The sequence below is a fragment of the Asterias rubens genome, chromosome 9 (genome assembly GCF_902459465.1).
Source record: "Asterias rubens chromosome 9, eAstRub1.3, whole genome shotgun sequence".
Classification (NCBI taxonomy): Eukaryota; Metazoa; Echinodermata; class Asteroidea; order Forcipulatida; family Asteriidae; genus Asterias; species Asterias rubens.
In genome coordinates, this window is record NC_047070.1 from 7841085 (window position 1) to 7985263 (window position 144179).

A 144179-nucleotide genomic window follows, 5' to 3' on the forward strand; every position below is an offset into this window, starting at 1 on the left:
AAAAATTTGATAAATACACAAGGCTATCGGCTTGTGTATTTTAGGGCAAAATTGGATTAATTTTAGGGGGAAAATTTGATAAATACACAAGGCTATAGGCTTGGGCATTTTAGGGCAAATTTGATAAATACACAAGGCTTGTGCATTTTAGGGCAAAATTTGATAAATACACAAGGCTATAGGCTTGTGCATTTTAGGGCAAACCTGATAAATTGTAGGGCAAAACTTGATAAATACGATAGGCTGTAGGCTTGCATTGCGTTTTAGGGCAAAAATTGATAACTTGTGGGGCAAAATTTGATAATTGGTAAGGCAAAATTTGATAAAAACACAAGGCTTAGGCTTGTGTATTTTAGGGCAAAGTCTTGTGTATTATAGGGCAAAATTTGATAAATACACAAGGCTATAGGCTTGTGTATTTTAAGGCAAAATTTGATAAATACACAAGTTTTAGGGCAAAATTTGGTAAAAACAAGGCTATAGGCTTGTGTATTTAAGGGCAAAACTTGATCAAATTTAGGGAAAATATGATAAAAACATATATAAGGCATTTTAGGGCAAAATTTGAAAAATACACAAGGCTATATAGGCTTTTGTATTTTAAGGGCAAAACTTGATAAATTTTAGGGTAAAATTTGATAAATACACCAGGCATTTTAGGGCAAAATTTGATAAATACACAAGGCTATATAGAGCAAAATTTAATAAATACACAAGGCTTATATAGGCTTGTGCATTTTAGAGAAAAATTTGATAAATACACAAGGCTATAGGCTTGTGCATTTTAAAGCAAAATTGGATTAATTTTAGGGGGAAAATTTGATAAATACACAAGGCTATAGGCTTGGGCATTTTAGGGCAAATTTGATAAATACACGAGGCTTGTGCATTTTAGAGCAAAATTTGATAAATACAAAAGGCTATAGGCTTGTGCATTTTAGAGCAAAATTTGATAAATACACAAGGCTATAGGCTTGTGCATTTTAGAGCAAAATTTGATAAATACACAAGGCTATAGGCTTGTGCATTTTAGGGCAAAATTTGATAAAAACACAAGGCTATAGGCTTGTGTATTTTAGGGCAAAGTCTTGTGTATTTTAGGGCAAAATTTGATAAATACACAAGGCTATAGTCTTGTGCATTTTAAGGGCAAAATTTGATAAAAACACAAGGCTATATAGGCTTGTGCATTTTAGAGCAAAATTTGATAAATACACAAGGCTTATATAGGCTTGTGCATTTTATAGCAAAATTTGATAAATACACAAGGCTATAGGCTTGTGCATTTTAAAGCAAAATTTGATAAATACACAAGGCTATAGGCTTGTGCATTTTAGGGCAAAATTTGATAATACACAAGGCTTATATAGGCTTGTGCATTTTAAAGCAAAATTTGATAAATACACAAGGCTATAGGCTTGTGCATTTTAGGGCAAAATTTGATAAAAACACAAGGCTATAGGCTTGTGTATTTTAGGGCAAAGTCTTGTGTATTTTAGGGCAAAATTTGATAAATACACAAGGCTATAGTCTTGTGCATTTTAAGGCAAAATTTGATAATACACAAGGCTTATATAGGCTTGTGCATTTTAGAGCAAAATTTGATAAATACACAAGGCTATAGGCTTGTGCATTTTAAAGCAAAATTTGATAAATACACAAGGCTATAGGCTTGTGCATTTAAGGGCAAAATTTGATAAATACACAAGGCTATAGGCTTGTGTATTTTAGGGCAAAGTCTTGTGTATTTTAGGGCAAATTTGATAAATACACAAGGGCTATAGTCTTGTGCATTTTAAGCAAATTTGATTAAATACACAAGGCTATAGGCTTGTGCATTTTAGGCAAAATTTGATAAATACACAAGGCTATAGGCTTGTGCATTTTAGGGCAAAATTTGATAATACACAAGTTTTAGGGCAAAATTTGAAAAATACACAAGGCTATAGTCTTGTGCATTTTAGGGCAAAGTCTTGTGTATTATAGGGCAAAATTTGAAAAATACACAAGGCTATAGTCTTGTGCATTTTAGGGCAAATTGAAAAAAAGTCTTAGGTTGTGCATTTAGGGCAAATTTGAAAAATACACAATGCATAGGCTTGTGCATTTTAGGGCAAAGTCCTATGTATTAAGGGCAAAATTGAAAATCCACAAGGCTATCGGCTGTGCATTTTAGAGCAAAATTTGATAAATACACAAGGCTATAGGCTTGTGCATTTAAGGGCAAAATTTGATAAATACACAAGGCTATAGGCTTGTGTATTTTAGGGCAAAGTCTTGTGTATTTTAGGGCAAAATTTGATAAATACACAAGGCTACAGTCTTGTGCATTTTAAGGCAAAATTTGATAATACACAAGGCTTATATAGGCTTGTGCATTTTAGGGCAAAATTTGATAAAAACACAAGGCTATAGGCTTGTGTATTTTAGGGCAAAGTCTTGTGTATTTTAGGGCAAAATTTGATAAAAACACAAGGCTATAGGCTTGTGTATTTTAGGGCAAAGTCTTGTGTATTATAGGGCAAAATTTGAAAAATACACAAGGCTATAGGCTTGTGCATTTTAGGGCAAAATTTGATAAACACACAAGGCTATAGGTTTGTGCATTTAAGGGCAAAATTTGATAAAAACATATAGGCCTGTGTATTTTAGGGCAAAGTCTTGTGTATTTTAGGGCAAAATTTGATAAATACACAAGGCTATAGTCTTGTGCATTTTAGAGCAAAATTTGATAAATACACAAGGCTATAGGCTTGTGCATTTAAGGGCAAAATTTGATAAAAACACAAGGCTATAGGCTTGTGTATTTTAGGGCAAAGTCTTGTGCATTTTAAGGGCAAAATTTGATAATAAACAAGTTTTAGGGCAAAATTTTATAAATACACAAGGCTATATATGCATTTAAGGCAAAATTGTATAGCCTGTTGCATTTAAAAAATTTAATTTTATAAACACACTTGTGCAATTTAGGACAAAATCTGATAAAAAAAGTAATTACAAAAATCTCAATTTTTGCCTAAATTTGATATAAATAAGTTGTAAAATTTTGACAGAACATTAACACAGAAAAAAGACCAAGGGAGGCATTATTTTCTCATTTTAGATTCATGGTTTTCTTCTCCTTCAGTTAACAATTTTATAGTAATAAGCTCTAGCAAGCCAAGCCATGCATACAGATATTTTAAATTTTTTATCTCTGATAAAATAGGGTGCATGTATTCACATGTCTTAGACTGTACATAGCTGTTGTTTTTTGTTTTAGGATGGAGGGTCCAACACTTAACGTTGGTGCCCTCCATCCACACACCCTATATTATAAGCATGACTTCTTAATTTGTCTTTCATATAAAAATAACACTATATGACATATATACAGCACAGCTACATGTGTATTTATGGAGTTTTAACACTCATCACATCACCCAGAATGCCCTGCACTCCTCACAAGATTCAAGGTGAAAAGATGCACATTTCTAGTCTCAGGAATTAAACCCTACATGTACAGAAACACTATTAAAAGGCAAACTCACTCCCTTCGTTTACACCAATCTCATTCACACATTGAAAACAGAAAGAAACCACCGGTTATCAAACAATAATCTGATGTCATCAAACTAGTCTACCATTGTCATTTTTTGTCTTCTTTCTCAAAATGCACAACGGCAATATTTAGTTATGTACAAATTGTTATCCCTCACTAAAAAAGTATTAAAAACAATTTACATACGTACACACTACACACGTTTTGTTTTTTAATTATATACAGTATTTGTACATATAGACATTCCTCCAAAGGTCACTTGACTTAAATGTCTTTTAATTTCTTTCTTTGTATTTAATTTTTTTTAATTCATGATGTTCTACCGTCGTAATTACAAAACCAGACCTTGCTTCATTCAAACTACTGTACTGAATCTCTTTGACATAATCTAATGACTTGGAATTCCCCTATAAATTTGTACATCAATCACTTTTCCCTCAAACTACCATGAAAAACAAACTGCTTGAAAGAACGTTTCAACGGGATAAAACAATAAAAATTATCAGGATAAATAGTATTGACATATGGCCTTTGAATCCCATTACTATTACATAAAACTTGCATTGTGTTTTTAACAGGGTGCTCCTCGCGACAACAACAAAATAACACAACAGAAAACAAAACTCACAAGGTTCCCTGTCAAATCAAAACTAGTGCAATTGAAAAGTCTATGTCATTAAACAAAATATTCCTCCGCAGAAACATCTTTTACACTTCATATGGTATGAACATCTTGCTCGAATCAGAAAAGTATACGGTGTCTGCGAAATCCAATCTTAGACGACGGTGAAAACTTGCCACCGGAAATAGTGCACAAACAGGGTGCCTATAAATTATGGCACACAAAATCAATTGGAAACGTAAAACAAAACAACAACAAATGATATTGGTTAAATTGATTGTAGACGATCGTTTAACACTTAACACAAGAAAATGGAATGTCAGATTATGTGTTAATTGCTGTAGCCTCATCACACAATTACATTGAACATCAAAGCCATTGATTATTGGCGTTAAGATATTTTTAACATTTATGTTTTGTTCTTTTAAATGAAGGAACAGTACATGTAGTTCTGTAGCTTACCACAAAAAAATACAAGGAGTCTGGATCTGGAATAACATTCTCATCGCTCGGATACGAGCCAAACGAGAAGAGATGATGATGAAGTAGTTTCAGTTCTAGATGTGGGAGGAAAACCCCAGAGAATTATTCCAGGGAACACCCACGCAGTCAAGTAAGGACTGAAAACCCAATCCGACCCCAGTGGGACTCGAACTTGGGTCCCAGAGGTGGAAGGCGAGATTACACCTCTACACTAACCTGCCTTAATAGATGATAATTTTTACCCTTATACACTGATGGTCTCGTGGTTAGATATCTACTCTAGCAATGCAAAGGTCTTTCCCCGGCCAAAACAAAGGTTTGAAAAATGCCCTCACATCAATTTTCATAACATCAGAAAGTTACTCTTGAAAAGAATGAAACATTGCTGATATAAATAGGCCCGGAGAGGAAGAGGGCAACACAAAAATCGAAAAACACAAACACACTTAAACTCCGTTTATACAAAATTCACTACAGAGATTTCTTAACATGAATTCAGCTAGCTAAACCCTTTGGCCACAACATTATTTTGTGTACTCATCAAAAGATTTATAACAAAACAAAAAGTAAAAAACTAATGAAAAACAACAATATAAAGGCAACTTAACGGTAGCACTGAAAGATCCACAATATCTTAAGATCAAGACATCAAATACTGTCAAAACAAAAATGAAACTGGATTCATGTGGCCAACTAATTACTCCCCTTTCTTGCACTCAATTCTTTTCGACTGCCAAACAATATTCAACTTAAATCCCCCCCCCCACCCCCCAAGAGTGAAGCCATTCCATCTACAGACTTATTTTGACGCAGAGTCATTTCAGTATGAGTTTTGTCGCAACACAACTTTCCATTTCTGAGAAGGAAAATTTCTTGGTATCAAAATGTTGTCATGTACGAAAAATTAAGTTACTCTCATTTCACATCGTGTACCTTTCTACTGCTGCATCATAATGTGCACCTTCTTTGCACAGGGTGAGAGACTGCCTTCAATGAAGACAATTCTCTCATACTGATCAACCAGGATGTAGAATCCATCATCTACCCTGTGCAGCACCAATATCACAATCATGCAAACCAACTCTTATAGTATTTCGTCTTCGATAATAATCTCTAAACCCTCAATTCATTATCTCCTATCAAAATCAAAGTCCACTGTTCTACAAGTCTGGTACCCCTAAACCACCCTCAATAGGAATGCAAATTCTGCTGGTTTTTGTCAGTTAGTCTGGACCCACAAATTCTCATCTGTGTTTTTCATGTCAAGCTGTATCCGCATAGGCAGCTTCAGCATTAATGGCTGAATAGCTTTTATCGTCGATGTTGTCGATGCTGCCTACAGCCATACCAGTAGCCGAAGACACTCATTTCAGATGCGTGGTTTACCTCACATCGTAAGCGTCCCCTCTCGGCGGGTCTGCTAGAACAATCCTACAACTCTAAGCAATGGTGGTTATACCAGTAGCCGAAGACACCCATCTCAGATGCGTGGTTTACCTCACATCGTAAGCGTCCCCTCTCGGCGGGTTTGCTAGAACAATCCTACAACTCTAAGCAATGGTGGTTATACCAGTAGCCGAAGACACCCATCTCAGATGCGTGGTTTACCTCACATCGTAAGCGTCCCCTCTCGGCGGGTCTGCTAGAACAATCCTACAACTCTAAGCAATGGTGGTTATACCAGTAGCCGAAGACACCCATCTCAGATGCGTGGTTTACCTCACATCGTAAGCGTCCCCTCTCGGCGGGTCTGCTAGAACAATCCTACAACTCTAAGCAATGGTGGTTATACCAGTAGCCGAAGACACCCATCTCAGATGCGTGGTTTACCTCACATCGTAAGCGTCCCCTCTCGGCGGGTCTGCTAGAACAATCCTACAACTCTAAGCAATGGTGGTTATACCAGTAGCCGAAGACACCCATCTCAGATGCGTGGTTTACCTCACATCGTAAGCGTCCCCTCTCGGCGGGTCTGCTAGAACAATCCTACAACTCTAAGCAATGATGGTTACTACCATTCCTCTCTTGTCACCGTGGTGACCCATTACTCGGTTGCTGCTTCTCCTGGTTCATCAAGACCCCGACGGCGTCCTTAACGGCGTGGAAGATGATATTTTTGATTTGTAGTTTGTCCTCGTGGTTGGAGTGGGCGTTACTGAGTCGACGGAACTCATGGGTGAGCTGGAAGCAGTTGGAGATGTGCTCCGGGGACACAAAGTCCTCTGCTACTTTGATGCAGGAGTGAAGGTTCCTCACCTGATAAAGAGGACAAAATAATGCTTTTTGTTTTAAAAGTGTCTTATTTGAGATAAAACTTAGAGTAAAACCCGGTTCATACTCCTAGCAAATGCGAAACGAAATTTGTATCGCATTTGTTGGAAGTATGAACGGGGCTTCATTCTGATGCCTATATTTAATTAAATTGCGTCATGTTTTTATTTACAGTAAGCAGTCAGTATTTAGTCAGTCAGTAAGCCATGGTCCAGTGGTTATGACTGCGGGACTTATAATTACAAGGTTGTGGGTCGAATTTCACATTGTCTAGAATAAGTATTGTGGTGTAGTTGCTGAATCACCATTTCTTGATTTGTGCACTTCATTATTGTAGACGTTAAATTGAGAGAGATTGGTTGTTGGCAGTAGGCGTTTATATCCCCTTGTTGGAGTTTGCCGAGTTCCCTTGATGGTAAGATCCTCTAAACGGAGTAGGAGTAAGCTGTAAAACCCAGGGGTTTCTTGAAACATGCAAGTGGAACCCATGGAATAGGGACACAGTGTGAAAAAGCATTTGGGTTAAACCGTGGGGTAAACAAAAAGTTTCTGGACAAGGGACAATCATCAAACAAGGGCTATCATGATAATGTCAGCATTTGACTCTTACCTGATGGGGAGCCCCAGCTGGGATGAAGACTGCATCTCCCATGCACTGTAGTATTGGCCAGCCCTGTACGCCAAACTCTCTGAACAGACGATCCAACAGGTCCTCATCCAGATACCAGCTCTGGTCGTGGATCGGATCGTGGTCATCGGGGACGTCCTGTCCCTGCTCCTTCGCCACTTTGGTCAACAGCTCCCTGATCTTATCGGCGTCGTCGGCGCGGAACAGATGCCAGATGGCGCCGGGCCTTTCGTTGTTCTCTCGGACACGTTGCTTGGTCTGCTCGTCGTTACACACCTCATCAATGGCATCCAGGATGTCTTGAGAGATCTCGCTGGCCACCTTGCCGTTCTGAATGTTCTTGTTGTCGCCGACGTACACCATGACGTTGACCGCGTCGGAGATGTCCAAGTGCAGGTTAGTAGTGCCTTCCTTTGGACGTGTAGCGAGACCTTCACAAAACAAAAATGATCAAGCTTATAAACTCTACCCATATGTACTCAAATTCCAGGTATAAAACAGCAGCAATAAAATATCATAAAATAGGAACAGCGAAGACTGCTTAGCAAATATAGTTAATGGCCTGGCGCTTTGACCCTAGGTAGCAGAGTCTTTGACAAAGGCTAAATTGAAAGACTCTGGTAGGGTTTCTTGGAGAAACAAAGAGTTATTCAACTTGAGAATGTGAACAAAATCCATAAATGAAAAACGACAAACATAACTGGTTAAATAATGACTAACCCATTTTGTGGTTAAAAACACTCTGGGGGAAAAACACAAAATATAGGCCAAATAGTCTTCCTGCAAAAAGAAGGCGTTAGAGCTAATGGGTTTTAGTTAACTTTGGGAGTAACTACAGGAAGATACTTAGTTTGTAAGCAAAACAAAACACGATTTCTTAGCACAAAAAAAACTGTTTTCTTTTTAGCAAGAATAGGTTACCAGCCAGAACATCATACAGTTTATAGCTGTGACTGGTACCTTGATCATTTCTTGCTTAGCCAAGCGATTCTTTAAGCAGTATTTTCTGCTTAACAGCATCATGAAACTGGACCCTGGCATCGTAAGACTAATTTATCGCACATACACATTAACACAGCTTGATGAACTCACCGTATGCATTATACATCTTGGGTCCCAAGTCCGGTTTGACGAAGAAATCTGGCAGCCTAGATGAGATATTAAGACGTCCGTCTCGTCTGGTGTATTCAGGCAGTGGTAGATTCCTCATCAGATCCTGGAAGTGGTCTGGCAATAACTCTGCAAAGTCTTCGGCCGGCGGCCAATCTTTCAGCTTCAGGATGAACGGTTTGCCGTGTTTGGTCTCCAGACGATCTGCAACCACAAACATTCAATCATTGCTTTTAAAACTTATGAATGTCTTAAACTGGCAAAGTTGATCTTTTGAAAACAGTAGGACAAAGTAGAGCAAACAAGACATGCAGGGTTTGTAGCTCAAAACTGTTACTGGACCAGAGAATTTGTCAACAGATCAGAGAGAAAAAAACGAGAAGAACACAATCTACACGATTTCACATTCACATGAACTGTTTTTGGCACAAGCTCAATAGAATTGAAAGATATTTGGTCATAAATTACTGGCCCGACGCTTAAACCTCTGGCCTGCGGTCCAGTGTTAAATTCGAGCCTTGGTAAAGGGACAAACGAAATCAATCCGGTTATCTGCAATTGTTTCCAACCCTATGCAATTATTGACACCTGTTCAAGGCCTTAAAGGATTTGAGTACCTTTTCAAAATGTCCATAGATTTACATTAAACTTACAGGGTTTGAAGATAATGATAGTGGAAAGCTTCCCTTCAAGTTTTACTTACTGAGGTGCTGTAGTTTTTGAGAAATGAGTAAAACAATGTCATGAAAATACCTTTGTAAAAAATGATTAAAATAGTTTTCGTCTCATGATACGAAAATTATTTTCATGACATTGTTTTACTCATTTTCCAAAAACTCCAGCACCTCAGCAAGTAATATTTTCAGGGAAGCTTTCTACTATCATTATCTTCAAACTGTGTAAGTTTAGTGTAAATCTGTGGACATTGTGTTTTATGTCCTACAAAAGTTACATAGACCCTTTAAATTATGGAGCGCTAATCTACTCCGAGGCAACTGACAACTTTCTAAATGTTACTCACTGTGTACGTCTTCAAAGCCGTCCCAGAAATCCTTCATGGGTGCTCCCTGGATGACATTGCCCGTGTGACAATCGATCAGGTCATTCGTGAGCTCTCCAAACTTTGTATTGAAGAACGTTGGATGCCACAGTTGCTCATCGAGTAGTTTACGGACCCCACTCACAAGGACAGGCTGTGCGGATAAAAACAGTTTTAAATTACTTAGGAATGTCTTAAACTGGCGTGGTATTTGATCTTTGGAAAACAGTAGGACAAAGTAGAGACTGCAGGGCTTTGTGGCTCAAAACTTTTACTGGACCAGAGAATTTGTTACAAGACCGGATTAGAAGAACATTATCTACACAATTTCAAGTTTTAAAACTACAGCACCTCAGCACGTAATAATTTCAGGGAAGCTTTCTACTATCATTATCTTCAAACTGTGTAAGTTAAGTGTAAATCTGTTTTTTGTCCTACAAAAAGTACAAACGCCATTTAACATGCTGTCTTCAAATAAGATGTTTGTTATTAATACTATTGAATCCCTAAAAAATGAGTTTTTTTTTTGGCAAAAGCTCAGTAGAATTGAAAGATAGTTGTATCAAAACATGAAATGGTCTCAACCTGTTGCAACATTTTCGTTCTGCAGATCTGACACTTATGAAAAACCCGTTTTGAAAAATGTAGTCTTGTTGCAAGACGGTAGTAATTTGCGCTGTGAGGAGGGAGCGAGCGGGGGGATGGTGATAGTTGAGTGATAGTGTGGTTAACGCGTTTTTGCACCAAGACAACATTTTTTTAAAGTTATTACCAGAGGCAATTTTCTGTGCCCCTCCAAGAGCTAAGTTCAAAGCCTGCAGAAAAATGAACAAGAAGACAAGAGAATGGACTTACCACGCCTCTTCTCCACTGCTCCTGGAAGATCCTGAGGTTGCCTTTATGAGAGGAATCATGTAGCCTGAGCAGACGGCCATCACAGAGCCAAGAATGAGGCACATCTGGGTATTCCACGCTAGACTCCGTCAATGTCTGTCTACCCTGAGGTAGAATGGTAGCCTCACCAGCAGCGGTGGTGGCGTTCACCGCGACAACACCAACAGGAGGAGACTCTGGCTTCAGGGGTGGATTGGTGGAGTAGATGGTCTGAGGGAGCTCCACTGGGATCGTCTGCTGACTGGCTGGTCGGGTTGGCATCTTGATCTGGCCGCGATCGTGTTTGTTCAGCGCCGGCGCCGAAATATTCTGCTCCACCACGGTTGCGATGATATCATTAAAGGTGCTGGTCATAGTCCTGGTAGACTTCTTGTTAATTGTGTCCCCTCTAGGGAGGAATGCGGTCATGAGGTAGGCGGATCCATCCATTCCTCCAGTCGGACGTCCAAGTTTACCAGCAGTCTTCGTCAAGAGCTCACGTAACGTGGAGCAGGCTTCTGCCTTGTTAGACTCGGCATCCGTCCGCGATACTTTGTCGGTGGTCGGCATTGAGGCCTTGGTGTCTGTTTGCGACTGCTCGTACGACGTGGGGGAGGAGTTTGTGAAGCGTTTGGTGCTCTCCGACTGGGCTGATGTAGCCACGTTGGCCAAGACGTCCAGCGGAGAGGCAGATGGGAAGGTAGTTAGCTTAGGTGCTTTGGGACTCCTGGAGTTGCTGTGAATCGGAGTGGAGTTACCGGAATCACTGGGTTCGCTCTTACTGGATTCACTTGGTGTTTTATTATTCAACACAACCTGAAACAAACAACAATACACGGTACATAAATGTACTGTATAAATGACATAATAAACAATGTGCTTTATCTTCCTTCAGGTACAGTTCCTCTTAGAAGTTTGGAGACTCTCGAGTAATGTCGAACAATGTGCAGTGCAAAGGGTGCGGGAACGCGTAAGTAGTGATGAACTGGGTGATGACGGGGTGCGAGTAAAAACAAAAAAGAGATAGATCACAATAAAGACAACAAGGATTCTAGTCAGCCGCGCCACTGCGGTCCAATGGTCCAGTTGTTAGACTACACGACTTGCAATCACGAGATTGTGGGTTCAAATCCTACCAAGCTAACAGCTGATTTCACAACGACAAGAATGACGTCTAGTTCCTGCGTCACAATTTCTTGATTTGTGCCATTCAAAATCGTAGACGCTAAACCAATATTTGTATGAGGGAGATTGGTTGTTGCCAGCTTGATGTTTATATCCCCTTGTGGGATTTGTTAAGTTCTCCTGACAGAAAGATCATCTAAACAAACGACCAAACAACCAGGCCTGTATGCTTTGTTTTTGAAAGGGTAGGGGCACCAGGGCATTTTCTTCTTGGTAAAGGGCACCCTATGAGGAAAATGGTAAATTTCTACTGGGGCATTTCAATGGCACCATGGCAATGACCATGGGGCATGGAGGCAATCGCATTTGTTGCCTCCGTAAAGTATCAGGCCTGATTAAAAAAACAAATAAAGAAACAAACAGACAGACACGACAACTCACCGGTGAGACACCATTAATGGCAGGCACTTTGTCGGGTGAGTTGACCTCTCTTGACCTCTTGCTACAAGGACAGGAGGCAGCGATGTTCCACTTATTTCGCATCTGATGAACAAGCATCCCGACGTCCCAAAGAGCTGCAAGAAAAATCAATATACCTTTAAAATAATACATTCACATCTTAATTTCAACAGGAGTATTTATAAGAATGCAGCCTCTCTGGATTCTAAATGTCGGAAAAACCCCAAAGCAACAGTGTACCTTCTGAAGTTTACAGCTGGGATCAAATTTCTTGGCTCTGCTTACCGCATAGATCTGCATTTCAGGGCCCAATTTCATAGAGCTGTTTAAGCACAAAATACTGCTTAAAATATCAACCCACTTAGAGATAATGAGCAGCTCTATGGAATTGGGCCCTGGTGCCCCTGTAAAACAAATGGACCATAAGCTAAGAAATCCCCTGTAAGCATGGCCATATAGCTGCTTTTAAGCAGACAAATTTATTGCTTAGCAACAATTTGCAGGATACCAGTCAGAAATGGTGCATGAGTAGGCTGGTAATTTTATTCTGGTAAGCATTATTTTGTTGTGCTTAGCTAATGTCTGTGCTTAAGCAGCACTATGAAACAGGGCCCCGGTTATGATCAGTGGTTTAACAAGCAATGAGAGACAACATTGACAGGGGGCCAGGACCAGTCGAGATAGGGTAGGATTGAAGGTTAATGATGACAATAGGGAGGTTTACCTGCACGTTACGCAAGCAAACACGTGAACATCAGAAAATTGTGTTGTTTAAAGCAATTATACACTTTCGGAACAGATGTCATGACACGGCGAAATGTGCAAAAACAAGAGTGTGTTTTCCCGTTATTTTCTCCAGACTCCGATGACCGATTGAGCCTAAATTTTCACAGGTTTGTTATTTTATATATAAGTTGTGATACACGAAGTGTGGGCCTTTGAACAATACTGTTTACCGAAAGTGTCCAATGGCTTTAAATCTCAAGTTTTTAGCATACGTGAAGTAACCATTTTTCACGTCAGTTACGTACATGCAGACGTCAAACGTGAGCATGAAACCCTAAATGGTGACGTCTCCTACAAACAACACAATTTGTTGACGTTTACTTTCATGTGTTTGCTCGCGTAACGTGCAGCTGAACCCCCATTAATATGAGGGGAAATTGGTAAGGTTCTGGTTCTAAAGAATTACTGCACAATCTCCACATATCGGGATGTACACGTGCAGGTGACTGAGCAGCAATGATTTACATGAAGTGAGCCCCCCCCCCCCCCCTGATGATGTTAGCCATATCCATAGCTTGAAGTTTACTCTTAAAAATACTAATAGTAAGAAAGAGAGCAAGGAGTAATAGTCTTACCAGAGCCGGGGATGATCTGGGTTAGGATGAGGCTGTCCAGCTGATGAGGTTGATCCTTGATGCATTTCAGCCACACCAGGCTTGGTCTCGCTTTACCCTTGGCTGGAAAAACAAATCAAAAAATCAAAGGGCTGACAAATGACACTGCTTATAGAGGCTAAGCTGGGCCGTAGCACCTTTAGAATTCATTAACCTCTCTTTCTGTATTAATGTATATACTAAGTGCCTTGAGTACCTTGTTGTTAGATACATGCGCTATGTAAGACTTCGATATCACAGCCTAAGCCAACTTGGTGTGCATTGTGGCGCCTGTAACCAATTATACAGACGCCACAATGCAACAGGTTGACCTGTTTCGATAGTTGGCCAGTGATTATCCAATGGCCAATTCAACTGAAATAGTTTTGGTTATGACTGCCAAAACGTACCCTTGATGTCTTGTCATTTTGAACCCCCAAAGCCCAAAACACAGTGCTACAGAAGTAAATAAAAAAAAACATGACTTATAACATCTAGAGAAAAGCTATTTTGTTTTCCAGTCCGACTTGAAAAATTCTTAATTCAGAAAAAAACCAAGTCTGAAATTTTGGGGGTAAACTTACCTTTGGTGACGGGGTTCTTCTTTTGCTTGTAGCAATCTAAACACACCACAAAGCCACACTTTGGACAGGTCCAATGAATGTTGAATAACGTCGTGTCGCACGTATCGCACATCTCCCTTACACCTGTCACGGCTCTCTTCCACGCTATCTTGTCTGTAGATTAAATAAATACAAAACATTTCAGGCAAAGGTTACAGACAAGTCTTTGTTTCTCTCTTAACTTTTAGACCCTTTAGATGTAATTTTACTTCCAACATGGCAAGCAAGCAGACATCAGCTATGTGTGACCTTGGAGCCAGGGGGTCAATACCAAACTGGACCTCAATTGAACAACAATCTCTCTTAACAGTAGTCCGCTGGCCAAATTTCAGTTAAAACACGAGAGGACTAGTCAAAAGTTGTGTGCTTTCACACGCTTGATTTCGAGACCTCAAATTCTAATTCTGAGGTCTCGAAATCAAATTCGTGGAAAATTACTTTTTTCTCGAAAACTACTTTACTTCAGAGGGAGCCAGTTCTGTCAATGTTTTATACTGTCAACCTCTCCCCATTACTCGTCACCAAGAAAGGTTTTATGATAATAATTATTTTGAGTAATTACCAATAGTGTCCACTGCCTTTAAATGATTAGTAAACTGATCCAGCTGGCCAGTCAATAAACAGGTAGTGGTGAACCCCGATGAACCCATGATGCTTCGACTTAAAAAAAAAAAAGACTGACCTGGTGTTGAGCTCCAAGACTGGGCCTGATGCTCTTGCTCCACAAGCTCACAGAACTGATCCCCGACCTTCTTCAAGATGTACTTGGACGTCTCGATGTCTAGTTGGCAATCAGCATCGGGGCAAGGCAACCATGGGGTCAGATCTTCCGGTTGACAATGGCTCGGCTCCGAGAAACCAGCTATAGTCAGGTTACCGTTCTTGGAATATCGCAATCTGTAAGGACAAGAAACGAGAAAAATATTTATAAAGAGAAGTCACTTCGATTCACTAAAGCTTAAGTAGTTTATGAAAAATGAGTGAAACAAGTCACACAAATAAGTTTTGTCTCACTGAGAGGAAAAATACTTTAGCATGTAAAACAGAATTACCAGTTATGGTAATATACCATCTGCTGAATACGCTTTACATGCTAAAATGGAGACGAAAATTAATTTTGTGACATTGTTTTACTCATTTTTCATAAACTACAGCACCTCAGCAAGTAATATTTTAAGGTAAGCTTACTTCTATCCTTATCTTTGAATGATTTAAGTTTAATGTGAATCTGTGGACATTGTGCTTTGTGCTACATAAAGTACCCAAATACTTTAAAATTGAATATATTTAAATTCAAAAATATCTTACCTTCTAAATGCATAGAACCGGCAGAAAATATTCATCTTGGACTGTTTAGAGCTGGGTTTCATGCGACACTCCCTGCACTTCATCAGGCTGGGCGTTACGGCGCAGCAGGCCCCATCCTGCAAGAACGGCTCGCCAGATTTCTTCAGCTTGGCGATGGAGGGTTTGATAAGGGCACGGGACACGTTGAGGGCTGTGGGTTGGCAAGAGGAATCATAGCATGAGTTGAATTGAACTTAATTTTATTAAAATTTACAATCTTCATGACCAGAATCTCCAGGAACTTTTGAGGCTCAGTGGTGGTGGAAGATTTATCATAAACAAAATTTAATACAAAATATGCAGCCAGTAGGTACAGGTTTAAGATTAACACAAATAAAACAACAGCAGTGTTCTCCCTTAACAGTGGTTCAAATGCCAGTTAAAGGCAGAGGACACTATTGGTAATTACTCAAAATAGTTATTAGCCTAAAACCCTACTTGGTAACGAGTAATGGGGAGCTGTTGATAGTGTAATAAAACATTGTGAGAAACGGCTCCCTCTGAAGTAATGTAGTTTTCAAGAGTAATTTTTTCCACGAATTTGATTTAGAGACCTCAGATTTAGAACCCGAAATCAAGCATCTGAAAGCACACAACTGCTTGTGACAAGGGTGTTTTTTCTTCCATTATTATAACTCGCAACTTCGACGACCAATTGAGTTAAAATTTTCACAGGTTTGTTACTTTATGCATATGTTGTGATACAGCAAGTGAGAAGACTGGTCTTTGACAATTACCAATAGTGTCCAGTGTCTTTAAAACAACTTTTTGGTCCAGCTGGCTTGCTCTGTGTTGAAAAGCATCCCTATTTCATTTTAAATATTGACAAGTAAAACTGCTGCCAGCTAAAAATAATACAGGTCTGAAAACAAAAACAAAAACTAGACTATTTCAAAAATTCGGGATAATACATCAATGGTTTCTGGAAGAGTAGAATCATTAAAAAAAAAAAAAATAGCTCAATTATTAACAATCGATGAGCTTTCGGACAAAGTTTATTTTTTACAACAATCAACAATCCAGATGAAGTTATTAAATGAATAAATTTTTTTTATTATTTTATTTTCAATGATCACTGTCCACCTTTCAATGCACTGTAGCGTGTACCCATAATAAATACATGCGCATACATACAATGGCCTTGTTATCAAATCGAATTTTCAATACAAGCGTACCGCAGAGGGAGAGACAGTTGTTGTTTGTAATGATTTACAGGGTTGATCAAGCCAATACATGACAAATGTAGGCCACGAGACAGTCCCGTTACTGCCCTAATGAGTTGCATAGATCAGAATGACCTTGTACGGTATTCAGCATGCTCCACGCATCTCTCTGGCCTTAAAGGCACTGGACACCATTGGTAATTGTCAACGACACAGTGTTCTCACTTGGTGTATCCCAACATATGCATAAATAATAAACCTGTAAAAATTTTGGCACAAATGGTCATTGAAGTTGCAAGAGCCTAATGAAAGAAAAAACTCCCTTGTTGCATAAGTTTGTGTGATTTCAGATGCTTAAGAACATGCTTTAGCTGAAATCCTTTAAAAATATTTTAGTGACAAAATACCTCTTTCTCAAAAACTATGTTACTTCAGAGGGCGCAGTTTCTCACAATATTTTATAGTATCAACAGCTCTCTATTGCTCATTACCAAGTAAGTTTTTATGCTAATATATATTTTAAGTATTTACTGAACACGTACAGTGCCTTTAAACCTATGTTAGCCCTAAACACAACTGATTGTATTGGTTTTTGCGGATAGGTTCTTTTGGTTGTTTTACCCACCGTCAAATTTGTCCTTCTCCTTGCGTGCTCTCGTTACGATGCGCTTCTTAGGGGCTTGAATAAAACGGTCCATTATTGCTGGTAGCTGGAAGTGGAAGACAAAGCACAGATATTAATGCATTAAGAACAATGGTTAATCTAAGGTAATGGAAAAGGGCAAGAGTATTCAGCCATAAATCATGAGGAAAAGCTCCTATAACTGTCAGTTAAAGTTATTTCAAGATCAAGCATTTTACTTTGAAATATTTCACTACTTAACAAAGGTTTACAGAGCAGAATCTTTAGATTCCAGTCGATATTAAAAAACTAATCTGTTCTCTTCTAGCCCATAAATTTCCCACTTTGTCGCATTCTTTAGTGGCGCATTGTGTAATTGAAAAATATTAGTATCAGATACTTATTTTTTCACTGCATGGATTGTTCCAGTGAAATATAAAAAAATAAATTGAAACATTAAAAAAAAAAAGTGCGTTGTATCAGGGAATATTTACAACAACCTTTAAACAAAATTATTTTGATTTGAGTGTTGGAACTCTCTATTACTCAAATGTATTCAGGGAGCAATAGATTAATTTCAACAGTTAAAGAGGTGTGTTATAAAAATGACAAATTAATCAATAATAAATGATATGGAGAAGGAAATAAAACAAAACAAAACAACATAATTTTGGTCGAAAACTCTGCGTTACTTTTTCACTGCCATGCTATGTAAACAGGTGAGGTTCAGAAATGAACTCACTTGAAACTTGACCTAGAAATGTTGAAAATAGAAACAATTTACAGTATTCCAGGACAGTTGTCTTGATTGCCTGAATCCCAAGCCGACATAAAAAGTCTCTAGGTTTGGGGGGGTGAAAACATCAGTTTAATAGCAGCGCAGGTAAAAAGAAAACAGAGATCACCATCTGTTACACCACATCATCCCAAACCAAAGTTGATTTACTCCAATTTCAATCCCGCATTCACTACACATCAATCACATTACTACAACATCAACATAAAGGATGAAGGTTGACAAAATAACCCGGCATATATAATCATGAGCGCAACCACCACCCCCCCCCCCCAACCCCTCTCCTAATAAAAAATCAGCAACCTGAAAACCTGCTCAACAAGAAGTAGGTCAAACAGAGACTTGATTAAATTCTTGACCCAGTATTTGTAGATGGAGAGTAGAAGTCTCCAGTGCTTTCCCCAATAGCTGGGACACATCATGACATCACCTGAGAGGGGAAAAAAGAACCTCACAGGGTCCGCATTGGCCTCAACGTTGACAGATAAGTCTGATGGTTCAATCTAACCCCTTAGAATAGAGAGAGAGGAGAGGGTGGAGGAGGGGGGGTGTTCTAGTCACATGCCGAGCTCCCTAATTAAATAATTTACCGAATGACCTGACGACAACTTTCGCTTCACAATGGCGTGACCACCAGCATGAAATGAAGGTATTGTGCTGGAAAGAGCCCTTTGTGCCTTTGTTCACTTTTTTTTTTTTTTTTTTTTTTTTTTTTGCAAGCATGGACGGAGACCACTTGCTATTCCGAGTGGTGGTGTGTGTGCATGTAAACATCCGGCTTAGAGGAATATTGGATAAATTGACCTACAACCAGCCTCCCTGTGTAAGCGTGCGTGGTCTTGCTTCTCATTGGAATTTCAATCTGGGCTTTACGACACACGACCCATTTTTTCATGGTGGGATGAATAATTTCTTTCTTTTTTCCCCCCCTTTTTTAATGAAAATTTTCAAGCTCGAATTAATAGTTCACTGATTTTATCACGCACACAAAATTGATTGAATAATATTTTTTCGTTCGTTTTTTCTTGTCACTTGGTGGCATGAACAGAGACACGATATGTGCTTGATTAGGTAACCCTTCAGATATTTATTATCAATGTGACATGCACTTCTCTGTTGAGGAAATTAATTTTTGTTGGGGGTAGATTTGACGGACTTTAATGGTGACTAAAAGACGGTGGGTGCAAGAAAAACAGGGGGAGTGGTAAATGTAGAAAATGGTTATATTTAATAATGAGCCATGTTGGATTTGATAAAATGCCCTTCTTCAGTCACAATCTAATTTTAAATTACTCGTAGTGAAGCAGAAATTGCCATGTCATATGGTTCCGAGGCAAGCTTTTGCATCCTACCCTCCAGATCGACAAAGTCTAATATAAATATCCCTTGTGCAGAGCATTTCTTTGAGGTTTATGTCTGGGTATTCGTCAACTCTAAATGTAAGTGAGAAAAAGCAAAGCATAACTGGATGTACTCTCAGGCCTGTATGCTTTGTTTTTGAAATGGCAAAGGCATTCTCTCCTTAGTAAAGACGAATTTCAAATCCAACCTCAAATCCGACCTATTTCAACTTTTGCATTCTCTTGTTCTGTGTAATTTTCAGGTTTAAAGCATATCGAGATTTCTTGCAGTTATGTTTTGCACTACGTAAGATCATCATTATTGTTAACAATCGCCTGTTTCCGAAGAAGGAATTGAACCAGACTTCATTCTAATGTAACGTGCAAATGGCTCACTGCTGAGCTTGGAACAAATAGGCCTGGAATTTTACAGAGGCCTCGGCCTACATTGCCCTGGTCTTGGCCTTGGTGCCCCTTCAAAAGTTTCCCATAGACTTTACAATGGAAATGCCCTTTTCAAAATAAAAATGGCCTTGCCCCCTCAAAGATGAAATTCCAGGCCTGAATTCAGCGGAACTAGGATTCTTACCTTTAATTCATTAGTCCTCTCTCCCTCCGGTATCATGCCAAAGTTCTTGAAGCCATCGTAGTCGTTTTCCTCTTCCTTGTCCAACAGAGCATTGCCTCTCCCCTTGTTATGGTCCTTACTGCTGTCGTTGTTGTGTTTACTCTTGCGCTCGCCGGCTCCGCAGTGCTTCTTGCGTTCCCGGTGCTTCTTGACATGCTTGGACTCTCTACTCCGCTTGGCCCGACCTTTAGAGGTAGTGGAGCTGTCAGAGCAGGTGGACGAGTTGTCAAAGTCATAGACGTGATCGGGGACGCTGCTCTTTGGAATGTCTGCAAGGGTGACGGCACTGAGGGGCTTGTTGTCGCCAGTCCGATTGTTCAGGAAGCCGGCCTGTTGCATATGGCCATTGGGTATGGACTGGGCTACTCTCTCCTTGGTCTGGGAGTCGAGCATTTTAAGAGAGTCACTGTTGGGTGTTTTAACACCAAGCTCGTACAGTTTGCGCTCTGTTAGAGTACTGGTAGTGCCGCTGGACGGGATGAATGTAGAGGTATGACTGTCCTCTGAATGACGCTGTAGCCAAGCCTTCTTCAGATTCACATGGCCTCCTGATCGGTTGGGCGAGGCCGTTTTGACGCTCCGACCGTCGGAGGACTCACTGCCTGTTGCCTTAGGGGAGCATGATCTGGTACTATCACTGTCTGACATAGCTCCATTATTAAACCTATCACCTAGAAATGGCATAGGGGCGTTGGGATCCAGACCCAGGCGGTACTGATCTACCTTCTCAATTTTGAGTTCGACATTTTCATTGTTCCTGGCAGCCTCGCGACTCTGAGCTTCAGCAGCTGAGCCTCCCGTTATCTGACTGTTGCGCGCGTCCATGACAAAAGTTTTGTAATAATCGCCAAAGTAGGCTCCACTCTGTTTTTGCTCCTCTGTGTTCGAGTTCAAAGCTGTACTTGCTTCCTCTCCGGCTTCGGGTTTGCCTTTGACTTTGGGACGCTTACGGTTCGCATTCCCGCCTGATCCACCGGATTTGCGTTTTCCAGCGGGCGTCTCCGCATTTCTGGCTCCATCCGGTGACTGCTGGTAATCGCCCTGGCGGTTGACATCATTGGGTCTTAAGGCAGACATTAAGAGTGAGGTCTGTCCGGTTGGCACGGTGTAAGGGGAATGGGTTGTTGTCGACTGAGGGTAACCCGACGGGGACTTGCCGGATTTCTGCAATTCAATTGGCTGTAGAGCAGCAGCAGAGAGTTGCTGCGGAGTTTGCACGCGCAGCGGGGATTGGGGTTGTAGGCCACTGTTCCGATTCGAATTCGCCATACTTTGACCCGGCTGACCGTGCAGAGGAGGTGGCTTCCCTATTGAGCTATGAGTGATGACCGGCACATTGTGGGCGTTATCGCCAACTCGTAGATCCATACCCTCCTTGGCATACACCGGTTTGCCTGCCTGGGAGGCTGGATGCTGACTGGAACCTCCGGCAACCGTGTACATTGGTGGACGCCCTGAATAATCTCTAGCCTGAATAACACTCGTTATATGGGGTCCTGCTTCTCCGCCTTTGATGGGGTCCGGGTCTCTCCTCAGAGGCGGGGGTGTGGGGATATCCTTCCTGGATGCAGCTGCTGCTTTGACGGGCAACCCAGAGGTTATGCTCCCCGTCCGCAGCGGGTCTGCAGTTCTCGTTAAATACGCAATGTTTTGCTTGCTATCAAGCGGCGATTTATCCCCTTCCAGTCCAGTCTTTTCTGCATTACTACCGCTAGTCATAGCATGCCTGAACGGTTGGTACCCGACCAGAGATTCACTCTTGACATGGAAGGCAGGAATGTGCTTGGACTGCTCAGTTCTTATCGGTACTCCTGAACGGGAGTCCTCGTACCTTACGGGCGCCGTCCCGTAGTACGGCACCTGGCCCTCTTGCTTGGGTGTGGGCTGGTAGACCTTAAACCCGTGGCCTTCTCTGCCACGACTCTCGTCTGTTTTCATTTTCAGGTCGATAGCTGTGTTGTGGTCCTTCTCCAGTCTCTGCAGTCTCTCACTCTCCGAGGTGCGGGCGAGGTAAGCCTTGTGGTAGAGTTGGTCCTCATGGAGGCGGGCTTGGCTATCCGATGAGTGCATCTTCAAGTAGCGGTCTCTCTCCATCTGACTCAGCGAGTGCTGGAAAACCAAAAGTAGAAACAAGATGTCATTTATAAAATAGTTCTACACTGGCTTGCCATTCATACTTCTCAAACGGTTTTAACAAATGAACATTTTAAGCGAGTCAGCACCCACTGTGCTTGTGAATTAATCAGCAATCTCCAAAAATGCAAAACTCTCATTTCTACATGGCTGGCTAACCCGCTGATGGGTACACACTTATTAACATATTAAACAATACAAATGCCTTCAAAATTTCGGCCCTGCCAAAAAACAATCAACAAATTAGACTGAGGAAACTCAGGAAACTGATGCATACACAGTTAACATTTACAAAATTACGAACATTTATTTGATAAAATTGGCAACTGTAAAATCAAAATTCCAAGGAAACACTACACTACTCTAGAAATGCATTCCACTGTACTTCCTTCCCGCCCGTCACTTCATGTTTTTCCTTCAGAAGAACTATATGTAAATGGAACAGCTTTAAACAAAATCCTGACAGCACATAATTATTCCTGAACGGATTTGTCTGTTTGATTTGTCGGTCGTGGAACCACCGTGAGTTCCCCATGATTCAGACCGGGCCTGCGAGGCAAGCCGGGGCATACAACATGTAAGATGAGAGCGCCTGGCAGTGCTCCCTTAAGCTCCAACTCTAAATCACAGCATGGCGGATTACCGATGTCATGGGGTAATGAGATGGTAACATGATCACAATGCTGGTATCAAATCACACTAGGTCTTCAGGACACAGGGGAATGAATGCATAGGGGCAATACGAGGGTGAGAGAGAACACGTGATTCTGAGTCCGCTTGGTGGAGCAGCTCGACTGACTAAACACCGCTCAACTTCTCACCACAAAACCCTCTGCAAAGTGAGTGGGATTTGAAACTTTGCATGGTGAAAATACACCGCTCAACTTCTCACCACAAAACCCTCTGCAAAGTGAGTGGGATTTGAAACTTTGCATGGTGAAAATACAACGCTCAACTTCTCACCACAAAACCCGCTGCAAAGTGAGTGGGATTTGAAACTTTGCATGGTGAAAATACAACGCTCAACTTCTCACCACAAAACCCGCTGCAAAGTGAGTGGGATTTGAAACTTTGCATGGGGAAAATACGATATATAGAAAGGTTTGCGGTAGCAACATGTAATGCTAATCTCTAAATGAGTACGGGTGGTTCTGCATAGTGGTTTTTTAAAACATTTTTTCTTTAAGGATTTTGTTGATGAGAAACATCCCCTTATCAAATTAGTTTTGCAGCTGGCAAATTGATGTTTGTTATTTTTTATCTCCTGAAAACATGAAGGAGTGTTTTGAAAATGAGGTGAAGGTTAACAAATGACAGTTAGCAATAATCAGTCTCTATATACAAAATTTATGAAGGTCTATACGTTACAGGGCCCAATTTCATAAAGCCTGTAAGCACAAAAACTTGCTAAGCACAAAAACAGTCTTGCTCAGAAGCGACAGTTTACCAGCCAAAATTACAATAAGTGTGCATTTGGTGACTGATGCCCCACTTAATACTTTTTGAAATTTGTATTATCTGCTTAACAGCTTTACAAAATGTTGCTTATAGCATAGGAAGGTACAACTTTGGTCTCAACTAGCACAAGATTCACTTTCTATAAAAAGATAATTCACGCAAGATTCTGTAGTGCTTGCCAGATAAAAAGTGGGCGGAGGAGGAAAAAAATAAAAAAAAAGGGTCGAGTATGTTTTTTCTGTGACAATCCAATCCACAAGTATTGATTCATCTCTCTCACAAGGCGTCAGTGTGAACAGAGTTTACACCGTAAAGGGTGTTTATCCTGGCCACTGACAGCTGCAAGAAAACCCCCTCACATCTCCAACATCCTCCAAACCCCCTCGTACACACAATGAATGAAATCCCAGCAGGAAGGCAAAGAGAGACTCCTTGTTGAATAGTGTTAAAGGCACTGCTGTCGATTTCGCAAAACTCTTCCGAACTTAGGATTAATCTTGGGACTTACGACGAGTTAAGTTCTGTATCCATAGACGTTAGGGAGTATTTTACCCATCCCAAGTAAAGAAGAGTTAGTCGTCCTAACTGGACGATAGGATTAATCTCAGCATTTTGTCAAATCGGCTGCTGGACATGGTTGGTAAGTACTCAAACTATATATTAGCGTAAGAACATGTTTGGTAGTGAGCAACGGAGAGCTGTTGATAGTATAAAACATTGTCAGAAACAACTCCCTCTGAAGTAATGTAGTTTTTGAGAAAGGGGTGATTTCTCACTAAAAAATTTAAAGACTTCCGTGAAGCCTTTTAATATGCATCTGAAAGCACAAAACTTTGTGCAACAAGGGTGTTTTTTTTTTCTTTTTTTTTTTCTTCATAATTTACTTGCAACTTCGATGACCGATTGAGCCCAAATTTTCACAGGTTTGTTAATTTTATGCAGATAATGGTATACACCAAGTGAGCATACTGGTCTTTGACAATTACCTAACGTGTCCAGCCGTCGATTTCACCAAACTCTTCCTAATTTATGATTAAGTTAAGTTCGGTATCCATAGACGTTAGGACGCATGGAACCCATCCTTAGTTTTCTCCTGACTCGAGATACGATTAATCTTAGCGTTTCGTGAAATCAGCTGCAGTGCCTTTAAAGGCTGAAATACAAAGTGGTTGAAGGAATTGCTGAACATCAAGCCCCCCCCCCCCTTCATTGTCGTTTAGAGTCGCAGAGTGCTACACACCTCAGATAAGGCGGCAGACTGTCTGTGGCCGCCTCTCAAAAAACAAAACACTCGTTGTATTCACAGATCCATTAGTTACACAAAAATGTCCGTGCTCACCAGTGAGAAAAACTTCATAGAGAAAACAAACAGGTATTCAATTTCAGTTTTTTCTTTTTCTGAAGAAGAAAAAAATAAGAGGATTGGGCTTTGAATTTAAACTTCTTCTTTTCTTTATTGGGGGGGGGGGGGGGGGGGGAGGGGTCGGCGGTCACCACAGAGAGGAAAATTTCAGGAAGCAAATCATTACAAAAAGTCTGGTAATCATAATTTGGTTATGCTTAGCTATTTTTTGTGCTTAATTAATCAGCCCTGAGCCCAGTTTCACAGAGCTGCTAAACAGCCGATTTTGTGCTTACTGCTTACCGTAAGCACACGGAAAAGGCATGCTAACCTTGTGGTGCTTTCTGCACGAAATGAGTAACATCACAATGCAAATCCATGGTGAACGCACAAGACAGTCGCCTAATTTTCTTGCTAACTTGTGAAATACGCTTACACCTTCATTTCTGCTACAGTATAAGCGTGAAAATTTGCTTACTGTTAAGCACCGCTATGAAATCAGGCCCTGATGGGATTGGATCAAACAAACCCACATGACAAAATGTCTTTATCTCATCATAAATGCAAACCACATCCCCCCCCCCCTGCCCAAAACCCCCTGGAGTAAACCTAGCACAGACAGTGAAGCACCTAAGCCGTAACCCCCCATGGCATTCTAAGCACTTAAAAGATGTTGTCTTATCTGCTTGTCAGTGCTGTGCGGAGAGGCTTTCTTATTTTAGTCAAGGAGGTTTTGAGCATGGCAAGGTAAGTATGAGAAATCATAATCAAATCTACATAGCTAATCAGGACTGGAAGCTGTGCCAGACAAACCTATAAGAGGGGTGGTGCATTCAATATATTAACAGGCCTATAATTTCATGGAGGCCACAGCCTCTGTTGCTTTTGTCATGGCATTGAAAATTGTTTCAAATGGAAGTTCCCGCTAACCCGTGAAATACGCTTGCCGTAAGCACGGAATTCCCTGCTTACCGTAAGCGCCGATTCTGTGCTTACGGTAAGCAGAGCCATGAGATTGGGCCCTATATGCTCACTTGGTGTATCTCAACATATGCATAAAACAACATCTGTAAAATTTGAAAACCCGGTCTACAATCCAGAAGACACTCATAAGCACACGGATCTAAATGCTGACAATGTTTGGACAGATTCCGTCTACGGTCCTGCCCTTCCCCAAGTGACCACATTGCCCAATCAAGTCAACTGCCCTCACCATGTGACCAACCAATCAAATCCCCTCCCCTCCACCGTGACCAACATCACCCAATCAAGTCTCCTGCCCTCCCCCATGTGACCAACATCACCCAATCAAGTCTGAGATTGCTAGCAATGAACCGAAGCCTCCTATAAACATGGGGGACATGAGACCTTTTTCTCATCCATCACCATGAAGCAATTGATCTAGTCTCCATTGATTTCCATGTGATCCTGCCCTCATTCCCTCCTTAGGTTGTCTCTTTGTCCAGTGGCAGTAGAAGCTACTACTACTCTAGTAGACGACAGATCAACATGTCACTTGCCAACCCCCAGAGTCCCTGGGCCAATACGCACAAATACTAAAAGCACTGCCCACCAGTATCGACTTCTTAAAGGCTGTGTGCCATACTATCTTGTTAATGTCATATAAAAGTTTGTAATTAACAAATAACAAATAAACTGAAAATATACTTTATGTCTGCAGATGTTCACAATAAAACCAAGAAAACATCAAAAACTTCTATTTAAAAGGTGGTTGCACATTGCAAGGTGGTTGCATGTCAATGCAGGAAGAATGATCCTAAATGGGAAAGCTCAATCTAATGCATTACCCGGTAGCACTTCTCCGATTCAAATTTGTGGGCATAAAACTGTTATCTTTTGACATAACCTCATTACCTTGAAGTGAAACTTTCTCAAAATGCTTTATACTATCAAAAGCTGATTTATGCCTCTAACCAAAGATTTCTATTGCCATTTGTTTATAGAGTGATTAACACACTGTGTACATTCCCTTTCAGTAAAACTATTCAACAGGCTGCCACCATATTTGTCATGTTCCAAATGTTCAATTAGCAATATGGACTAGTGATTCTCCTCATACCAACAATGGGATCTGACTATTATGTTGCCCAATGGAAGCCTCATATTAGGTGAAAATTATTTAAAGGGGGGGGGGGGGAGGGGATAAAAACAAGATGACTGCACTGTGATGAAAGTCTACTGGGGATTTTTTTTAACCAATAAACAAAAGCAGTCAAATAATTCAGAATTATTTTACATAACCACATTATTTTAAATTAAACTTTTTTGTCTTATTTTGTTTCTTTTAAAGTAGGCCACACTATACATCCTAAATAATTATACCATAGAGAAAGATTATACCCAGGATGGGAGAAGAAGAAACTCGCTCCAGACAGACAGACAGACGCACAGCACGGCAGATGAGAAACGGTTCCTTCCGTCTATTGTATCCCCTTAGCCACCCGGGGAATCCTTAGCCGGAAATAATGAAGTCGCGAGGGATTTGGGCAAGAGTGCAGGAGACGGCATTATCACCATCTCTTTACAAATAAAAGCGAATTGATCACAACTCATCAATTCAGCGTCAACATGTTGTCGCGGATTCTGATCCCCCTTTTTTCCCTTTTTTTTTCCAAACTTAAAATCTCACCGGCCATTGTCTAGTCTTCCCTCAAAGCAAAGCTGACATTTAAAGGACTTTTTCAGATATTTTTGTATGTGTATAACCTTTACGGAACAAAAGAACTTGGAGAGAAAGGCGGGCACTGTCTACAGGGGGGGAAAGACGGATGAAGTTAAACAAACATTTATAGAAATATTAAAAACATCTTGTGAATTTTGTTCACCATTATAGACATCGATGACAATCATGTTGAAGAAGAGAAAAAAAATCCATCAACACTCTAACCACATTAGGATGTTCTCTCACACCCACCCTCCCCCCCCCCCAATCATTCTTCAAGGTTAGGGTTTGGGTACTTATGGTTCCAAACAACACAAAAACCTCCGCAGATTTACATAAAACAGACATGGTTTAAAGATAATGATGGTAGAAAGCTTGTCTTAAAATATTACTTGCTGAGGTGCTGTAGTTTTTGAGAATTGATACGAAAACTATTTTAGCATGTACAACGATTTTACATGACTCTCCTGAAAACATTGCTCTGAGATTTTTATATATTTTTTTTTCTTCGAAATATTGACGACTAATGAAGCTGCAACTTCTACAGGCAAATTAAATTACATAGGCCTACATCTTCATTCTCAGTGACTAGGGATTCATGTCACTCCCAAAAAATTTATCTACAAAAAGTATTCAAAACCCTTTAAAACTCACACTTTGTATTTTGTGCTTTTATGTCTGCCATGAGGACTTCAAGTGTTAATAAAACAGCATTGTCAAGTGCCCCCAAGAGTGTAGAGCAAGCACAACAACACAACCACCAGGTAAGTTACCACCAGGCAAGGGTACCCCCATCTCTCCAACATGAGATTAACACCAGGGATCGATAAATCGATCCCGAAACCCCCCACACCCCCTCCTCCTCCTCCCAGCACCCACCCCCTTAAGAAATATGTCTCCAATGTCATGGGAAGGTTGAGTTATAAAGCTTGAATCATGCATCATGTTTTGAAGGAGCTTGTGTGCGGCAGCGAGGTCTGATCGCATTTCAGACCAGCCCTCTCAATATTTAGGCCAATCTATTAGGCCTAGTACAAAATAAATAATGTTTAGCGTCCCCGTCCGCTTCCTTTTGTGAGGCAGCCTCTCTATTTCTCGTTTATTTTATGGGAAAACAACATTTCCCAAATTTCCCCCATACAAAGGATGAATTTAAATGATCTCATACAATTTTTTTTAAGCCAAGCCGATTGTCTTTAAAATGTGTCAGGCGACCATTTTGTGGAGGGAGGAAAAAAAAAAAAGGGGCCGCCTCCTACCTTTTTTGCAAAAAGGCAGGACGCTGAACATGTTTTTTATTTAACTTGGCCTTACTCCAGTGTGTGGCTCTGTGCCCCTCAGCTCATTGTAAACTATCTAGACCAAGCAATGCACGTCAGACTCGGGCCTGACACATTTTCTCTACCCCCCCCCCCCCCCCCCATTCAATGACATGAGGAAATCGGCCGGGATGATGTGTTTCTTAGTTGCTATAGGGACTCATATTCTTCTTCTCCATGGCACACCCAAGTCATGAGAGCAGACAGATGTTAGGAAAAGCACAATGAGGCCAAACCATCAAGATGATTCAGAAACTTCATCAACAAATGGAGAGACACGGGAGAGTACAGTGCTTCTAAATAGTCAGCAAAACAGATTGTCAAAACACTTAACACAACAATTGCCTAAGAATTAGAACACATCCTAAAATAAAAACATTTTTAGGCACAACAAAAACATTCACAAGGATGTTTTCAAAAGAACCTCAAGGAATATCAAGAAAACTAAATATAAAAGGCATTTATCAAAACCATTTGATGAACCACTTTTTAAAACGTATTTAACATTCAGCAGAGCTAATTACATTTTTTGTATCTGCCGGTAACTGAACGCGATTGACCACCTCGTTAGCTTGTACCAATGGCAGATTCCTGCAGGGCAGATTCATTACTGAAAGTGTAGCACTTGTTCGAGTAGTGGCTTATGTCAGTGCACTTTCGATGGTCCATTAGTACTACTCACAACATATGCAGTCTCTACCATTAATCTATACTAGCCCTTTGAAACAAGTCTAGTCATCAACTCAATGTGTATGGACACATACCAGACCTTTCTTATGGTGTAGCCTCCGTTCAAATTCACCCCCATTAGTACTACTCATAGCCTATAATGCAGTCTCTACCATTAATCTATAAGAGCTTTGAAATAAGTCTAGTCATCAACTCAATGTGTATGTATACATACCTGACCTTTCTCAGTTTGGAGTCTCCATTCAAGCTCACCCCATTAGTACTACTCATAGCCTATAATGCAGTCTCTACCATTAATCTATAAGCGCTTTGAAACAAGTCTAGTCATCAACTCAATGTGTATGGATACATACCTGTCCTTTGTCCGGTTGTAGTCTCCGTTCAAGCTCTCGCTCCCTCTGTTGCTGGAGTTGTTTCAACTCCTTGTCTCGCTGTAATCTCTGCCATTCCAGCTCTTTCTCTTCTCGTTCTCGCCTTGTCCTCTCCTCCGGGTCAAACTTGTCTGATGACAACTGAAAAAGCAACAAAATTTCAACCATCATTAAGCGTAATTCTCTGCTTTGCTTTTCCAATTTATTTTATTTTATTTTTTCTATTTTTTCCCCCGCCTTATGGCTGTTTATGTGTTCACCAAAAATGGTTATAATACAAAAAATGTGTTGTGAGAAACATTATTTTGGATTGTTATTAAAAAAAAAATTACAGAGAAGAAAAAAGAAAAGAAAAAAAGAAGAAGAAAGTTTCTCACTTCGCTAAATTTCCCCTCAAGCAAAGTCACACTAATTCCCTTTTTTATGCGACAGGTTTGTCTCATTCATTGGGGAGTTTAAGATTTAAGAGTTTAAGTTCAACAACTGGCATTTTGATTAACTTTGGATTTCTTTGAATAATCCTGCCGATGATCTCTCCAAAACTTAAATCAACTATTTATCCACTGCAAGAGTTTCCCTCATATTTGCATTTTAAAATCCAAAACACGTTTGACATATCAGTTATTATTTACACAAGCTTTTATCGTTTCAATAACAGTTTCACCGAAAAAATCCCTGAAGTAATGAAAGGAAATTAGGAGTGACCCTAAAGTTGAATCCCCAGATCTGTCTGCGTAAGTTAACAATTTGCATGAATTACTGCGTCCGTTAAACGAAAAATACAAGGGGCCACAGGTTCATTGCCAGATCACAGAATAATTGCCCAACCAAAGATTCATTGACCGATCACAGACTCATTGGCCAATCTCAGATTCATTGACCGATCACAGACTCATTGACCGATCACAGACTCATTGGCCAATCTCAGATCCATTGACCGATCACAGACTCATTGACCGATCACAGACTCATTGGCCAATCTCAGATCCATTGACCGATCACAGACTCATTGGCCAATCTCAGATTCATTGACCGATCACAGACTCATTGGCCAATCTCAGATCCATTGACCGATCACAAACTCATTGGCCAATCTCAGATTCATTGACCGATCACAGACTCATTGGCCAATCTCAGATCCATTGCCCTATCACACATTCAGTATCCCTCAGTTTACATTTGGTTTTCGGAACCGTTCGATTGTTTTCATCCTATATGAATAGGGTGGTCGTTTTTTTTTTGTTTTTTTTGTTTTTTTAGATATCGCTCAAAAACCAGAGCGGTTATGTTCACGCAGGAAGAATTATCCCTAATAGGAATACACTATTTGAGTAGCGTTACGTAGTAACCAGGTTTATATTGCCATGAATTTTAAAGGAACACGTTGCCTTGGATCGGTCGAGGTGGTCTTTGAAAAGCATTTGTAACCGTTTGTTATAAAATGCATATGGGTAGAAAGATGTTGTAAAAGTAGAATACAATGATCCACACAAACATGCCTCGAAATTGCAAAATTTTGACTCCCATAAATGGCCGACCATGTTAGTTCGCACAGTAAAAGGAAAACCTCTCAATTTCAAGGCAAATTTGTGTGGATCATTGTTTTCTACTTTTAAACCATCTTTCCGACCATATGCATTTTATTAAAAAAACGGTTACAAACGCTTTTTATAGACCAACTCGTCCGAACCAAGGCAACGTGTTCCTTTAAAGGCAGTGGACACTGTTGGTAATTGTCAAAGACTAGCCTTCACAGTTGGTGTATCTCAACATATGCATAAAATAACAAACCTGTGAAAATTTGAGCTCAATTGGTCGTCAAGGTTGCGAGATAATAATGAAAGAAGAAACCACCCTTGTCACACGAAGTTGTGTGCGTTTAGATGGTTGATTTCGAGACTAAACTTGAGGTCACGAAATCAAATACGTGGAAAATTACTTCTTTCTCCAAAACTATGGCACTTCAGAGGGAGCCGTTTCTCACAATGTGTTATACCACCAACCTCTCCCCATTACTTGTCACCAAGAAAGGTTTTATGCTAATAATTATGAGTAATTACCAATAGTGTCCACTGCCTTTAAGAGTGATAACCAAACAGATACCTTCCCTGTAAAAGCTTCCACATAAGCTAGTTTGATTTGGTATTTGATAGTCAAAGATACAAAGAGTTATTTCTCCCAAGGAATGTGGTTATGCTTGAATATAAAAAAAATATAAAAATAAACTTCTTGACTACCGAGTATAACTTTCATAAGAAACCCTCGGAGGTAACCCTTGTATGTCTGGCATGAAGAAAAAAGCAAAGAAAAAAAAATACATATAACATGAACACCATGAAAGAAAGTGAGGGGGATCAAAATGAGATAAAAATACGCTGAATCGGACTCATATTCAGTATTAGTGCACAAAGAGCCTGTGGTGACATTTGAGTGTGTAGAAAGCCGGCGCCAAACTGGGAATAATAATGCTCCAGCTTGCGCCTACATGTTCCTCTCATGACATTTCAAACATTCAGGCACTTGATGTGCATTGCTTAAAAGGAAGCCATAAAGACATAACACTCAGGCACTCATGTGCATTGCTATAAAGGAGGCCATAGAGACATATACAAATGCAGGTTTCATTTTAAAAGGTTGTAGCATCTTTTCGAGATATTGCTTAGCTATATCCACGTAGAAAGCATGTTGTAATTTTTATACACAATCTGTAACGTTCTCTCAGATTTCTCAGATTCAAATTTTTTGTTTCGTTGAGAAAAAAAAAAGATTTAATTTTCCATAGCCACATAACTTCAAAGTAAATGATTCTCAAAAAGCTTTATACTATCGAAAGCTGCTGAACTTTTAACCAAGTAAACTGTTATTGCCATTCATTTTCAAAAGTGATCACCAAACGTATACCATCCCTTTAAAATGATTCCTGACAACATGCTGATGATGTGCATGCAGCTTTGTAATTTTCTTAAGTGAATAAGAAAAAGGAGGGGAACACAACTCTGAACACATTATTTTCCAGTTTCCTAAACGCTTTTATAGACACGGGACACTATTGGTAATTGTCAAAGACCAGTCTTCTCACTTGGTATATCTGAACATAATGAAAGAAAAAACACCCTTGTCACACAAAGCTGTGTGTTTTCAGATGCTTGATTTCCAGACCTGAAAGTCTAATTCTGAGGTCTCAAAATTTGTGGAAAATTACTTCTTTCTAGAAAACTACGTTACTTCAGAGGGAGCCGTTTCTCACAATGTTTTACACTCCCCATTACTCGTTACCAAGTAAGGTTTTATGCTAATAATTCTTTTGAGTAATAACCAAGTGTCCACTGCCATTAAGAAGAACTAAAAAAAATAAAATCAGCTCATCAACTGAAAAGATGCACCCGTGCAAAAACACCCAACAGTAACAACAGTTTTCTCAGAATGTTTTATAATCTGCTTCAGCGGTTTGTTCAGTCCATTTATAGCACTATCGATTTTGCGTTTAGTTGAGAGAGAAAAATATGACAACAACACTCTCCCTGACCCCCTAAGACAAGCCAGGTAAATACATGTTGATACAGCTGCCTCCCCGCATGGCAATGAACACACCAAGGACAACAAGGCCTGCCTGTATAACCAGTTGACCAGTCAAAGTACATACTCTCCGAAATGCCCCGATAGCGATCTCTTTGACACACGTATGGGGGTTGGCAATTAATGTCATTAGTTAGGAACAACAAGGGGGGAAAAAGATGGGAATTACTCAGAATAATGTTTGGAAACTGCTTAAGTAATTTCATTATCATTTTGAACAGTGGGTGGATTGGCATTTCTTGCTAAAATAAATATTGACAAAATGACTATTTGATTGAAGTAAATCTATTTAAAATGAGATAAAAACTTGTTTTTAAAGTGATTAATCCTTCATTTACTAAGGGGCCTTGTCGAAATTCCCCAGCCGTTCTTTCTGCAGTTAGTCTGCAGGATATTGCAGACTTTTTAATCCCCTTCTAACAAAAGAGCCCCCTAGTAACGTCCTGGAGTTTTGCTGGAGAGCTTCATTACCATATGAATCAACATGAGTCCTTTGTTATTCAACTGTGCCTCTGTAGCTGGCCGCACAGAGTCTGCGGTCGGAACGGTGTATTTAAATGAGGGGCCCTCTGACGTAAACAATGGTCTTGGTTGAACTTTCGTGTTGATAACAAACTTGCTATGCAGGCCTACCCTGCAACCATGTGGCCGACATGCAAAAGTGTCAGAACATTTTGTTGAGCCTTGTTAAAACCATGTGTTGATGCTGTTGTTGTTGTTGTTGTTTTTGTTGTTGTTTATGAACTGTCGTTGGGAACATGACTTTAGGCTACCTTACCTTTAAATTGGCTTACGGGATTAAAAAGCTGTCGACCCGAAACATTTTTGTTTCGCTTCTTTATAAGTTAAACAATGTTGCAGTTTAGATTCTGCCTTCTGATCTTGAAACAGCAAGCTTTATTAATTTATTATTTTTAGTTGCTCCCATCCGCCAAAAATACTATATTTTGGGGGTTTGTTTAATTTGTTCGTTCAGTGTCTTTTTATTTTACTAATGATATTAGTCTGCTGAGCTTGCACATTTAACAAAGTCACTATGGAAAAGGGTAAATTTCGGTTATTCGTTTCCGCATTATACGTGAATAAGTGTACCGACGTTGCATACAAGTAATATTATTAATATTATTTTTTGGAGGGGCAGATGTTTTTTCCTGTCGTTTTTTTTTATGACACTCAGGATAGTATGGTTATTTCAATAGTGAATTTTGTTAATTTTACAGTTAAGTTGTTAAAACAAGAATTAAATAACAACATGATAATAAGGAGTCTCAGTCAATGATTCTGGTCAATAATGTGGCAGAGCGCGTACAAAGCAAAAATGTTGAAACGTTGTTATACTTTGTATCAAGTTACAACAAAGTGTAACAATTTTGTATGATAAGAACCCAAGTATTTACAATTGCGGCACATCTAAGGGAATTGTGGCGCCGCCGACTTTGGACATGGAGTGGCTGGCTTGTGGTTGAATTCTGGGTTTACTTTTAGATGGTCTTGATAGATCATTTTGGGGGACCGAACCCAAAACAGGCTAAACCCCGGTAAAACTTAACCCTGCCCAAGAAAATCTTGGTGTTAAAAAAACGAATCACCAAATTCCCCGGACTTAATTCCTAATAAAATTGTGAACGCTCGCCTGGTTTGTGAGTTTTTATGACAGTGGCTGGCTAGACTTTCATAACAAAAACATTAATGTCTTCATAATAGTATTTTGACTATTTATAGGTGGCGCAAAACTCCCCACAAAAGTACTCAAAAAACATCAAAACTAAATCACAGTAACATAATTATCCTTAACTTGCTGTTCATCCAAGCCAGGGTTTACTTAATTCTGTCATTTAAAAAAGACAGAAAATGTCAAGTTGCGCCGTCGTTGACGGCATCGTTGCCGCTTCCCGCTTGCCATTATTACCCATGAGAATGCGACTGGGCTGCCCTCCCCGCCCGTTGGATAACTCGACCGTTCGGACAACTCGACGGACGGTTTTTAAACCGTCAGCAACAATCTTTTGGGCAGAATTAATAAATGTGTATTCAGTTATATAAATATCAGTAAATCGTCTAATAGGGATATCCACAGGTCAAGCCATAATTTATTAGTTTTTTTACCGAAACGGAGGTCGACCGTTCAACCGTCGACTTATCTCTGGCCATCCATCGCGTTGTCTAAAAGTTGAGTTGTCTGAACCGTCGCGTTGTCTGTACGTTCGAGCTGTCTAAACCGACGAGTTATCTCAAAGTCGAGTTGTCTGAACCGTCGCGTTGCCTGTATGGTCGAGCTGTCTAAACTGACGAGTTGTCCGAATTGTCGAGTTGTCTTACTTCCGACAACACGTGCGTTATCCTGTATGATTAACTCACGTGGTCGACTGTTGTGGCGTTTTGATTATGTCCAAAAATGGGAACTAGAAGTAGCCGATCCTTTCTTCGTTATTCTCTTTCTGTGTTATGAGAGTAGATTTAGCTGTCATAAGGAATATAGATGATGTCAACTTCATCGTAAAACTTAAAGAATTTCGGCGGCGACTGCAAATGAGGAGATCAATCTGTATACGTGCAACTCCATCATCAAAGTCAACATAAACGGCCCCGCTCCCGCTGCTCTCTCGCTCGGCACTTACGATTTTTCGATGATCTATTTTTCATCACGATGTCTGAAAAAACATCTCCGAGTTATAAAAATGTGTAGTGTGAACACATCTTGCGCTGCTCCGTGTTAGTGTGGAACTGGATTAAATTTTTAGTCTCTGGGTTAAACAATTTTTTTTAGTGTGAAAGGAATCTCCAGGTCAGTTTTAATCCGTGTAGTTGGTGAACAGGACTGCCTGGTGTCTGAAGTTGATATTTTCTATGTTTGTATTTTTTTTAAACACATTAATTAATTAATTTAAAATCACAATTCATACTGTGTGCAACCGATCAAAATATCAAGGGTTATTTACCCAAATATTTTTTTTTTTACTTAATTTAAACTGACTAGTCATGGTAATTTACCTGCTTCTTAGTAATTGTATTGTATGTTTGCATAACGCTGTTACCATTTGTGTTTTTATGTTTGTAAATATGGCTGAATTAATAACAATAACATTACAACTTATAAATTAGGACACATGTCAAAGGCAAGTTGTAAATGATATTTGAAGAGAAAAAAAACTAAACAAAATATATATATATATATAAACGAAAGACAGTGCCATTAACTATTTCCACTGGGCAAAACGTGTGTATGAAAAAATAAATTCTGGTGGTTTTAATAAAGGAGAGAACAACATTTTTTTAAAACCGACTTGATATTTAAAAAGAAACAACATGAACCATTTGTTGGACCTAGATGAACGACGTTGATATTTGCTTAGCTAGCTACATGTATGCTATTTTACAGATGAGACTATTCTCCAACTTTCGAGAAAAACGCATCATTTTATAAACTGCAGTTTATTAAAATACAAAAGAGATGCAAACACTGATTTCCGGGGTGAAAAAGTAGCACATCATCAGTAAATGTTTGCCGCTGCATGCCCCCACAAACGTGAAAGTCATGAAGCCTTATAAAATCTGCGGGAAAGCACCTGTATTAATGCATGCGGTAAGGTTGCCTACACTGACGTCATTATAGGCAAATCTTGAGTGCGACGGTTTATGTGATAGAAGAGATGAGATTGGTACCTAAATAATATGAACGAAAACACGTGTGAATTCGCCGCTATCATACCACGCGTGCGTGAAGTTCATGCTGCCTGCTGATGATGATGATAACGGTCCCGTTATTTCTTGAATGCTTTTTCGACGCTGCATGTTATGAGAGCGAGATGGTAAGCTAGTGCGTCACGACAATGTTTTGGATTGAAAAAAAATAAAAAAAATAGATTACAGAAAAACACAACAGAAGTTTTTTGTTTAAGTTTTTAAAAGCAAAGAAAAAACATGCATGATCAAAAGAGTGTCGGAATTTGGTTATAACTTGTCGACCCGACACGCTATTTAATGCCTGGCTAGAACCCTAGGTGGAAGGGGAAACTTAATCATTGGCCTAGTAGGAGTAGTAGTACATCCATCTCTGTGTATTTGCCGGCATTTCTGAAAAGTTGATTGACATCCCTTGATCCTTTACCGTGTTCTAAAAGGAAATGTATCAACTGCACCTTTGCACAAAAGTTCTAAAGGAAAGATCAACAGATTCAGAACAACTGAAGATTACTTTTTGTTGAATAGTTATCCCTCTGTCCTTACTCTATGGTTATCCGGACGGTCTGCAGACTGGTCACAGATATTCAGTGCCTCATGTTTATTCATTAGCCTATTGACACTCCAACAATAGTGCCAACCCAGTGCACCTTATTAACTGTGCTGCGCTTGGCCGCACATGACCGTTCTGTCTGCACACTGTCTGCACTCCTTGGCAACACAGACTTGCCGGAATGGCTGCATACTTTCTGCAGAGGAACGGCTGGGGAATTTCGACAAGGCCCCTAATATAAACCTCCCCTTTCATGAAATAATTTTTTTGAAATTAAAGTTGTTGTCGGTTACTTTTTTTTGGGGGGGGGGGAGCACAGCATGGCAGAAAGTGCATGGGGAAAAAACTTCTCGACTGAAATTAAAACCAGACATTCGTCAAGGACAGCTCAGCCAAAACTGAGTCAACCCAAAAGTGCAAGTACCCCTTGTAAAAAAAAAAATCAAAACAAGCAATCTAGCCATCCGAATGGGACTCTTGATGCCCTGTCATATTTGCAAATTATCAGCTCAATCCCTTGTAACATTGCCAAGGAGTTGTCATCCACTAAAACTTCCCCTCTTCCCCCCCCCCCTCTCTCTCTCTCTCTCTCTCTCTCTCTCTCTCCGCTCTCGTAGTCTGACCAGGCCTACTGCTGACTGGTCCCCGCCATGGCTATGAGTTCGGCGGATACCCTCTGACCGACCTAGAGGCTTCATTCAGCCTTTAGAGGGGTTGGCAGTGATTACCGGCTAATTTACGCATAATCAAGAGTGACGCCAAGTGTAGGGAGGAACAGGAATGGGGCAATAGACGTTTGACTCCCTCAGCGTACCGTCTGACTCATAACCCGTTAAAGCTGGGGGTATGTCCTCATGCGGCTCACACACACACACACCGGACTGCTTCAGTTCAGTCTGCTTGAGTTCATGCAAACCAATAAAGAAATGTCACGATCCCATGAGATTATAAAATAAAAAACATTTACCCTGGGCAAACAAGTCGATACTGTAGGTGATATTTAAAAAAAAAAAAAAAAAAAATTGCTAATTCATTATTCACACAGCAAGTTTTTTCAACGACCTTTTCACAGACTTGTTTTTTTTTTTTGTCTTCTTTTTTTCCGGCAGGTAATTTCAGGAGAGTATTCATCGTCATTTCTTTATACATACATATCTACAGGCTATGCGAACATCTGTCAGAGGCAGGCAATAAATGACTCTTGTCACCAAGTTCGCTTGCAGGTGTTTTTCTCATATTCTCAAGTCGTCCTCTATAACCACCACCCCCCCCTCCCTCTTCTTAAATGTCACCATATACTCAGTGTGTGTACACAATCCACAAAGAGAACAAAAAATGGATTCTGCAGTTTCCTTGAATGCACATGCCCAATCCAATAAACAGACGACCTCATCAAAAAGCTCTAAACCCAGGGACTGTGCGACTTTCAAAAAATAAAATCACAAATTAAAACAGGTTGTAAGACACGAACCCCGCAAAGCAGCCTCTAAATACCCCACAACTGATTGATGGGTTACTGTTACTTTTAATGCGCTCCAGTGAAAAAAAAAAAGGCTGACAATATTTTTGCCATCTACTAATGGTGTCCGTGCGTGTGTCTTTAGTGCTCATCAAAATTGATAATTCTCACCGCCTCCTCCTACGCAGTACTAGGTACATCTTGAAAAAAGTTCCATTCCATGTTAATCCCCTCTAGGGCATTCTCCCTGTAGTATTCTGCCCCATTATGAACTACCCGTCTCCTTCTTCACGACTGCGACTCTTTGGCATCACAAAAATGAATAGATTGGTAGGGGGGGGGGGGATGAATTTACCATCAAAGCTAAAAGACCTTTCCGTCAGAACACGATGCTAATACCGGCGCCCATTTTATGTGCTTCTGTGAAACTTGAGATTTGTCTTAAAGACACCGCTTTAAATGATAGATGATGATATGGCTTATGTTGGGAAACGGAAACCTTGAGAAAATGAAATCCTGAACTCTTTAATTTAACCCTGCTGACGATACAAAACATTGACATGGATTTGGCAAAAAGAATATATACATTTAACTGATCTTAAAGATTAGAAATGTAAAAAAACTCTGATGTAAAATTGTACAGTTCTGGAGGTACAGACTCTGTAATTAAAAAAAAAAGGGAAAAAAAACCCCACTACACTGCAGGTTTGGACACAATGTGGACTATTTATTTCTCCCTTTTGGGCCCGTGTTACTATTGGAATATTGGAAAGAACACGGAGAAGTCAAGACATGCACACAAAAAAAGAGGAAAATGGCCCATCACACCTAATATTTGTAACGTGTTTTTTTTTAGTTATATATGGCACTGTTTTGAAAAGATAAAAGAGGAAAATCGGCTGATCGGCTGAAAAGTTGCATGCCTGGAGAATTTGAGACACACCTGAATTCAGAAAGATGAAAAAAACTAAGAAATCACATGGAGAAAAAAAAAGAATGGGCAATTAGTTAAGTATGTGAACGTACCTGTCTTTCGAGAGGATCCTTCATAACATGGCCTTCTCTCTTGGGTATCGCCGTCCCTGTGGTGATACTTCCCACTGAGCTAGTAGGAGAGGAGGTATTGAATGAAAACGGGACTTGAAGTTTACGCAGCGACTCCTGGAAGTGGCGCTGAACGAGGGCCTGCGCATCAGTTGGAGGGTATTCCTGAAATGACATTCGGTCAAAACAAAACAAAGCATTAGGTGAGGATTTCAACTACATTATGAACACTTTGCCAGACCTTGAATTACATTTTGAGAGGGCAGTGTCATTTTCGTTTTGCAAAGGGTACTTCCAGTAGAAACTCTTAGAGTCTATATGAAACTTTTGAGGGGGCACCAAGGCCCAGACCAGGGGCAACAGAGGCCATGGCCTTAGTGTAATTCCAGGCCTGCTTTGCAGCAATCTCTCTTGAACCTCCTGAGAGTGAATACACAGCAGGGTTTGGGCCAAAACCTGGAAATATGGTATCCAGTTTTTCCATAAATTTATTAACCAAAAGTTTGATTAACTGAAATTAGCACAATCAATTTTTGTCTAACTAAAAAGAGGTAGTACTCAAACCATACTTGTGGATTTTTAACAATGTAAGGTTAATCAAATAAAGTGACTTACCTGGTAATGTCTGACGGTAGAATCTCTAGCATTATCCCGTTGTGCAGTCGCTGCTTGGTGTGGAGGTTGAGATGTTGGCCTGGGCGTGTGCAGCTTACTGTCCGGATGCGACTGCGAAGAGAGTACCTGGCCTTGAGCTTGCTGCGCCTTCTCCTGCTGTTGCTGCTGTTGGTGCATGTGAGTCAGTTCCTCAGGATGCACGACCCAGGCAGTGGGCATCCCAAGCGACGCTGCATGCTGCTGCTGCTGTTGCTGCTGCTGCTGCCACAACGACTGAAGCTGCGATGTTGATATCCCCGGATGGAGCCCCTGCGCCTGAAGTTGCGCCACGAGCTGAGGGCTGATGAGAGTCGGGTACGCCAGCTGAGGTCTTAGACGGGCTATGGAATCCTGGTGAATGAATCCTGCCACATGGGGAGGATGAAGGTGCTGCTGCTCCAACGCTGCCAGGTGTGGCGGGGCAGGGTAGTTGGCCAGTCCATGAGGGGGCAGTGGGTGCGGATACATGTGAACCTGGGAAAACATTGGATGGCGCTGTAAGGAGTGATGCGCTGGAATGTGGCCTACTGAAGGGATGGCTGCCGACGGCACAAAAGGAGTAGGTTTTACCCCGATTGCCGTCGGCGTTGCCCGCAGAGTACTGTGAGGTGAGTGACTTAAGAGCTTGTGGCTAGGGGAAGGGGTGTGCTCACGGTTAAAATGTTGGAAGTGCTGGATAGATTCGATGTGCCTCACCGATGTGTCTACCAGGCTAGGGTCCCTGTACACTTGAACTGGCTCTGCGACGCTAAAGGTCAATTTGGCACTTGATGGACGACTGTTCGAGTGGAGATCGTCTCTTCTCAACCTGGATTCTGAATCCTCTGATTCTCTTCTGGAGTCAGCCGCTTCTCTCGTCTCGTCCGATTGGTGAGAGGTAGCAGTGTTGGGCTCTTTGCTGCAAATTTCGTCAGTGTCCGAGTCTCTCCTCTGATCGTGGCTTGACTCCGATACTGCCTTAAGTATTTCTTGCTGAATTCTTTCTCTCCCTTCTTCCTCTTCTGTCTCCGATCTAAGAGGTATGGTCTCCCCAGAAGAGGGAAGCTCAGTCACTGTGTCGGCTTCAGAGTTCTGACTGAGGGGATTACTTGTTGGCAACACAGGGACAGTGTCGTGTGTTGGACTATTCCAGAGAGTAGGTGTGGAGGTGTTGCTAGCAGTAGAGGAGGCAGTGGTTACTGATTCGGTATTCACCGTTGACGAGATGCAAGCAGTCACAAGTCCAACTGTGGTCGTAGTTGCTGCATCAAGCTCAGACACTTTGGGTGGTGCCCACACTCTTGTTTGTGAGTCTTTGCTGGAAGCAAGTTGATGCTTGCTTGTGTCCAAATCTCGTGTCACCTCCCTTGTTATGATATTAGCAACACACTGCGAAATAAAGTTGGAGACTCTAGGCATGGACGTGGACAAAAATAACTTTGGTGTGTCGTCCTCAACAACAGTGGAGGTAGGGGTTTCCTTTTGAATGTCGGAGGATGTCGGTTCACAATCCACCTTTGCTTTGGGCTCCCTGTTTTTGGACTTGTGTTTGCTTTTGTGGTGTTTCCTCTCAGTGTGTGCAATGTCCCTACCCTCACTAGCAACAAGGCTTGTGTTGTCTTTGGTTTCAGATTTCCTCTCCTCGTTGCCGTGCTTGCGCGACTTGCTCCGATGGCGGCTCGAGTGTTTCTCGTGATCCGGCGAGCGGGAAGAATGATGGTGATGATGTTTGCGCTCCTTCTTTTCCTTTTTGTCCTCTTTGGACTTCTTCTCCTCTTTGTTATCCCGCTTCTGCTCCTCTTTTTCTTTCTTCTTGTCCTCTTTGCTGAGAAGAATCTTCTCAACCTTTAAATCCTCCTTTAAACTTGGGTCTTCCTCCTTGGATTTCTCGGCCTCGTCTTGTCCTTTCTCTTTCTCTTTAACTTTCTCTTTGTCCAGCGATGACTCTGAGCTAGCTGATCTAGACCGATGCCTCTTGGGTGGGGATGTCACTTTCTTGGGATCTTCAGTCGTTACGGGATCACAGGGTTTGCGCTTTCGCTCTTTCTTCGGCTTGTGGTTGCTGGAGGACTTTTCTTTAGTGATTTTTTCTGCAGAGGAGAAAAGTAGACAAGAATAACTAAACAAATCTTCGCAGACACATTTTGTTTGAAATCTACCAATCATAATACCAAACACAAGATTGATTGTAACAAGAAGTTAAACATTTGGAGCATTATCAAGTACCAAGAAAAATTGGCTAGGTCGCTCGAAGTAAACTCCAACTGCCACAACTTCACAATAACAAATATACTTTTTCTGTCTCCAGAAAACAAGGCAGACGTTCATGTATTCGAATAATGCCCTGGCAATCTTACAGGGCTCTATGCCCTTTGCTGCTGAAGTAACCCATGATACGTCTTGGTTGTTCAAAGGGAACCCAGTTTGACCTACTTCACAATGCCTTCAATGGCAACAACAGGTCTGGGCGATTCCCACCAACCTAGGGGTAGCAGTTACAATTGCTATCCCCCAACTCAGCCCGAACACCAAACAAAGCAGTGTCTTTAGGGACAGAGGCACACAAGCCATGAGAACGTGGGTCGAAGAAGGAAAGCAGGCCCCCATGAATAACACAATGCAACATTTTGATAACTCCAAACCTAATCCCCTACCATTCAACTACAAGGAGGCCCCAGCATGACCGTTTTTATCTTGAACTCAACGACAACTAATAAGAAAAAAACTTGCACTTTGGCGGCCCAGAGCCTGCAGGATACAATATATCGGAGGAATAACCTTGTGTTTGCTTCTGCTCAGTCACACCCTTGCATTTCTACAACTCTGCCGTAGGAGACAGGCAGGGGTTGAAAATGGAAGAAGAAAAAGAGGGGGGAAAAAGGAAAGACCAAAAAAAAAAAAACTTCTCCACAAGTCTGCCCTCGAGGCCCAGTCCCTGTATTGTTAGAAAGAAAAACAACACCTCTGTGTTGTTGATTGGTGCCAGGGAGAGAGAGTAAGAAAGTGTTAGGGGTCAACGTGGGAGAGAAACCAAGGTGCAGCTTGTTAAAAAATATATATATAAGAACATAAAATTTAAAAACTACCCTGCTTATAAATAAAATCTCTTGAGCAAATGACTGAAACTGAACTGGCCACAGAAACATCCTGATCAGCTGCTTCAACTTCAAACCCCTTTCGGAAGTCAAGATATTTTTAGGGAGGGAGGCCGATCCCCACCAGGGTCACATGTACTTTTGTAGTAAGTAAAAAACAAGTATCAAACTAAAACTACAAAATGGAGAAATTTTTTCCTCAAACTGGGTAGATCCAAACTGGTATGTAGAGGGGAACACACTCATAAGTAATTTATCATTCCTAGATTTGTTTTCTTGGTCAAGAGAGAGAGAGAAATGCCACAAGGAAGTAAAAACAAATATCAAACTTAAACTACAAAATGGAGATATTTTTTCCTCAAATTGGGTAGATCCAAACTGGTATGTAGAGGGGAACACACTCATAACTAATTGATCACTCCTAGATGTGTTTTGTTGGTCGAGAGAGAGAGAGAAATGCCACAAGGAAGTGACACCCAGTGCGAGGGAATTCATGGGATACTGTAATTGAATCAGTAAGCTTCCTAGGACTCGTAATTGGATAACCACTGAGATAATAATACATCAACACATGCCTTCAAGAAGAAGAGAGAGAGAGGGAGAGCGAGAGAAAAAAAACCTCCTCCATTGATGTAAGAAAATACTCGTCAAATTGGAAACTACTTAAGCATTGATTTAAGGAAAGTCTGAACTCTTGAAAGTGCATGTTAGTTGAGAACATAGGTGTAAATTGGTTGAAGGATCATGGTCACCCCCTCCACCTTTTCCCAAATGCAACAGGCTCAAAAACAAAAGTGCTTGGAATTGGATATACAATTTTCAAAGGCTGGGTTTGGCAGGCAAAATCCTCTTGGAACACACCATGCCCAACGTTGTCGAAACCAATTAACAGTCTATTGTCTGTCTTAATTGAGACAGCCGATTCACTGTACATCATCAATCAACAAGACTGTCGAAAATGTTCAAAACATTGTACTTAACTAGCTACCTTCGCAAACATTCTAACTGATGACCAAAACTTACTAAACTGACCCTTTCAATTTGTTTTTGTTGTAAATTTTCATGTCGACCAAACCTGAATTTGGCCTTGAAGACACCCTGAAGTATTGAATACAATCATACCAATTGATAATATCATGTTGAAATAACCCCCATTTTAAGGGTTTTGAAACCTTTTGAAGAACTAATTTTGGCAATGACACAAATTCTCAATAACTGTGAATGCAGATGTATGTAAACAGTAATACAATTTATCCGTAGAAGATTCAGATTCATTAGTCATCAAGTTTTTGAGAAATAAAAAAGTGAAAATCACAGAGCAATGTTTTCAGGAGAGTTGCCTCAATCCGGTGTACATGCTTAAATAATGTTCGTGTTATTGTTTTTACTCATTAATCATAAACTAGGCCTACAGCACCTCAGCAAGTAATATTTTAAAGGAAGCTTTCTTACATCATTATTGGGACACCGTGCAAGTTTAATATAAATCTGTAGACAATTGTGTTTAGAGTCGAACAAACAAAAGTACCCAAACGCCTTAAAACACTATATCTTAAAGGGAAGAGTTTTGAAAAGATTTTTGTCTCCTTTGTTTTGACAAGCTGGTGCCCTTGAAATGACCTTTGAATGACCTTGGCTGTATTTACTCCATTGCAAGACTTCAACGCAAAGTCACTTTGTAATCTCCAGCAATGCTCCGAACTACTCAACAAATCCACCCTACCCTTGGACATTTTCAGAATTTGACTGTGGCTCAAGAAGCCAATCACTACAAATCTGAACCTGGCATCCAAAGCTCACTACTAGTACCAAGAGAGAGAGAGGACTCTGAACAGAGTACCGAAGGAGGCTAACTATAGAGCTACAACACTTCCACACAGGTGTTTCTTTGCTGAAATGTCAGCCGGCTCGGGGAGTGCAGTGAGTTGGACCATGATAGCCAAGGCCCCAATAAATAAAAACATGTTGAGCGTCCTCTTTTTTTTTTGAAAAAAGCAAGTAGGGCCCTTTTCCTCCCTTTTTTCCTTCAAAATGGCCACTCGATACATTTGTAAAGACAACCAACTGGCTATTTTTGGAGAAACAAAATTTATCATCTGAGATTTTTATTTTTTATGTATTTTATTTTTATATTCAATGAAAAAGTTTTTAAAAAGAGGAGGTGGCCTCTAAAAAGGAAGCACCTGAGGGTGCTAAATATGTTTTACATTTTGTTTGACCTAAAGCTTTTCCGCCCTACACTGTGCGCTCGGCATCACTGCTCAAGAAGCTCCACTACAGTTGACAGGTGACATCATCGAGATGATTATCGATTGCGCACTCAGAGAACCTGTGCAACTTGACCATCCACATTGTACAGCACGCCTGTATAGTTTGTTTAAAGGGCACCAAGGCATGTTCTCCTTGGTAAAGGACACCCTATGAGGAAATTGTAAATTTCTACTGGAACATTTCAAGGGCACCAAGGCCAACCAGGGGGGCATGAAGGCAATTGCCTTTGTGGCCCCCATGTGAAGTATCAGGCCTGGTACATTTTGACTGTTTGTTTTTGTTTCACTTGTTTGTCTACAGTTCACAACATGGTCACTTCCTGTTTGGCCATTCAGTCCTAGCTTATCAACATTGGGGCCTTGTCATCATATTACAAGGTAATTTGTACAAGTCAACTTAAAGGCAACCACATTACACTCCATGCTAAAGAACAAACAGTAGGTAAAACCACTACTACAGTAAAGAACATATAGGTTTAATAAGGGCAAGCCTGATGCTTGACTGACACGGAGGCAACGTAGGCGATTGCCTTTATGTCCTTGGTTTACCAGTCCTTTGTTAACCTTAATAACTTGTTCATTTTGAATAGTAAGTATGGCCAAAAAAAACTTGTACCCGTGAAAAATGGAATTGTTACCCCATGAAAGTGCCAGGGTTCGGCTCACATACCCATCAGGGGGCCCAATTCTGACACGGAGGCAACGTAGGCGATTGCCTTTATGTCCTTGGTGCCCTAAAAATGCGATGTAAAAATTTACCATTTCCTCATAGGTGCCCTTTACCAAAAACAAAATGCCCTGGTGCACTTGCCCTTTCAAAATCTAAGCATAGAGACTCATTTTTTCTTTTCCTCACTTGACATAATTTGATAGCCATTTAAAACTTTTCAGATGTAAAAAAGAAAAAGAAAAAAAATACCCCCCCCCCCCAAAAAAAAAAAAAAAAAAGAGAGAGAAAAAACTTCCCCAAAACTCAGCAACAACCCCAAAACCAACCAAATATCCATTAACTCGTAAGTTATTCCAGAATAATCACACAGCTTTAACACACAAACAGTTTTATTGTGCAGGAAGTACAAGCACAACCCTTACTCTATGGCACAACCAATCAAATTTCCCTTCATCGGGAAGAAAAACTACACTCAATGGATTTAACAACTCACAAACGCAACAAAATTCTTTATAATAACAGCCGAAAAATGGGAACAAAATGCATGGTGTAAACACGTGAGAGTGCCCTGGGCCAGTGCTTGTCTGTTCATCAAAACTAGACTGGAATTAGCATTTGAGATGACCCCGCGTATAACAAATTCTTGACCCCCTATTTATAGACCAGACTGTATAATACAGTGCTTGGGAGTCGAACAGTATTTTGTGTGAGTAAATTTATCAGAAAAATTGGGTTTACCAGTCCTTTGTTAACCTTAATAACTTGTTCATTTTGAATAGTAAGTATGGCCAAAAAAAACTTGCACCCGGGAAAAATGGAATTGTTACCCCATGAAAGTGCCAGGGTTCGGCTCACATACCCATCAGGGGGCCCAATTCGAAATTGTCTTAAAGAGTTTGAATTTGTTTTATTTTAGTTGCATATGTTCATTATTTGCTTAGATGAATGTTATAAATGAATTTCAGCCAAATCTGAGAGGTAATCGGTCAACAGTTTCAGAGTATTGGTTGGTTTGACAGGGAATGACCCAAAGACAACTTGATTTTCACATGCTTTTTTTTATCCAGGCAATTTATATATATTTGTGTTCTTCATAATCATAAAATTTCAAAGAAAGGTACATTGTTTGTTTTGGGGAATTCTTTGATTTACTTTTCAGTTACAAGATGATTCTGATTAACTAAGTGGCTTCAAACTAAACAGAGTGAGCCGGAAATATTTAAAAACTACTCCTGTGTACTGTCCAGCTTTTCCCCAACACAACACAGTTGTCCCAGTTCCAATCAGATAAATCCAGAATTCCAAAGACACAATTTTTTTTCCCCTTTCTCTCGTCTTTACTTGAAACACTTTTCAAATGCACAAATGCTCTAGGCATTTTATAAGCACGGGGGAGAAAAACAACTATTCTCACAACAGATGAACACAAAATCCCACAGGTAATAAACCAACATGTAGACCTCAATTTATAAAAGAAAAAAAAGAAGGGTTATCTTGGAGGGAGAGAGGGAAAAAAAGAAGGGAAAAAAAAAAATTGAATACGTCAAATATAGCGTCCCCCCATGTCAGGTGTAAGTCTTTAACAGCACGTCACTATAGCAACCAACACCCCCTTGGATGCAAAGGGTTAGCAGATCTGTACATACATGTCACAGTGGCGGCTGCCAGTGCCTATTATATGGAATTCCCTTCGGACACGTTGTGTGCTTGGCAGGGCAAATGAGATTTAGGATTATTCAGCAGCCATGCAAGCGTGAGGGTTTTGAGCTCGTTTAAGGGAGTCTTTTTTTTCCTTCTTCTTCTCCACACACAACACTATTAGTGCAATGGTGGCCAGGCCTCTTTCCTTATTGGCTATCCACTACACAGGACGTGTCCGCACAACATGTCCATGAAGAGTTTTCTTTGATGTTGTTTTGAAGACCCAGATATTTGATCAAAATCTAACACATTCGGGGGTGGGGTACCAACGTGTGGAAACTTTCATATGTTAAAGATGGCAACAATGTAATATCTGTAAAAAATAAAGTACATTTTTATATATATTTTTTAAGGGGGTTCAGTCATGACAAATCAAACAAAATGGCCATTGTTGTAACTCGGCTAACATGTATGACACATTGTTGCTGCAATGTACGTCAGTGACATCGTTAATGTCAAATGACATGTATGATTTCTTTCTAAGCCTAAAGCAAAACTCCTGACTTCCTATTCATCATATCCTTTTGTCCTTCACTTCAGAGGCTTATTCGAAAGGGGGAAAAAACTCCTGAAATCATAGCCAAATTCTCTATCTGGAAGGCCTCTATTCTGCTTTTTAAGTCTAGGGATGGGTGTTCAGTTAAATCCACAGAGCCATGACTTCCTGCAGGAACGTTTTGTAAACAAGCTTGATGAAATAAAATAAAATCTTACATTTCATTGAGAATGTTTACAAGTACAATTTCTATCAATTTTTTGTACATACAATTTGAGGCACTTAAGCTTTTAAGCCATTGGACCCTTTCGGTACAGGAACAAAAAAAGTTCACAGATTTACAAACTTTCAGGGTTTACAGAGGGTAGTTGTGAAAGACTTCTCTCGAAATATTATTCCATGAAATGCTTTACTTTTTGAGAAAACAGTAAAACAATATCAATTCTCGATATCGAGAATTACGGATTTATTTTAAACACATGTCATGGCGCAACGTGCGGATACAAGGGTGAATTTTTCCGTTATTTTCTCCAGACTCCGACGTCCGATCTAGCCTATATTTTCACAGGTTTGTTATTTTATATGGAAGTTGTGATACACGAAGTGTGGGCCTTGGACAATACTGTTTACCGAAAGGGTCCAATGGCTTTAACAAATAGGTCATTCAAAATTTTGTCACAAAGCACATGTACATGATGAGTATAAACTTGCCCAGCAAAAGATAAATGTACATAAATTGTTTGTGTTTTTCCTATGGTCTCACCAGTGAGTTGGGGGGGGGGGGGGGTGAGTGGCAGGGATCATCTCAGATTTAAAAGGGTCCATCCACAGTTCACCCTCTGCTCCAGAATATACCAACAGATTACCACCAATCCTCTGAAGCCTTTAAATCCCCAATAAGCAGCCCCATTATGTAACATGTGTATTTATGGATTACAAGATTAGGCAGTGTATTTATTTCAGATTAGAATGTCTAACATTTTTTGGGGTCATGGGTTAGTAGCAATTAGACACTGTACTCCCAGGTCTAGAAAAACTATCTCCATTTACTTATAGCTCTCTAGTCTTTAGATGACCAGTAATGAGTATTTTGAGAACTGTTGCTCTTGCTTAAATGTATCTATGGATCATCTGTTGGACAATATCTATTGCAAGATAAAAACTTTCTCAAATAAGTTCTTGACCAATTTGCGTCTAGATTTCTTAAAGCCTTGTTTTAGGCAAAAAACACACACAAAAACAGTTGATCATCCCCGCCAGCATCCTTTTTTGGGGCCGCATCATTTTGTTAACTTTTTTTTTTTTTTTTTTTTAAGGGCCTAGGAGCTAGTGATGCTCTTGAACACGTGTTCAACCCTCTGTTTCATAAAACAATATTAGTGTATAAAATAAGTTTGCGGTGGGTTCAAACTGAAGAATTGGTGGCCTGTTTGATTTGAAATACTAAGCGGCCATCTTGGGGGGGAAAAAAGGGGGCGGGGAAAAGAAAGAAAAAGGCCCTCATCCTCCTCTTGTTTTTTTTTTTTATCCGGACGATCAACTGGTATTTTTTAAATATTTTGTTGGGTCTTATATCCGTTCCCTAAAGTCAAATCATATCTGGTCTTTCATCTTTATTAAGAATGTTGTTATTGTTTTGATACTGTAGAAAATGACTATTGCTACTCAATATTACTACATTCAGTGAAAAGATAGTCAGTCCAAAGATTTTGCTAGGCAAAATTGCTTGAGGAAATCGCTCCCTGTACATGAAGTACACAGAATGACTAATTACCCACATCCTTATATAAAAGTCACTTGTGGAGTAGATGACACAGTTCTGCCTTTGGCATACATGTTGCATCCTCCGATCATGCCCCCCCCCCTTCCCTCACTGCAACCCCCTATGGTGGTATTTCACAAAGCCATTCAAAGATGAAGAAGAAAAGAACCACAGATTCCATCTTATTCTCCCTGTAAAGAAACCCACAGAGGGATTCTTGGATCTCAAGACTTAAGTTGGGTTCCATCTCTAATACCAAGATTACAGAACCGTGGCTTCAGAGCATAATCATTCATAGTAAGTTCATGAATATATTGACAATGAACCATTCATGAGGAGGGGGGTGCAGCAAGGTGAACAGGAAAGACTTATTGGAGAGCTTGGGGGATTTTGAAGGGATTCTGGGTCAACGGCCTGTGCAAAACGTGGTCATATCAGGCTTGAACAGGGAATTTAGTGTAGGACCTGCATGAATATCGATACTTACTGGCTTTCTGTATAGGCAGGGATTTTAAAATATCATGGACGGCCAACTTCAGTAGATTTTTTGTTTTTTGGGGGGGGGGGGGCAAGGGATACATGTACTTCTTATACAAAATCTTCAAGTCAATGGGAATGGGAATGGTCCAAAAAAAAAAAAAAAAAAAAAAAAAAAAAAAAAAAAAAAAAAAAAAAAAGGTCCAGCAAAGGAGAATGAAGGTTACTAAGCAAAAAAATGAATGGGGCACCAGTCACAACAATGTAAATATAAATAATGGAATGTTGGCTGGTGACCTGTTTTTTGCTGAGCAACATTTTCTTGTGCTTGGCAAATTCTTGTGCTAACTAACAGACTTTATGAAATTGGGTCCCAGTCTGTAGGCAGCAATGGATGAAGCCAATACACATACAATACACCAGCACATTCTGACTCCACATTAGATGTCCATGACCCTAAACCCCCTAAAGGCAAGCCCCTTTTTAGTCACAATTCTTTTAGTCACAACCCCAGTTTGCCCTCCAATGCCCTGTTTGCCCTCCATGCCCCCTGCTAGCCCTCCCATGCCCCCTGCTGCTAATGTTTTCATAGAATAGTTGAGCGTTTCAAGCACTTGGCCCAGGCATCCTTGGGGAGACCTGCATTGATTGCTTTTCCTCTACAGCAATCTAATCAACAAAATGCCACGACAAGAAACTTGACTTTCCATCACATTAAATATGTATCATCCCATGTTATGTTGTCTTGACTTTGGGAAAAACTTTCATAAATTTGGTTTCCCCAAAGGAAAGTTTTCTACTCTCCTGTCTAAAAAAAGGGGGAAAGAAAATAACTTTGTAAAATTATTAATGATGAGAGTCTGTTGGAGACAATCAGTTTAAATGGGTTGATGAATAAACTGCAGTCACAAAAACACAGTTCCTTGTAATTCTCACATTTAGAAATAATACATTTTCAAGGTAAAACCTTCGAGTACTTTGGCAACAAATTTTATCAATTCAATTCAATTCAATGGTCCTACCATGGAAGAACACGACCCAGTTAACCATAAAACCACGTGCATGCTCGTTTAGGTAACAAAGACTTGTCATGAACAAGACCCGCATGCACCTTCTGTTATGGCTAAACATACATGCAAAGCCCTTCAAAGGGAGCCATTTCTCAAAATGTTATATACTATCAACAGATCTCCATTACTTGTTACCAAGTAAGGTTTTATACTAACAATTATTTTGAGTAATTACCAATAGTGTCCACTGCCTTTAGTTTAAAAACAGATGCAGTCCCTACCAGCTGGATCCCTTTCATATGTGGTAGCCATACTTAAGACCTTATACTTCACGGAGGCAACGAAGGCGATTGCCTCCATGCCCCCTGATCAGCCTAGGTGCCCTGGAAATGCTCCAGCAGAAATTTACAATTTCCTAATTTTGAGCCAATCATCAAGGAGAAAAATGCCTTGGTGCCCTTGCCCTTTCAAAAACGAAGCATACATGCCTGCATGCACTCTAATATAAGAATCTGCAATTGAAACTGCATACTATCAAAATAATTCACATCAAAAGAACAACAGGAACAATTGATCTGAGATCACCACAAGAATTGAAAGTCATGGGGAGTCCATCTGAGATCACCACAAGAATTGAAAGTCATGGGGAGTCCATGCAATAATATTGTTACCGAAAAACCACAAACAGAAACCACAATACTATCTCAATGGGTCTGTAGTCCCAGATGAAACCACAACCCACTGACTCGAGTTTATTTACATTATGCTCTATGATCTGGGAGGTTGATGATGAAATCCCATTAAAATGTTTACAGGAACTGGAAGCATATTACCTCAATGTTTACATTCAGTGATCCTTTACTTGGAAAAGAAAAACACCAAGTGACAGTGGCCATATATTATTGCACTGCAAGGAGTGGATTTTTGCACCAACCATGCCATGTTAAGTGAGGAATTCAACAGGCTGCAAGTGCACAATAAACAGGGCCATGAAATTAGGCCCTGTTCCAATTGCAAAGGTACAAGCCATCGTGTTTGTCTCCTTTTCAAATCCACACCACCAACAAACCGAGGCTGAAAGGGGAATAAAGAGGCTGCCGTCGATATCACAAAACTCTTCCTAACTCAGGAATAATCTTGTGACTTAGGACAAGTCCCAGCCCTGCACTGTAGCATGCAGACCTAAAGATTAATCCTAAGTTAGGACAAGTAACTCGTCCTAACTCGAGAGTAACTCGTCCTAACTCGAGATAAGACGAGTCCTAACTCTTTGTGAAATCGACGGCTGGTCCCTCTTACAACCAACCAAGTGTGATATTTCGTATGTCACTCTTCATCACAAACAAGTACAAGAGCTGCCCTACTCATATGGTGTGAGGTTTAATAGACTTTATAAAATAAAAAAAAACCATTTATCTTAGTGTACGTCACACGCAGTCAGATTTAGAACCATTTAAGCATCATTGCTCAACGTCTCTCAATTCGCTTCTCTTTTGAGGACTCCCGTCCACAATAATGACTCGTGACAAGTACCCAAAGCACATATGCACACACAAGAACGCACAAAGTGCCACGGTACAAGGTATGATGTACTTTGCAACTCAGCCAATGATCCCTAGAACAATGCAGGAGTCACGTTTGATACACGCAACTCACAGATCGTCACATTGTTAGATGCTTTGGTGAGATATAGTGTATCCTCTATGATAATATAGTTCACTGGGCGGATAATTCTTCTTCATTAAACAGAGAGAGCGTGGATGTTTTAATCATTGACAGACTATTCTGGTTCCCTGAGAAACATAAAAGGGTGTATGCAACATCGCATGATTATCCCCCCCATTGTTTGGTTTCCACCATTGTTGTCATGTACCCTGTATGCATTTCGAATAACCAAATACTGATTCTCAATACATCAAAAAGGTGTCTGACTGTTCCCAGACTAGGAACTTGATACTGACAATCAAGCTATATAGGATTTGAGGCATTGCATGGTGAGGTATCAATGTATATGTAATCTAGCTGTTTTATATTTTGTTTGAAAATGATACATGGAGACTCTTTAATTTGTGCAAATCTGCCCGTCTGTTCAAGGTATATTTGGTTTGCGGTAACACCATGTGTGTATCTACTTGCCAGGTAGAGTTTGTTCGAACTGTCTTTCTTTATTCTACTACCGCGGAGTAGATTTATCGGATGTTCGGGAGACTTCTCAGTTCTGAAAAGAAGTATCCTGCTTTTTTTTTTAAACTACTACCAGGGCGGAAGGTATAGAACATTGCCAGTACAAAGCAATTTTGAATACAGAATTTAATCCACATTCAGTACAAAGCAATTTTGAATACAGAATTTAATCCACATTCGTAAAATAACTCAATTGGTAAATGAAAGAGAAGTAAGAGAAGAAGAAAAAAAAACAAGAAGAGATAGAGCGAGCGAAAAGTAATAAACCCCGATCTATTGAATTTCAACCGGAAACACAAGGCCAAATGAAAACAATTTACAAACATATCTGACACTGGCAGGTGGGACAATAAGATTTATTTGTGCCTGTTAAAAAAAAAAAAAAATGTGTGAGGCAAATATGCCTTTGATAAATATTTACAAAAGCACAGTGTTATTTATTAGCACAAGCACAGTTAGAATTTGAAGTGAAACATTTTTACCATTGTGTAGAGCGGCTATTCAAGGTATCAGAGATGTATTTATCAAAAAAAGTATTGGGTAGGATTTGGATTGTGGATAGAAGGTGGGTGTGGGGAACCCCGGATGGAATGCAACACCTTATGCAATACTTTCAATAACGTCGATGAAAGATTGAAAAACATGTCAACTAAATTTTGTTACTTGGAAAGAAAGAAGCAAACTTCCCCAACTGCAGGAGTATGATTGTGCAATAACACCAACAATCTCGATAAATTGACTAATGGTTTAAAAACACACCACAAAATAAAAACCTGCGGACAAAGAAGGCCCTGAGAGGAATAAAGCCTGGTTTATACTTCCTGCGAATGCGAAGCGAATTTGACGTGAATTTGACGTCACAACACGTCACAACTATCCTTTCGCAGCGATATTCGCAAGTGAGTTGACTAGAGCCGAACTGCTGCGAATATTCGTTGCGAATTTTGTGACGTCCACATTCGCTTCGCATTTGCATTCGCAGGAAATATGAACCGGGCTTAAAAGGCTCACCACTTCACTATAAAATGGAAAACTAGAGGTTTAGATTAAGCTAGTTTGGACACAAGAAAGCTATACCTTGGTGGTAAAACCAAACGTCCAAAAATAGTTTGAAGGCAAAACATGAACAAATTCCGGACCAATCAAACACTCATGGCTTACAGAGCTGCCAACATTTTGCATCTTGCAATCAGGGAGATTATTTTTACAACAATTGGGCAGATACTCAGAATTAGATTCAACATTAGGCCAAATAGAAAAATAATACCACTTGATCGTCCGGATTTTTCAAAAAAGAGGAGGGTAAGGGGCCTTTTTATTTACTATTTATTATTTATTTTCAAAATGGCCGCTTAGTATTTCAAATCAAACAGGCCACCAATTCTTCAGTTTGAACCCATTGCAAACTTGTTTTATACCTATTTGTTGCTTGAGGACCTGTGTTAACACTATTACTGTATTAGCATTAACCGGGTTGGATTTGTAAAAAGATTTGCTGGTAGGCATTCACTGTTATTGTTTTATTAAACAGACGGTTACACGTGTTCGAGAGCATCACGTTAGATTCGGGAAAAGCTCCTCAGCCAAGTTCTTTTGAAAAGATGGAGTCTGGTATTTGTTTTATTTGGCCTAATAGGGAAATAGGTTCCATAATCAGGGCGATTGTCAACTTTGCTCAACAGAACATGAAAAGATTGGTTTAGTTTCAGGGAACTTTCTGCAGAATCATGTAGAGTTGGCAGCTCTGGGCTTTTTCAGGCACTAACCAGTTTTCTTGTCAAAATAAAGTATTTCAAAATATTTTCTACATATGGGCAAGAAACTAAAACGAATTTGCCAAGAATAGAAAAAACCCCGACGCTTCGAACCTTAGAAAAGAGTCTTTCTCGGAAATTAAAATCTTGTGCAGGTTGATTCCATCCGTTACTCAGAACCAATTGCCAGCCTAAACTCATGAACCCATAGAAATGTCAAATTCTATTCTCCGGCTCTCTCCGAGGTCACACAACATGTAACTGAAACCTCATTGTCTAGTGCGTCCTTCCCCCATTACTCTCCTGTCTGCAAACTAGACCAGCTCTAAGCAGATGGACTTTAAGCCCTTCAATGCGTTACACAGAAAGCTTAAATCGTACCATACAGACATCGATTGCCGCTGAACAAAAAATATAAATGGCTGCGCAACAAAGGCAAGAGAAACACAATACACTCAAGGACGTTATGTTTGGATCTAACTTTTGAAGTATTGAGCCGGTTATGTGTGCACGATTTACTCTGGGTTTATTATATTGGCTAACCCCAAGTCCTAATCAGCCACAAACACCACACACACCAACCTGGTGAAATAATAGGTTACCTCCGAACAATGAGGGTTAACAACATAAACTCCCTGGGAAGCATGTTGACTTCACAAATACAAAAGAATTTAACTCTGGTTTCCTAGTTTGAGAGATGTTTTCTTCATGACTTCCTCATCAAATAGTATTCCCTTTCGAGTTTCTATGCTTCACTCTCCCAAAATAATTTGGTTACTATGTTCATTCTTAAATGCAGTTTGTTTAATGTTTCCTTACTTTGTAAGTTTTTACTTCCACCTCGAAACTGGCAATTAAAAACAACAATAGAGAAACACTAGCAAACTTTCTTGTGGGGGGGGGGGGGCTAAGTTTTGCACCAATTATGGAATCATTGTGACTGGGTTTACCAGTTAGCTTGCCATTTCACTTGTCTATCATATGGAAATATGGATACTTTACAACACTGAACTAGCCAGCCAGAACAACATTTTTCTTACTTGTCCTCATGTGTTTTAAAGGCAGTGGACACTATTGGTAACTACTCAAAACAATCATCAGCATAAAACCTCACTTGGTAACGAGTAATGGGGGAGGTTGATAGTATAAAACTTTGTGAGAAATGGCTTCCTCTGAAGTGACGTAATTTTCCACGGATTTGATTTCGAGACCTCAAGTTTAGAAGTTGAGGTCTCGAAATCAAACATCTCAACGCACACAACTTCGTGTGACAAGTGTGTTTTTTTCTTTCATTATTATCTCGCAACTTCGACGACCAATTGAGCTCAAATTTTCACAAGTTTGTTATTTCATGCATATGTTGAGATACACCAACTGTGAGGGCTAGTCTTTGACAATTACCAATAGTGTCTACTGTCTTTAACTGGCATTTGGCCAGCGGACCACTGATCCTTAGTTGAGAGTTTGACCCATTGTCACAAGTCTGAATTTTCTTTATAATATGCAGCTACAAATTACAGTGCGTGATCTTCGTCCCTGAACTATTAGATCAGGTTATTTAGGCACTGCAAGGAAACAGTACGTTGGTTGCAAAATGAACAGGCCAGGTCAATGTATGGAGGTGAGAAAGGGGGGCGGGCAGGCAGTAGTATCATTTAAAATAGAAACCCTGATTCAAAACACTCTGACCTCCACAAAGGCAAATCTGTTCTGTCATTTCTGACCTAAAGGGAGGAAGAAAGCTACTTGCGGTCAATTAGTGAGTCTTGGGCCAGTACCAGCTGACCTCAAGAACTTTTATAATAATTCCATTAAAGGGTTTCACAGTGAGTAGGGATTCATTTCATGGCCAATTAATTAAAACTTGGCTGGCAAGTATTTTTTAGCAGCTGACTGTTGCTATCCCCCCCCCCCCACAACCTCCCATTTAAAATAACATACAAGTGAGAACAATTCGCAACCACATTAAAATAAACCAAAAAAGTACGCCCACCAACTGATTACAACAGCGATCCTGACCATCAATCAGATCTAACTATACTCCCAGAATCAGCAAGCCCCTTTAAAGCATTCTCAGTGACTGAGTAGCAGGGTCAATTAATCTCAGGGGAGAGAATTCGGAGAAGGGAAGTCTGCTGGAAGTCGTCTCAAGTTACAAGTGCAAGGTCGATAGAGTACCACACACAATCACACTAGGGGGAAAAGGGGCTCACTATCATAATCAGCTTTTAAAGGGACACTTAGGCTAGGCAGCTACCCCCCCCCCCCAAACCCTTTTGATACACAAACAAGTTCCCGAGATTGTTGAGGAGGACATAGAGCGGTTTAATCTGTTAGACAAACTAAGAGATATTAAGTAGCCACGCCTTGGACATTTGACTGAAAGGGGGGGGAGGGGTCATATTTATTCAAACACTCCACTCAATGGCAAAGGAAGTCATTGGCTAAAAGATTAAAACAACTGACTCTTTTGAATTGCCAGTGTCCCCCAAGACAAAAGGGACGCTGAGTTTATCACCCGCCATTTCCTGCAGAGGGGTCACGACCTCATTATTATGCTAGTCTCGTACCCAAGTAGTGGGATGTTATCAATTCGGGGGGGGGGGGGGGGGGGGTGGTATCCTACTTTGGAGGGTTCTTTGTTCTTTTTTTTTCTTTTTTTTTTCAGGAACATCATGAAGAGCACGGGCTCCTGCTACTAACACTTCAGTTTGAATGTATTTCAAATGGACAGGATATAGAATGTATTGAGTAAGTTAATAGAGAGTAAGCAATTAAGCACCACCCCCATCTGTTAGTCTTTTTCATAATGCAAACAGGTCAACCAAAACCAACACTATTATTGTGCATAACATGAAAAAGCCTTTACGCCAATATATAGGCTAGAGTATGAAACGAGTTGATGGTTTCCTGTTTACTTACTTTCACAATACAATTACAAACCAGCGATGACTGTTCTCATGAGATGAGATGAGATTTGTCGTTTTAAATTTTTACGAGGTTACACAATCTGAGAAGAAAAAAAACCATGTAGAATTTGCCTACCTGTTTCTTTCACAAAGCCATTGCACTCGGGCCCGTCCGCGATGATACTACATCCCAATATACTGAAATCTGCTGGTAATACATCCATGTATTATATATCCAAAAAGCCAGTAGTAAAGTCCAACAATGGGCGATTGCTTCACACAACAACAACAACCCTAATCAGGGAACTGTTCATCCAGTATTGCATAATTTCCAGACAAGACCTTAGTGCCCCCACGCCACAATTAGGACCATGGTCCGGAAGAACGATCACAAAAAGGGAGCTTAGTGAACCATTCGGTGGTTGGATCCGAGAGAGGGGGTTAAAGAGAGCTGCTGACTTACTGGTGCCGATGATAGGCTTCCGAATACAGCTGGGACAAATCCTAGCACCACATGTGTCTGCTTGATTGAAGAAAAGGGGGGTCCAAAGAATAAGATCTCTCCACCACACAAAAACATGCGACTGTAAAACTTCTTATTGACGAGGAGGCCCTGGTGGTCGTGCGGTCGGAAACAAAACTGCACTCCCGACTTTACACTCCATATGGCTATTTTCTAGAGCACTGCTACTAATACTTCACCGATGGTTGATGCCGGGGTACTACTACTGCACAGAAACCAACGAGTGGAGGTTTCAGTTTCAGGAACAGGGTCATCACCTCTCTCCTGTTGCCTGATGGGCCATCGACAAGAGAGCCGTAGCAGGAAACAGCATGCTAAACGCACGGGGTACGCAGGAAGCTGTGAGGCAGCCCTTTTCCCTATGTTGACTGGGAGAGAATGCAGTGTGTAGTGTGTATGGTGTGTGTGTGCAGTGGGGACGTGATCAGATTGTTGTCATCATCATCACTGGCCACAGCGTGGTTGCAGTGTGTGCATGGGCAGAGGGAAGCAAGTCAGGTGACCTCGAACCAACCACAGACGTAGACACTCAATCAATAGGCCATTCACCAGCCAGCCAATGAGTCATCCTGTTACATTGTGCTTGCAGGTGTACACATACACTTAGGGATGGGCTTGCATGTCCCTGTATAAACAATTCAGTCTTGTTGTCTAGGGCTGGCCATAATAAGGGCTGGGACAAGGGGGGTTGTGAAGATAAGCCTTAAGTGTTGCATTGTCTGGTCCTGAAGACTACATCTTGTGCATGAATTCTAAAAGAATTAGATGAGCACACAATAAATGCTTATTAGTCCACTAACCCTATTAACCAAAACCAAAAGGGGAATGAATAAAAGGAGATTTCACCCAGTAACTGTGGATTTCTGACTTCTGCTATAGATCACACATGATCACACTCACTGTTCAATAAATTTCCCGAAAGTCAGGTCAGCAAATCCATGATTTATACAAGAATTAGATGAGCACACAAATATTGCTTATTAGTCCAGTAACTTCACATGTCGATTGCTATGGTGTCAATGCACATACATGTAATGTGTCAGTGTGCAAAATGTAAGCTCACTCTTTATAACGAGCAGCACAAACCAAGTGGGAATGAACACAATGAGGTTTCAGTAACTGTGATTTCTGACTTCTACTAAACACAAATAAGAAAATAGTATTAGCTGTTGCAAACTGCATGCCAAACAAAAGGACCTATGGTATAAATGAAGAGAGAAAAAAAGGCTAATGGCTTGACCTATAAGTAGAGTCATTCTGGAAGGCTAAATGACAACAACCATAAACAGGTAATTAAGTGTACCATTTATAAGCTAAAATACATCACACTCACAGTCCCATAAATTTCCCGAAAATCATGTCAGCAAAGACCACATCTACTTTGCCTTTGTCTATCCCATGTGAACAAAAAGGAAGCTGTTTGAACCATTAATTGAGGCCCCCCCCCCACCTAATAAGGTCAAACTTCACCATCCCCAAAAGAAATAATGCTGTGTAATGAACTGGTTACACTACGGCCACATCCCATGTGATTGTACCATCCTGCATTGCACAGGTTGATGACCTAGACATTTATGAGCATGCAGCACCGTGTAACTTGTTGTTCTTCTTCTTCTTTTTTTTCTTTGAAAATGTGGTTCCTGGGTTCGTAAACTAGTTTTTCTTTCACTCCTTTGACCACATACTTCCTGAGTTTTGGGACAGCTTTTTAATTTCCTGTTCACTGATGGGGTGGGATGCTCGTTATGGTCAGTTCTCTGGATTTGTAAAGCCTATATTTATCAAACTAGGCTAGGAATGTATGTTTTACTGTTTTAACAAAACAAACAAACATGGACAATTTGACAGCTTATTTTTGTCACTTCCCTTACAAAAAAAACAAAAACAGGCACACACAAAAAAGGCCAAAATTAGGCCTGGAGTTACACGAAGGCCACGGCCTACATTGCCCCTGGTCTTGGCCTTAGCATCCCTCCAGAAGTTTCCCATAGACTGTAGCGGTTTTATTTTCCGTGAGTGATGGAATTTCGCTGTGATGGGTTTAGACAAAAGACAAACCCTCTAAAGAGCTTGGGCAAACCCTATCCATATCTTAACAAGGGCTTTGCGCTAGCCAAAAGAAGATCACTAGTGACTTGGCTCTAAGGTCAACTACGGTCACCACATCGAAAGTCATTCACCCCTCTGTTTGAGTATGACTGAGGGTTAAATTCCACAAATAGAAATGGACAAGGTGTTTTTTTTCTGTCTTTAATTCTTAAAAAAAAAAGATATGCGCATATCTTTGACTGGCGCCTTTTGCTGATACTGAAGTTCACCCTTGGTAATTGTCTGTGCGTGCCATTATCGTGTCAATTATTAAATGATCACGGATGTTTTCACCTTGGGTTTTTTCAAGTGTCAATAATATTAATATTTTTTTCTAAGCTGCCACTTTGGTTATTGTTTCATTTTTTTTTTTATGAGTAGTTTGTCCAGAACCAAAACATGACAGGAGACCTGTTGTTGTTGGTCCTTACTCTTTTCTATGGTCTTATTGTGTGTACCTCCAGCCCCAGGAGAACAAAAATTGTAAATTGACCTACCGCAGCAAATTTTACTAGATAATGTTGATATAATTTGTTTTCTTCAATTGAGACGCCGCCTTTTCTACAGTAAAATAACTCGCTCTACAGCTAACTTGATTTGAGGTGTGCTGGTCCCCCCCCCCCCAACACCTTCTTCTGACCTACTTCTCATAAATGGACCTGGCTGTGTATAAAAAGCATCCGCTTGAACCGTTTGACATTTCCAAACACCTAGTTCTGTCTGCAGGCATCCTGCTCCCATGGTCTTGACAATGCTCAACTGGGGGGGGGGGGGGGGGGGGGGGAAATCCACCCCCATTCCACTATTGTGAAGACATGTAGAAATGTCGCCACACGCTGTGTAACGATGAGATCATTAAAACTGAGGTCTCAACTTTGTTATTCGTTCAGTGTTTGATGAAACCGTATTTGTTTGATTAAACTATTTGCTTTTATAATAATTTTTGATGTTTAATTTCAATTATCAATGTCATTTTTACTTCATTTAAATTATCTTATAAAAGTATGTTGTTATTATTTAAACTATTATCGCTGTTACTATTCATGTTTAGTTATTTATTTTGTATTAGTTATTTTCATTTATTTATTTTCTTAAGTTATTTTTGTGTGTGGGGGGGGGTTAGAATGTCAAAAGGTTTGCATCGTCTACACACATGCAATCTGCTTGAACTTTGTACCTTGGTGTCCAACAAAATACATTTATAGTATTTACTCAGAACGATATTGATTCTTAGTCTAACCAAAACAAGTGTTGTGATCACAATCAATAGACAAACAACAAGCAAGTGCGGTTTCAAAACGCGAAATTGAATCCAAACGAAACCGAAAGTTTGAAATGTGTCATTCCTCAGACTTTCCAATAAAACACACAAAGCACGTCTGATCATGTCTACACAAAATGGGGGGACAGATTTGAACACAACGGGTGGTTGGGTGAGTGTAGTAGTATCTTTCCTCACCTTCCACCTCTAGGACTCAGGTTCAAATCCCGCTAGGGGCACTACTGGTTTCGAAATAACCCACGGCACCCACAGCAATTGCCTATGCTGTGCTTGGCAGTGGCGCCGCGCCCTCTGCGAGGTTCCAACACAAATTCCTCTTACCAGAGTGCCCCTTACCAGAGGAAAATTGCTGTGCCCTTTCCAAGAGCAAAGTTCAAGGCCTGCAAACTATGCGGATTTGGTTTTCGGTCCCTCCTTGATTGCATGGGTTTTCCCAGGTTTACATTTCTTGGGGTTTTCCTCTCAAATCTAAAACTGGAACTTCCTTCCTTGTCTTCTCTCCCTGGGGGGTTCTTGGCTATTACAGTCATTAAAGTTCATCTAGAAGTCCTTGGCTTCACAACCAGAATTAGTAAAGGAATGAAAAATTAACCCTCAGCCCATGACGTAGTCTTGGTGCAAGATGTTCTTGTTGAGTTGGTCAACCTTTATGGTAATACCATAGGCCTCATACACTCAACGCTACACACATCACGACTATTCCACTGATAGAGGGAGTTACTGTAAACCGCGATCCTGCCAGGAAGAATTTGGAGTGTGGTGGGGCGATCAGGAAGTTTGCAAACAGGGCCGTCTACGTTTGAAAGTAATGTGCGCGGCAAGGAGAAGTGGAGCGGGGGATCGCGATAGTTAAGGGATAGTGAATAACAACGTCTTGCACCAAGACTATCCATTTTGCAACCCTTTGGAATGAAAACACTCCAGGGCTGTGCTTGCAATATAGCTGTGAGCCGGCTTGCTTGTACTGATGGCATTCATCATGCCAATGGAACCCACTTCCTTCAGGTACAATGTTCTCTCCATGTTGAAGGAAGTCACCAATTTCTTGCTAGTGAACAATGCCCTTGTTGAAGAGCAGGATGCTTCTATTGGCCGTAGCACGTGTTCAAGCCAAGATTATGTTAACTTCAGAGACAAAGTAACAGGCGGTTAATTATCCTTAAGGGAAAGGAACCATCCATTTTCAATCTGAAAACTCACAACTGATCCTTAAAAGAATTATTTCTGTACGAAACACCTGAGAAGCCGAGACATATTAGTACAGTTAGCTCTGATTATTAATATCACTGTTAAGAAGAGGTTCTGCTTATAAACCCATTCATAAGTCCCAAATCTTAGTTCCGCTTTATGTTTCTTAGTTTTGCTGTCCTCTTATAACAACGTTCCCGTTATAAAGAGGTAGGCCAGTCCAAGCGACCTTGTTCCAATGTTATTATGCGAGTCAACTGTATTCAGGCCAAGTACGTATGAGAGAAAAAAAATCACTGTTTCATAATTTGTTTGCCACAACTGGCAAACCCCCATGAATGTATGTTGAATCCTTGTATACATCATATAAGTCATGTCTTAATGTGTTCATGCAAGCAGGACCAACCAAGTTATTATCCAATACAAGTAGTATCCCTTCATAATGTCAGCCAGAGGGGTTTCTGTGTGTCTTTTGGACACCCTGTTTAAAATGTGGACACCACGTTTAACTGTCATTTACATGTAAAATGTATTGTAAGTGAATAATTTGGACACCCAAAGTCCACATTTTTTAATTTCCATCCAACAAATATAGACTACATTTTACCAAATCCTGGCTTAAAACATTGTATCCCTTTTATAATGTTTATCTAGCCCGCACAAATAAATAAATAAACAAATGTCATACATTTTGATGTCAGCCTCTACTTAAGTAGAAAAACAGCTCCAAAACAAACAAATGTAATCAACCAATGGCGGATTAAATATTCAGAGATATAATTCATTTCAACAGTTTGCCAACTGAAGTGCTGTCTCCAATGCTGTTTTTCTCTCCCGATCAATAATAAGTCGTTTCGCTGCTTACGTAGGAGTAACGTCAAACGTCGGCCATGGACGTTATCCGACAAGGCTGCCTCGATCCCTGCTCTCATTGTGGGACTCTGGGCCGGGGCATCAAAGCGCATGCGGGATCAGCGTTGTTATGAAACAGCCTCGACTCGTTGCAAAAACAACATAATCAGGGTAGGAGATCTCTAAATCAACCTGGCTATTTTGTAATGGGATCGCTAAACCTGTGTACGGTTTTGTTGCTCAGTAATGTAAAGATTTAAACAACTGGCTTATGAGATGAAATTGAAGCCGACCAATGATAACAAAATCAGAACCAAAAAGTGACCACACCAATTTCATAAGACAGCTAAACAAAACAAAACAATAACATGTCCAAAGAAGTAAGTAATTTAGTTACTTATTACTTCCAATTTATTTAAATATAATTCACTCCTTGCAGCACCTGGGCCAAATTCCATAGAAAAGTAGCGAAGTACAATAGCATTATGTTTGCCACAATAAGGTTACCAGCTAAAATTCCATATCACCTGTACCACCCATGACTGGTATACTGGCTTCATTTTGTTCATTAGAAAATTGTGAAACAATTGTTTCTGCTAAAGCACCTCTATAAAGCTGTTATGCACAAAACAAAAAATGCTTGACAGAAGCAGGTTACCAGCCAAGCTACAATGTAATCAATACTGTGAAGCAGGTTACCAGCCAAGCTACAATGTAATGAACACTGTTTGAGACTAGTTCCCACAAAATATTTTTAGCGGAATTATTTGCTCAGCACCATTTTCAGCTTCATGAAACTGTGCTTAAGGCCAAATTTTACTGCACTCTTTATCATAGAAATTTGCTCAATGTAGACAAAATCTTGAAAAATACCGATAAACATACATTTCTCATGGTGCTTTCATATGATAGCAAAATTTTGATCGTCGAACAAATTTGTTAAGCGACATTTTCTGCTTCATAAAAAAAAAAAAAAATATAATCAAATGTACATTTCTCATGGTGCATGTACAATGTGGGTTCCCTGTAAAATATTGCTCATCGGATAAATTTGTTAATAGGGTCCAGGTCAACTGCAGAGATTGTTTGCTCTCAAGTAGTAGTAGCAGTACGGCCCCTCAGTCTGTGCCTTTAACCCGGTAAAAAGTGTGTTTGTGATCTAACCACAACACATGGCATGCGTGGGTCACTCGGTCACTCCACCAGCCCAGGGGTAGCCCAGAGCAGACCCTAAGCTCCCTTGGCCAGTGAACTCACTCCATTGCACGGCAGTCCTTTCTCTCTCCTCTCAAAACCTGAACTATTCACCAGAGGGGACACGAAGGATGGATGACGAGCGCAGGTCAATTAAGGTGTAGGCTTTAAGAAACCTTCGTTGCCGCCTGATCGCAAAATCTTTAAAAGGGCAGGTACTGACACAAAAAAAGTTAGCGGTATGCCTTCTGCCTAACTGAATCCATATTCAGCCCTGGATTTTGGTATCCTTGCTCAGCGCATATTTGTGCACTTATGAGGGCAGGCGACTTTAAGCAGCTGCTACGTGTATCTCTGGGCTGTCACTGGTTACTATCATATTTTTACTGGCTTCGTTTTATAGTTTAATAAAAACTAAAAAATGGTTACCAGGGAAGGGATTCTACCAGGGATAAGTGCTTTGTGTGTGTGCGTGTACCGACGGCTTATAGAGATTTACAGAGATTTTCATTTTTGAAAGGATGTTACACCGAGCAATTTATTTAGATGGGTGTTTATGATCTCAGGTCAATAGCACATTTCTCCGGCAACTCAGCAACTGTTTCCTTGCGAAATGCATCCCCCCCCCCCCCCCCCCCCCCCTGAAAATATTAATCATGAAACGGGAGACCCGCATTCGGAGGAAACATCATTCAAGTTAAAATCCTCATAAAATAAAAATGATCTCACAAATGTATCGTTGGGAGAGTAATCGAAGTAGATAATCAAACTGATTAAAAAGACCCGTTTTCACGTGTACATGTAATCATTGCTTTTTTTTATCAGATGAAAAATATGCCAAGAATGATTGGTACACATTATATTAAAAAAAACATCAACCCAAACAAGCCTTCATAGCTTGAACACAAAACTCCAGGGGGAAAAAGTTGAAGTGACCAAATCATCACGACACGTCAATTTCTAGAGAAGAAAAAAAAAATGCAAAAATTTGCTCTCTCTTAAAATTAGCAAGCTTGTAACAAGCCTGTCCATGCCGATCGGGTGCCACCAACAAAATGCAAACTCAGCTCAAAATAAAAACTTCAATTGCGGCCTAATCTACTTAACTCTCTCAAGTGAGTTTAGAAAACAGGTCAATGACAGAACAACACGGGGACCTCTCTGAAGGAGAACGACCTGGCACAATAACCAACTCCATCCGAAATAGATCACCTCACTGTTATTACATAAATTACAGGGCGGGATTCAAGCTTGAGGCGGATTATCACTGGTGCATGGATGACATGATGACGGGGCAAGGAACAGGAACAGGCAAGAAGAGAGAGAGAAATAATTAGTGGGTGATGGCACGCTCCGTTCACAAAAAGGCCGTCACCTCTTGCTCAACCAATTGGAAACTTTGATTTCCAACTGACAAACCATGTCAGGGTCTCTCTTTCTTTCCTTTACTTTTTCCCCGTGTTTTCTTTCTTGATGTTCTGACAATAAAGGAGGGGGTGACTATCAATTGCAATCAGTTGACTATCAAACCATGTCACGGTCTCTTTCTTTTTTCTTCTCTCTTTTTCTTTCCCACCTTTTTCCCCCCTATATTCTTTCTTGATGTTCTGACAAGCGAGGAGGGGGGGGGGGTGACTATCAATTGCTGATTGAAACGGACAGTCTCTCTCTCTTCCCGAGTTAAAAATAATCATCTGGCCATTTGTGGGACAGCTTAATTGTGCGTTGATGGCTGACTCCATATGATAAGCTCGTTGAGGGGGGCCCCCTCTTTGGTTCACGCTAGGGTGCTCTCATGACTCAAATGACCCCCTTGACTTGATGACGAGTTGATTCATCCTCCCTCTGCTCATCATCACTCCAGGGTACTTACTCCGAACTTGGTGACTTTAGCCCCTTTCACACGAGAGCAATTTAACAAGGGTCCATTGCTAAATGGTAGTGTGGTTGAAAATGCTATAAAATGTACCTCAGGTGGAAGGACAACAATTGTTTTTTTACTGTCCAAGTTCTCTTGCAAAATCTTGTCAAACATTGCTACATTTTACAACCATGCTAAAACCATGCTATTATGTTTATAGTACGAATCTTTCAACTGGCATTTGGCCAGTGGACTAAGCTGAGGTCAGGCCTGTGACCTGTCCGCCTGTCAGAGGTCAATTTATAAAACGATTCCAGAATGCCTTACCTTTATCCTTCTCCTTCTCTTCCTTGTCCTTGTCTTTGTTCACTTCGGGGACGTCGGCCAGTTTGGAACGGGGTGTTTTCTTCTTGCTTGGTAGGGGTAGCTGACTAGAAGCTTGACTGGGGCTGTGGCTCCGGGGTGTGGTTCTGGAAAAGGTACCCTAGAAGAGCGACAAAATGGGAGAACAAAAATTAAGTCATTGTTTTAATAAGGGAATCAATGTGTGGCGAAGAGGTTTTCAACTAGTGGTTTAATCCCAACGAGGCCTGGTTCTTGATAATTTTACCAAGACGAAGTCGAGTCAAATTATCAAGAACCAGGCCTCGGCGGATTTAAACCACTAGTTGAAAACCGATTCAACACACTTTGGTTCCCATTTATAAATACCTTTTCGGTCAAAAACATCATCACTTTTTGTTCAAAAAGTAAAATAAATGCAAACATTTTAATTGTTTAATGATTTCTTTCAACACAACACCCTTGTCACACGAAGTTGTGTGCTTTCAGATGCTTGATTTGGAGACCTCAAGTTCTAAATCTGAGGTCTCGCAATCAAATCCGTGGAAAATTACTTCTTTCTCGAAAACTATATTACTTCAGAGGGAGACGTTTCTCACAATGTGTTATACTATCAACCTCTCCCCCATTACTCGTTACCAAGTAATGTTTTATGCTAAAAATTATTTTGAGTAATTACCAATAGTGTCCACTGCCTTTAACTAATAATTCCTTTTAGTTATATTTTTTATTACGAGCAATCCTGTCATTTGTCCATTATAAATTTAACCAAATATAAAAATATCAAGTACTTGTACACTTTAAAGTACCCTATGACATTATAGCAGGAGTACCCTATGACATTATCCCCCAGCCACAAACATGTTCACAGACTAACTGGGTCAACAACCACTTCTGGGAATACGCTTTTCAAAACAAGACAGACATACTGGCTTCTCTGGACACTACTGGTAATTGTCAAAGACCAGTCATCTCACTTGGTGTATCTCAACATCGATGCATAAAATAACAAACCTGAGAAATATTGTGCTCAATTGGTAGTCGAAGTTGCGAGAACGAAAGAAAAAACACCCTTGTCACACAAAGTTGTGTGCTTTCAGATGCTCGGTGGATTTCGAGACCTCAAATTCTAAAACTGAGGTCTCAAATCAAATTCGTGGAAAATTACTTCTTTCTCGAAAAACTACGTTACTTCAAAGGGAGCCGTTTCTCAGAATGTTTTATACTATCAACAGCTCTCCATTACTCGTTACCAAGTAAGGTTTTATACTAACAATTATTTTGAGTAATTACCAATAGTGTCCAGTGCCTTTAATTTAAAAGCAGATGCAGTCCCTACAAGCTGGACCCCTTTTCTATGTGGTAACCATACGAGGCACGCTCCATGCCCTGTGGTCATTGCCTTGGTGCCCTTGAACCGCTCCACTCCAGTGGAAATTTACAATTTCCTCATAGGGTGCCCTTTACCAAGGAGAAAATGCCTTGGTGCCCTTGCCCTTTTCAAAAACCGAAGCATAGGCCTACTCTCTCTCTCTCTCTCTCTCTCTCTCTCTCTCTCAAACGTACATGCCACACACATACAGCTCTGTATTGCAGTCACTTTGTAGACATTTCTTTGTTCTGCATATTTTTAAGTGAGTTCCAATTCAGTGTAAAAACACTGCATGGACATGAGTAAGTCCACATAGTGTTTCAAGTCCCTACATTTATGTTCTCAGGTCCACACTTCGTATGTAGCTTTAAAACTCAAGTAAACATCAGCAATCAGGGACCTCCTATTGTTTGTACTTTTTGACAAGAGCTCCCATTGGTTTTGTTAACACTTTCCAACTGGGGACCTTTACCCAACTGGGGACTTTTACTCAACTGGGGACCTTTACCCAACCAGGGACCACATTGTCCTTTTCTGTTATCAGTCGCAGGTTTGACCATGTATACAAAAACTCACACACACCTCAAGCTGTTCATCATGTGACAAGGACAACTAAAACAACTACGGACCGTCCCTCCTTTGATTATCACATCCCTGCGTTTTAAGCCAAGGACAGTACCTTGGCATTTACCCACATGCAACTGATGAGCCATGATGGAATCCCATTAATGGCCAAGAGACTGCAAAGGCATTACAATCAAGTCAAGCCAATATCTCTGGCCTATCCCCCCTTCAATATTACTAACCCCCACTAGCTACATTCCACACTCAGCCAACCAAACCATGCATTCTACCAGCGCCCTACTTACTCCCCCCCCCCCCCCCCCAACAGACTGAATCAAAAGCGTCTGGACATGCTATTCATTTTTTCCCCATCAAGGGTGGATAATATTTTGGCACCGTGCCAGAGGAAAGAGAAAACCTGAACCCATCATTAATGCTTTTTAAGTGGCACAGTTTCATCAAGGGGTCAGTGACTTTCAGCGTACAACTACAAGAAATGAAAACCCCCTCAGAAGGGTTATCGGTATTTAACCTGAAAAATAGTTGTTAAGATTGTGCAGATTCTTGTGATGTATTGCGGATGGTTTTGCCATACATCTTAAAGATTAGCAATGCTCCCTTTTTTTTTTTTTAAGTAAGAATTCTTCCAGCCTCCCTATAATTCAAGTCATTTAGAACAGGGGAGTTTTCAAGATGAACATTCCAGTGTAAAAACATCATCTTGTCATACATACGCCAATATATCTTATCAGGCACTACATTAGGCCATTTGAAAAAAAGTAGGGCAATTTATTTAGTTCATGGGCTGACCTCCTCATGGTACCTACCCCCTTATGCTTTTGAAGACGTTTCAGGCTATGAGCATTTAATAAATAAACAAAATTCATTCTAGATAAAATCAACGAAAAACAGACTGAAGTAGGAAGAATCTTCCCCCCCCCCTTTTTTTTTTATAGTAAAACAATTTTTTTTAATAATATATTATTTTGGGAGAAATAAGTAATGAGAAACAAGCAGAGAAATAAATGTTTAGAAGTAAGCAGATGAAATTATGGAGATGTTTATGAAAACTATAGAGAATGGCTTACCGTGTTAGCTGTTTGTGCTGTATTTGCTGCATTGACTCTGCGCCGTGGGGTAATGCCAACATTCTCTCCCTTCAGTAACGAACTCACCACTGCACGAGAAACGAAAAGAGAAATATATTAGAAACTTGAATACAAAAAATCAACAGCACATTAATTAATCACTTAATTGCTTATAAGCTCTATGCAAATCAAACAGAGACGAATCCACAACAGAGGAGAATAAGGCACACATAAGCCACTTTTTAGTTTCATTTACCCGTAAATGATCTGTACCTTGAAAGCAAGAAGCCTCTGCAAGCTGAGGAAAAAAATAGTCTGGTGCCATGACGTACATTGCCCATTGTTTATATCATTTGTACCCAGGTACTAAGACAGGTTTCTTGTGATTAAAAACAAAGTGTTTCATTGGTTTTTTTAGAACCATTCGATTGTTTTAATCCTATATAAATGTAAACGATCAAACTTGGTCTAGGATTTGTGATTGTTGAAGTATATCCCAAATAGGAATACACTATCTGAGAAGCTTTAATTGCAATAACGCTTCTCAGATTTTAAATTTTGGGGCATAAAAACACCCTTGTTGAGCAAATTTGTGTGCTTTCGTTGAATGCATAAAAAGGGCTTCAGGCCTATGTTTGTTTAAAATTTTACTGAGAAATTACTTCTTTCCCAAAATTTACGTTACTTCAGAGGGAGCCATTTCTAACAATATTTTATACAATCAACATCTTTCCATTGCTCGTTACCAGGTAAGTTTTTATGCTAACAGTTATTTTGAGTAACTACCAATAGTGTCCAGTGCCTTTAAGGCAAACACAGCATCCATTACAGGGGGAACTGTTTCCAAGGGGTCAATAACATTTAATTGCATGGCTGCTACTGACATCTTAATCAGAGTTCATTCAGAAGATTCTTGACCCCTCGCTACATACCATGAGATGATGAACTGTTGCAAATCTCAAGTGTTGATTGACCTAAACCCAAAACCCACGCTCATAAACAAACACAAGCTAAAAAACACAAACGTCCCACTACCAGCAAAACTAATGGCTGAGTCACACTGTGTAAACCAATCTAAAGGCATCCGCGTCAATATCACTAAACTCTTCCTAACTTAGGATTAATCTTAGGACTGAAGACTAGTTAATTTCTAAATCCAAATATGTAGGAAGTATTGAACCCATGATAAGTTAAGACGAGTTACTCGTCCTAACTCGACATAGGATTAATCATAGCGTTTTGTGAAATCGCCTGCAGGACACGCTTGGTAATATTGTCAAAGACCAGTATTCCCACATAAGGTATTTTCTTTCAAATACAAATTTGAACCCCCTTTTTGGTGTTATTTATCAGGAAGGAGGTTGCCGATATAAAAATAAGATATGTCTCAGCATTTTAATTTGTATTATTTAATTAAAGCCATTATACACTTTCGGTAAACAGTATTGTCCAAGTCCCTCACTTCGTTGTACCACAACTTATATATAAAATAACAAACCTGTGAAAATTTAGGCTCAATCGGTCATCGGAGTCGGGAGAAAATAATGGGAAAACCCACTCTTGTTTCCGCGCGTTTCGCCGTGTCATGACATGTGTTTAAAATAAATCCGTAATTATCGCTAACGAGAATTCATATTGTGTTAATGTTAAGATTTGTGCTAGTAGCAAAAAAAACTAATCACTTTGTCTACGATTAATTCAGTCAATTAAGTTTGCTCTCTTTTTGTACAGTTATCTACAAGTATTTCTCTTATATTAACCTTTGTTTTTGTGTGTGTTTTTTTTTTTTATCGTTCAATGTCATTCTACTTTACATGGTAGGTATGCACGTACATAAATATAAGTGGTTAACATCGCAAACAATAAAACCATAAATACTTCAAGGCCAGGATGAACCCATTGTGCTCTTTTCAAGCTGGAAAACCTAATAACAATTGAATAAGTGTATTTTTTTCTTTCTAATACACAACAATGGGTGGATTATTTCCACTGGCACAAACACAAAGTCAAACACCACAGTTTGATCTTAGAGTGCCATTCAGAACAGTCAATGTTTAAAAATCTTGTTTTTTTAATTGTGTGTATTTGTGTGTGTTTTTAAATTATGAGTGGGTGGTAAAATAAACACCTGAAAATCAAATTCAGTTTTTTGAAAATGAATATATTCAGACATTTATTCATACCTTCCCTTAGGCCTAATCCTTTGCTCTTTTTTGCAATAAATGGATTATATATGTCTGTATTTTTTATTTTTTTTTTATTATTATTGTTTTCTCGTATCTTTAACTCTTTATAAGTTGTCAATTTTAACTCATTGTAATTTGACTGCAATTCATCCTTTGGCTACAATGGTCCTTTTTTCTTCTTTCAATAAACCATTTACATTTTAACTACTAACCCATACTTATCATACTGAATAAAAGAAACCATTTTAATGCTAGTAAAGTAAGTCACAAGTCTCCAAACCTGCTATGTATCTACAATTGTATTTTGTCAATTTTAACTCATTGTAGTTTAACTACTTTTCAGCCTTTGTCTACAATGGTCTTTTGTTCTTTAATAAACCATTTAAACTACTAGTCCATACTGTGCAGAAAAATCCCATTTAATGCGAGTTAATCACAATTCTCCAAACCTGCTATGTATCCAAATTGTAGTTTGTCAATTTTAACTCATTGTCATTTGACTTCAATTCAGCCTTTGTCTACGATGGTTTCAATAAACCATTAAAAATTACTAACCCATAGACCTTATCGCAAATACCAATGCGCAAGCACAGACTGTTGAATGAGGTGCATTGTGGGATATATATGGATCAAATTTGGATACCAGCAAGACCACAATGCACCTAATTCCAAGCTTTACGCGCGCGCCCCGGTATTTGCGAAAAGGTCTATACCCATACTGTGCAGAAAAAGCACTTTATACCAGTTCCAAGTCACAATTTTGCAGACCCGCTACTACATCTACAATGCACAGTGTCTGTGTGTGCCAGTGTGTGTGAGGGTCAGGGGTCAGGGGTCCTAGGGTCAAACCCAAACCACGCCCTCTATTTACATAGCTCACACAGTCCAGCAGGAAACCTTAGATTCTCCCCACGGTGTAGCTTTACAATGAGACAATGACAGATTCCTTTGTTCTCCGCCAGTGATATATGACCTGACTGGGAGGTTTATTACTTCTTTTTTTAAAAGATGTTATAGAATTGCTGATAAACAATCACACCACCAAGGGGACCTCTTGTAAAATCAGTCTGGAACTGCAATATCAAATTAGACTAGTTCACGATCCCTTTTCCCATTGGTAAATGTTTAAAGGTGAGACTTGAAATCCATTTACCAGGCCCATGTACCTTCCTTCTTCTTGTTTTTAAAAGATGTTATAAAATTGCTGATAAACAATCACACCACCGAGGGGACATCTTGGAAAATCAGTCTGGAACCGAATAAAACTCAGTCAGGATCTGGCTTCTACTGGGTTACTGTTTAAAGGTGTGACTTGAAATTAATTTACCTTCCTTTGTATTTGCTAAACAATAATGCCACATTTTTTAGGGAAACCAAATGATGACGGGTATACCAAAAGTAATCTGTTTTAGGTGGTTGGACAAGTAAAACAAAAACAATCCTTTTCCTTTTGTCAACCTTTACTGTATAACATTTCTTTTTTAAACGACAGATTTGAAAAAAAGATTGGGTTGACTGTTTTCCTCAGGAAGAACCCTGAATTTCTGAAATCACCGGTCAAGAAGATCTTGAGAGTCCTTTGTATCAACATAATAATAATAACAACAACAGTGGCTTCTTATATAGTGTGCATATCCATCACTCAGTGACGCTCGAGGCCCTTAAACATACAGTATTTTCCTGCAAGGTATGTGGGACTACATTTGAATTATGAGATATACTCCTATACAAGGTGCAGTGGCGCAATATGCTACCAATCAAACCAGGAACACAGGGGCGAACCCCTTCTATTTAAGTGCACTGGGTTCTTTTACGTGTGTTAAACAATACACAGGACCAACGGCTTTACCTCCCATCCGAAGGACGAAACATGTAAATAATAACTTACCATCATCGAGAAAGACCATCTGTACCAGAGCTGGATTCTCTGTGTGACTCTCCAGCACTGTATCATCCATTACAATCAACTCCTGAATAGAGAAAGAAATAAAATAACAAAACCATAAGGTAGACAGTAAATAGATTAACCTCTGATTAACCCAATTCCGTAACATTGCTGCTAGCTTTGCGTACTACATGTACATGTACTAGTCTTTTTACAACCTTGATGAGAGTGCCAGCATGAATAATGTGTCTGCTTTAAAGACACTCGACACTATTTGTTATCATTGAAGACCAGTCTTCTCACTTGGTGTATCTCAACATATGCATAAAATAAACAAACCTGTGAAAATTTGAACTCAATTTGTAGTCGAAGTTGCGAGATAATAATGAAAGAAAAAACACCATTGTCACACAAAGTAGTGTGCTTTTAGATGCTTGATTTCGAGACCTCAAAATCTAATTCTGAGGTTTTGAAATCAGATTCGTGGAAAATTACTGTTTCAATTGAAAACTACGTCACTTCAGAGGGAGCCGTTTCACACGATGTTTTATACTATCAACCTCTCCCCATTACTTGTTACCAAGTAATGTTTTATGCTAATAATTATTTTGAGTAATTACCAATAGTGTCCACTGCCTTTAAATTTATTTTCATTACCCTTTAAAAACTCAGGATATCATTACCACACTTAAACCCTGCCAACAGCTTCAGGTGATAAATTCCATGGCATGGTTATTTAAACCCACATTAGTTCTTTCCTCAGTTAGTACACGTAAAGAAAATTAAGTTTGTGTGTTCGTGTGAACCGATCCCAGTACCCGATAGCACATGGGGTCGGCATTCCGTAAACCAAATACAGGCAGGCGGACAGAGTGACTGAGACATTCCGGGGATTCTCCTCTCGGCAAGATGTCCCCGCTACTTTAAATTCTTGGTGAGGAGGAGAGCGAGCAGTTTGACCAGGCAGGAGCCCCGCAGTCCGTGCACCCTGGACAGAGCTTCAGAGAGACCCATCCCTGCGGCCCCCTTAAGACCCTCCCAGCCAGCCAGCACTCTCCCTAGCCAGTGGAGTGTGGTGTGTGAGGAGGAGAGCGAGCAGTTTGACCAGGCAGGAGCCCCGCAGTCCATGCACCCTGGACAGAGCTTCAGAGAGACCCATCCCTGCGGCCCCCTTAAGACCCTCCCAGCCAGCCAGCGCTCTCCCTAGCCAGTGGAGTGTGGTGTGTGAGGAGGAGAGTGAGCGGTTTGACCAGGCAGGAGCCCCGCAGTCCGTGCACCCTGGACAGAGCTTCAGAGAGACCCATCCCTGCGGCCCCCTTAAGACCCTCCCAGCCAGCCAGCGCTCTCCCCAGCCAGTGGAGTGTGGTGTGTGAGGAGGAGAGCGAGCAGTTTGACCAGGCAGGAGCCCCGCAGTCCATGCACCCTGGACAGAGCTTCAGAGAGACCCATCCCTGAAGCCCCCTTAACATCCTCCCTCCCTGCCTGCCAGCCAGCGTTCTAGCCAGTGGAGTGGTGTAATAGCCTCCTCCACAACAGATCAAGTTGGAGGCCACAAAGTGCCTTCATATCAAATAATAAGTGTCATGATGAGTGACAAGGCACGGCCTGTCCTTTTCTGCTTGGTGGGTAATCCATCTGCAGATTGTGTGTGCGTTCAGCGGGACCATCGAGAGGCCAAGGGAATGATCGCAGATTATTCTTAGTAAGGAATGGGATGGTCGAGGGGGGGGGGGGGGGGGGGGTCATATAGCTTGCAATACTCTATTGAATAGATCATGTATGGATTACACACGTTAACTACATATGTACATGTAACAGAAACCAAGCTCCCCCCCCCCCCATATCAGTAAAAATATAATGAATGTTTTTACCACAACAAACAATTCTAGAAAACCACTAGAATCTACATACGTAAGAAAAATCATTGTAATATCTGTGTACAGGTTTTGGTGAAACTGTTATAAATTGCTGGTAGTGTAATTTAAAATGTGAACGACCCTAATAAACACACAAATATCGCAGTAATAACAACAAAGTGAGCAAGCTTAAGAGGTGTACAAAAAAAACACTACAAAATCAACAATAAACATAAAAAAACCACTGTACTGGTATCCGATATTTGTAATATATTGGTATGATTTGTTTTCTTCCAATGAATGCATGATTAGTCTCCGCCAACAGGGTACTGTTCAGAAAGATTCATGAACCTGTTTAGTCGGTCTACGTGATGTTCAACCCCAAATGCAGTCTGATAATGCACTACTTGTACCTATCCAACCCAATCACACACACAGTGACAGTCTACCAGCAGCTGCAATACTTGTACTCACGCTACCCCCCCCCTTCCTAACACCCAAAAAAAACCTAACCCTTTGGTCTTATCTAAACTAGCTCTGCTCTAGTCAGAACAGCAAGGTCAGGCTGTCTGTCCTTGGTAACAAGTACTGGTATTGGCCAACCCTATTAAATATTAATCTTTGGGACAAGCAGTTGATGGTGGAGGGAACAAACAACTGGCATTGTTATGTCTATTGCAGGTATACAATACCAGCGTTTTTTAATCCCGTGAGAGGAGGCTCGGCTGATTGTAGTTGACAGGCAATAAACACCTTATGGGTTCTACACCACAGCCAGTTGAATACTTTCAATTTATAATGGCTTGCCACTTCACTGAAAGGGGGGGGGGGGGGAGTATTGTAAAATACATCTTTTTTTAAATTATTATTATTCATTTATTATCAAATGTTGCGTTCTTTCGCGCAGCAAATTACTTGAATGGATTCACCCTGCGACACAATGCAAGTTTGGGCCATTCAATACCTGTACTTATCAATTTCAATCAAATTGATTGGATTTCACTCAAAAGATTGCTTCTAGCGAATATCCGCACACAATAGAAAAACGAGGGGGAAACATGTTCAGCCCACTAAACACAACACTTGATGATTTATTCGACACAACCTCTAAGCAAATTGTACTTTAAAAAAATTGTATAAATCCTTTTATCATTTCCCCCTCCAAAAACGGGAACGCCGTTCAATTAAAGAATGTAAAGGTTTTTTTGCTTTACAGACCGTAAAAAGGAATTGTGCTATGAATCACATTCAACACTCCTTTAATCCAATCAAAAAAATATATTTCCATCCAAGGGAAGAAGAAAGAAAATATACTGTACTCTCGCAAGGTCGCAGGGGACTGACGCCTGAATGCATTTTGTTTTCCTCTCCCGACAAAGCCGCTTTTGACAATCCTAAAAGCAGGCTAACTGTATTTCAAACTCGGTGTAAAGCTATTACCGAGTTTGTACTTTGATACACACTACCCCTCGCCTATCAATGCCCGTGATCGGCGCAAACGCTGAACTTTGATATTTCTGAGGCATACTACACAAATCTCATCCCTAAAGGTTCAAAGACTCTTATCAGAGTTGCGATCAGCCCGATATCAATCTAGTCTACTTTCTATTATAAAGAAATATATATATTTTCCCTTCATCCTTTCTCCCTACCCAGCTTCTTTTCATTCTCTATACTCCCCCCTCCCAAACCCCCCCCCCCCCCCAAGAATAAAATACTGTATTCTCGTCCTACATATCTACAGAGTAAGCGGTCGGGCCGTGGGGTGCATTATTCAGCCTGTTTCTCGCCACTGATCCGCGCCTGAATAATAACACGGCTTGATAACGAGGAATGTTTTGTTTGGGCCTATGCAGCCACTTGGGAGAGGTCTTTGAGGAAACTCTCCACTTCTCCTTAAAGGTTAGGGGGATGTGGAGAAGACTGGGGGGGGGGAAGGAAAGGATAAAACCAACAAAAAAGGAATACAAGAGGAGAGAAAGTGATGGATAAACCAGAGATTGCAGAGTACTTCTTTGTCTTATTTCGCAGACACAAGTGGAGGATGATTTGCCTGGGCCCAATCTCCTAGAAGGAACACATCATAACGCTATCCAGAACAGGGGTTACTAGCCAGAATACCATGCCACATGTACAATTTGTTACTGGTATCCTGCTCTTTTCTGCTAAGCATAAAATTGCTAAGGAATATTTTCTGCTTAACCAGCTTTATGAAATTGGCCCCTGGTTATTCTGACAAGGCGGCACAAAATAAATATTTTTCTAAATTATTTTACTCTTATTTACTTTTTGAGAGAGACTAGAGAGAGAGAAAGGGGGAAAGACGTTGAACCCCAACGAAAGAGAAATGCATGCATTTAACCGCTTGCCCTTAGGGCAATTAATTTCAAGGAATGATGGTGGTTTTCTATTCCCTGGCGTAGACGCACCAACATAACGTCTAACACGGGGCACGTGTACTCTCAGCACTCCCGCTGAGACAACCTGCCATCCCATGTTTACATTAATGTCTTAATGACTACTACGGTTCATCGAGTGCCAAAGGACTTCATCTTGCCAACTTCTAGAGCCAGTCCTAAATAATTTATAAAGCGTTTCCAGGAAATTACCAAGCCATGCAGGGACGACGTGGTCTAGCCCCAGTATGTGCTTAGTCACAACGATAAATTTAGATTGAGAAATCATGATAATGGTGCCAAGCCATCTATTAGACTACATATACTTCAAGGGGAGGGGGATATAACTCGGTCAAAATTTAACAAGCATTTCTAAGTCTCCAATCTGCAAATTACTTTAGGACTCATAGGCCTATAACACTTTCGATATTTTCCTGTCCACCAAATTGTTTAAAGCTTCTGATGGTTAATTTTACTTTAAACAACAACAAATTTGAGAGAGATTTATATTACTATTGCTTGCAAAAAAAATCTAAAATTTATTATTACTATCAGTTTATGTTCATTGAATTCTTCAAGTCTTTACTAGGTTTGTTAGTTTAATTTGGGGCTATGATTTGGGGTTTTTCTAATTTTGTTTTCTTTTCGTTTTGGGTAGTGTTTTTTTTAATGGGGGGGGGGCAATCACATGGCAACCTCGGCCGGGAAAAAAACACTGCTTAGCGAATTTCTATGCTAAGCAAAAAGTGCATGGGGCATCTGTCACATTTGTCTTTGCTTTATGTTACAGGGTTTCGAACACTTACCCTTGTGTAGAGATCATGACCAGTAATGACAGCCGAGAACCACTGCGTCGTTGAGCCTAGACGGTAAACCTGTACTCGATAACCAGTTAACGAGTACGGCGCTTGCATCAATATGTGCTGTACCTGCTGCTCATGCAGCCATTGGTCCACCTCGGTCTTGACCTCGACGTAGTTCAGAAACGCGGGATACTGTGCGGTCTTGGGGTTATCTTCCTGTAAAAGATTAACAAAAAGATACAATACTTTAAAGTATGGCTGCCGCTTCCCAGGTTGTAATCTTAATTTGGGTGTGATCCCTGGCCACACAGCCGTTAACGGTTGTGGCTTGTGACTTGAACCGCTGAACAAAGATACTAGGGATACAAAGATACCTCCAGATTAACGTGCTGTTGCTCTACCAACTGAGCTAGCTATCTAGCCCCTATGTTGGCGGTCTCCCTAATTTGTCAATAGGGACTTTTCGTTTTCGACGACGGATGGTTCTGCGACGGTAAAGATGACATTTGGCGTCATCTGTGCATGCGTCGGCTTTGCTGAAAACGACAACGTTTAGCTGAACAACCGTCGCAGAACCATCCGTCGTCGAAAACGAAAAGTCCCTATTGACAAATTAGGGAGACCGCCAACATAGGGGCTAGATAGCTAGCTCAGTTGGTAGAGCAACAGCACGTTAATCTGGAGGTCGTTGGTTGGAGTCCCACTCTAGTCAATCTTTCTTTGTTCAACCCCCAAATCAATACTTTAAAGTGACAGATTCAGAGGCCTGGAACTCAGCTCTTGAGGAGGCACAGCAGTTTTCCCTCTGGTATGGGGGGAACTTCTATTGGGGAAAAATGTAAGTTTGTATTGGAACCTTGCAGAGGGCACCACAGCAATTGCTGTCAGTGTCGTGGGTTATTTCAAAGCCTCGATTCACAACTTGTACATTCACTCTGTTACAGTTCACCTCAATAAAGCCCAAGGAGGCGTTCTCCCTTACAGTGTTTCACTGGTCAAATGCTACTCTAATCTTTCTCAGTGTCTCTGTGACAGACATGGCCCACTACCAATGTCAATTATTTTTATTTGTAACAAATTTACAGCATGAACTTTTTCCATGAACCAGATGATTGGAGGACCCTCCTTCTCCTGACAAAGCTAACCCAGTCCTTCTGGCTTCGTCTTTGCTTTAAGTTCATTCACCCTTGTAACTGGAGCGCCCTCCCAGGAGTCGCTGAGAAAATATGCAAACATCTTGTGCATGTAGTAAGCTCCACAGTGAAGGCTTGGAATGCTTGATCTATGGAGGCTTGCAGTGCAGATAAGCCCTGCTTCAAGACCACTCAACTGTTGTCATATCATGTCATGTGTTGTGTTTAGCTAGACGGTAATGACAGCAAATCAGATAAAATGTGAAGCAGTCAAATTGTTGACATCCCCCCCCCCCCCCAACACCTAAGTTAAACCTGGCCCTAAGCTTAGTTTCGGTTGTCTCTGTTTGTTTGTTTGTTTGTTTGTTTGTTTGTTTGTTTGTTTGTGGGATTTTATATATTATTGTAATAATGGACATACAATATTAATGATGGACATACAATATTTTTGAATCACACTTTCAATACTTGAGATACAAGACTAGCATTGATGACCCACTTTCATAATGCTGATTATAAGCAAAAAATACTGCTTAGCAAATTTCTTTGCTAAGCAACAAAGTGAGTGGGGCACCAGTTGCAACAATGTAAACCTTATGGAACTGTTCCTGGTAACCAATTTCTTTGTCTGTGCTTAGCAGGTTTTTATGCTTTCAGGCTTTATAAAATCTTTATAAGTTCACTCAAAAAGCAGACTTGCCAAATGAAGAATGGCTCTTGTCATGCAACGTCCATTTGGGGCAAAAATTACAAACTAAGACAAGTTCAAACAGGAAGTCCATTTGCAGAATTAGCAAGACATCAATACATCCACAGACGTCCATCTCACTGAGGGAAAAAACACCAAACCTCACATCCTCCCCAACCAATAATGAAAAAAGCAGACATATTTCGGTCAACAAACTATCCCCCGGGTTAATGATTAATAAATAGTACACGGAACAGTTAAATTGTAATATGCTTGTCAATTACTAGCTGTTAAGTACAGACACAATGATGTGTGCTTATTATTAGTTTTTTGTTCATCATAAATCAAGCCACAAGTACAACTGATGGTCACTTAATACGATATGAGGCTCAATCTGATGACACAGTTAATAAATTGTTGTGTAAATTGTTATGTAGCAATAATAGAAGGGGGATGGTGTACACAAATGAAGATGTCGATTAAAATATGTGAAAAAAAAACACAAAACACATCACACAACTTAAAAATGCATAGACCTGGGTCCAATTTCATGCCGCATAATTCTTTGGTTATGGTGGTTTTGGTTTTGGGTTTTTTTTTTTTTATGTATTTTTTTCATCAAAGTTGTGGTCTTACAAACAATCCATTCTAACAACAAGGCCTCCCTTTTTCAGAGGAGAAGTTTGACGTGGACATGAGCAGAGATATGATTTCTTTGAATGGTAATATCCCTTCATCCCAAGTTGATAGGACACCCGCGCCGATTGATAACCCAGGGGAATCGCCGGCAAAATGGCTCGGGTATCATGTTGTTGTTCGTCGGGCGGCGGCGACGGCGCAGACGGCGTTTCTCCGAAGGCGATACACATGTTTATGCCGGGTGGCTTTATATGATGATGCAAACAGATAATAACTATCGCTGGCCCATCTTGATTAGGGGGCTTGTAATTCAAGACCGACATCAATAATAACACTGTTTCATATTAAAGGAACACGTTGCCTTGGATCGGTCGAGTTGGTCTATGAAAAGCGTATATAACCGTTTGTTTTAAAATGCATATGATTAGAAAGATATTTTAAAAGTAGAATATACTGATCCACACAAGTATCTATCGAAATTGCGTGGTTTTCCTTTTACCTTGTCGACAAACACGGTCGACCATTTATGGGAGTCAAATTTTTTACTCCCATAAATGGCCGACCGTGTTAGTTCGCAAAGTAAAAGGAAACCACGCAATTTCGAGGCAAATATGTGTGGATCATTGTATTCTACTTTTTAAACATCTTTCCAACCATATGCATTTTATAACAAACGGTTACAAACGCTTTTCAAAGACCAACTCGACCGATCCAAAGGCAACGTGTTCCTTTAACAGGGAACTCATACTTAATATTCTGCGAAGTGGATTGTCTGGTTGTTATCAGTCTGGACCAGAGTGGACTTTGTACTTTGTCAACACTCCGGATCTTCCGATGTGTATAATAACATTTTAATTTTAATCCGTCTGAAAAAATGTACAAATTGAAGTTTTGATCTAGAAGTTTGTAACTGAAGATTCTAGTTGAAGTCAAGATGATCAGGCGTCTGCTCTCAGGGTAAACAAAAATTGAAAAACTGCTTCCAGAGACACCTTTTCATGGAGGCTTATATGTCTTTCCTTAAGAAAGAAAATACTCCACGAGAAAAGCTTTAAAAAACAACTGCCATTGGAGACCTCTTGATCTACAATATCTGGTTCATTTGTGGCATTATTGTACTTGATTTTTAAATTCTAAGGCCCTACAAATTATAATAATTGAAGCCGTTCAATATTTGTATAGTTACAAACAAAATAGGTGGGGGTGGAGGGTAAAAAAAAAAATGTTAACAAAAACATTTACTATTCAGAATTATAGTCGAAAATTTATTTAGAAAAAGTTGGTGGGTAAAAAAAAATGTAAACAAAAACATTTACTATTCTGAATGGTAACAGGTCTCAAAATCAAATTCTTGGAAAATTACTTCTTTCTCGAAATCTACGTCACTTCAGAGGGAGCCGTTTCTCACAATGTTTTATACCATCAACAGCTCCCCATTACTCGTTACCAAGTAAGGCTTTATGCTAATAATCATTTTCAGTAATTACCAATAGTGTCCACATACCATGAATCCATGATTCAAAGATAGCCTCCAAATGCCCTGCTTTGCATCCACCCTAAACAACAATTCTGCAGACAAAGCCAACTTTTTATGACAGTGCTATTAACAAATGGCTCTGACCTTCACCCATTTCTAGACAATATTCCTAGCATGACATTGGATCTCCAACAAAACAAAGATTGCGCCGACGCTTTATACCCAAAACAGAAATGCTGTATCAACCTTTCATGATAACAGTTGTCGCCAGCACCGTCATTTTCAAAAGAAAAGTGGCACAACTTCCCCTTTGTTTGAATTTCCCTCAGAACACTAAACACAATTAATGTCAGTCACCTTTACTTTAAAGGCAGTACCTATTTTTGTTTTCAGAAGACTTCATGAATCAATACTGGAACAATTGGACCCATCTTGAACAAAGTCATGTTAGGGTTTGCCATAAACTGCAAGGCCATGCCACTTTCTATCAAACATCCTGTCCAAACTAACCAGGACAAAGGGGCACTAGGACTGAATTACCACCCATTACAAAACACACCACAAAGGAGTCAACATTAAAGGGATTGCGCATCGTAAATGATTTTTTTTTTTTTTTCAACAAAGGCACCATCCAACCAACATGTGAAAATTTTATCCAATTGATTTGAATCCCGAAACAAGAAAAGAAATAAATCAATCAATCAATCAATCAATCAAAATGAAAATTTAAACAGTTTATTTTTAAATGCAATAATTTTGTTCTGATGATTTGTCAGAGATGTTGCAGTCAAATTGCAAGCAAAGCAATTGTCTCAATTATGCCCAGTATTTCGGGCAGAAATATCTCTTCGGCAGATAAACGGATTGCACATGACATCATTGACCACCATCTTTGACATAACGTGCACTAATGAAAGGCTATCATTGGCTGAGAGTTGTGCGCAGCGTGCACACGCGTGCATTTATGACAGTGAATGATGCCATGTGCAATGTATCTATTGGCACCAGCATGAATGAACTTTACGATGGGTGTGCCTTCAGATTGAAACTTAACAGTTAATTTGTTTATTGAATAGACTCCTGTTCTGCCTTTAAATATCACTGACACACAAACATAATATTTACACTTAACCAATTTAACAAAGAAAAACAAATATCAATAAATAAATTACTAAATTAAGGTTGCATCATGGATTCACTGTGCCTTTAGTTTGGAACTCGACCAACATTACTTTATTTATTGAATAGACTCCAGGCTCCCGTACTGCCTTTAAAGGGAAGGTACACATTTGGTAACTGTCAAAGACCAGTCTTCTCACTTGGTGTATCCCATCATAAACATAAAATCACTGGCCTGTGAAATTTTGGGCTCAATTGGTCATCAAAGTTGCGAGAAAATGATGGAAAAAAAAAACACCCTTTTTTGACGAATTTGTGTGCTTTCAGATAAGAATAAAAGACTTCTAGCTAGATGTCTTTTGTTATTTTAGTGAGAAGTTACCTCTTTCTCAAAAACTATGTTACTTCAGAGGGAGTCGTTTCCCACAATATTTTATACTATTAACAGCTCTCCAATGCTCGTCACCAAGTCAGCTTTTAAGTTAATATTTTTTATGAGTAATTACCAAACATGTACCTTCCCTTTAAATATCACTGACACACAAACTATGCCACTCCGTAACTAATGTATGTCGCTCAGTATTACTATCAGGCAGGCATCCGCCCCACAAAAACCAAAATACAGGGCCATTCAGTCATCACATACACATGACCCTTGGCTGACTCATGCCCTAAATAGGCAACCCCTGATTATCTTCCTTAATGTATAAGTGTTATTTCCTTCTTTCCTGTGTCAAATGACTTCACATAAAAAGAAACACCATGGAATGGATTGACTGCTAGGTCGGCACACAAAGAGGAATTGAGCAATTGAGGTGTTGGGGGGGGGGGGGGGATTCCTTCACGTTATGATAATACATGTAGACACCTTGGACATGATGTCACAGGGTCAAACAGTGCCCTCATTAAGGTAAAATTCCCTCACTGAGGTCAAATACCATCACTGAGGTCAAATCTACAGAACCTCACAAACAAACAGCATACAACTGTGTTATGGACATTGTGCATGTCCACATTAAATGACCCATTAGTGGTCACAGCTATGTATGGCATAACATGGAGCTATCTTTTTTTATAGCTCAGTGGGTTATATGCAAAGGGACCGTAAGGTTTGTCCTTAAGATTTTTTAGTCACTGGCCAGCAGGACAAGTTAACTCGTCAATTCACTAGTCCATCTCGATTGTTAACGGTAAACATTTCAAATGAAATAGAAAAGCTTTTCACCACCGAACTAGCTACGCAGACCACTTGGAGTGAATTTTGATTGGTCTTTGAGTGTTTCAAAACTAGCATTTGGCTAGCGGACCACTGTTCTAGAGAGAACGCTGAACATTGTCAAGTGGAGGCTTTCAAAGCAATTTCACACACAGGGATTTCCCCCACTTGTAGTTACCATAAACACTTTAAGTTATAAACCACAAAAAAAAATGAAACAGAAACTGAAACAAAATTAAGTGTAGTAAACTATCGGAATCGTCACACCCTTGTTATCACAGTACCTATTATTTGTACAATATTATTTTCTGTACGCATAGTATCTTACCTGCACGCAACAACAACCAAGCATCCAGGCCTGCATGCTTCGTTTTGGAAATGGCACGGGCACCAAGGCATTTTTCTCCTTGGTAAAGGGCACCCTATTTTGAGGAAATTGTTAAAGGAACCAATGCCTTGGATCGCGCGAGTTGGTCTTTGGAAAAGCGTTTGAAACCATTTGTTATGAAATGCATATGGTTAGAAAGATATTTTAAAAGTAGAATATAATGATTCACACAAGTATCACTCGAAATTGCACTGTTTTCCTTTCATGTCGCGAACAAACACGGTCGGCCATTTTATGGAGTTAAAATTTTGACTCCACAAAATGGCCGACGGTGTTTCTTCGCGACGTTAAAGAAAAATCGTGCAATTTCGAGGCATGTTTGTGTGGAACATTATATTCTACTTTTAAATTATCTATTTAACCATATGCATTTCATAACAAACGGCTTCAAACGGTATTCAAAGACCAACTCGCCCGATCCAATTTCCAGTGTTCCTTTAATTTCTACTGGAGCATTTCAAGGCACCAAGGCAATGAATGACCAGGGGGCATGGAGGCAATCGCCTCTGTGAAGTATCAGGCCTGAGCATCCCTACCGCAGTATATTCATTACGAAACCAACAAAAGCAAATACAGGCATCAAAACAAAATGGCCTTTAAAACCCTGTACAGTTGTAACACTTGAGCCAGACATCCAAGCACGCCCTTGCTGCAGTAAAAGCAAAACCAAATGAATGTAGCCGTCTCAAAAATCACTTTGATCTGAGACCTTGCCGAACACTATACCTCCTACCTACACCATGGCAGCCTTGAGAAGCTTTCAGAAACATGAACTCAACAGAGACAAGCAGTAACATTGATTCTATTTTTATCCAATAATGTCTCTAATTGCGGGCAAGTGTTAAGTGGTCTCCTTGAGAATCTCCAATCGTGAATCGTGAATCTCCAATCAGAACGAAGATTTCCTTCCCTATTAAAAGTGTGTAATGGGGTTGAGGTAAACAATAATATGTCCATATGGAAGGGGTTGGGTTGAGTCCGTATAAGGCAGATGGGTGTGTGTGAGTGTGGGCATCTCTACTATTGATAACCAAGGACTTTTAACAAAAGGGATCCGGGAAAAAGTCACACCGGGGACAGTCCTCGGTAGATTTTGTGTACAAAACCAACAGGGACGTCTGAAAAAATAAACTTTGTCCAAACAATGAGAGAACAAAGAGAAGTCCTCGGTTTACACCATTAACACAGCTGTGTGTGCGTGTGTGTGTGTGGTATTTTTGTCATAAAAAATGTAGGCTACACGTCAGGGTATTAACTATTTTCGCATATATACCATTAGTCCTTTTGGTTTGGTAAGTTGTTTGCAACAGCTAATTCTATTTACTGGAGAGGGGGGGGGGGGGTATAGACCTTTATGATGGTACGACCATCTTGATTTTCTCCCATTCAAATCAATGTAACCAGACTGAGGCTGGAAGGAGAAATAGTCTGGTTCCTTTTTGTACTATGAATATTAGCACCCATCACTGTTGTTGGATACAGGGAACATGACCAAGATGGTGGTAGCGTGCATGATAAAAAGTCTATTAGGTGGTGTTCATCTATAGGATCTGTGGCCAGACACCAAACCCATTCAACAGCTCAGACTGGCACTCTGGATTCAATTATGGTTCCCCTCTAGGGCCAGGTATTGATATATTAGCCCGAAAAAATTTGAGTCGTTAGAGGAGAGTCAAGGAAACTGACCTAGGTTTATTGGGTTTTTTTTTATTTTTATCATTGAATCGCTATCATTTGGTTTGCTTTATTTTTCTAAATGAAGTTTCATTGTACCCTTTGTTGTTCAACAAAGAAGATAACATTTTATATCAGTTGACTAATAATGTTGCTGGTAGTGTGGCTGCTCCCTCCAATGCCAGACATAACATGATACTCCCACTTATAAAAAAAACACACAATTATTACAGACCATATAAATAAACTACCAGTTTCCTTGTGTGTTTTGTGCAGTATTTCTGATAGCCTCTTGTGCTTCTATGGAGGATTGTGACTGGTATATGAACTTTACAATCATTTCAGTTTCCAGACTGAAAGTTCATTTTCTCTAACCCAATTATTTCAGTCCAGATTAAACTACTGGTTTCCCTGTGTTTGTTTTTTTCTTTTTGTATAGTATTTCATAGATGGACATTTTGTGTTTCTCTGGAGGGCTGTGACTGGTATTTGAACTTTACAATCATTTTGATTTCCAGACTGAACGTTCATCTTTTCTCCATCGCTGTCATTCCTGAATTTTCTATGTTGATATATCTCACTATCCCCGACCAGCATTGTGGGTCAACGACCGCCAACTATGTAGCGACCCATTTCATAAATTGATGAAGGGGAAGCAAATGTGCAGACATTCCAGGGCGGGTTTTGGAAATCATGCGAGTGAATGCTTAATGTGAACATGGCCAAGGTCAGTGCCCCTGAACCAGGCCCCGTTTCCCCACAAAGCACAACCGAGATGGAACGCTGATGCGCTCCAAAGGTTCGTTCACCTCCCGTAGCGAGGGCGCATTCAATCGGAAGACAACATGCATGATAAATATGCCGTGCTTTGAAATTAACGAGGGTTTTTGTGGCATCAAAGATGTTGTCAATTTTTTTTTCAAATTAATTGTTACACACAAGAGACCCATAGAGCGCAACCTGCATTGGCTGAGGTTCAGTGTTGATATTCAATTACAATATTCATGATGAATTGTCTGAAGTTGACGGAAAATGCTATAATAGTTTTTTCCAATTAACGATTATCATATGAGACATCAAACAGCACACAGCCTATGATGTGCTAATTGAGGTTTGATGTTGTAATACAATTACATGTACAGCTAATAATTTACCCGATGACAGAAAACGAACAGAGCATAGAGAGTACCTAATTAGACAGTCATAAAACATCCAAAGCATATATCATCTTACTGAAATTCTCTGACAGATTATAGATTTATAGTGAAAGCCAAAGTGTTTGCAACAAAACCATGGTATGTGTCTCTATTTTCAAACAAAATAAACGGCAGCATTGTGAAATCCACCCCAGGCCTGACACTTCACGGAGGCAACAATTGCAATAGCCTCCATGCCCCTGGTCATTGCCTTGGTGCCCTTGAAATGCTCAGTAAATTTTTACAATTTGGTGCCCTTTACCGAAGGAAAAAGCCTTGGTGCCCTTGCCCTTTCAAAACCGAAGCATACAGGCCCGACTTACTAAATGTAAAATGGCTAGCACACAATATGCACTATGCTCTATGGACATATGGATTGAAAGAGTTTCCATAATGAGCTCAAGCGCAAAACTGAGCATTACTCAAGCTGCACGGGTTACTCCCTCTAGCTGCCCAACCCCTCAGTGAGGTGACCATCAATGTGTGGAAGACCATTGGTGCGTTTTCAGAGTACAGCAAAAACTGTGCATCAGGTCCAAGGACACACGCTGAGTATTAAAGGACCAGTGGCTATTATTATGTCCAATACATAGGGCTAGCCACACCCTCATTAATGCCGCTTATCTGGCGCTATTTTAATATCAACTAATAATCTCATGTTTGGCATACAGCAGCGCATGGTGATAACAAAGTAGCAGCCTTTGATAGTCAAGTATTAGTATCCTGGACTTTGGTGCTGCCTGGACAAGGTCGTTTCTGAGGGAACTGATTGCTGATGAGCCACTGCAGACGATTATTACATTACAAACATACTGTAAATGATTATAGCCTAAGCTGGAGTGACAAACAAAATTCACTTGATATGCCTCTACCAAGACCCCGCTCCGTCATTTATCTTTGTTGATGTACATGTACCTTGAAGAAAATATGGCGCGCTAAAATCGTGACCCTTGAGCTCTTTCCGAGGAGCGGTGACGTCACTGCCAATAAACATCCTGTTCAAAAGTGTGATCGGAGCCGGATTAAGCACTGGTGTAAACGCGACAATGGATCGTGATCCGCGGTCGTAAAAAAATGCAGAAACTCAATCCACCTTTCTGGATCTAGTGTAAACGCGGTCCAAGAGGGTCTGTATACATTTGGTAAACAACTAAATTAGTGGTGATAAAGATTAGCTTAGTAAGCACAGCAGTTTTGGATAGTAGTACGCATTTTGGGGACTTTTCACTTCTAAGTACTGCGGTTATGGAAGAAAAATCAAATGTTTAAAAAGCTTACGTTTTCAAAATTGTTTATCTTTATCCCTTTAGGTGTCGATATAATGTTCTATTTGTATACCGAACAATGGTGGCAATCTGTGGACTAAAGGGTTAAGGGTTGAGTGGTATCTCTTATGTAGGATTGTATTCCTTTGTTTTTCAGCTTTATGAACTTGAAAAACTCAACCGCTACTGTTGGATACCTTCCTCAGTAATCAATGACAAGTCATATCAATGACTCATTAACAAACAAATGTGGTGTCCGTTCCCAAATATGTAAAAAGCTGAAGTTTTAAAAATTGTTTATCTTGATCCCTTTAGATGCTGATATAAACTCTATTTGTAGAATGGTATTTATAACAATGTAGGCTACTCTTATGATGTGCCTTTAATGTGTTTTTTTTTTTTTTAGCTTTTTGGAACTTTCAAAACTCAACTGACAATGTTGCATATGTTTCCACAGTATTCATTGACAAGTCTACAAATGATAGACAATACATTAACAATGTATAAATGACTCATTAACAAACATTATGTGGTGTCCTTTCCCAACTGACCTTTTTCGGGTTATTGGATGATGTGCCGTGCAAAAAGAAGCGACTCCCAAACAACGACAGTGAAAAATCAGATATGACTGTTACTCCTCTCCACAACAAATTGAATCCACTGACTGCAGCTGGGGGCAGGTATAGTCCAGAAAACCGCACACACACACACGCACAAAACTCTCAGGAAAAAAATGTGCTGTCTTTCCAGTGAACGATTTCACTTGCGTAGCAGAGCAAAATGCCACACAAAATGTTTCAGATGCTACTCAAAAAAAAATAATCATTTGATACTCAGTATAATTAAGCACTCAGTGTGCACAAAATCTGTTCTGTCAAAATATTTTGCTATAAGCAAAAGGGCTAGACGAAATCGGTCCCTGCTTTCATCTGCTATCATGAGCTCATACACAATGCACTCCTCAGTCCAACCAGGACAAAATCAGGCACATGTTATGGTGAGCTTGGTACTGGTAGTAGAAAGGCAGCTGAATGGGGGGGGGGGGGGTGTTCACAGACACCACAAGGGCAAGAGTTGATGAGGAGAACAATAACTACCAGCTAGCCAGACAGCACAAGCTGTAAAAAACCCAAAGGCTGGCTAAGTAAACAAAGCCCAGTATAAAAAAAAGACACAATGCACTCTTGAACTTTGCCTTGCTACATGCTGCAGGGTTTGGCTGCATGTGTGCAGAGTCTAGTGGAGATAGGAGAGGGGTGTAAACTACCACTCCGTGGGGAGTCTGTAAAGGCACTGAAGAAGAGGTACCATTCCTGGTACCCACTACTAGCCATTCCGTAGTACTAGCCTGTCCTGGGTAGTAGCCATTCCTAGGCCAAAATTCATGAAGCCGAGAAGCTTAAAAGATTGCTCAGTCAATTTATTTGCTGAGCTCAAAGATGAGGGTGGCACCAGTTGCAACGATGTTAACTTTAATATGGAATTTTTGCTAATTTTCAGCTTTTGCTAAGCAAGGTTTTTCTGTGCTGAGCACATATTTGTGTTTACTACAGGCTTTATGAAATTAAGCCTTGGTACTAGCCATTCCTGGTAATAGCCATTCTTGGTTTTCACATCAGATACCTGGTAAATAAGCTTATTTCCTTTACAAGATGTTAATCTTGACCCTATTGATCATGATTTGCATATAACTGTCCCATAGATAAAAACACAGAGGTGAATGTACCAGAACGAAACACCCTGGACAAATCAGTCATGGTATAATGCACTTTGGTCAGAGCCCAAATTCATTGCAGTGCCCAAGCACAAAAAAGTAGCTAGTTCAACCAAGTTATGCTTACCAGATTTAGGTTACCGGTCAAAATACCATGTCACATGCACAGTCTTCGACTGGTTTCCTGCTAGTTTTGTGCTTAACGCAGAACTGGTTAGCAACATTGTCAGCTTTTAAAGCAGCTCTATGGAATTTGTCAATATGTTGAGATACACCAAGTGAGAAGACTGGTCTTTGACAATTAGCGAACCTTACAAAGACATGAAATAAGGATCAAGGAAAAAAATCCTAAAAATCTGGAACAACATCCTGATAAATCATAGACCCACAGGTTGAACTGGTTAGGGCCTACTTGCTACTCTGGATAAATTCATCAGCCAGAAGTGAGGTGGCCAGACACACTCCCCCCTTTCAGATTTCATCTCTCTTTTAACACTCCAGAAACCCTGAAACTGGTTGTCCTTGGGAAAACAAATCTAAATGGGTTCTGATTGATGGATGGTTTTAGAAATCGGGCTGGAAGTGAAGGGACTATTTGTGAGTCATGAATGCACTTTTCTGGCACAGGGAAAAAAATAATATATATAAGAACAGCAGAAATTGATTGATGGATAGTGCATCTCTTTAATTTTCCCTCCCTCTCCTCTTTCTGTGGGAGGGGGGGGGGGGTCTGTGAGAGGATGTTGGCCTTGACCCAGTGGTCCCATGAGAAAAGTAAAAGCTGCTGACATCACTTCTTAGGCCATTTAAGACCAAAGTACATGATTTGGGGCTGTGAAACACAAATTGATGGGTTTGTTTATTCAATCTGAAAGCTTGGTGGTGATCAAGTTAATACCAGTGCCAATCCCCTAGCGAAAGCTTTTTCCCCTGCTGAACTACTCTCAAATCAGAGTAAAATAGCAATTGAAGACCCCACTATTGCTTAATTTTGATTGCCCCAGTCAAAATAAGCCAGGTGTAAAGTGCACAGAATCCCTGACAATCAAGTTTCGTTTTAAAGTTAAGTGTGACCACCAAGTTGATCAAACTAGTACATTTCATTGTACATTGAATTTGTCAACAACAACAAAGAATAGGAATAAATTAAATCTCCTCCCCAACATCAATCATGAAAGAAGTCATTTCATAACGAAAAATGACATTCTCTTCGTCGAAGACTATCAATTTGTGGGCCATCTATAAAGGTTTTTGCCAACAGGTTTGAAGATTTTCTTTTTATGATTTACTTGTAGACTTTATCCGACATTCAATACAAATCAAAATAAACATCTTAATAATTTAATTCAAGTGCTCCAAAAGAGTACCTAAAATATAAATTATTACAAAACAACAATCTGCATGACTGTACCAAACAAATGCACCGATCAAAATGCACTGATCAAAATCAATGAATAATTCTAAAACCTTGCTTTTATTTTGACTCTACTCGACAGCTAAAAAAAACAACAACAGAGAGTTCTAATTTTTTCTTCAGCCAAAAACATTTGACATTTAACCTTTTTGTTTTTTACACACACCGAGATTAGAAATGACAATATTAAACTCCCATCCAACACAACCATCAGCTGCAGAGAGTACAAACTAAATTATCGCTAGCCTTAGACACACCGTCTCGCTCAGAAAATCTTCTTCTTCAATCCAGACACTTGCGGTATCCTCTCAGTGTTTGCCAATTATTGCTGTGGGCCCCCAACACCTGCCATAGAAACTGCATTGATTCTCTGTGCGTGCAAGAGAGCCGAGTCCCAGGAGTGATATGAAGGGACGACAAACACTTTATATTCCTTTTTTTTTTCTTTTTCTTTTTTTCCTGGATCACTATAGGGCATTTTGCAGCACGCTTGATAACGCTAAATGAGGAATGGTACTGTGCCAGGAGCAATGCCACCATCTTTCTCTGTCTGGTGTGGTGAAGTCTAAACCATGAATAAACAGTGCATTTGTATTTCACTACGCTGTGGACACAACAGTGCTATTACAAGATGAGAAGGGCCCAATTTCACAAAGCTAGTTAAGTACAAAAAATTACTAAACACAGACAACTCTTGCTGAGCAGTAACTAGAAATTACCAGAAAGAGTCATCAAAATTATTTATTGCAACTGGTGCCCAACCCAGAAACTTGCTTTTCCGCTGAAAAGTTTTATGAAAGTGCGCCCTGCTAGCTGCATGCAGGCCTTGAATATAACTTTTGAGGGGGCACAGCAAATTTTCCTCCGGTAAGGAGCAACTCTGTCAAGAAAACTTAAATTTGTAAAGGGCACCACAGTAAAAGCACAGGGCACCACGGCGGTCACAGAAGGTGCCATGTGTTAATCCAAGGCTAGTGCTGTGTACAACAACCAATGGGGACAACAAACCCACAAAATACCTCTGGTGTCGCCCACAAAACCTCTTATCACACTGGGGCAGCTTTCAAAGACAGAACATAACTAACTTAAAAAACATGGAACCAGACTAAATCTGATCTCCCCAGCCTCTTGTTTCACTTTCCAATTTTTGAGGATGTGTTACATTTCAGAGAAAGGGGTCGGCATTTCCGGCACAGGATATTCCCAGACCGGATGGTCCTGTGCACAACTACTAACGTCGGTGTGGAAATGGCTCATACTCGATCTTCTCTTCACATTTTCAACTTTATGTTTATCTTCATTTTCCAGGAACAACTTTAGAGCTTGCTGGGTTGATGGGTTGTCCTAACAAGCAGGCCGGAATTACATGCAGGTCACAGAGGCCAGGGCCTCCGTTGCCCCTGGTGTTTGCCTTGATGCCCTTCAAAAGTTTCCCATTGACTTTAAAAATTTCCCAATGGAAGGAAGTGCCATTTGCAAACTGAAAATGGCCGTGCCCTTTCAACATGATCAAAAAGAAAATTCCGGGTCTGAAAAGGGGTAATATTATTTGTCAAAAGAGTTGACTGGCCCCCTCGATAAACTAGGGCTGGAAGCTTTTGAAAGGTCAAGAAACACTGCGATAAAAACCGGACAGTGTGGAATTGAAACAAACTATCAGCACATGACACCATGCTGTTAACCCACAGATGGTAGAATCAACCTCTCAAATAGGACCCACTTCAATTACTACAACTGATAAGTACAAAGAAAAACCCATTAGGGCCTAATGCATTTGGACTTCACAAGTATTATAAACGCATACATGAATTACTGGTTAACGACAAAACGTACAGTACCATACACAAAGTGATACTGTACTACTCATCAATTGTACAGACAAGTCAATAGGTGTAAACTGTATTTGTTTTTCTAAAAACAAACAGCAGACCACACAACATGCACGTCTACCTACCTGTGTGTAATAGTCCAGCAAGCTAGCGTTAAATACAGGCAACTACACAGAGTGCAAAGCTCTTTACTTGTCTCAACACGTCGTCCCGCATGAAATGTACACCCCCCTTTACTACAACGTCAAGGACATCTCCTGGCCTTTCCTTCCTCCATAACAAAATTGAATGGCCGCTAAATGAGCAACTTATCATTTAACGTAGATTGGAATCTATAGGTGCCTCGTATATATGAACAGCTATCAGCGTTGCAATCTATCTCCCTGTGTTGGTGTGTACAGTGCAAAGTACATCTCTCTCCCAGTGGTAACTTCATGCACTCAAAGGTAGCCGGTAATCCAGATAGTTACGCCTTTTGTGCTGGACTCCCTCTCTCTCTGTAGTGGATCCGTATTCAAGGACACGGATGCCTATCAGGCTTAAGCACCGCCACGCCAAGGTAATAGTACTCAGGTAGCCCAATGAAAACTAGCAATGGATCAATAGTATCAATCTACACTGTATAATACAGGTTAGGGCATTGTGCTTGTCTGCATTGTACAGTTGAAACAATAATGAAGTCTGCCACAATATATCAGGGGAGCAAAGGTCTTTCAGGTGCCCAAATGCTCACTCAGGTGTGTGCCTGGGATGAGAGCCACAACCCCCCATGGGTAGAACCCATCAGTTCGACCCACGCCTGCTGGGGCCAGACTGGTAGCCAGGCAGGGTCATTCACAGCTGAGCCCAAGCAATTTCCTGTTCGCTTATGGTATACATTACCCCGTCTTCCAGCATTTGGTGTAAAAGTTCACAGGTTCTTTTTTTTTTTTTTTTTTTTTAGCAATGAAAAGCAGGAAAACAAACAGGTTTGATTTCCAGGGTAGTTTGAGCAGACAAAGAGCTGTGTGGTGACTAGAGGTTAGGGGCTGCTATTTCCACTTCCATGGTTAGAGCGAGAGAGAATTAAGTACTGAGGATATGGTTGAACCTAATTGTGTTTAGCAAGTTGTAACATGACCTTCCACAAACAGCAGGATTTAGCATCAGCAGTCCTTCAATGCAAGGTGTTTCGCTTCATCATGGAAAGTGTGGCGAGTTTCCTTCACATGTGGAAAGTATTTGTGAGGGAAACAAGCTGCACTTTTGACCATGTACTTTATGTGTACTTTATTGGGTGTGTACTTTAGCTGAACAGAAGTGTGATTTGAGGGGGGTTGAACAAAGAAAAGCTGACTAGACCAGAATTTGAACCAACAATCTCCGGATTAACATGCCGGTGCTCTACCAATTGAGCTATCTAGCCCTATGTTGGCAGTCTCCGTATTGCTGTGAGTGCCAGGGGTTATAGACCTTTACCAAGGTGCACCTATCTTGAATTTCTCCCATTTATACCAATGTTACCAAACCGAGGCTGGGAGAACAATATAGTTTGGTTTCTATTTTCTAAAATGATTATTAGCATTCATTATTGTTATTCGATACAAGGAACATGACCAAGATGTAGGCAGCATGATAAACGTCTATTATGAATCAGTCCGAGTCTAAGGCCGTGTCCGAAACGGCGACTTCGGCTACAGCTACGGCTAGATCGCGCGCGTCTGCCTATTCTTCAACGCTGGTAGACGCGCTGATCTAGACGTAGCTGTAGCCGAAGTCGTCGTTTCGGACACGGCCTTACCAACTCATAAAAAAAAACATATTAACGTACCATGCTAATAACATTTCTTCATGCTAGAATTAAATCCTAACCCTGTAAAATTTTATGCAGTGAAACGTGAGACTAGAGAGTGCATCGACTCACAATGGCTTTGCCCTCAATTAAAGGAACATTACAGAATTGGTACGAAAAGAAACTTGTCATAGATCACAGATTTACACAAAACTTACAGTCTATAATGAGGATGATAGTAGAAAACATCCCTTAAAATATTTCTGTCTGAAATGTCATGTATGATGAGAAATAAACAAAACTAATTTATATAAAAACAAAATTAGAACCGATGTCATGCAAAATGTGTTATCTGTTTTTTACTATTATCTCGTGACCACGACGGCCGATCGATCTCAAACTTCTACCGGTTTGTCAGTTTATGTATATGGTGGATACCATAAAGTGAACACTGCAAGCAACTGTTTTGTTAGCAAAAACCAATTCTGTAATGTTCCTTTACGAGTTGGTCTATAAAAAGCGTTTGTAACTGTTTTTTATAAAATGCATCTGGTTGGGAAGATGTTTGAAAAGTAGAATACAATGATCCACACAAATTTGCCTCGAAATTGCGTGGTTTTCCTTTATTTTGCGAACTAACACGGTCGGCCATTTATGGGAGTCAAAAATTTGACTCCAGTCAAAAATTTGACTCCGATAAATTGCCGACCGTGTTAGTCGACGAGGTAGAAGGAAAACCTGGTAATTTCGAGGCATGTTTGTGTGAATCATTGTATTCTACTTTTACAACATCTTTCTACCCATATGAATTTTATAACAAACGGTTACAAACGCTTTTCAAAGACCAACTCAACCGATCCAAGGCAACGTATTCCTTTAACGGGTTATGTTCCTATGGAATCGCAGTGTAATGATGGCCCATTGACCTTTAAACAATGGGATAAGAGATGAATTAAACCACCTGACACCTTTTTCCATCTCATTTAATGAGAGAGAGATTAATACTCAAAATGTCCTTGAAACTAAAGCTCAGGGGGTTCACCACCCTTGGGCTGATGATGCAAGCAGGTTCTTGGGTTAATCATATTTTTTACATACAATCAAATGACTCTCTCTTTATATTTTATTATTGACACTCAGTAACAGTGCCATATGTGCTGGAGTCAGACATCTGTGGTGTGGGGACACACATGAGTGGTTCAGGTATTTGGAGTAATTGTGTTTTGTCTGCTATTTTTCATTCTAAAAAAGATTTACGAGTGAGAGATAAAAAGGGAGAGGTTAAAAGCATTTTTTGATGGGGAATTATGTTTTCCATTTTTAGTGTGTTGTGCGTGTCTGGTACTATTATGGAACACTAAGTGGCTTGTAATTTGCATCAATGATGTAGTATTAAGGGAATCAATGTGTGGTGAAGAGGTTTTCAACTAGCGGTTAAATCCCAACGAGGCCTGGCTCTTGATAATTTTACCAAGACGAAGTCGAGGTAAATTATCAAGAACCAGGCCTCGGCGGGTTTAAACCACTAGTTGAAAACCGATTCAACACACTTTGATTCCCATTCATAAATACCTTTTTGGTTAAAAGGCGTAATAAAGTAAGAAACTCTGTAAAACTTATCCGTTTTCGAGTGCTTGAGCTCTGCATGTTTCCACCTCCTAAATAATTTACCCCATGTAAGTTTAATGTAAATCTGTGGACGTTTATTTTAACATATTTCAGCATTCCCTTCATGTACATTGTTCCATGACATTTTAATTCAATTTAAGGAAAATTTATAAATGGTGGACTATCTTCTCCTTCTCTTCTCCTACATGCACGCATATTGCTGGCAAATCGCATCCAATTCCTAGCAAAATATATTGAAAACAGGTCACCAGTTCCAGAAGAGACAGTTGTGGCTGGTAGGTAGTGGCTAGTAACCTGTTCGTGCTAAGCAAGATTGTGTCTTTGCTCAGCAACGCTGCTTGTTCCATGGGCCTAATTTCCTAAAGACTGTAAGCACAAAATCTCGCTCAGCACACAAAAATTTTGCTAAGCAGAAACAGTAAACCAGTCAAAATTCCATCAAGATGACACTGTTGCGACTGGTGCCCCACTTTTTTTTGCTTAGCGAAGAAATTTTCACAGCAGTTTTTTTCGCTGAACAGTTTTATGAACCACGAACAAAACACAGATCTAAAACAAAACTTTGAGCCATTCTTACCTCAAACTGGCGAACGTCTTCCTTCTTGGGGAAGAGAAGATGCTTGTCGTGGAAGAACTCTAATGGTACAAAGTTGCTGTTGGAAAGGCCAACACGGTCCACCAGCACTTTGAAATTCTGCAACAAACAAACAAACCAAGAGAAATAGAATATTGTTAATTACCATTTGTGTACACTATGACATCACATGTTTAAAAAAAGGTCCCACAGCCTGGACTTACTGCAGGCACAATTGATTAACAGCTCATCATTAGAAGAAAATTTAAATCTTGCAAGATAAATCTTGAATTTTTGCTGGATTTGTGATACAAGATGTAAAAAATTAAATTAAAAAAAAACCTTTCAATATCACCTGTTACAGTATATTGCCTGCCAGTAAAAAAACCCAGAAATGCACAAGGTCAAACCCTTTTATATCAATAGAGGCTACACAAGTACAAAGTCTGAAGTAAACACAGATCTGTTCATCAATCCTCGCAGCATCTTATGCATAAGATCGAGAGCCAAGGCAAACAATCAAAATGCTTTCCCATTGAAAACCAAATCACAAAATCATCCAATAACATCTTGTACATTGTCCATCTCCCACCCCCCCCCCTTACAACCAACGCTCATTTCTTTGAATTGGTAAAAAATTACCATACAATAAAATACAAAAATGGTTCACAATTCATCAACTCTCAGAGCTCAACAATAATAATATTCAGCAATAATGCTATACTTTTTGTTACTGACTTAAAGCCATCATACACTTTCGGAACAGAAAAAAAAGTTCACAGATTTACAAATAACTAACAGGGTTTACAGAAGGTAATGGTAAAAGACTTCTCTTGAAACATTATTTCATGAAATGCTTTATTTTTTGAGAAAACATTATAATATCAATTCTCGACAGCGAGAATTACGAGTTTATAGTAAACACATGTCATGACACGGCGAAACGTGCGGAAACAAGGGTGGGTTTTCCCGTTATTTTCTCCCGACTCCGATGACCGATTGAGCCTAAACTTTCACAGGTTTGTTATTTTGTATTATAAGTTGTGATACATGAAGTGTGGGCCTTGGACAATTCTGTTAACCGAAAGTGTCCACTGTCTTTAAGATTGACTGATGCAGATATGACCTTCCAGGCAAATAACCCCATACCAATCCCCATGCTGTGTCTTCACTCTAGCTGAATGAACACAATCATGTCCAATAACGGTAATAATCCGAGCTCTTCCCAGAAATGTCCGACACCACAGGACCAAAATTATCATCCGGCGATTCTATGAAAATTGCATTTAAGGGACAAGTGCCTCTGCCCCTCCCCCAATCACGACGGGGAAAAAAGGAGCTACTTAGAAGCATGGGCGATGACTCACACCCAATAGCTACACACATCCCAGTCAATAATCATAGCGAAACATCAACAACCTGCACAAAATGCACAGCGTTTCCAGGTACCCCGATAATATATACCTGTTAAATTCTCAAGACACTGTAGACCTATACAGACGCCGAGGTCAGAAGTACTTCGGATTCAAGATTACCAATCCAAACAGGAAACCCAGATTTTTTTTCATATACTGCTTTAACAAAAAAGTGCTACGTTCTGTGTGGTGCTGGAAATTAAGGCTGCACATTGCATGAATAACAATGACTGTGACACTCCTGTATCAAGAGTACGGAATGACCCTGGAATTATGCAGTATTCCATTTCCCAGGGATGTACCGTGTACCAATATGTATATTTTTGTAACTGTAACTTCAGGCCCACATTGTATGTCTATCACCAATGCCCATGTAATTCATGCATATAAAACAGATCACCACATAAAAACCTGTTATCTCAGAGCAACTCCCAATACATTAATGATGGGATGAACCATATTGCTCTGATGCTTGCAGTATACTTGCAGTGAATGATTTCCTTTGTACAGAGTAGCACCTACTCAGCAGTCTTCATTTGCCACTCGCTATCATTCAGTTTGCACAAAGCAAGTTTGCCTTAGAATATTTTGCGAGGATGCAAACAATGCTGAATGAATTAATTCCCTGGCACTGGCATACATGTTTTACAGTATGTGTCAAACAATTTGCAGTCAGACTCTATTTAAGTCCCTGTTAATGAGCATTGATACAAGCAGAGTGCTCATGAAAAAAAACACTCTGGTAATTGGGCCACCTTAACTTCATACAAATTGGTCATCCATATGCCTGCTCAAATACGTCCTTCATAATCACTTCCTCATGACTGCCGGTAATACAATGTGAACTATGCACACCTACTATGGTTGTAGCATGACCCAGTTTAAAATGATCCTCATCAATGTATACAGGGTCAAAGGGCATGGGTCAAGCAAACAGTTCAAATTTAACTGTCTTTTTAAGAGAACTTCATTTGACTTTATAATAATACCAAAACTTAATAGCGCCTTAATCATGTAAGCATGCTCTGAGTCTAGGGCTCTGAACAAAAGGCACTAGTCAAACACGTAGCAGGTACAATTGTATTGACAATTTAATTTTAAATAAAATATAAGAAACTGAATTATTAAAATAGGATTTAAAATTATTAAAAATGTTCCATCTGTTTGTATTATGTAAGTGGATGAAGCGTGGATGAAGCGAACTACTTTAATGCATGTTTGGAGTTTTTTTCTTCATTTTGTCCTCCAAGCAACCCACAGCCCATTAGCCTTTTTTGTTGAGCTATGGTGGAAACTATAATAGTGAACTGTTTGGTTTTGGTATTACACAGACATATTTACCCAAACCTAGTAGTAACATAGTGCTGTGCCACCATATCTCAAAACAGCTTAAATGGAAAGAACAACAACCTAGAAACTTTGGGGCTACAGCGCTGGGTGAAAAAGCCACAGTATGACCTTACCTCTCCACAAAGTGCTTACTCAATAAGTAAGGGTAGGCTGTGCACTTTTTTTTTACTCGGCGGGTTGGCGTGGGGGGAAAAGGCCAGTTCCGTTGGGAAATGACACAACCATGACGCCAAATCCAGTAGCCTCCCAAATGGCAACTTCATGAATACGCCGTACATTTATTGCCCAACATGAATATTTTAAGAGTGCGGTTTTGAGCTAGACATCAAGATGTCTGTCTGCATAAATGGATCTTCTCTGTGGAAACGACTTGAAGCTAATTTACCATCGACTTTGCAGGTAAATGTTACTGACTGTCACTATGTGTTGTCCCGCATTCAGGCAAATTAAAATGGAAAGTTTAATAAGGCAGAAAATTTTGGACTTTTGCATTAGAAAGCTAAACATACTAAACAAGCTCCCCCCTCAACAAAGTTATACAAAATATGAAAAACATAAATAATTTTCACATCTTTATTTCATCTGGGAATTGAACAACAAAAGACACGTAAACAAAAACACAAGTGTTAATGACAACTAAATTGCCCCCCTCCCCCTCCAAATAAAATTTCAAAACAAAAACAGGATGTCCTACTTGATCATGAACAATTATTAAAAAAGGAAAACTGCCTTAAACTGTGACTTTTACTTGTTCTAAACCAAGGGGGAACAAATATTATATTTATGTTGGTAGCTGCTGGGCATCTCTTAAAAACAGTTTTTTTCTTCTGAGAGGTCTTCCCAGGGTAAAGAATATATAATATAATTATATCAATAAAAAATTAAAATAAAAAAAAGATTAAAAAAAGACCTGATCTAATGCATGCCCAGTTTTTTTCTTCTGAGAGGTCTTCCCAGGGTAAAGAATATATAATATAATTATATAAAATAAAAAATTAAAATAAAAAAAAAAGATTAAAAAAAGACCTGATCCACTGCATGCCCAATAAAATTATCAACAAACCATTGATTAACCATTGATTCCATCTACTAAAACCATGGCTACATGCCAACTAATTATAATACCATTTTGAGAACAATAACCCTGTTGCATGGGTAAAACATACTGTGCAAACGATCTATCATCAACTATGTAATTAGGGCATGATTCACTTGTTTCCCGAAACCACAAAACTTAAAACCCTTTGTATGGAGAAGCCCATTCAAGAAACCCTCCCACTGTATGAACTGATCACTAATTTTGATTCACCATTTCCTATTCATTCATTATCATTGTCCCTTAGAAGGGGGGGGGAGTGTGATTGGGGGAGGGACACCAAGAACTCAACAATGGTAATTTCGCCAAGCATGATTTGGAACACGATTCATTATCCCTTTATCCTGTTGACAAAAAATCCCCGTTCGGTCAATAGGGATAGCCACAGAGATCACACACGCGAACACAACATTAAAAAAAATTCATCATGTAGCTATTGTTTGAGCCGATGAAAAGAGAGAGGCTGACTACAAAAACATTGTCCCGCCCATTTTTACCCGGTCCCAGTTGAGAAGAACTCTTTGCGATGAATGCACTTTTTTCTTCACAGCTTCCCAACTACCATCTGCCATTAAAATAGAGCGTGAATGGAGGGAGGGGGGGACTGTTGTCAAAAGACTGAAATTGCAATTTCTATCTGTCGTCATAAATATTTGCTAGACAGAGTGGCAAGCCTACACAGACAACGCAACAAGGAAAGAACAATATTGTCCAGGGATGCTTGAAAGATGAATACTCATTGCTCTATTTATAGACATTCGTGTGGCTGTCTACATTTGATTTGTTGTTGGTGCAGCTGAGGGATAATATTCAAGTATTTAAAACTAAAAATAATAATAATAAAGGTCAACTGTACACAGACCGCTGATTAGTTTGTAATTTCTCGGTAATGACGTCAAAGCAGTATTTACGGGCATTGTTAGTATGGGTTCTGAACATAAAAATATGGTGCCACTGAACTGTATAGCCATTGGTGTGGCTGTCTGCAATAGACCTTTAGCATGGTGCAGCCATCTTGAATTTCCCCCATTGACATCAATGTTACCAAACCGAGGCTGGAAGAACAAAATAGTCTGGTTCCTATTTTCAAAATGATTATTAGCATTCATTATTGTTATTCAATACAAGGTACATGACAAAGATGGAGGCAGCATGAGAATCATCTATTGATTTGTTGGTGCAGCTGAGGGATAATACTCAAGTATTTGAAATTAAAAAATAATTATAATAAAGGTCAACTGTACACAGACCGCTGATTAATTTGTAATTACTCTGTAATGACCTCAAAGCAATCTAAACGCATTGCTAGTTTTTATTATGGTTTCTGAACATGAATATGGTGCCACTAAACTGTGTAGACTAGAAACCACTACTCGCTGGCTTTGATAGTACATTTTTGAATGCCACAGAATGCTTAAGTAGTTCACCGCATTATGTAAACAATGCATACTCCATGACAATACACAAAGCTCATGAATAAATAATTGTTCAGCTGAATATGCTCAGGAAATTATCCGAGGTTCAGACCATGGTTTTCACCAAAGAGGGCACCCCTGTTTGCTTTAAAATGGAAATTACATCAAAGGTCATTGGTAATTTATATATTTTCTCAAGAAAATGTGGATCTGTGGGGTGTGATTTAATGTGAAAACATTATTCCATCAACATTTGTCTGTGAATGTCGCCCAAAAAAATGAGAGCAAGCTGGGAAGATTTTTTAACTGTCAGACAGTTGTTAAAAACGAACACATTCAAACGAGGATCGACCTATCATCGCTTCAAAATTATACAAAATTGTATACAGGTCAACTGTTGTATAAAATGAAACAACACTGAATACTTGGGAACATAAATCTTTCAGTCAAATTTTGAAATGTCTGCAAATGACGTACATTGTAATCTACCCTTTAACCACCTGACACTGTCATTTATTTCCAGTTTCAAGTAGAATTAGCAATGGCAAATTAATTAACGGCAATTATTGACAGTCACCCTAAATGTATTTCAAAATTCAGGGGGGGGGGGGCTGTGCTGTGCTGTAGCAGCCTAAATGTTTCTTAAACTTCAAATGTACTTTTTATTTTAAACTAAGGTGGCATTTAAAAAATAACAACTTTCCTTTTTTATGTGAAAACAAACCAGTGCCCGCATTTTTTTTTTTTTTTTTTTTTTTCCACTCTTTTTTCTATTAAGTGCTCTCCAAGGCAGAAATTTGTCACTGTTTGAAGACAAACAAATTACAGCGTCTCTGTACATTATCACTTTGCCCCCAAACTGCCTACGTGCAAATTTGTCAAGTGTAATTTCATCAAGAATGCCAAAGCAACAAACAGGCCTGGGCCTAGAACCCATAAATATTTCAGCCACACTAGACTTTTGGGCCCCTTCTGCAGGTGGATGGGCTGACGTTATATTTTTTTCTTCATCAAGTTTTTATTTTTTATGGCTACAGCCCCCAAGGATGACACTTGACCCAAAAGACTGAGCTTTGGCAGTTTGGAACTTGGAGTATTATTTCAATTTACTGTTTTTTTCCTCTTCAACTCACCAGTGCCAGAAGGGTGTGTGACTGTGTGGTTTTGGACACCCCATTTTAAATTTGGACACCCTGTTTTTTTCCGTCGTACACTTCAAGTAAATAACATACTTGAAATATATTGTAAGTGAACAACTTGGACATTCAGTTTTAAATTTTCAACAAATTTGGACACTGTCTCACTCAAAATTTGCTAAAACCTTGCATATCACGACCTTACCCTAACATGCCCCCCCCCCCCAAAAAAAATAAATAATAATAATAATAATGATAATAATAATTAAAAAAATATTTTAAAAAATTAAAAGAATATTTATGTTTTACAGAATGTCGACAAAAACTTTTTAAAACGCAAACAATAAGCGATGACTGAAAGAATTAATGATTATATGAGACCACAATACAACACCTTGTAATACAAGGGGAGCGGGTGCGTATTTCTGCCATCCCAGCCACAAACTGGAAGGGGGGGGGCACTAAGGGCCCATTCATATATATGTACATGACTGAAATGACTGATAGCAAAGCTTGTTAGGTCAATATTTTCTAAGTACTGATTATCTGTGAACCAATACCTCAGCCATTGGTCTGGGGGCATAGAGGGACAGGTCAGTGTGTACAACAACCAGTAGGTGGAACCAACTGACCTCATTTGCTCAGATGAAACAATTAGTGTCCAGGAACGAACATTGATTAACTGCTATAGGTTCATGCAATGATGGAGGTCAGCCTTATATACTACCATTCATTTTTCCTTTTTTTTTTTTTTTTTTAGCAGCCAAGAGTTGTTGGGGTTCATACAATCCTGCCTTGGAATGGGTCAAGGGATTTAATGGTCCATAATATTTATGTGAACTTTATGGCTGCTACTTTTTTGTGCGGGTTGATTTGTTTGTAAATTGATTTACAAAATAGTAGGCCTGGTGTGGATTTCACAAAGAATTAAGAAGAGTCTTATTTCGAGTTAGGATGAGTTACTCGTCTTAACTTAGGACTAGCCTTAAGTTTTTAATATCTCCTTGCCAAACTCATTGTGAAATCGACCCCTTGGGCGACTGGTGAAATGTCTTGCTCCACTAGTCGCATCTCTTTTTTTTTTTATATATGCTATTTTCTCAGAATATTATGAAATAAAGAACCCTGGTGAGTGGATTATTAAAGGAGTGATCCTCAAATAAAATTTAAAAACGTAAACCAGATTTGGTACTCACCAGTGCTGGCCAGTGGATAGTGCTCGGGCGAGAGCCGTACGGGTCGGCACGCTGTCCCCACACGATGGTCTTCTCTACCAGGAACACCTGATGGGCCTCATCCTGTATGCGTAACCACTCTCGTTTCTCCCAGTCTAGACCATCAAACTCAACATACACCTGCAATGGGGGGATGAGAGAGTAGAGAGAAGGGGGTTTAGACGCGGGTCTCAAATTAGCAACACCAATCCTACCAGGAAGTTCCTTTGGGCTAGGCTGCCAGTGAGTGTCTAGCCTTCTTGTCAACCCGGTGGTAGGGACATCGTTGAGATAAGGGTGGGGGAAGAGGTCCCCTCTGGTGAAACAGCTCTAATAGTTTGCCATGTTTAACACATTTACACACATCACCTGTGTTAATGGCTAAACAGCTTTATGAAATTGGGCCATGCAAGGATGATTACACAGTCAGGCTAGGAAGATATTATTTAAAGACACTGTACACTATTGGTAATTGTCAAAGCTCACTTGGTGTGTCTCAACATTATATGCATAAAATAACAAACCTGTGAAAATTTGAGCTTGATTGGTCGTCGGAGTTGCGAGATAACTATGAAAGAAAAAACACCCTTGTCACACGAAGTTGTGTGCTTTCAGATGCTTGATTTCGAGACCTCAAATTCAAAATTTGAGGTCTCGACACTTCAAAGGGAGCAATCTCAGAATGTTTTATACTACCAACCTCTCCCCATTACTCGTTATCAAGTGAGGTTTTATAAATGATAATAATTATTTTGAGTAATTACCAATAGTCTCCACTGCCTTTAAGATTGCCTAAAAGTGGCAAAAAAACTATCTTTTCACAAAAACAATTACGCGCAGACAAATAATTAACCAACCTCTGTGGCAAAATGTACAGCGAGATGCACACAGTAATGGCATGTGAAAGTCAAAGAGAGTTTCACTACTAGGTGAAGTCAGAAATTGTACAATAAATATGCACAATGATTCTAAGACAGAGTTGTAGAGGTCAATCACCTCACGACCTTAGCAGTAAGAGATACCCCCTTATCATGAGGGTGCATACACAAGCTAAAATACATCATAAGATACACCAAGTCAATCAGTGAATCTACACACTCACAAGTACCTGACCATGACCATGACAATGTATCTACCCTATTCCAGAAAATCACATTCACAACCAACAGGTGTGTCAGTATCCAACCCTAGTAAAACCCAACATGTGACTTCCTTCAGTCCAGCGATTTCTAAATCCCAGTAGTCCCTAGACACCTCTGTATGAGGCAACCTGGTAATCCAACACCCACCCTCCATCCCAACAACTTTCTTTTCTTCTCGTTCATATATCACAGGGGTCTGTAGTACCTTGGGTGTATGGATGGGGGTCTACAAAATAATATAAACCCATACCAATGCATTAACTGCTACAGACAGGCTCCTAGCTAACATAACATGCCTGGAGGGGGTTTACCACTCCAAAGTTCAAGGATTTTTATTTTATTTTTCTGGTGTTTTTTTTTCTCTCTCTGGCTCTGCTTGGCACAATGAGGGTCTTTGTATTAGGCAGGTCATGTCCATAGGTTACCCCCCCCCCAATCCAAACACACACACACACACTATATCAGTGAGGTGATTTGCTATATATGTAAGTGGCTTGGCAAAGGCTTCTTTTGATGTTTTTGATTTAGGGATCAGCTTGGAATAGCCACCACTAGACCTCTCTCTCGCTTTTTCCGTACCATACCAGCCATCGTTTTCACCAAAGCCTTGCACTGTAACATGTAAGCCTTATAATTAATCCTAGGACGGGTTACTTGTCCCCAATCGAGATAGGATGAATCCTAGCGTTACGTGAAATCGGCTGCAGCACAGACAGTGCATTGATGTCAGAGACACATGACTGTGCTGAACACCAGCAATTTCAAAAATCAAATCTTCGGATCCGCATACTCAAATACTTATTTTTGTGTGATCAAAATAAAAATGTCACGAAATATGTAAGTTTTGTTTTCGATATGATAAAATCGAGCAAGGCAAACAAGAAAAATTACTTAAGGAAAACACTTAACCAGCATATATTAGAAATGACCTAGATACTCAAGGATAGAAAGACACAATACATGCACATGTGTGAATTCCTGACCACATTTTAACAACCATAGAGTCTCAGCTAAGTGGAGCAGTGCAAATACAAACTATCAGGTTTCTACAAATTTCCTCTCTCCTAAAAAGACATATTTCACTTCTGCGACAAACAAGTATAAATTTCTTTTCTTCAAAACTAATAATGTCTCAACATGAATAAAACAGCAAGGCTTTCAAACACAGTACCCCCCAAAAAAAAGCAGAATGTATCGCATTCAGAAAGAAAGGAACCCCATCGAATGAATTCATCCAAGCCCTTTTTCAGCATTGTGAACACGCTGCCACAGGCTTGCTCACTCCTAAGCACCCTTGCTTTATTATAAATTCCCCATTCAATATCTTCCCTTTTTTTTTTCTTCCTTCCCTCCCGAACAACGCAGGGCCAGCTATTGAATCTGGATCAATTATGCTCGCTTGCATTGAGTGCTTCAATGGGTGCATTTACGGCCGACTGCACGACTGCTTCTCCCAGGCTAACGTTGAGTCGACTAGACTGCCGTGTTTGTCTATTTGTGGCTAATCCGGAACAACAACTATTCGGAGGGAAATTAAACCGGTAGCTAACATGCCTCGTAGTGCAAAAACACCCACTTCAATGCGGGGTGTGTTTAGATATGAAATGACAGGGGGGGGGGGGGGTCGGTCCTGCTGCGGATCATTCATTATTCAACCACTAACGGCTATAAACACATTTGATTTCATCAATGATATAATAAAAATTACCACAGGATTATTTTTTCTATTTGCAACCATCTTGCCACCGCTTGTTATATTAAATAAAAATTACATAAATAAATAATGGTTTTCACCGAGGGAAACAAAATGTAATTCCTTCCTATTTTAAGACACGGCGTGGAGAGTTCACACTTTCATAAGCCAATGTCCTTTCACAAACAGCATAGTTTTTGTCCTTATGAAAAGAAGAAATTAAGTGTAAAATAACAACAGATGTCATTGCATCAGTGCACAAATTTAGTGACTCGATTTTGCAAAAATGTTATATAATATCAGAGCTATTTTAAGCGAGATATGACATTTGATTATTTTGGCATGAAGTCGATTAATATATTTTTTAGGCATCTAAAAGCACACACATTTGTGCAACATGTGTGTTTTTTCTCTCATTATTTTCTTGCAACTTAAATGACCAATTGAGTCCAAACTTTCAAGGATTTGTTATTTTATGCACATGTTGGGATACACTAAGTGATAACTGGTCTTTGACAATTACCGGCTCAATCAAACCACACTGCGTAGGAGACGTACCCATCAAAAGCAAACCACTAGGCTATCCCTATGCAGACAGTAATCACCGCGCTCCCGGGGTGCTGAATGGAAACATCAAGGGCTTGATTGAAAAATGAAAAATGGCCCCTTGCATGTCAATCCCACACCTTGCCACTGTATCAAAGCTTTAATTAATGCGGTTTGCTTTTTACACGCACAGAGGATCAGAGTTATTACTGGTCGCCACTCAACTGGAAGGGGAGACCACATCCTGGAGGCCAAGAGGTTCGGGCAGAGAGCGCTGATTGTTGCAAGGCTTGTTATAAGGCTACATATTAATGATGTTAAAAATCTATGGTCCAACAAGACAAGAGTGATGAATACTTGCAAGTGTCTTGGTGCAAGACGTTGTTATTCACTATCACTCAACTATCGCGATCCCCGCTCCAATTCTCCTTCCTCGCCGCACTTAATACTATCGTACGATAGCGGGCGCTGTTGGAAAACTTCCAGATCACCCCTACACACCACACTCAAAACTCTTGCTAGCAGGATTGCGGCTTACAGAAGCTCCCTCTATCGATGGAATAGTTGTGACGTGTTTATAGCGTTGAGTGTGTGTGCATACCAACTCAACAACAACGTCTCGCACCAAAACTAGTGATGTGCCAGGTTTTTTTCCCCAATTCCAAAGCAGAGGGAAGAGTGATGGACCCACCAAGAAAAATCCGATTGATACAGTGAATGGTTTACCCTTAAAACCAGCTACCTAGTACAAATCTGTGCGTTACCAATATTGCCCGAGGCATCATTCATTCCCAGGAAAAATTTATTTCATTTCAGCCTACTGCAACCACCCCTCCCTTCCCACACATCACCCAGACCAGTTTAAATATTAATCACACTGATTTGAGTATGTGAATTGTACCATGGTAAGGGGAAACATTTCTGCTTCATAAACCACAAAACAATTTTCTTCCAAGAATTTCATGGCTGGAAGAAAAAACCACAAACACCGCAATTTATTTTAGCTCTGTTTCATTCCATGCTAAGTAGTCCAAACCACATGCATACAAAGGACAGTGGTGTTACAAGCCAGAGATATCAGGGTTCATGAACCTTACATGATCACCCGCAACAAACCAAGGGACAAGTCTCCAACACCCATGGTGTAATTTGGTTAATGACCTAACTACATACTTTCACTCAACCAATAGTAAAGGAGTAATTCAAGCAGAGCTGAACACAAATCTTGTGCTGAACAAATTGATCTTGAAGTAAAAGTTGAACTGCTGAGCCCTAGTCCCTTACGACTTTCACACCTATCAAAATCCAACAACAGTATGTTTTTGGTTTTTTTTGTAATCCCGTTTCGAACTGGGACTGCACACCAGGCACCACTGGAGGCAATGAAGGCTATTGTCTCAACGTCCCCTGGTCATTGCCTTGGTGCCCTTGAAATGCTACAGTAGAAATTTAAAATTCCCTCTTAAGGTGTCCTTTACCTAGGAGAAAGTGCCTTAGTGCCCTTGCTTTTTTTTAAATGAAGCGTACAGGCCTGGCACACACTGACCATACTTTTACTTATGATCATGCAGGCAACGTCAACATAATCAGAGTTGGACAGTTTGGGTGTGACATAACCATAACTGTGTCTGATTTTGTGCAGAGTGCCAATGGATCAAGCCATTCAGTGAATCATCGCTTTAAGAAAAACTCACTTCAGAAATAACAACACTCTGCAGCTTTGAAACGTAAAGAACAAATGAAAGCCATGGGTCATGTCCTCCAATAACATTAGTAATAAAGTCATGCATCACATGCCTACAAGGAAGATTTTGAGGTTTTGTGGGGTGGCTTTATTTTCCAACTTCCTGTGGCCGAGGGGTAAGGATACTTAAACTTTTGACCGGGGTGGGGGGGGGGGGGTGTCTGGTAGAAGGCAACCCAATCAACAATGCGGAACTGCTCTCCAATGATTTGGACATGATTTAACAATAGATGATTGCAAGCCACGAAGTGTCCAGTCATAAAATTTGCTCCAATGGCTAGTGCCAGGTTTCAACAGTCCCAGTGTCCTTCATGAAATATGCTTCATCCCCATGTTATATCCAACCATCAACCCAGCATCTGCCTTGTTTTATCATCAACCTGTCAAGCCAAACAAGAGATAAATGGCTGTGATATTCATAAACTCACCAGCCATATGGGACCTTTTGGCCAAACCTCTCACAGTCGCATACAGTAAGTGATGGGGTATTTCCTGAATCGGTTTCAGCGGTCACAGCGTTGGGCATTAGAGCTAGTCTTGAAGAGCATATCTATTAGACCTCTGGTTGGGACTTTATGGCTTAAAGGGAAAGAACAGCCCCCAGTGTGTTGCCACTGCCAGAGTAAATTTAAACCCAACCATTGGAGATGCCACACCTAAATTCCAATCGCTGAAAATTTCCATCAAAATTTTCGTCACATTTTAGTGAAAACAACGGAGAACGATTTGTGCTGTGTGAAGGATTTCTGTGCACTTTCGCATCTGGACTATTTTGAGTTCGGCTATCGAAATAATCAGGCAGTAATGTGCTATTTCCTTGAGCTATAACACTTTCAGACAAAACAATATCTCTAGAGGATTAGTACCTGCATGAACTTTATAATTAAGGACCAATCAGACTGAAACTTCAAGATCAAACCTTTTATAAAAAATAATTACTTATCCTGCATTTGTCTTTAGGGGGATGCTTTAACTACAATGACTATAGTCTGTCTAGCCTGACTGGATTCATAACACATATGGCGGCTTGCCAGTTCCAATATTATAACCGCACTGTCCGTCAGTCACCACCTTGACTTACCCAGCTACTTTCATTAACAACAGCTACATCCACACTTACAAATATGACCAAATTGGCCTTGGCATCTGCACACTAGAGTGTTCAATCACAGAGTACTATTATTGCTACTGCTCAATAGGAGAAACACCAGGCAGAATGGATTGTGACTCTTGCTCATTCCAAGTCTCATTGTCTCATCCATTAAGGTCACTATACTCCCGCAATTAAAGGGGTTTGATATCTTTTGCAGATCAAGTTTATGGCCTTGACATGAATCCCTACTCACTATATAATTTACCTGTAGAAGTTTTTTTTTTTTTTTTTTTTTTTTTTTTTTTTTTTTTTTTTAAAGTGAGTATCACAGAGTAATGTTTTCTGGAGAGTCGCGTAAATCGTCATGTACATGCTTTTTAAAAAAAAAATTCACTTAGACGGAAAATAATTTTTGCTACAAGTAACGTTTGAAGGGAAGCTTTCTACCATCATTATCTTCAGACCGTGTACATTTTATGTAAATATGTGGATATTTGTGCTTTGTGTCGTACAAAAAGTACTCAACCCCTTTAAGGTCACTATACTCCCTCAATTAAATAGCAATAGCTGCTGGCAGGCATAGCAATGGGAAAGGGCAGGGGTGTAACTGGAAACTATAAACCTATAATGTCAAATATTTACATACGTTGTATTGACAAACCAATGCTGTTTTGGGTTTGTTGTGTTTGTTTTTAGCTGGTACTTGCATTATGTCTATTATGTCAATTCCCTTTGTGATGACTGCAACTTTAACATTCCAATTACGTTGACAACATGGATCAAGCGGCTCCTAGATACCCAGTCCCAAGTTCTCTTTGTTTATCATGCAATTAAAAAAACACAACTCGAATGCGAATGCAGTACAAATTATGACGTCACAAATTCGCAACAAATACTTCGCATCTGTTGACTTGTGCTGAAGTCCTGCGAGACACTCGCTGCGAAAACAGCCAGCAAAATTTGCTTAGCATTCGCATTTGCAGGAAGTATGAATGAGGCTTTAAGATCCAAAACTCTTTCTTTCAAACAGCTGTGTAATTTGACAATCAAGTGGAATAGTGCTTAATTCTGATAACAGATTCAATGTAAGCTTAATTCCATGTCTATTGTATTGCTTAACCGACTTATATTACATGTATGTATTTTAAGGTAAACAAATTTTCATCTATTGTACAACAACAACAAATCATTTTGAAAGCAAAATGTTTGCATTGACGAAAGCTTGGTTTCAAAATTAGGATGAATAATGCTTGTAAAAATAGTCTAAAGAGGATTCCCACATTGCTTGCAGCCATTGAACAAGTGTTGTTTATTGATAATTGATATTAATAACAGTATGAATAAATAACATTTATAAAGCACTTTCTGCAGGCGTTTCAATAAGTGCTCTTGACTATTCTGACTGGCGCCTAAAGGTAAACCCTTTGAGGAATATAAACATCTGGATTTTTTTTTAATCTAAGGATCAAAAAGCAGACAGGAACCTGGACAATACACAAGGCCTGTTATAAGCATTCATTTTATTCTAATTGCCTATTCTCAATCCAGTCAGCGACTCACTTCCAGAGTTCCATGAACTGCAACTCATATTGTTTCTTCATCAGGGAAAGATACAATTTAGACAATGTAATCTCCTTTCTGGTCTTAATTATTCAGAAGAAAGTGGCTCGTCTATCGGATTATTCTCTCTTTTTTCGCAGGAGACAAAAGCAATCTTTAGAGGTGATTCACAGGATTCCCAATATGCAATCATGGAGGCTTTAATCAACAGCTAATCTTGCACGTATTCAAGGCTGGCTCCTTAATGTGATCATAGAACGTCAGATATTTAATTTCACAAATTTCTAGAAAGCTTCAATCAACTACATTTGAAATACAGGTATTTACTTGAAACAGTTTAATAATAATCGATGCTTTCAAGGTATGGTCATCGTTTGTTTAGGTCACCATAAAGGTGATCAGGTATATTTATCGTAATAGATATTAGAGAAGTCACAGTTTGCAAAAGTTTCAGGTTGAAAACAGTGCCTTCTTGTGACAGCGCTTACCAACCGCATCTCTGGCCGTATTGAGGGCAGCAGTGAAACGAACAGCACAGATATTTCCCAAAGGTCATCCGCAGGCAATCTTTGGAGATTTGTTTTAATTTATAATTTTTTAAACTTACTTTATTGATTTCTAATCAACAGGGGCCACTTCAGATGAAATAATTTTGCAGGATGCTTACAACCATCTTTGTAACAAAAAAGGATAAAAATCACACAATTTCTTTTCCGGGATCGTTACCAAAGTGTGACTTAGTTTTAGCTAAAACTCAAGTGAAAAGGCAAATGCAATTTATTTGTTTATTTGTTTGTTTGTTTGTTTGTTTAAATTTATTTATTTCAACAAAACCTCCAAAAATGGAGAAGATAAAAAATACATTTTGTTCGTACTCGCATAACCACACTCAATCCAAAGAGCAAACAAACTATTGATCGCCACAATAATAGTTTGGCAGTTCAAGGGTCAAGCAGTTCAACGGGTCATAGTCCCAACCGAGTCGCCCCGCTCACAGACACTCCCCGCACAGAAACTGCTCTCTTGCACACCATTGTTAACAGAAAAACTTCCATAAAATACCACACAACCTGTGGGTCCAACCATGTGCAATCACAGATAAAGAACAAAAAGCAATGCTTGTCTCCTATCAACTCAATAACTTCAAAGTACAACTAAACCAGCAGCGAACTTTGGAACCACTTTACACTAATAAAGTTATAATTTAACCTTAAATTGATTGCAAGTAACCCAGTGAGTAGTATTGTTGGACACGTCTGATGCATTTGACACTCCTCAATTACAATTAAAAATCAATGATCTGTTCAGGAACCTGATGGTGGTAGTGATCTCCGGTCATAAAGAACACACAGTATTCCGAGCCGAGAAATTCCTTCTACCTAATATAGTGCTCACCCATATGGCAGTGAGAGTGACCCTGCATGCCTCATCGAGACAGCCCCACACAGTGCAATAGTATCAATGGATAGGGCCTTGGATTACTAAACCCCCATACAGTATACAACACTAACAAATGTAAAGCTAATTAACTGTCACACTTGAAACAAACTCATCAATGAAAAAAAAAGCAAACATGTCCGACACTGAAACAAGACAACAAAACAGATTTAAATGTCAATACTAGAAAATGCAAGCAAAGAGAGAGAGAGAGACAAGGGGGGCTTACGTTTACAGAGAGCAGTGTGTGTGCGGTTGATTCTAGCAGACAAACATGGCCGTCTTTGTTAGCACTGTGTGTGTGAAAAGCCTACTGTGTGTATTCAATCCCAGGTCTTTCTGATAGACGACAAGGTCTCTCTCTCCCCACTACACACACGCAGCCAGCCCCGGTTATATTAGCTGTACACACCTCATGCAATAGGCATACTATACACATAAGCTGAACTCTCTCCACTGCTCTCTGTTGCAGTATGATTGGGTCCACACAGCACAGCCAGGCATTACAAATACTGAGTTGAATGCCCTGGGGCATGAGACCTGACTAGCTGGGCTTGTGCTTTGGACATGTTAGCACTAATTTATCATGCATGGACTTTACAGTCTGTCACCACATGCACACAATGTAGACCACTCAATGCATATGTTTTTTATGACCCATCCATGTACCAGTAAATTTTATTCAGTGGGTAATAATAACATGTAATGCGCAATCAAAAAGTAGAGAAGTCGGATGATGTTGTTATTGCTTAGGAAATAGGATGGAAGAATAAAATGAGATTATTCCTAATAGCCGTACTTTATTCATTTATCCATTTGCACAAATCAGTGACCTCAAAAGCAGCCCCAACAGCATCATCGACAACTTTCTAATTTTCAGGCAAATCACATTTTTAGAGTATGTTATAAATTAATTTGTACCTTCTAAAATTATGATTTCTGGTAAGTTTTCAAATACTGAACTCATGACATCAAAATATTTGTCCTGCTGTTGCGTTCTGTTCTACAAGATGGGCAAATTAATCAAACACAGTCACCATTTCCTAAAACACTATTGGTAATTACTCAAAATTATTGTTTGCATAAAACCTTACTTGTTAACGAGTAATGGAGAGCTGTTGATAGTATAAAACATTATGAGAAACAGCTCCCTTTGAAGTAACCTAGTTTTTGTTTAAAAAAAAATTATTTTCCACGAGTTTGATTTCAAGACCTCAGAATTAGATTTCAAGGTCTTGAAATCAAATTTAAAAACGAAAAAAAATGTTTCCACAACTATTGAAAATAATTGTATAAGAACCATTGTTCATAACCATTTTAACCAAAACCACCCAAAGTATGCTATTATACTTTTTAAAGGCTGAATTTGCATAGTTTTGTTTGTCTTGGTCTGTTGACTGTATAGGGCCTACAAAGTATTTGCGTTTTGTTTTTTTTCCAAAGAGATTTACGATCAAAACCTATTGTACCTCCTACACTGACTGTAGCAACCTCTGCATTGAAAGCTTCTAGGCTGTAAGTATTTCTGTAATTGCTCTGTGTTTGCAACAGGTTTTTTTCTTCCCTTCTTTTTTTTTACGTTTTGTGTAAATGGGTCATTAAATTATAAAAAGGTGTGCATATTGTGCTTTGTCAAGCACAATGAAATTTATTCACTTCCTGCGATTAGAAAGAAGCTCATCGCAAACAAAATCCAAGGATTATTGCCCCTCCGCAGAATAGACTGCCCTCAGCTTAACGCAGGTAAAGAATGAAAAAACGGCCTCCAAAGATGTATAGTATTTCCTCGAATTGAAGAAGAAAAGAAAAACAGGGAATCGGAACAATGGCTGGGAAACGAACAACAGGGGTAAGAGTTGGCGCACTTACAACTTTCAAAGAGACAACTAACGATCGTAGTGGGGTGTTTTTAGTAGTAGGCGAGACCTTGGGAGCTGAATGGTGCGATTTGTATTTCAACTGATCCCACTATGCTCCCATGCAATAATAGAATGGCCAAACCCTCAGCCAGTGGATAAACAGGTTCAGACTGGATTGCTACAACAACCAGTCTATGGTGTGATCAGTCGGGGCATTAGATCAGCATAACAAAGGGGTATTGTTGACGACAAAGGAACCTTGGTAGTGCTAAGGGTCATGAGGCAATTAAGGTGTGCAAAATGACTTGAGAGTGTTCTGGGTGAATGTTTGGAAGGGGTTGGGGGGAATCGGGTGGCTAGGTATGCTAAGCGATCGATACAATCAGCTGCTGAACGTAATTTATTTGTTGACTTGTTCATTCTGTTCCTGCTTTGAACAGCCTTTGGTGAATACAATGTGAAGAATCGATCGTCACAATGAGATGATGGGATGACAATGCAGGCTTGTGATAACACTTGCACCTGACCAACATGCTCTAAAGCTGCAAATAATGAGCACTTTTAGGAACTCCTTTTAAACAAAACCACTTGAACAAAATCTCCATGAGGATGTCTGTTCCTTCAATGTCCCCGTGTCCTTAAGATAGTTACACACTTATCCCTTTCTCTGCTCCATTGACAATTCAATGGATTGGCGTTTACTACTCAATGGACTGGCCTCCAAACATGACATGAGGGCATCCGCTTAAAAAACACTGTGCATCAGATCGGGAAATAATTATGGTGAACTGAACTAAAGTGCCGGAACTACTTTTGACCTCTTGAATTATGCAAGATGTCATTGACCCTTATTATCAACAGGGCAAACTGGTATGATGACAGAGTGGTTACCAGGCTCTGGCCCCCATGCAGTTTACCAACTAGTCTTTGCTATACAATACAGACAACAAATGAAACTGACCTAAGTGGTACCTTAAATTCCCCATGGTATATTTTTGAAGTCTTTTTACTAAATGATATTTGTGGATCACTGATAACAAATGACCACGCTGTAACCTAAAGTTGGAGTTGTTGATCTAACCAAAAGCAAATAATATTGTCAGGAATTCAGATAAGGCCCAGCTGGGTCAGAGTGGCCCAAGGTCATTTGAAGCTGTTTAATGACCTCTAGCCATTCAAACTGTAAAGATTCTGTAGTTGGGCCAAGTATTACAGGGACAGAAAATGTACAGTCATTCATTTCTAGTTTTACAAACTACTTGCGTTTTCCAATGACTGCTTCACCAAAAGTTAACTTTCAAAAAGTTCTGGAATGGATGGAAGCTCTTTTTTTAATAGTTTCAAATAGTTTCCAAACTATAAAGCCAAACTATTCCCCCTATCCTATAATCTAAACTGTATTTAATTTGCATTGGGGCAAACTTGCATTTAAGAGAGGGGGGGGGGGGGTTATAATAATAATAAACAAACACTGACACTAACTTTCAAAAAGTTCTGGAATGGATGGAAGCTCTTTTTTGAATAGTTTCAAATAGTTTCCAAACTATAAAGCCAAACTATTCCCCCTATCCTATAATCTAAACTGTATTAAATTTGCATTGGGGCGAACTTGCATTTAAGAAAGGGGGGGGGGGGGGGGTTATTATAATAATAAACAAACACTGACACTAATTTCAAAATCATGTAGTGTATATCCAAATTCTTGGCTGGTGAATATTTTGAAGAAACGAAATAATATAGGGCCTATCTAGTTTGTGTATAAAATAAAAAGTGACTTTTCAATTCACTGTGATCAAAGAGCAAATAAGTCAAGCAACAAAATCCATGCTCCAATAACTTGCCACAACAAACAAGATTTATTATAGGTGGATTGCGCCCAGGAAACATCTAGTTCAGATTTAGGTGGAGATGAACATAGCCCGGCCTATCACCGTCAACTTCACTGCACACTACACTTGAACAATGTGGGAGCGATGCAAGAATGTCTGGCTGGCCTACATGCATAAATAACCTTCCAATTACCCCCTCTTCCTTCAATCTATAAACACATCCCCTAAAGTTGCGCCTTCGTAATTGCTCCATGTTCCCACTCTCTCTTTTTTTTGTGGCCGTAGCAGTAGCTCTCAGTTTACATTTCAAATGGAATCGTTTTGGCAGTCTAAATTGTCAAATTATAGCACCCAACCAGCCTGTATTATCCGTAAACAGCTGCACAGACTGAGAGGGAGAGAGAAAATGAGACAACAAAACCTGAATGATGTCAAGACTGCAAGCTGCCATTCCCATCCCAGGGGGGACATGAATGTTATTCATAAACTAGAGCCACACAGTGAAGGTGCAGCAGGGAGAGGTCAAGGTACTATGGAGGCAATGTTGAGAACACAGACACAACACACAGTACTGCATGTACTTTGATAAGCATTTTCAGAGTGCTTCTTTTCATGTTTTCCCCCTCCGCCTCCCTAGCTGCCCCGAGCTTGTCAGATTGAGAGTTCTGCCCAGGGGAAGGCTGTACTTTGCCTGTTCTCTTTTTTTTTTATTTAAGCTGGCTGAGACAAAAAAAAAACGAGCAGATTTCTGACGGTTAAATCCCAGATGTGAATCAGTCGGTGGCCGATGCCTAACAATTGATTCAAACCACTTCTTTTTTATTTGCGCCTGAAATAAGCTTCACTCTTTTTCCTACCTGTCTGTCAATTTCATATTCAAATAAACAGACAACTAACTGTAAATTGACATTCACTCCGAGAGGGAAACAATGATAAACACTCTCTCTCTCTCTCTCTCTCTCTCCTCTCTCTATTATAAAAGAGCACTGCTTCCAGCTGCATGAGCATAACCAAACCTAGCTCAACTAAATAATCACTCTGATCCACTATGAAAGGGAAGAGAGTCGAGAAGAAAGAGGGGAAAACACACACAAAAAACCATCATCAGTTGAGAAGAAATCATTCACGTTGTGGACAAACACACTGATGATGTAGACACCTTCATGTAAACTGAATTAAAATGCGATTTTGCCACTCATTATTCTTTCTTGTTGATTTATCATAGAATGGGAGGAGGGGTCTGACTTTTTAACCATCGATCAATCACTGTACATTACCAGCAAACAGGCTGTTCAATTGTCACAACCCGTTTGTATGTAAGGATCCATACATCCTCGTCATCGTCGGGAGTTTTTAATTCAACCCCAGCGTGGGGGGAGAGATTGAACGCATAGCAAATCAAGTTCAACATCTAACTTTGTTAGCTGCAGGGTCAAAGCACTTTTCCCCCTTCTAGCCTGCACTTAAGGCTGCCGTGATTTTGACAAAACAATTTAGTATCAGTATTCTCAGTGCCCTGTAGCATATTAACGAGCCTTTGTATACGTTTTTTTTTTTCTCTATGTCTTCCTTTAAGGGTTAACCAGGCCATAACCGAAACCTGGACGGGTTGAACACTAGTATAACTTGCAATGGGCAAATTAGACTTGGGAATTCCAAGATTCTGGTCTTCAATTGAAACCACGTCATTCAAGACGGTTTCATCTCGAAATTCCTGACCAAATACAAAGACAGAATTGGTTTACCCATTTCTCAAAAACTACAGCACCTCAACGAGTCATATTTTAAGGGAAGCTTTCTACCACCATTATTTTTGAATGGTGTAAGTTTAATGTAAATCCGTGGACATTGTGTTTTAAGTTACAAAAAGTACCCAAATCCTTTTTAACACAGTGGAATAACCGAGTAACTACCATTCTTCCTGACACAACACTGAGGTGCTTCAATCACTCGCCCTCCTTGGTTTATTTTAACTCTTGTTTCGACTCTCTCAACAGTTTTTAATTTTTGTCCCATCGTTTTCTATTCGCAGGCCCTTTTCGAAACTTGGGCTTGGGGCGCCGTCAGTTATCCAGAAGAGCTGTGGTTTGAAAAGACCACAGTATCATGGTAAAACCTGCAGGCCAACATAATTAACCAAAAACAACTTGTAATATTTTTGCATATATAGATTCTGATTGTCTTCAAAATATAACTTCATTTTTTACCTTTAAACTGGCCATCTCTTTTTATACTTGTTACAGAAAAAGTATGTTTAGGTATCTAGCTATTTAAAATTGCCTTACCGAATACCAAGCGCCCTTGATGCAAGTAACACTGTAACATTTTATTTGCACGACATTCATTCAAGTCCCAGTGAGTGCAAGATGGTTTAAAGCCATTGGACCCTTTCGGTAAACAGTATTACACTTCGTGTATCACAACTTCTATATAAAATAGAAGTACATGTATATGCACGATTCGCTGTGTCATGACATGTGTTGAAAATAAATCCGTAATTCTCGACATCAAGAATTTATATTGATTTACTGTTTTCTCAAAAAGTAAAGCATTTCATGGAATAATATTTCAAGAGAAGTCTTTAACCACTACCTTCTGTAAACCCTGTAAGTTATTTGTAAATCTGTGAACTTTTTTTGGGGGGGTCTATACCGAAAGGGTCCGATGGCTTTCAACAAAAAGTACAACATATCAAAGCTGTGTCAAAAGGTGAGTAACGTTTCAAGGAAGTGCAACAAATGGTGCATTGCTACTTTCCCTTCCCTTGAATGCGCCACAGTAAGCTGTCTCTTAAGGTCAAGTCAACTAACACATTGCATTGCACAGACATTATAATCTATAGCAAACGTCACAAGAGTCACAAGAACTTTCTGATGGAATACAAAAGTCTCTTAATTGCATAATACTACACAGCACTCTTCAACATTTCAGGGCTGGAAAGTATTTTATCTTTGAGTATTTTTAATTTCCATCTACAGATTAATTTCTTCTAACTTCCTCTCTACCAAAGTTGGTCCCTTTTCTCTCTTCTACAGCCCCCCCCCCCCCCTCTGGTAATACAAATTCCTGACTTGTTACTTGACATTTACTGCTGCCCAGCGAGCTCTGGTCACAAGACGTGACGATCGCTAAATGTGAGCAAGCAAGAGCTGCGATTCCTACTGGTGGGAGGCCAAGTATATTATGAGCAAGTGACCTGTAGGGTTAGGAATGACCTTCCGGGCATTGAGCAGGTGGGTAGGAAGACAGGGGGAAAACCAAAAAGGAAAGAAGAAACAAACGGAAAACAAAAAAGGTCAATTTGAAATTCTTTACAACAGGCCAGGTATGCTTCCCTGTTCTAGCCTCAAAGCTTTCATCAATATAAGATTTACATGTAGGATTAGAAAAGGTATAACAAGACAAAAACAAAACAGTTGAGGGGCTTAGAGACTGCTTAGTATACATCTTAAAGGGTTTGGGTATTTCTCTTACCTAACACAAAACACAATGTCTACAGATTTACATTAAACTTCAACAGTTTAAAGATAATGATAATAGATAGCTTCCCTTATAAAACATTACTTGCGGGGGAATGAGTAAAACCTTGTCACAAAATTAATCGTCTCAGGAGACGAAAATCATTTTAGCATGTACAACATATTTGCAAATTCTATGCAAGTTTGAATTTAATGTAAAATACAATGTTTATCAAAGTTGATGTTAGCATAATTTAGGCAGGTCACAAATACTATATCATCACAGAGAGATTTATAAGTAAAACTAATATACAGACAACTCAACGCATACCTGCACCTTGTGTTCTGTAATATCAGAGGTCGATTTGAAAAAGATTACACCGACTAATTGCGTATTTCATAAACTATACAACCATCTCCCCTTTAATATCCCCTCAGCACCAGGTTTTAGCCCTGCAGAGAGAGAAACTTGTAGCATTCAGCCACTAATTTGATTGATGTACTGACAGCTTTTATAACCAGATCCATAAATTCCCTTCGGAAGTTGTTTCACTGCATTAATAACAAAATAGCGAGAGAAAAAATAGTGCAGTGGAAAGAGCGAGAGTGAGCTGAGAGTGAGCTGAGAGAGAGAGAGAGAGAGAGAGAGAGAGAGAGAGAGAGAGAGAGAGAGAGAGAGAGAGAGGCAAAACATAGTACAGTCTAAGGACTTCTGTTTATGGGTGCTTAATACACTTCCGCCTGGCGCATCTCAATCGTAGTGTCAGCAATTTACAGCTTTCTCAATGGCAATCACCTGAAATGATGGATTGCTGTGGCATGCCGGGATTATGAAACTTTACATACATGGCTGGTTGACTGAGACAGCTGCATAGAGCCAAGACAAAAAATGTAAATACTAAGCTCCTATGGGGGAAGGGCAAGGGGGACACCTTGCATGTATGTTGCAAGATACTTTTCATCTTATTTGCATTTCTGTTGTCTGGTTTTGAAAGATCCTTGTATCGTTGCAAAATTAACATGGTAGGACATGAAAGCTTACATGTAGGTCAACCTTGCACTTTCAATTTAAATTTAAACATAATGTGGACAGTGAGTGCTCCACAGTGGCGGCTTGTTCATCAAGGTGGTCTACATTTGTGCAGTTCTAACCTGTTCAAAATACACAATAATAAGGTATGTACTCAACTTGTTTAATCACGAAAACAAAATGTATTGTTTTTCACATACTCAGCTGTGGCAAATTGTAAAGGATAAATTATAAATGATAACTTTTATTTGTAACCACATACGGTTGGATTCGTTATAAAATCTCTGCTTTGAATATAAATTATTTCACAATATGCTAAGCATAGTAGAACAACAACAAAAAAGTGAATAAATGTTCAGCCTTATAGTTTCCAAGTGACCCATGGCTTCAGAGGTGACACTGGACTGCAGTCCCTATGGTCAGTTATTTTAGCATCAGGCCAGTGACTCCTGTCTGGACAAGTCCAACAGTCTGGTGTTTTTGTTCAAACGTTGACTTTCAGTCTGCATTGAGCATTTTCTTTGCGAGTGTTCATTCAAATTAAAACAGTTCAAATGTTACACACTGTGTCCTTGTTTTCTGTTCTCTCCTTACAAGTCTGGTCTTGTATGAGCCCTGTAGTGTTATGACCCCCCCCCCCCCCCCCCAAATTCAAGCTAAGTGTATTATTGTGGTTAAGGTGCATAGAAACTGGAACACTGCAATACTGCTACACCCTTAATCTGACACGGGTGAGATTCAGATAAGTCCCCTGCAAGTCCTTGAAAAAACCACAGGTGTACACATGTATGTTCAGCAGGGTGGGCACACCTTGGTGTCTTTGTTCCCATTGCTAATGCTATACACAGGATGTAAAGTCAACTGAAGGAACACTATACCTCTACTAGTTATTACCTCTACCTCCAGTAACATTACACTCACGTATATCTCAGTGAATGATTTCCCTTGTATAAGAAAAGCAAATTGCTACACAAAATGTACCCAACAATTTTCTTTGTGCAAAATAAGTTCAGTCTAAAAATTTTGCTCCGCAAATTGCTGGCCAAAATAGTTCCCTGTACCTCATACAATATAACATATATAGGGCCTACATGAGTGGATTTGTTTTTCCATCAGGTCCTCATGAAAACCCTAAGTAAACTGCCGTTGATTTCATCAAACTCTTCCCGACTTAGGATTTATCTCAGGACTTAGAACAAGTTAAGTTCCATATATCCATAGACGTTAGGACGCATTGAACCCATCTTAATGGGATTAATCCTAGCATTTCGTGAAATCGGCAGCAGAGCTGACATCACACATCAAGTAAAAAAGTTACATCCATTAAACTTAAAAGATACCCACACTCAATCCTAATTACAGTATTTGAACTGGACTCTTGATTGACATCGGCAAGCTAGGTGGGCTTAAAGACATCTGCTCTAACTTGGTTGGGGTCTAAGGTTCAAATCCCACACAAGTAGTTCGCAAGTCAAGATTTGTTCTGAAGGACTCACACATTCACAGAGACATTTTATCATAAAGCCTGCATTTTCAAACGGACATTAATTGAGACATCCAACAATATGTGACCCACTCTGTGAAAATGAGTCAGATGTCGCCCAATGCAATATTAAGTTATGGACAGTTTAATGTGGAAAATGTATATCATAAAAAATAAAAAAATAAATAAAACACCTTTAGAACACTTACTTTTAGGCAATAAAGCTATGAATGCAACAATTTTGTGATAATACTTATGTCGAATTTGTACCCTTTTGCACACAATGGTAGTTTAAAATATCATTTTACTTGTAATTCGTTTTTCACAAAAAATGGTGTAGTGGCCAATTTCAAACGGGAGTAACTCAGCAACGCGATACACCCCAAAGCTTAGACACATACCAAATTACTACTGCTGATGTGTTCTTTCCAGCCATGCATATAACTCAATTCTTGAAATTGCCTACATCCGACTCATTTTCACAGAGCGGGTCACATATTATTCTCTTTAAAATAATTCTGCAACTAGACTTTTGTTTGGGTACAATCCAAAGCTTCATATTGACTGGGCCGGCTATTCATCATTTTCTCAGTGCCTCACCAGGGGAACAATAATAAGTTTTAGAAAGAAGAAAAAAACTTGAATAGGTTTGAAATTCCAAACCCTTTCTATCCCGTTACTGATATTTGTTGGGTTTCACACCATTCAAAAGGAAATCAATGCAGCTGATTCACTGGGAGAAAAAAAAACGTACAGATTTACCAGACACCCAACCCAAACCAATGGGAATCAAATTAGCGGCAAATTGCTTTCAAATAGCAGCAGCCAGCCAGCCAGCCAGCCAGCCAGCCAGCCAGCACTGGGTTGCCCATGGGCTAGGAGGGTTGTTTTTTCAAGCCCAGTATTTTGGCTTGGACTACAATGACCTTGACCCTATGAGGATGATAGATATCAGTAAACACGTCACACTCACTGGAGAAGCAGACTAATCTATTTTAGGGCTTATAAAGCCAGCCTTTGGGGGGGGGGGGGGGGGGGAGTCGGAGAAATTTGCAGGAAATTTAAAATACATATTCAAAATTGCTCCCTTAAAGACACTGGACACTATTGGTAATTGTTAAAGACCAGTCCTCTCACTTGGTGTATCTCAACAATATGCATAAAATAACAAACCAGTGAAAGTTTGAGCTCAATTGGTCGTCAAAGTTGTGAGATAATAATGAAAGAAAAAACACCATTGTCACACGAAGTTGTGTGCTTTCAGATGCCTGATTTTGAGACCTCAAAATCTAGTTCTGAGGAATTTACTTCTTTCTTAAAAACTACGTTACTTCAGAGGGGGCTGTTTCTCACAATGTGTTATAATATCGACAGCTCCCCATTACTCATTACCAAGTAAGGTTTTATGCTAATAATTATTTTGAGTAATTACCAATAGTGTCCAATACCTTTAAATATATATAGTACTAAGAACAAACGTTGACATGCAAAGAGAAGGTAAAAGAAATTAAGAAGGGCTGTCCCAAATTTGTGTAGGATGTCATAGGGACACTAGTTAAATCCTGGAAGGGGATTTACAGGAGTGACAGAGAAGTGCAAGTATGCTTCAGTTTCCTTCAATAAACTACAACATTGTGCCAAAACTTAACTGCATTTAAAAAGTATTAATTTTGTTCTGACTGAATTTAAAAAAAAGTTTATTTCCATGTAGGCCTACTGCAATTTTTTGTTTACTGCAGTTCTTTTCTGGACGAAAATCAAGAGCCAGGCAATGCAATAATAACAGATTGAGGTTTTAAAAAAAAAAAAATTAAAAAAACTACTTCAACAAGAAATTTCACCCTCAGACACTAACTCAAATATGATATTTACATAACAATCTGCTGTGAAACTAACATTCATAATTTCCAATAAAAAAAATTTAAAAAGGGTTTCACTTCCTATGAATGTTATCAACAAAATTGACTGAAAGTGCAACTGTGCATCCCCGACACACAGACTGGCGACAGAAATCCCCACTATCAACACCAATCCCGAGTACCTCACCCACGGAACACTTCAAGCTTGCTTTTTCTGTCCTGCTGCAGAAAAAAACTTGACTTCATGTCCGCCTGTTTTTCATCAGTGAAGGGTTGTTTACTGCTTCTGGAGTCTGACTGTTTCTTCACTGAGTGAATGTGGCCTTTCAGTGTCAGGTTGGTTGGAGTGTGGGTTTACAAGACCCAACTAAACTGCACAACAGTTGGAGGGATGGGGGGACCCCCAGGCAATGTTCAAAGTCTGGCAACAGAGCCCCCCTGGTGTTGTGACCTCCGAATGACCTTGGAATGTGTTGACAGCAGGTCACATGAGCCCAGTCTGGTGCTGTGACTTGTTCGTTATTTATTTGTCTGTCTTTCACTATCCAATTGTCTGGGATGATGGGGGAAGCAGTTTTCAATACATTATTATCTAAGATTGTTTTGTTTCAACACAGGACAGAGTTACGAAAATAGAGTTTGGAACAAAAACTTTCAACACAAAAAGACAGGAATTCAAAACTTTTGAAAAGATATGCTCTGTAGTTTTTTCAAACAAAAAAAAGTGACAAAAATAGTTTTTCACTACAACACGCATTGTATTTTCATAAATAAACGTATTATCCCAAGCGTCACTGTATTGTGGACTTCATCACATGTACAAAAAATCAAAAGGCCGTATAGTACAGCAGTTACACCATGCTACAACGACCCCTATCTTCTAAATGAATGGATGACTTCCTACATGCCTGATTCCAGTGAATTAAAGTGTGACCCTAAGCGCATCCAGCTGTTGTGCAATCCTATAAATCATGCTCAGCAACCCTGCTGGTGTGTCCACCCATGCGAATCCCCCTCCCAAGTAAAACACAATGCCTAAAAAGAACAACTCAGGTACCCATTGAAGACAAGAGAACGAGCCAGTCAGCCATGACTAAGATTTATAATATGACAGTACAGCAAACAGCGCTTGCCCCCCCCCCCCCCCCAACAAAATATTCAAATCCACTTCATTATTAGAGAGACCTTGAACTTAGCCCCCCTGTACTTTTCCCAGTACTTTTCCCAATACTGATGCCCTGTTAGTGTTTAATAGCGGACTTTTCAATACAGCATTTTCACATGGTGTTTTTTTCTTTTCTCTCCCCTATTGCAGACCTCCTGGGCACAACTGAATAAAAAAGCTTTTGTTGTTGATTCAAAATCAATTGGGCCCCACTCTCATAGAGACACATTGAAGGGCGAAAAAAATAGCTCCAACCATCTCTATTCCAACCCTGAGGGAATTGGCTGACCCAGACGGGTCTACTTTGGCTTCAATCACTGTGCCCAGGTTGTCAACAACTGAGTATACAAAACTGCTTCTGGTTCACAAAATTCCCAGCTAATTTTGGGGGCCAATTGGAAATCCTTCTTAACGACCAGCGGAACACTGAGAATGGAAACAAGGGTTCTAGTGATTGAGCAAGAGTTGGTTCCCAATATATTTTGGGTGTCTACTTTTAAAAGATGATTTGATCCGATTAAATCTTGAAGTAATACTTGTGTGGAACTCCTGAATCAGAATTAACTATAAATAGTAGTAAACTTTTGGGTACATAATTAAGACCAGAGCTAACACTCCCTTAAAAGAGAATTATTTTTTTGTACATGGTTGTGCCCCCAAGATAACTATTATTTAAAGTTTATTCTTATCCTTCACTCCATGCAAAGCTTCAAACATCAACTCCTGAAATGTTTCTAGATTGTTTATTACTGTTTGTTAGAAAAGTGAACCTTCAAATTTGTTTTTCTTCTGGGCAATCCTTAAAGGCAGTGGACACTATTGGTAATTACTCAAAATATTGTTTAGCATAAAACCTTACTAGGTAACGAGTAATGGGGAGAGGTTGATTGTATAAAACGTTGTGAGAAACGGCTCCCTCTGAAGTAATGTAGTTTTCGAGAAAGAAGAAATTTCCACGAATTTGATTTTGAGACCTCAGATTTAGAATTTGAGGTCTCGAAATCAAGCATCTGAAATCACACAACTTCTTGTGACAAGGGTGTTTTTTCTTTCATTATTATCTCGCAACTTTGATGACCTATTGAGCTCAAATTTTCACAGGTTTGTTATTTTATGCATATTGTTGAGACACACCAAGTGAGAGGACTGGTCTTTGACAATTACCAAAGGTGTCCAGTGTCTTTAACTTGAGGGCATGTGGGTCATCTCACATGCTCACTGATGAAACTTTTTTGCATCGACTTCCAAGGCAAAACAGAAAATTGCCACAATTACTGCATGTTCCACTTTTACAGGTGGCAACTTGCAGACAAATCCAGACACAACTGACCCCTAATAACCTTGAAGGTGTCAATCAGAAAAGACCTGCATGCACAACAAATAAGCCCTAACTACATGTAGCAGTTCACCTTGGACAAAATAAGCACATGCCAGTGCTACACAGAAGCACAATAACACACACACACGCACACACAGTACAGCTTTGATGCATGTGCACTGTGTGCAATGGTTTAGAGGTCATGCAGTGGTCACTGTCTGACACTAGGTGGCGCACTCATCAAAACACAGTCAACCTGTGTGCATGGGACTGTTGATAAACACGTTCAGGGATCAACCCAACAAAAATACAAATGGCATTAAGTTGTGTTACTAGAAATACAATTCTAACGGGACAAGCAACTGATATCATTAAAATCCAGTTTGAACCAACTTTCTCCTGGTGGTGTTACTATGATATTCTACAAGTTCTTGTGACATGAAATCATATACGAGCCAACATTTATCTGGAAAGATGTGTAACATCAAAACCTGAAAGCACAAAATATTATCTTGAAGAAGACAAAATTTGGGAAAGTTTTTCGTACAAATACTAGACTCAAGAAATGCAAAATTTAACAAAAAATAACCGAGGCAACGGATACTCTTGTTAATTACTGAAGAAAGGTTTGTGTATGAACAAATATCAAAGCAAGCCTGGAGTAATCCTATCATATTTTGATTTTAACTTTCAATTAATGAATACACTTTGAAATGAATGTTTCAGCGTTGTACATACTTTGCATCTCAAGGCTGATGTAACCATGGAGGAAGTATTCTCTTCCTCATTATGCAACCAAATCAAACGACACGGTGTGGAAAAAGGTCCTACTGTTAGGCCTATGTTAATGTCTCTACCGGTAAGCCTAAAATTGTAATTTGAAAATCATTATTCATGGCTGCCCAAAACCGCAAAAGGACAACAGATCCCAGTCTTTATTAACATTTAACAAGATAACCCATACAAATTATCTCAGTCAATTTGGAACCACACCACTCCCCCTTCAACAAGCCTAGATGTTATTGCTTCATCCAATTCCTTCATATTATGACAATGAGGCCAGTGCACTTTTTTTCCCTTTGCTTATCTCTCCCCTGTGTAACAATCTATGTGGGACTGTGCCAGGTTTCCAAGCAATTATACACTACAAGCAGGGACCAGCCACTCTCCTAATGATTAGCTGATAAGGATATATTTATATTGGCAAACGATTACAATCGTATGGGCAAATCAGCTGCTGCAATTTTCTTTGAAAAGGGGTTGTGTATTCACTTTCATTAGGGGCTGTGTATTCACTTTCATTAGGACACGTTCGGAATGACAAGCATGGCCCAGTTTGTAGCCTAGTATGCACACACACACAAAAACATGCTACGCCAAAACAGATTACCAGCCGAAATTAGTTAAATTGTTTGCAACATGTGCCAGTTTCATAAAGCTGTTTTAAAAGCAGAAAATACTAACTGCTTAGCAAACAAATTAGTGAAGCACCAGTAGCAACAATGCAAACTTTATTGAATGTTGGCTGGTAACAAGTTTCTGTTAGGCAACATTTTTCTGTGCTAAACAAGTTTTGAATGCTTAGGACTACAGGCTTTATGAAATTGGGCCCTGGTTCACAAACAATTTTTTTGCTTAGCACAGAAGTTTCCCAACTGCTAATATGCAGTATTTTTCTGCTTAACAGCTTTATGAAACTGGACCCAGTTATTTGTTGGGGTTGATCCCAATCAGGATTTTGGTTTACAGTTAAAATTCACTTCACACAGTTGAGTGTCTGACAGTTCAATGCATTTCTAAAGAAGCATTATGCCATTACATTTAATGACATTACTTAGTTACTAACACACACTGCTGAAAGCCAACTTCAAAGTCTTCATTGTAACTGGGGTACCCCTAAAAATGTCACATAATCCTCTGGATGGAGGTCAAGCTACAAATCACTCAACACATGAAATCTAATCAAAATCTGCAAGGGCTTTAATGCGAATATAAAATTGGATTTCTTGTTAGCTTCATCAATGTAACATAAGTGCCGTTTCTCGGAGACCACTAGTTAACGATAAAAAGCAAGGGCATAGTTTAATATACAACAAGCGCAACACCCAATGCAAGCTTTACACAATGCATTGGACAGCAATGTGCATTATCCAGCCTGTCAAAAAAAACTGCTTATCAAAAAAAAAGGGTGCTCCGTATGTAAACAAGATACTGCACAATAATAAAAAAGGTGGAATGGTTAGACTATTGAGGTTGTCTACCGAAGTTTATATGGTTAGACATTTTTTGTTATCACTATCAGTCTGCATAAGGGGGGTTAAGTCATTCATTTCTGTCAGAGTGGGGTAGCAGTAGACATGGGATTTAGGTCACTCAGTAACACAAGTATCATCATCATGTACATATTTCAGAAATGACTGATTACAGGATGCTTGTCTGATATCTTGGTGGAATGTTTTCGAGCCATTGGCATTCTAATTGATTAACCACGAACGATGGTACAGTCTTAGGTCAGATAGCAGGCGTATCTTTAGCAGCTTTAATCCTGAGGAGGATAAGAGCTGACTGATAGAAACGTTGAACCGTTAAACCGCCAGTTCTTTTCAGAACCATCCAAGCTCATTAGATATTTCACTATGTACATGCTGTCAAGTCAAACCTTACAAAACCTAAAGTTTGTACTAGTATTGTGGAGTACAAATGCACACTAGTAGTACAAATGCACGCTAGTTAAAAATTCCCTACAAACCCGTAAAATACGCTTGACGTAAGCGTGAAATTCCCTGCTTCCGCAACCCCTGATTCTTTGTTTTAAAAATTTGGCAAAATTCAATGCATTTAATTTTACCCTGAACACTCCGACACTCTACTTCTCAAGTATGATCATGTCAACTAGCAATACAAAAAAAATTCATCACACCAAATGGACTTTGATCATGAATAATTAACTCAACACAGTAAGTACTTAAATCTCTCTTCTCAAATAACACTTTTAACAGATATTATTGCAATTTTGCACGCACATCATAAGTGGACATTGTATTTAAAGAGACTGTGCCCTATCGTTTTTTGTTGTGAAAGATTTTATTTATTGGGCACCCTCTTCTCAAAACAATAGCATAGTTAAATTTGCATCGGGGATAAAGAATATTAATTTTGGTTTTACCCATACACCGATGTGTGTTAGCACTGTATACTCAGTACTTTCCCGAGTCCCGAGTAACATGCCTGTGATATTTTTTCACAGGACTCGGGAGGGTAAGACCACTTCTGCAAAGAACGCCCGACAACAAACAACGGATCTTTTCACAGGAAAAATTTTGCTAAGGTCATTATCTCTACAAAATTTCACAATGTTGGGGAAAATTCTGCATGGAATATAGAACTAGTAGAAAATTGCTGTCCTTTCACATGAAGTTCATTTTGTAGTATTCCACCAACAATGAGAAAATTTTCACTAGAATTTTTGTTGTTTCTTTTTCTGTCATGCATAAATGGCAAAAAAACAAGCAATCTCTACAAATAAATAAGGGTCACTTTTGATTTCAATCAGAATCCTAATGCACCGGGGGATTTCTCATTACCACTACTCTGAACTGCAATAGTGGAGAGAATGAGAGAGAAGTATAGAGCTTTTTTATTATTCATAAACCCCAATGCCACAAGCTGTCACAATCCAATTGTGAATGACTGCACAAATGCATCAAGCAGCAGGCCAGCATTGCTTTGTAGTGTATTTTTAATTCCAAGGTCGCCTTGCCCTTACAACACACTGCTTATCATTAGTTCTCTCTTTTATGTGTATGAAGCATCTACTGATTTGTCAGTGGAGTTGTCAGCGTATGTGATGTGTGTGTATAGCACAGCCATACCGTTGAGGGAAGGATGGTAAACAAATAAATGCATCACTGCAGGGTAGGTAAATAAGCCAGGGACCGGACATTTGATGTGGGGATATTTGCGGGAAAATTCAATAACAGGGTGTCCAAGTTGCTCAGTCCCAATATTTTGTACATGCATAATATGAAAAATCCAAGCATGGTGACCAGGTTGCAAACCGGGCGTCCTAAAGAAATGCAGACAGCACCTCTGGCTAATAACAATTTGCATCTCAGTCTTGTTTCCAGATCTACTTGTACTAGAAACAACCATGAATGAAATCCAGGCTTCAATGGTACCAGCCTAACTGATTTTCTACATGAGCCTTAGGCCGTGTCCGAAATGGGGGGCTGCGACCGTTGCTAAGGATGTTGCTAAGGGTCACCTTTGCTTCAACATTTGATAATGAGGGCATTTAAATCGCAGCCATAGGCAACATTTATGAACATAGATTGCATCAACAATAGAATAACCATGTAATGAATTCATAATTGGAACGAATGCACCTATTATGAACTGAACAAAAGAAACCTCAGCCATTAGCGGTAATTGTGTATACAAAGTTAACCTTGGTGGTTTCATTAATAGGCAACTAATGCTTAATTTAGCAGTGCACAACTCCGCGAAATCTCAATCATGCATCTCCAACATTCACTGTCAAATTATAGCAAAGCATGTACATGTATTCACCATTCATTCCCAATGGTTCAAATGTACAAATGGTTCCACAAGATTAACATTCACTTTCCGAAATCTATTAAAATTGCCTTCCTACTAAAATCACCTTTGGAAATTGAATCATTACTTATTACAAGACCATGATGTTATATAAGAAATATTTTGCAGTGACGCCATGTAGATAAATTTCTTATGAGTGATGGTGGTTCTGAGATGAACTCGAGTACTCTCTTGGCCGTGTCCAAAACGGCGACTTCGGCTACAGCTATGGCTAAATCTTGCGAGTTTGCCTATTCTTTAACACTGGCAGACGTGCTGATCTAGCTGTAGCTGTAGCCGAGGTCGCCGTTTCGGACAAGGCCACTCTCTCCTCTCAGAATTACCATTACTCAAAAGAGATTTACCTACATGATGTCACCCAAAATGTTTCTTTTCCTTCCACTACGCAAACCTTCTAGACCATAATATTACAGGCGATTGCCTCCATGCCACGAGGTCTTTGCATCGGTGCCCTTGAAATATTCCTGTACAAATTTACAATTTCCTCATAGAATGCCCTTTACCAAAGAGAAAATGCCTGGTTGCCCTTGCCCTCTCAAAAACTTATCATGTACAGGCCTTTTACAGAACAAGCAATGCTTTGGAAACATTGGCTGAATTGAACTCCAGGTGAATTTAATTCCAAAACTGAATAATCAGGCAATGTTGCACAGTACTGTACATGTATGTGCCCAACCGTCACAACAACAGCGGAATAATGAGGGGAAACAGTGCATTATTGCCTGCGCCAATATACACTCGGCACTGCCAAGATTGTTAACACTGACTACTAGAACTAGTGTAGTAAACTAAAAGGTGAAAAGCCCACAGTTTAAAAGCACACCCTGGATTTCTCTGCCCATCTGTGAGATACGACTTCCTGAAAACAAGTGACTACAGGAAGGCCTAACCACCTGTGTCTCTCTGCACCTTGTTCCTGGATTGTGACCTCATCATTATGAGAACACAGAACTACAGCTACTGTAGTGTATAGTGTATAGCACACTAAAATAAAAAAAGCCTACGTGTAGGACACTGCTTATAAAGCCCTGTTCATGCTTCATGCAAATGCAATGCGAATTTGAACTGAAATGGACGTCACAACCCTCCTTTCGCAGCCATCTTCGCAAGCGAGTTGAGCAGAGTTGAACTGCTGCAAATTATTCGCTGCGAGTTTGTGACCTCAACGCATTCGCATTCGTCGCAAGTATGAACCGGGCTTAATGCATGCCACAACAGGTAAGGCAATGAGATAAATTTGCCTACTGCTGGAATTTTACTGAAAGTGGTAGACAAAGGTTCCGGCTACTTCAGCTGAACCGAAGTAGATACGAACATAGTGCTACAAAGTCACTTTGATAAACAGTGACTGTACCAACAGACACAAAAGCATTTGCTAGAAGGGGGGTGGGGTGTCATTGAAAATTTTGACTAACCTGTGTACTTATCATCAAATGGGTGTCTGAGTGTCTTTTGGACACCCTGTTATAAATTTGGACACCCAGTTTTTAAATTACCAGAAAATGTTGAAGTCCTTTTACTAAATCCTGGCTAATACCTTGCTGTATGATACCGTCACTAGCATACAAACCCTTCATATTTCAATATCATTTTGAGCCCAAGTCTCCCCAAACCAATCTATATGTACACAGACGACTGACCTGGGGAAAAGGAGGGGGTAGACATACAATGCTTTTCACCAGCAGCCAAAAAGTTAACAGAAGTTACTGATTCATCAGAGTCTAGACCCACAATCACAGCCACTGAGGCACAGGAGTTAATCAACAACCACTATTCACCAACCTGTGCCGAGTACTTGAGGGACCACGAGCGGCTCTTAGAAATTCTCAAAGATCGGAATGGGCTTTAGCTCGTCTTTAGCATCAAGTGCCTGTGTCGGTGGAGGATTCTAACCCCTTAAGTAGGTACACAAATCCCTTCCGAGGGGGGAAATGGATGGTAGAATTTAAAGCGTAAATCCCCAACATTGACGCATGATTTAAGGGAAAGAATGAGTCACAGTAATGTGTTGTATGAAGTTTAATATCGGACCAGGTGTTGCTAAGACACATTGATATTGGTGGATTACCAAAACATCAGTAGGCCCAATGTTATCCCAGCACATTCAAGCAAACATGTTTGCCTTGTTTTTGAAAAGGGCAAGGTCACCAGGGCATTTTCTCCTTGGTCAAGGGCACCCAAAGAGGAAATTGTAAATTCCTACTGGAGCATTTTAAGGGCACCAAGGCAATGACCAGTCGGCATGGAGGCAATCGCCTTCTTTGCCTCAGTGAAGTATTGGGCCATGTCAAGAAAAAACATAGTGTTCACAATCAGTACAAACCGATAGGATTTATTCTAACAGCTCACAGGTTATGAATTGTTAAAAAATGTACCAATCCCCAGGAGAAATACTTCCATCTCAAACACAAGTCAAGAAAAAGAAGCTTGAAGACAACCTGAATCATGAATGTATACTTTCTATCGGACTAAGCCGATAACATGCATGAACATGAGGAGTCATCCATCTCTCAATCATACATCATCAGGCCTGGTATTACACGCAGGCCATGCAGGCCATGACCTCTGTTGCCCCTGGTCTAGGCCTAGGTGCCCCTTCAAAAGTTTCCCGATGACTTTAAGATTTTCCAATGGAAGTGCCTTTTGCACAAAAAAAATTGCCTTGCCCTTTCAAAAATGAAATCCAGGCATGTCTGTAGCATAGCAAAATGCTATGTTGTTATATAAGCGCTTCGGGTGCACAAAACATGTTCAGCCCAAGGGTTTTGCTTCGCGTAGCCAACATTTTGGAAACGAAATCATTCCCTGCCATGCACAAAATCACGACCAGTATGTTTTATACAGAAAGTAATTTCAACACCTTTCACCACTGACTGAGTACTTCTTTATAATATACATCTTAAAAGCATTCCTCTTCAAAGAAGTCTCAATACATGTACTTTGTCAAGAGGTAGGGGTGCAATTTACTTAATGCTTCCCGCCAATATTTGCAATTTCAATCACTCATGCATCGGGACAACCCCAAGGTGATCCCATCCATCCATTACCAACAACAAGAAAAAATCCCAACAACGTGGCCTTCGTCTTTTCCCCGAGCATCTCTCCCTGGTGAGGTGACCTCATCTTTGTCGGGGATATAGAGTTTGCTCAGCGAGGAAAGACAACAGCAGTGTGCCGAGGAAAACAAAACTCCAGGTCAGCCCCCGAAGATCAGACAAGATATTGGAGGACGGGGGAGAAAAGTACACTTTGGATTGAAATATAGCGCTGTACTTTTTAAAGGGATCACGGCAAACATAAACTTCAATCAAAGAAATGATGGATGCCAATCCATCAATTTGCCCTTGATTTTGCACTGAATGTTTGCAAAACATTCAAATACATTGTTCGTTGATTCAAATGCACTGGTTTCAAACATAGTAGGACACTTTAATGTGTGCTCACATCTTTGCGTGAACAGCCTACAATAGTGATGTGCTATTTTATTTCATGTTTAGCACTATATGCGGAAACGGTTCTCGGGATGATTGGTACTTGAACTTACTTTACCCTCAAGCAAAGTGTTTTGTTAGTAGCTATGAAATAGGACCATTAACGGTACTGCTGGGTGAGGATTGTATGCAGTTAAAGCAGTAAACGATTTCCCTTTTGTAAAATGATACACAAAATGCATCAGTTGCTACTCAAAAATCATGAAAGACTACTCAATATTAACATTCAGTGTGCACAAACCATGTTCAGTCTAGATAAAAACCGTTCCCTGAAATGCCATTTGATTTTAGTGGGGTGAAAAAATTAATAACTTCAGTATTATTTTGTTTAGCCTCTACACACCACAAGAACACAAACACACCAGAGTTTGTCAATTCTGAAAAGAGCCAGGCAGTAAAACAAACAAAAAACAATTTATACTTTGGTTGAACCCAGTGACGCCAAAGGATAAAAAAGTCAACACATCAAATCCAGGGACAAGAATTTGACTAATGAAGAACACAAATCAAAATGACTCCACATTATCCGAACTGTGATGGATGATACATGTGCATCTGCCATGCAATTATTTTTTTTTGTTTTTCCCATGGATGTTGAAACGGTAAATACGGTCCGAGTTCATCGATGCCAGTATAAATCTGGCCTCTATCAGGAGTGCCAACACTCGGCGCTATGATGAGATCATGACTGCTGTTATTTCTTCAATGACTAGTGTGGATTAAAATCTACCGGAGTGCCCTGTGGGCCAGGGATTAGTACCTGCAGTAATGTAGCTTAATACATGCATGTGCATGAAGTAATGCTGTTGAACATGTCGCCTAGTAAATTAATATCGAAGTCTTATATAGCGCACGTATCTACCAAACAAGGTACTCAAGGCGCTGAGTATATACAAACTTTCAGAAAGATAGGTTATTGCAGTGATGAATTCTGAGACCCAATTATTTAGCACCTTATAAGGGTTTACAAGGTGCTACGGCGCATTAAGCAGCCACAACCAGGAACACCGGGGCGAACCCCTTCTCTTTTCGATAAGTGCACTGGGTTCTTTTACATGCGTTACACAACACATGGGACCAACGGCTTTACGTCCCATCCGAAATTGCCTTGACTAAGTAGGTCAGACGGTGTGTTCATCAGCCAAGATGATAAAACAGCGATATTCACATTGGTGTTTGTGTATGTTGAGAAATGGTTGATAATGAGAAGAATTGTTATTGAACAGAACAATACAAATGTTTCAATTGCTAAAATCTGGACCCAATTTCATAGAGCTGCTTTTAAAGCAGAAACATATTGCTTAACAACTCTCTGGTAAGCATACATGAGCAGGATACCAATCAGTACATGTGACATGGTAGTTTGGCCGGTAACCTTATTCTGGTTAGCATAATTTTGTTGTGGTTAGCATTTTTGTTTGTGCTAAAGCAGCTGAAATTGGCCCTGTTACGAGCTGCTTTTAAAGCAAAAAAATATTGCTTAACAACTCTCTGCTAAGCAGAAATAAGCAGGATACCAATCAGTACATGTGACATGGTAGTTTGGCCTGTAACCTTATTCTGGTAAGCATAATTTTGTTGTGGTTAGCATTTTTTTTTTTTTTTTTTTTGCTAAAGCAGCTGAAATTGGGCCATGTTACAAAATAATAGAAAAACAGCTTCCTGTTGTATCAGTTACAAAGTCCAAATGCAAAATACAATCAAAAGAGAGATTACATTGGTCAGATGGGAGATATTTATTGCACACTGCATAATCTGTTTTGATTTGGCTTTTCTTGGAAGTGACTTTTTTTTTTAAGTAAATTTAAATAAGAAAACAACAACCTTGTAAAACACATTACCACGGCACATTGTTTTCTTGAAAGCATCTGGTTACAATATCCACACAGTGGAACTTGCAGTTTGGTTTTCCTAGAATAATCAATGGTTTCTAATCATGTTATTTGTGGTTGCATTGACAAATAAAACAACCTGTAGTGCCCTTTAAAAAACAAGGTTCAACAACCTAGAAACATAGTTAGATAGTACAATGCAGTTTTTTTAAGGATATTTAAATTTTGGCAGGAGCAATTCGATGCCACTGCAGCCAGACAGAACATGAATTAAACCATGTTTTTTTCTAGGAAACTCAAGCAGGTGTATATAGCCTGACCCCAGATGACCTCCAATCTCTCAATGCATACCACAACCATAGACAAAATAAATTGAATACAGGTAAAAGCACATAGGCTACACTAAACATACATGTATCTCCCAAATAGAACTACCTGCAACATTTCAAATACCCCATGGCTTGAAATGTACAACAGACAGCAGGCCTTTGACTAGACAGGTAAACAAAATATATATGTATAAAAATACCTTGCCTAGTTGCCTTATGTTTAAATGCTGACTTTGAGCCTGATAAATATCTTACATTTCTGTTGAGTATGAAGGTATTACAAAAAAGAGAGTAGAAATCAATCTATTTTTTCTATTGTAAATATATAAAAATCAAACAAGTATAATAACAAGTATATTAACAAGTACTTTATAAAAGTCCTTTAAAAAGTATTTTTTAGTGTTTTAAAAAACTATTTTGAACAGTGTTTGAAATAGAATACATGTATACCCTTGACAGGGGCTCCCTGTCAGATGATGGTCCACATATATTATAAGTAATTATTATTCATGGTCTGCGGCAATTATTTCCAGTCCGTCAGAAGTAATATCCCCTCATATTAATTAAAACAAGGTCAAATGGAACTAATTTACACTTGACCAAATCAAGGAGGGGGGAACACTCTCAAAGCTCTTCAGGAAATAATTGAAATTTTTGGAAAATGAATTTTTCTCTCCTGGTGTAGCAGAGCTTCCTGATCCACTGGCATGACTGATGCACAGCTGTTTTTAAGGTCATTTTTGTTTACCAGCTGTCTCAATCCCATTTAATAAGGTGTTATGTACAAAGGCATGTAACACCTCCTTGTCTCTGTTGTTGTATCGCCTTGATTAAAGGCATGGACACTATTGGTAATTATTTAAAAAATAATTGTTAGCACTATGGATACATGGTTACGCAAAAAGATAAGTTTTCATGCCCCAAACCGAGAAACATTACCGATAACATTTTTTCGATTGTTTAGGGATTATCCTTCCTTCGTGAACATAATGGCTCCGGAAAGCGCAACCACCTTTTGAAATAGAATTTTCAGATGTTTGTTTAATTGTATTTTACATCTACATTTATATAGGATTATAACAACTGAGCGGTTACTATTTTTTTCTAATCAAATTTACAGGCTATCTTTATCCGAGGGAAGGTTCATTTTGATAACTAAAAAATTGCAGATATTTGTAATGCAATATTTTCTGTTAAAAGCAAGCATGATAATATTTGTGGCATTAGTTACACGGATCTGAATGGTTAATAGTATTTTGAAGTATTTTTTTAAATATTTTTAGTACATGTCAAATGCACGTACATCAATTGTGACTTCCAAAACAGATTCCCAACTGAAACAATGATAAGGTAATTTTGAAGCTATGGTTTATTACCTTGCGTTATCAGATTTAGCGTCACATGCTTAACCCCTGCGTTTACATTCAAGCAATGCAAACAGTTATATTATCTACAACTATATTGGCCTTGATCCAAGTTTGAGACAATAAAAGGATAGCCTTTTATCTTTTATCAGCACCTGTTGACCTGCTCCAAGCTATAAAGAATAATGCTTAAAAAAATGTATTGTGTTTTGGGACGACGTGGGAAACTGGTTTTGGGACGACTGAGAAATTGGTGACATTTATTTCCAGGAGACTATTGCAAAAATGCAAGTGACAATAAAGCATGAAAATGTGTGTGTTGAGGGGTGGACTACTTATAAAACAAAATTGAAATCCACAACATTTATTTACCCTATGTTGGTACTCTAATTTTGCTTTACAGAGTTCAATGAACTGTTTTCCAACAAAGAGGGCGCTGTGTCTCTCTTACAAGGTCAACAATTATCTTGATGACCTCTCTCACTATGCACACCTAAACAATTTAAAGTATAATTTCTATAAATAAAATGGAGGCCAAAAAAAAAAAACAATTTGGACACATAAATTCCTCTTCCCTGAAAAGTTTGTAATTCAATACAGGGAGTAGAAGAAAAGGAAGCCGAATTTAGTGAAATCTGAGAATAGAACCAAGATTTGACCATGATTTGACATTGCGTTGCACTTGCAGGAGGAAACTAAAGATCTCCTGAGGGGGGCTTCTATTGGGTGGGTCCAGTCTCCCGTCCCCACCACGAATGCATACATTGAAATGTTTATAGTTCAAGCAACAGAAGACTAGAGAGAGCTAGCTACCCCAGGCTACAGAGCATGGAACCCACTATGCCCCCAGCACTTCATGTCGCCTTCCTGTCGCAGCCCTCCTTCCGCCTATCTGGGCCCAAACAAACTACGGTAGCGGGCTAGCAGCGGCTGGTCATGGCACGGTGCAAGATTAGCGACAACGAGATAGAGAAAAAAAGGGTAAAAAATAATATAAAAAAAAGCACAAGAGACTCTCCAAGCGAGCGATGGATTATCAGGACTGGATTCTTATTCTTAGTATTTAGGTCAAGCTTGCTGCCCGTGCGTGTGATCTACTTTTGTTGTTGATAGTTCAGAGCTTGCTGGGTTTTGCAGTCAGGCACGATAATGACATACAGGATCAAGGTTAGGTTAACC

At 39.8% G+C, this 144179-nt stretch overlaps 1 protein-coding gene across 2 annotated transcripts; it reads right to left on the reverse strand.

Annotated features, from left to right (window-relative positions):
* Positions 1 to 3092: 3092 nt before the first annotated feature.
* LOC117294465 lies at positions 3093 to 117831 on the reverse strand. Of its 2 annotated transcripts, XM_033776877.1 has the most exons (22): positions 117596 to 117831; positions 108134 to 108292; positions 100529 to 100645; positions 80803 to 81015; positions 75748 to 75829; positions 71674 to 71762; positions 68635 to 68791; positions 40974 to 43081; positions 40341 to 40523; positions 30028 to 30186; positions 20011 to 22158; positions 17289 to 17373; positions 15462 to 15651; positions 14836 to 15050; positions 14115 to 14267; positions 13513 to 13614; positions 12134 to 12267; positions 10550 to 11383; positions 9677 to 9848; positions 8638 to 8859; positions 7528 to 7976; positions 3093 to 6902 (listed from the first exon to the last, which is right to left on the reverse strand). In XM_033776877.1, exons 4-22 carry the CDS (start codon positions 80908 to 80910, stop codon positions 6675 to 6677), a joined length of 7818 nt encoding a protein of 2605 aa, XP_033632768.1. In that variant the 5' UTR covers positions 80911 to 81015; positions 100529 to 100645; positions 108134 to 108292; positions 117596 to 117831; the 3' UTR covers positions 3093 to 6674. The 2 variants fall into 2 exon arrangements, with proteins under 2 accessions (XP_033632768.1, XP_033632769.1); XM_033776878.1 differs by lacking the exons at positions 68635 to 68791; positions 71674 to 71762; positions 75748 to 75829; ... (2 more) ...; positions 108134 to 108292; positions 117596 to 117831 and adding an exon at positions 59456 to 60238.
* Between the last annotated feature and the right edge of the window lie 26348 nt (positions 117832 to 144179).

What these genes read in the sequence shown, in the direction of transcription:
- LOC117294465 (XM_033776877.1), bottom strand. Translation starts at nt 80,910, where the DNA reads ATGCAAGCGCCGTACTCGTTAACTGGTTATCGAGTACAGGTTTACCGT. An exon ending in GGAGAAGGACAAATTTGACG is followed by an intron (nt 15,652 to 17,288) that starts GTGGGTAAAACA and finishes GCCAACCCACAG; the next exon opens with CCCTCAACGTGTCCCGTGCC. An exon ending in CGGCTTTGAAGACGTACACA is followed by an intron (nt 8,860 to 9,676) that starts GTGAGTAACATT and finishes TTGTGGTTGCAG; the next exon opens with ATCGTCTGGAGACCAAACAC.